At 48.4% G+C, this 143,716-nt stretch overlaps 1 protein-coding gene across 2 annotated transcripts; it reads left to right on the top strand.

Moving 5' to 3' along the window:
• Positions 1–22,085: 22,085 nt before the first annotated feature.
• On the top strand, positions 22,086–107,859 carry Tgfa (transforming growth factor alpha). Of its 2 annotated transcripts, none has more exons than XM_028854033.2 (6): positions 22,086–22,215; positions 57,587–57,640; positions 96,121–96,238; positions 105,389–105,538; positions 106,852–106,961; positions 107,401–107,859. In XM_028854033.2, the coding sequence occupies exons 1-6, from the start codon at positions 22,176–22,178 to the stop codon at positions 107,406–107,408; spliced, it is 480 nt and encodes a 159-aa protein (XP_028709866.1). In that variant the 5' UTR covers positions 22,086–22,175; the 3' UTR covers positions 107,409–107,859. The 2 variants fall into 2 exon arrangements, with proteins under 2 accessions (XP_028709866.1, XP_028709859.1); XM_028854026.2 differs by having other exon boundaries at positions 96,118–96,238.
• Positions 107,860–143,716: the final 35,857 nt, after the last annotated feature.

Genomic DNA, 143,716 nt, shown 5'->3' with positions numbered 1-143,716 from the left:
ACTTTCACAGTTTTCAGCCGCTGTGACCTTCTACTCAGTGCGTCTGCTTATCTAGTTATCGCTTATTCACTGGTGCTGGTGTGGAACCCGGGGCCTCTCATGTGCTAAGCAAGGCCTCTGCCTCTGAAACCCTGCCACCCCACTTTCTGTGTTGGATGCAATGCTTGTTGGACAAAGGTAAAGTGAAACCCGCTGATTGGAAGTTCACATTGTCAAAAGGGCAATCTTAACTGTGACAACGGCTTAGACGTTAGGTAAAATGTCCTTGTTTCTGTTTTTATTTTGTTTTCAGAGAAGAATGTTTTATCGCTGATGTCATTTAGAGTTGTTCATGAAAGCAATAATTAAAAGTCATTGGGACCCGGGTGGTGGTCATGCCTGCCGTTCCAGTCAGGAGGCTGAGAGGAGCAGGAATCCCAGGCCAGCCTGGGCGACACACTGAAACCCTGGTTTGGCTTTGATTTTGTTTGTTTGTTTGCTTGCTGGCTGCCTGGCTGGCTTGTTCATTCATTTGTTTAAATAAAAAGGTATAGTGAGGTGTTTTCACATCTGTGACCCCAAGATTAGGAAGATTATGAGTTCAAAACCAAGCAAGGTTGGACTACATGAAACCCTGTCTCAAAAAGAATTAAAAATATTAAGGAAATACGTTTTTTAAAAAAGATGATTTTTTTTAAAACAACACTGGATTTTTATTCAGTTTATCGGTGTTTTAAAAGTCTGTACGGGAGCATTCACCTTGCTGCCGGTACAAGAAGGTCATTCCCTCACCCCATCCAGCTGACCCTTGTCTAGATAGAAAATTTGATCACACTTTTCCCCTGTTGTTGTTGTTTTGTTTTGTTTTTTAGGCAGGGTCTCACTATGTAGTCCTATCTGGCCTAGAACTCACTATGTGGACTAGACTATCCTTGAACTCACAGACATCCACCTGCCTCTGCCTCCCTAGGCCAGGATTAGAGGTGTGCGCCACCAGGCCCAGCTGATCACACATTTTAAATTGATAATTTTTCCAACACCGGCATCTATTTTTTCTAACTATTACATTAGTTAAAACATTCAGGAAACTGTAAGAAATGAACCATAAAGTCCTGGATTGGATGGTACACCCTCTGTTAAGAATTACATTAACAGTTGGTTCATCATTAAAACAACATTAGCAGGTGGTTTTGTTTCAATATCGTCCCTTATATAAATAAAGAAGCCCTTACTCCCTGTTTACTAGATTAATAAAAAGTATATATCTACTTTGGGTTTTTAAATTATTGATAAAAATGTGTGTGTGTGTGTGTGTGTGTGTGTGTGTGTGTGTGTGTGTGTGTGTGTGTGTATGAGCCTGTACAGGTGCATTCAGGTGTGCCCACAGAGGCCGGAAGACTGCATTTGATGCCCTGGCACAGGAGTTGTAACCTGTAACCGGTGGTTGTGAACCTCCCAGTGTGAAGGCTCAACCTGGGTCCTCTGAACAGCAAAGTCTTCTTAACCTCTGAGCCATCTCTCCAGCCTCACACATGTCGGACTTCTGTGGAATTACTTTCGACATCTGTTAGTATCATTCTTTTTTGTTTTGGCTTAATGTGATTTTAAAATGTCAATAATCAAGTATGAAAACGATTTGAGATCCTGTGTGTTTGTGACGGAATCTCACGCAGCCTGGGCTGGTCTTGAGCTTCATGTAGCAGAAGATAACTTGAGTTTCTGATCCCTGATGCTGGGATCCCAGGACTGTGCTGTCACACTTGTGGCGTTTGGCTGGTTGTGCGTTGTGCTGTCTGCTTTCAAGGTTCTGTCGGCTTTAAGAAGCACAGGAGGAATGCTCCAATTTTTCTCGTTTGGAGGCAGTTTAGTGTACCAGGCTTTTTCTTTTGGGCCCAGCTTCGAGATCATGGCAGAGACTTATTATTCATTATGAATGTTCGGTCTAGCTTAGGCTCGTTTCTGGCTAGCTTTTTAAACTTAAGTTAACCTGTTTCTCTTTATCGGCCTTTCGCCGTGGTGCTTTTCATCTCCCTTCTGTATATCTTACTTTCACTGCGTCTGGTGCCTGCTGGCTGGGTAACCATGGCAGTTGGCAGTGCAGCTGAGCCTCCCGGTTGTCTATGAGCAATTCCCTCTGCCTCATCTTCCCTAAAATGAACAAATCCCCAAACTCCAGTAGCTTGGCACACAGCAACGGTCCAAACAGACAGTCCTGGTTTATAGTGGAACTCAGGGAAGGCTGTGCTGCATGGCCATTCAGAGATCAAGGCAGATGGAACCTGTTGTGGCTTCTAAGTTCACCTTGGATGTCAATATCCAGATTGATGGATAGGGAGGAGGCATCATGACTTTTTAACTATGATAACCTGGAAGCTACATGTGATTTTCAATAATGAGAACTGGGAACAGAGGGATGGGTAGCAGGTAAAGGTGTTTTCTGTCAAGCCTGACCACCTGAGTTTGAACCCTGGTGGAAGGAGAGAACTGACTTCTGCACAGTTACCCTCTGACCTCCACACAAGTGCTGTGGCATGGGCATGGCACACAGACATGTGCACACACACACACACACACACACACACACACACACACACACACAAAGTGACATCAATAATGAGAACTGGTGTCTGTCCGAGAGACAGGAGACACTGGCAGATGTGGTTCCCAGCAGGGAGGCCGGATCCCACGCACGGCTCTGTCCCTCATGAGGCTCAAGAGGAGCTGTAGCGAATACTCAGCTGGCTCTCCCTGAACAGGATTCTACTCATGAGTTTGGAGCGAGAGGCAGATGATTCTCCTGTTACTCTGTGGCATTCAAGCGCTTTCTTCTGATGCATCTTTCTTTGTCTCTAGTCCCTTTCTGTGCTAATCACCTCGCTCACCATGGCAACAACTTGCCTCCTTCCTCTGAACTGAGTCAAATTTCATTTCTATCTCATTTTCTACACAAAAGCCAACTTTATTCAGCACCTATTTTTTTAAAAAAATGAATGCAAGGTAACTTACTTTACAATTTAGTTTCTACTAAAAACATCCTGACAGCTATCTTATCCCTTTTCCTTAAAGTTAGGGAACTGGTGCATCCCACTTTTTCTCCGACAGCCTGGCCATGCTCACTGTCCTTGCGTATTTTTCTCTCTTGTCTGCTGGGGTGCGAGGCATGAACAGTAACGGAAGCGGAAACACTAATCCTCGGTGTGCATCTTACTGACTGTTCATAAGTGTATTTGTCTAGGGAACCAATGTCCACACTGAGAGACAGAGAGCTGCGGCTATCCTTGCTTCACGGGCCCCGGCCCTGAGATGACCACTGCTGTGACTGCCATCCCCTGACATCAGCTGCTCTTGAACTTATGGAAACGGAAACATGGTATGCATTCTCCCTGTCCAGTTCCTTCTGTTCCATACTGCCTGAGATCTCCATCCGTATTTCTGTGTGAGGTCAGTAAGCTGTGCTTCTTATTGCCAACTAGTGTCCCTTTTATAAGACAAAGGGTGTCTGGCTGGCAATGGTTTGACTTTACAGACAGCACAGATGCTGTATATGGTCAGCAGGGACTACTTCACCAGTGTGTGTGTGCGTGTGTGTGTGTGTGTGTGTGTGTGTGTGTGTGTGTGTGTGTGTGAGAGAGAGAGAGAGAGAGAGAGAGAGAGAGAGAGTGTTCAACTTTTGAGTTTCTTCCTGACTCTCTCCATTTCACATTTTTGTTGTTGTTGTTATTGTTTTTTTGGTTTTTCAAGACAGGATTTCTCTGTTGTAGTCCTGGCTATTCTGGAACTCACTATGTAGAGCAAGCTGGCCTCGAACTCAGAGATCTGGCTGCCTCTGCCTCCCAAGTGCTAGGATTAAAGGCATGCACCACCACCGCCTGGCCCATTCCATTTTTTGAGTCTGGGTCTCTCACTCATCCTGGAACTTGCTGCTTGGCTAGGCTTCCCAGCTGGCGAGCTTCAGGATCCTCCTGTGTCCACCTCCCCGGTGGGGAGATTACAGACACACACCTCCACACCTCACTCTTGGCATGGTTTCTGGTACCCACGCTCAGGTCCCTGGGCCTGTGTGGCAGACACTTGCTATACCAGCCGCCGTCTATTACGCCTCACCGCTCCTGTGGACAGGTTTTCTCTGCGCACGTGGCATCTCCCAGGCTATTACAGTGGGATGGATGGTGCTGGACCACTGTGGAACCAGAGCATCAAGGACTGGCCAGGCACCGGGCAGGCTTCCTGGACTCTCTCCTCATGAGCTAATCGGGCCTCCTCACAGCGTCATGCTCCTGCAGAACCGCACTGCTCCTGGGCAGCCAGCTATGCCTGCAACGCTCGGATCCACCCAGATTCAGAGAGGGACATTAGAGCCCGGATGACAGGCCGATGCAGAGGTGCTCTGTAGAAGAGCACGTGTGATTTGGAGTGGGACAGAATGACAGCCTAATATGTTAGGTTTCTGCTTACATTGGACTTTAGGTATTTTTCTTAACATGTCATAGTTTTCAGTGTAGAGATCCTCAACGTACTTTGTTATGTTTATTCTAAGTATTTGATGGTCTTATGCTACTTTTGTAGTGGTTTTACTTCATTTAAAAATATTTATTGATAGTTCGCAGAAATTAATTAACCTCACTAAGGGCTGGAAAGAGAGCTCAGAGTTAAGAGCACTTGCTTCTCTTACAGAGGACCTGGGTTCAGGTCCCAGCATCCACATCAAACAACTCACAGCTGTCTGCCACCCTGGCTTCAAGGGATCTGATGCTTTCTTCTGGCCACTTTAGGCACCTGCATACATGCCCTCGCACGTGTACACACACACACACACACACACACACACACACACACACACACACACACACGTACACACACCAAAAAAAAAAAAAGAAATAAATCTTAAAAAAAAAAAAATAGCCCCACTAATGGCCCTTATTATTCCTAATTGTTTCTGCATCTGATTGGATTTTCTACATCCCATTTTCCAACCCGCTGTCCTAGCAGGCATGCGTGAATGCAGACCGATCACTGACAGCAGGCATGCAGCTAACACAGTAGAACGGGAACTCCACTGAGGTGGCACATCCCCTGCCTGGTTCTCTGTTCCTCTGACCCACGGAGTCACCTGCAAACCTGCCACTGCTGGTGGGTGTTACCATTGGGGACCTTCCTGTCCCCACCCTGGCCTGTGGCGTTTAGTGTGTAAATGTCACCCATCGCGGGGTACAGTATAAAATTGCTGCTTCTCCTCCCTCTGCCCTCCCCACTAGACACACACTTTCTGACCAGTTACTTCCTGGTGATTCTGCCACCAATCAGATCCAGTGTTAGTACCCATGAAAGGCAGGGCCGATGAGGACGCTGCTCCCTCCTGATGCCCCAGTTTGTCTGTGCCTTGGATCCCTGAGTCTGCAGTAACAATGAGGAGCTTTCCACTGACCTCTCTTATATGAGGGATGAACAGGATAGGTCTGTACCAATCTGATGTGTCCCACCTGCACCTGTAAACATGCTTTCGAGACTCCAGTTAGGCCATCCACAGGGTCCAAGTTTCTAGTGTTTGCTCGGTTCTGTTCCCGTGTTTTCTTCTTCGTTTGTTTGACACCGTCTCGTGAATCACACTCACTACCCAGCTGAACACAAGCTTGCAGTCCCAGTCCGCCCGGCTCAGCCTTGAGAGCGCTGAGGTTCCAGGCATGAGCTACCATACTCAGCTTATTCTTGTCTTTGTTGTCATAAATGTCATGAGGAAAGTTGGAGAGACTGTCTGAGAGACTCCTAGGCAAACGACCTTTAAGAACAGAAGCCGTTTATTTGTGATGGCCTAAATTTTTATTTGTTTAGCCATTCGTTTAGTTATGTGAGTTGAATGTGCCTGTCTGTGTGTGTGTGTGTGTGTGTGTGTGTGTGTGTGTGTGTGTGTGTACTTACCTGTGTGTGCTCAGGGACCAGAAGAGGGCTATGGATCCCTTAGAGCTAGAGTTACAGGACTTTTCAGGATGCCCAGCTTGTTCCACGGGTGCACGGATCCAAACTCTGGTCATCGTGACTGTGCAGCAGGCACTCAACCCCTCCCCCCCACTGACAACCCATGTCTAGCTATGGATTTAGATCTGGCCTTAGGAGAGGTTACATGCTGGAAGTCTGAGTCAGGCAAGATGACATAAAGAAATAGTCCAAATAGCTGAGAAGGCCCTTAACCTTGTCACCCACAGGAGGTAGAGCTGAGATGTTGCTTCTCTCCGTACACCAGATGCCCCCATACTGACGCCAGTGTGCAGGGTCCAGTGTGCGGGGTCACCCTCCCATCTCTGCTCTTGAGGTCAAGTTTGGTTTAGATTTCGTTCCGTCAGTAGAACTCCACTTAGGACTTTCTCTCCCTGGTGGAGACTCTAATCTTAGCCACTTCTCTCTCAGGGCTCGTTCCTGGGGGTATTTTTGTAAAGCCATTTGATCAAATAGTTGTATAACTCTAGCAGGACACCAGGGATGGGGCTGAGCTTCCAAGACAGAGAACCACGGTGGCTGGAGTATGGGTTAAAACAAAAGTGCCTTTCTTCCTATTTTACTTTGTGTCTTCATGTGTGTGATGAAGTTCTCTCAGGTGGTCAGTGTCATCCTTGGGTTAATATGATCCATGCTGTTGAGTAGGCCCTTTTTCTCTGGCCGTGTGACTTCCACTTTGGCCCTTACCTACGCCATTATCCCTACTTCCGTGTGTGCTTCAGGAGCCCCTTCCCCCATTCCAGGCTTAGCCACAGCAAACCTTTCTGAAGGACCAGGTTTCCGGGCTTCATGTCTGGACTCCAGTCTGCTGCTGTCCAAAGAAAGGGGCGCTCTGCGGTTGAGACCCCAGGATGAGTAACTTTCTCCATGGTTCCAGACACAGTTATCTTCTACTTAGGAAGCCCACAACCTCCATGGCCTCAACGGATTCTTTTCCTGATTAGCTCAGGATGTTTGAAAGGCTGAGAGAACCTAGCAAGAGATTCTGATGCCCATGGGCACCCCCACCAACACTATGGAGTCAGATAAAACTCTGTCTTGTTGAGACTGAATCCAAGACTAAATCATTCCGCGTGTTCCAGAATGTACCGTATTGAATGTTTTCAAATCAGTCATCAACACTGAACGTGCAGGAACATGCCGAGTGTTGCCATCCCTTGGTGAGCACACAGAGAGCCTTCCAGGATTCTCCCCATTCCTCATTCCTTAGTCACCAGTGCTACCCAGCCCTGCTCCTGCCTCTTCGCCTTGTCATGTTTACGGGAAAGCCATCCTGACCCCTCCCTTGCTCCCTCTTCCTCCCCACCCCCACTTCTCTCCCTCCTCCTCCTCCTCCAAGTTTTCAAAATAAGATGTGGGTGAAACCAGATTTCTTTTCACAATAAAAATACAAAAACAAAACAAACAAAAAACCAGAAAGCTTGGGGCAGGAAAGATGGTTACATTGGTAAAATGGTTTCCTCATGTTCAGGGGACCTGAGTTCGATTCCCAGAACCCACATTAAAGTCAGGTACCATGCTGTTCTCTTGAAATCCTAGCACTGGGTAGGGAGAGTCAGGTGGACTTGCTAGCCAGCCAGCCTAGCCTCCTTGGTGAGCCCCAGGCTGCAGTAAAAGATCCTGACTCAAAACACAAGGTGGAAGGCTCCTGAGGACAAACAGCTAGAGTTGAGCTCTGACCTTCACAAACACAAACAGGTGCACATGTATGTGCACACACATGCACACATGTACATACACACACAACCTACAGGTATATGAGGGGTGGGAGGCAAGAAGGTAGATTGGTTCAACAAGACTTAGCAGAGGGGGTTGGTTCAAACTTCAGGAGTCTGACTCTGAGTAGTTTATTTTGGACATATTTAAGCACAGCATAATTTGGTGAAAACTTTGCTGGAAATAACTAATTCAATCTTGTGTGCACAGTAAAGCAGACATAAATCTCCTTGAAGGAACAAAGTAAGCTAAATACACATCTGAGGTGACTACATGGAAACTCTTCATAAAGGCCATAAATACAGATTCTATACACCATGGAGAAAAACCAGCTTAAGAGTCTTGGGAAGGGTTCAGTGCAGGAAAGGCCTCTGGCCACACAGATAATGCAAAAGTCACCACGCTAGTAAGCATGTCCACTCCCAGCACTCTGGGTGATAACAGGTATCTCATCCCTTCCCTTGAGGGAACAACCTTGTGTGCTTAACATTCCAGGTTCCCATCATGTTTACCTGTGAGCACAAAGGCCTCCATGCCTCCTACACACATGCACACACACAAACAAATAGACACAAGTACAAGTGCATGTGTGTACACACATATAAGCACATGCATACTCACAAGCATGCACACGTGTACATGTACACACATACATACACACCACTTTTTAAAATGGGAAACTTACAGCACATCACAAGCTTGAGCCTCACAAATGATATGCACACTTGACGTGGTCTACCGCTTTCACATCGCTGTCTATTATAACTTGTCCCAAGCTCCATTCCCTCTATGGCCAGATCCATTGCTTTCCCCTGCCTCCCGAATGCCTGGACCAGAGTGGGGAGCCACTATGCCTGGCTAACTTCTTTCCTAACATTTCCATTAAGCTGTGGCATGCCTCCCGCTTGCCTTCCTCTGTAGAAGATGGCTCATCTGCTGCTGAACAGGCTGGGGCTGTGCCAAGCCCAGGAGGCTCTGAGATGAAATACCAAGGCTGTGTCCATTCCTCTTCATCCTGGTGAGGATCCCTCTCCTGAACAGATGCCTTTTGATGAGCTTGAGGCAGATGTTGTCTGAACCCACACTGCAAGAATCCCTGGAGTCCCAGGTTTACAATTCTCACTCTCACACTTTCCAGCTGTGGGACCTTAGACAACTCACCCATTTGCTCCAGGACTCACATCTGTAAAATGGGGATCTCGGTGGCTTACCCCCACTGCACTGATGTGAGATCACATGAGCCCAAGGAAGCTCTTTGTAAGCACAGGAGGGGAATTTGGGTTATCTCACTCAGTGTGATCCAGCAGCCACCCTGAGGGACTTGTCTCATCCGGGGGAATTCCAGCATTCTGTCCTGCCCAACTGGAGAAACAGGTTACTTAACTGATAGAGGTTGGCATGGACACATGGCTGTGACCACCAGTGCCAGATCTCCAGTGACATTTACACAGAGGCTGGGCAGACACATTTTTCTCGGCTCTCAGGTGCAGTTCCAGGTCACTGGTGAATGCTGTGTCATGACAGAAATTGGATTATGCTGAGTAGCTTCCTACTAGATTTTCAAACAGGCCCAACCAAGTCGGTACAAATGTTCACAAGGAAAAGACCCTAAAGACCCCAAAGTCCAGGTATCAGAAGCTTAAACTATCTCCAGAGCAGCCAAGAAATCGAAGGGCTGGGCTGGGAAGACTGCTCAGTGAGTGAAGTCCCGGCTGTTTAATCATGGAGACCACAGTTCAGTCCCCAGAAGCCACGTTATAAAGCTTGGTGTGATGGCATGAGTCTGTAATCCCAGCACTGGGGAGGGGAGACACATGGATCTCTAGAGCATCAGACCCGAGGAAAAGGCCTGTCTCAGAAAACACTGTACATAGCTCCTGAATAACAGCTGAAGTTGATGTCTGGCCTACACACACACACACACACACACACACACACACACCATGCACATAAACATACAAGAAAGAATTCAAGGGACTGGAGAGATGGCTCAGCAGTTAAGAACAGGTACTGTTCTTCATAGGACCTGAGTTTTGTACCCAGTACCCACAATGGGGAGCTCACAACCACTTGTAACTCCAGCTTCATGGAATTTGACACCCTCTTCTGGACTCCTTGGGCACTGCATTCACATGTACATACACACACACACACACACACACACACACACACACACACACACTACATGTATACAATTAAAAATAACCAAAGTCTTTTCACAGAAGAAGAAGAAGAAGAAGAAGAAGAAGAAGAAGAAGAAGAAGAAGAAGAAGAAGAAGAAGAAGAAAAGAGGAGGAGGAAGGTCAAAAGGTCATTGTAGTTTAAATGTACGTATCACCATGGGAGCTGAGAAGTACCAGTCCTGGCGTCTACAGCTGCAGGCCAGGAGAGCCAGTGGTGTCGTCCCAGTGAAACTGAGAGGCCCAAGACACAGTGAAAAAATTCTGAGTTCTGGTCTGCCCCAAAGACCTGGTAACAGAAGGTGGACTCCCTCTTCAGGATGGGAGACCTGAGAACCAGGAGCATCAATGTCCAAGGGAAAGAGGTGAGCGCCCTGGCTCCCAGTGGCCAAGGGAAAGAGATGAGTGCCCCGGCTCCCAATGGCCAAGGGAAAGAGATGAGCGCCCCGGCTCCCAATGGCCAAGGGAAAGAGATGAGCGCCCCGGCTCCCAATGGCCAAGGGAAAGAGATGAGCGCCCCGGCTCCCAATGGCCAAGGGAAAGAGGTGAGCGCCCCGGCTCCCAGTGGCCAAGGGAAAGAGGTGAGCGCCCCGGCTCCCAGTGGCCAAGGGAAAGAGATGAGCGCCCCGGCTCCCACAGAAGCAATCCTTTCGCCTTCTGTTGTTCATTTGCTTGTTTAAAAAATGTGTGTTGTTCTTGCCTGTGTGTCCGTGTACCATGTGCACACAGTGTCCATGGAAGCCAGAAGAGGCACTGGATAGCCCAGAACTAGAGTATTGGTCATGAACTGCCCTGTTCCTGGGAACCAAACCCAGGTCCTCCGCAAGAGCAGCAGGATCTCTTAACCTCTGAGCCGTCTCTCCGGCTCCCGTTTTTGTTGCTTTAAGGATTTAGTTTTTATTTATGTGTGTGTGTGTATGCATGTGCCCATGCCTGTGGGTGCCCTCGGAGGCTAGAAGAAGAGTTACAGGGGCATGGGAGCTGCTCAACATGGTTCTGGAAAATGAACTTGGGTCCTTTGCAAGAGTAGCAAGCACTCTTAACCTCCGAGTCATCTCTTCAGATAGTTGCCCTTGTTTCTGAGACAAGATCTCATGTAGCCCACGCTGGCTTCAAACTCATTAACTAGTCAAGGATAGCCTGAAACTTCTGATCCCCCCACATCTACCTACCCAGTGCTAAAATTACAGGTGTGCACTACCACATCTGGTTTATATGGTGCTGGTGATAAAAGGCAGGCTTCGAGCATGCTAGGCAAGTACTCTATCAACTGAGCTACGTCCCAGCCTCTTCCACTATTTTTATTCTATCCAGACCTTTGGTGAGTTGGATTAATTTCACCCATACTGCTAAGGTGGATTTTTTTTTTTTCTGGAGCTGAGGCCCGAACCCAGGGCCTTGCGCTTGCTAAGCAAGCGCTCTACCTCTGAGCTAAATCCCCAACCCCTGCTAAGGTTGATCTTAGCTCACTTTCCCCCATTCAAAAGCTATACTCTTCGAGACACACCCTCCCAGTACACACATACATGGGTTGTTCCTCAGCTGCTTTACCAACTGTTTAGGTTCTTTGTATGTTGTTCTGATAAAATACTCTGACAAAGACAACCTAAGGAAGGAGGGGTTTGAATCAGTCCACAGTGCAAGGGTACAGTCCATCATGGGAGGAATCAATGCAGCAGGAACCTGAAGCAGCTGGTTTTGTTGCACCTGTACTCAGGAAGCAGAGGGTGGTGAGTGCCTGCTGCTGCCCACCTTCCTCTAGGTGTATGGTCCCGGATCCCTGCCAGGTTCCACCCACAGCAGGTATGTCTTCCCACCTCGTTTAGCACAAGATAATTCCCCACAGGGGTGCCCAGAAGCCCATCTCCCCAAGTAATTACAGATCCATCCAGCATCCCAGCAGCTCTCCGGACACCTCTTCATCCAGCCAAGTGCACACAAGGATTTAGCTTTCACTCTGAGAAATGTGCCCCTCCACATATTGTCTGTGATGAGGTCAGCATCAGCTAGTGCTGCGAAAAATAGCACAATGGATGTAAATTAATGTCTCCACTCTCCCTTTTAATGCCCACTGATAAGTACATCATGTCCCAACCAAGGGCATCCCTCTCTCATCACAGGTAGCCACACCTCACTAGACACTCTAGAAGTGTCAGACGGTGGGCAGCATCAGGCATGGAGGGCTAAACCCCACCCCCAACACTTCTGTTTCTAACCCCAGGGGACACCTCTAGTGTCACAAGAGTAACTCAAGAACAAGCCAGCGCAAGGCAGAAGGCTCTGCCCAGTGAGCTCTCTCCTAGGTCTATGTGTGTACTGAGCTAGCCCATCTTCCCAAATTAAGCACTCCATGGTGAAAACAGACGGTGGCCAGTGAGCCAGCAACCATGCCCTGTTTGCTGTGACAGACTCAGAACCTTTGACCCCACCATCTTGTGTAATCTTCACATTGACTTTGCGCTGGAGGGTACAGTGACCCCATTTTACAGATAAGTGAACTGTCAATAAGAAGGGTTCAGAACCTTGCCCTGGCCATTAGCGCAGACCTGTGGTCTCACTCCAGGCTCCCACCCACACAGTCTGAACCATAATACAGAGATCTTCAAGGACTCATTTCCCTGAGTCTCAGGCAGTCTTTCAATCTAGGACCACCTCGACCTCCATGATTTATGGACTGCTGTGTCTAAAGAAACCTATGGCCCACGGTAGGCCCAGTTTTCTAAGAGGGTGTTTGACAACGTGAATCACAGTGTGTGGGAGACTGGATTGGAGACAGGGAGGGAGTATGAGGGGTAACCATGATAATGTGTTGCTTCAGCCTACAGGGAGTTTATTGCAAAAGGTCAAAGGTCACTTGGCCCAGCTGACCAATGGGCTGGGAATGCCCCATTTCCTGGGAAATGAATGAACAATTCAGGGGCCTCTTCAGTCCCTTCTACTTCTTAACCTTTAAGCCTTAAATCTAAAGCAAGCTGTAAACAAGGGAGGCTCTTTAAGGCTCCCTTGGCCATCGGGTCTGATTGATTTTTATTTGCAGAAGACGCCAAAAACATCCTCGACTCATGACAATTTGTTTTGTAGGAAACCAAAAAGAGGGGAAACTCAAATGTTTTTTCTGTCTTTCGTTTTAACATTTCTAATCCAAAGTAAACAAGAGACCTCTGTCCTTTGTGCCGGACACTGGCAGACACAGAGCTCTTGTTCCAGCTTGGAGCATGATCGGCCATCCCAGCCCTGGCTCACACTGAGGCGCCTGTGTGCAGGAGAGAGGTGGCCTCCGCAGCCTCGGATCCCTGCCCTGCCGGGGCAGCAGTGCCAACAGCTGACACCCAAGCTGAGCTTGTCCCTGAGCTCAGGACCGTCTGTAAGTCTACAAAAGAAGAGACCCTCTCCGCTGCCACTCCCCGAAACCCAAACCCACCCATGACCCTCCCCACCCTTCCTTCTGGAACAAAAATCCTTGCAAAAGCAAGAGATGCTTACTACAGAAAAATTAAATAAGGAAAATCAAAAGGAAGAATTCAGACATTCAATCTGACCACGTTTTTGGTAAATTTATAGCCTTCTATTTATTTATTATTGTTTATTGGTAAGTCTGCGTATACAGTGTGCACGTGCTGCCTACATGTTCTGATGCCCATGGACAAGCAGGGGTCAGCAGAAAGCTCTCTTTCTGGCATGTGTGTCCCAGGGATGAACTCACGTCATCGGACTGAGCAGTGGGCATCTTGACTCAATGGTCCGTGACCACTTCTCTTAAATCTTCTAAAAAGCCTTGAAAGAAATGTGCTTGGATTTCTGGAATAGAAAGGTTTGACTTGTGTATATTAAATTAATAGAATTAGATTACTCAACTTCATGATATCTTTCCTGTTTCCATCCCTTCAAGGGGCCACTGATAGTGAGGGACACAGGGACTTCAGTCTGTCCCTCATTTGTCTCTGTGTAAGCCACACTGAGAATCAGAACTTGGAAACTAACCTTTTGCAGTTTCACACAGCGCTGAGGCTGGCGGGCTCAATCCAACAGCACCATTCCATGGGTAGGTTGGGAACTAAGTTCAGCAGTGAGGGGCTTTGTCTCTGATCCCCACGTCCCCCATGAGCAGTTTATACGTATCTGGTTTTGCCTGTTACGATGCTCACTAGGCATGGTTCTTAAAATCCTCTGAGGAGATTTTGCATGTTAAAAGGAGAGCTGGGGCTTGAGAGAGTCAAAGTGCTTGCTGCAAAGCCTCATGGCATGAGTTCGATCCCCTGAGCCCACATCAAGGTGGAAAGGGAGCGCCAACTCCACAACGTTGTCCTCTGAACTCCGCAGTCGCACATGCACACACGGACACAACAATATTACACTAAATGTAGAAAAGGAGACCCAGGGACTGGGGATGTAGCTCAGTCGGTGGAGTCCTTGCCTAGTACACATGAGACCCTAGATTAACCCCAGCGCCACAGACTCATGAGAGAGTACGTGTCCTGGGAATCCAGGTGTGTGCAGTCACACACGGCTTATTCTTTTGAGAGTTTTCTTCATCATCTCAGACATTAAGGGCATTTAATTACACAATTACACTACACAAAAAATGACGGCAAGCCTGGGCCGGGAGATGGCTCAGTAGGTAAAGTGCTCCTCTTGAAAGCATGAGGACCCAAGTTTGATCCCCGGTACCAACACAGAAAGTCAGGCATGGTGGCATCGGCCTGTCATCCCAGCACTGGGAAGATGGACACAGGGGGATCCCTGGAGCTCGCTGGCCAGCCAGTTAGCCAGAATTGGTAAAGTCCAGGTTTAATGGGAGACCTTGGCTCAAAAAAATAAGGTAAAAAAAGACTGAGGAAGGCCCTCAAGGTGACTTCCACATATATGCGCGCACACACACACACACACACACACACACAGCCAAGAGCAGAAGATGCAGGGATGGTTCAATAACAATTCAATGCCCAACGCTGGCTGGACAGCTCTCAGATTCTCCTGGATGTCAAAATGTAAGGTTAGAATCTAGGCTCCTCTCCCCTCTCACGGGCACCTTCCTGAGGCATGTGCGTGAGCCCTCAGCTAACAGGGGTCATCATCTCTCACGTGGGGAGATATTTTACACCAAAGGGCTACAGAAACCACACTTCTGGCTCACCACTGTTTCCCTGCCTCCAGCCTGGGAATCAGAGGTGGTCCTGGCGTGAAACTTCCCCATCCTCAGGAACATGAAAGACTCCCACTTCTGCTACCGCGTGGGCTCTGATCTCTTTCTTCCGAGACCCTGCCACACTGATATGGCCTGAGCTCTTCTCATAGCCCCTGCCTCTCTGTCTGTTCGTGGTGTTACTAATTCTTCTAATGAACTCCATACCCCCCAGTATACTAGCTGGTTATCCTCCTGAACCCATCCTCCACCCAGAATCTAACACTCTCCTCCCCGTGGTCACAAAATGGATGCTGAAACTACCTGCATCTCATCCACAAAGAGGAAAGGAGAAAAGGCTACCTCTGTATTCTCTTTATCAAAAGGGAACATTTCCTCCCCGGAAGTCACGAGACTCCCTGATATTTCGATGGCCAGGCTTCTTCGTGTGCCCACCCCTAAGCCAATCAGCAGCAACAATCAAGGGATTGTCTTGTTTCACTTTGTGGACCGAGGCTTGCTGCCAGTCTGTGGGAAAGGAACCCTTCCACGCTACTGGCCGCACAGCAGTGGGCACTGGAGACATTAAAAATGTAAGGTCAGCACCGGTTCACGCCTGTCATCATTCATCAGCTTTTTCTCTCGTCTCTTCCACACTATTCAGTCTGTTTTCTTTACTTGGCTGGGATATTTTCTGCGGAATATTTTTCAGTCAGGGTGGTGCACAGGTAGCTGACACTTTTATAGTGTCTTATCTGAACTATCTTGATAAGAAACTGAATTTTGTATAGCAGCCGTTTCCTCTCAAAATTCCATGGAAATGACTTTGTGGTCTTTGGCATTTATCTGACAGACATCGGTATAACAAAGTTCATTTGGAAGTGCCCCGATTCTTCTTCCCCATGCTCCCCTATAGAGCAGAAGGGCTTGTCCAGAGTCAGGTGCCCGGGACACAACAGGCTTGCATCGAAAGCTGCGTTGTGCAGATGAGAGAACACAGTGAAGGGCTGTTGCCTGCACAGACTCCCACCCCAGTAACTCCGAACAATCCTGGGTTCCCTGCAGCACGCCTCTCCTCATGAACTGGAAGGCGGCCAAGCCTTCTCTCCTGCTGCCCTTCACGGTACCGGCTCTGTGTGCCAGCAGGATGCCTCCTCTCCCCCACTTTGACCAGTGCCCCAGGCTCCCCTCCATCATTATTTCCCTCGTACTCCTCATGGGGTTTGGAAGTTGACTGGAGGGCACCTTGCCTGTCACAGAGTGTAGATATGTCCCTGTGTTTGCAGTCTCCTTGAACAAGATCTCTGTCTCCCAGAGAGCTGTGGATGCGCCTCTCCCCTCCTTCCTGATCCCTCTGGTACAGGACAGAGACCAGGTTCTCCTCTGTCAACCTCTGCTGTCTTCCTGAGCATCCTGTGGAAAACATTTTGACTGTCCTTGTCTTTCTCTATTTTCTGTCTTATCTGTCCTGTTTTTCATTTCCCCTTTCCTCTGACCTTGGGGAGAATTTATGGAGTGTGCCAGACAAATGGACCCATCATTGAAAAGTAAATGAGTAAGTCTCATTTGCCTTGATTCCTCTTTCCTTTATCCTTTAGGTGTGTGTGTGTGTGTGTGTGTGTGTGTGTGTGTGTGAGAGAGAGAGAGAGAGAGAGAGAGAGAGAGAGAGAGAGAGAGAGAGAGAGTGTATGGTGTGTGAGGCAACCACAGGACAGCCTTGGTTCCTGAGGTGCTGTCCACCTTGTTTATTGAGACCGCAGTGAGTCTCATTGGCCTGAAACTTGACAACTAGGCCAAGACTGGCTGTTCAGAGAGCCCCAGGGACCCAGCTCTGCCTTCTCCCCAGTGCTGAAGTTACAGGTGCAGGCCACCACACCTGGCTTCACACACACACACACACACACACACACACACACACACACACACAGGAGAAAGAAATCAAGGCAAATGAGACTTACCAAATATATGTGTGTGTACATATGTAAAGTGTGTGCGTGTTCTATGTTCTAGAGGTGGACTTTCAATTTTCAAATTTGCATAGTAAGTGCTTTGCCAACTGAACCATCCCCTCCAGCCTCCCCAGCTCTCTTTATATTTTCCCCATCCTCCTTTCTTCCTTCTGAGCATCAGTTTCTATCAGCATCTGAACCTGCTTAAGGGCTTCTGGACACTGGATTTGGGACTTGCCATAGGAACTGCTAAGGGTTCCAGAGATCATCTTCTCAGTCTCCAGAAAACTGTGACAGTGTATTCAAGACCACTAGGGGACAGCGGCAAAGAAAATGGACCCATAACTGGGTGTCCAGTGAATTATTCTTCTGCCTCTGAGCATGCTTGGAGAGAAGTGGTGTTTTCCACATAATGTGCCGAGTCCAGAGTAGGTTTGCCTCCCTGCATCCAGGTCCCCAGGAAGTTCCCATCCATCATTGTTGGATGACGATGCCTCCGCTGCAGCAGCCATTGGTGTCCCAGGGCCCTACAGCATCCAACCCAGTGCCGTGACCAGCATGCACGCACCATCTAGGGGTGCATAAACACCCAAGCCTCCTACCCATGCTTTGCGGCCATTGTAGCCTAGGATGGAAGGATGTGAGGTAGATCACATGTCCACTGTCCATATCTGAGGTCAGCCTGAACCCTAGGCCAGATGCAGGAAGCAGGGCCACATCAATTCTGAACAGCACTAGCAATGAAAATCACCCAGGTGCCTAAGGGCAGAGGTCTCCCCTACCCAGGCAAGGAAGACTCAAAACGAACCCAGCATGAGTCCCCCTTCTCTGTTCTCCCCTAGAGCTGGGGACACGGACATCTGAGGCCTCTGTGGGGCTGAAACTTAGACAATTCATCACTTAGCATCCATTTCTCTCCCTAAATCCCTTGTTGTGGTAGAATCTCCTCATTCCACAAAAACTCAGTTCTCAGAATCCTCCAAAAGGGTCCCCCGACCAATGGTTTTTGACCTTTGCCCTCTGGTGGGTGCCTCTGCCACCTCCCCTCCCCTTGTCCTGTGTCGCTTCCCAAGGGAAGGTCCTTCATATGCAGCAGGTCACTGGCTCTGAGACTGGCACATGGGAGCCATCTTTCCTCTCATGCTCATGGCTGTATTCCCTCCTCAAGACCTTCTAGAAGTATCTGGGGCCATCTACGCAAGGCCAGGCCAGCTGGCTGAATCCTAGGCAAAACCACTAGGACCTGTGACTGCCCCATAACCAGGAACGAAGGGAGGCTGGGGGAGGGCGGAGAAAGAACCCCCTACACACACCTGGGATCTGGATGGAGTACACCTGGGCTGTGACTTGGTGGCCTCTGTCCCAGCCCTACCAATGTTCTCTTGTTTGCTCAGGGACAGGCATGATTGGCTCTGCCTTGAATCGTCTTGCTCAATCCGGCGTGTATCCCTGTAAAGAGGGCTCTGTGCGCACACAGGAATGGAGCCTTGAGGATGCAGGGCACTGGTGTAGGGTCTGCAGGGGAAGGACACCGAGTCCTTGCAGTCTCAAGGACACCCCTGGTAGTCACCCAGCTCAGAGAACAATGGATTCTGTATAGCTGAAACGTGACTATGTACGTGTGCGCATGCAGGTGTACGTGTGTGTGCATGTATAGGTGTGCGTGCACGTATGTGAACTCATGAACAAGGAAATTGGCATGGAATGATAAAGGAAGGGGGAGGCAAGCCCATGGAGGGGAACTTTAATAACTAGCTTCGTTCATATGAAGCACTGTTAAGCAGACAAACTCTGGCACCTGATTCTCCTACAATCCCAACAAGTTAAGTCTTATCTTCGATGAAATGTGGGCAACTGAGCAGAGAAGCCTCGAAATGGATCTTGTCTTCAGCATCGCTCTTGCTATTTGCTTCCCAAACCTCATTATTTATTCACAAAAATAAACTAGACAGAGTCTGGGGAGACGGCTCAGTGGGTAAAGTATTTGCCACTCAAGCATGGGGCCTGGAGTTCAGAGCCCAGACTCCACATAAACACTGGGTGATGCCATAGCTCACCTGAAGTTCCAACCTCGGCAGAGACGGGGGATTCCCGGAGCAAGCGGGCTAGCAGACTAGTCTACTCAGTGAGCTCTGGATTTGATTAAGAGACCTTACCTCAGTGAACAAATAAGGTAGAAGGACAGTCAGTGATGATTTCACCTCTGGCCTCCACATGCAGGCACAAATGTGCACAGACACCCACACACATGCAACCATGCATACGCACATAAGCATACCGCACACACAAAGAGTGAAAAAATGAACTGGACTATTTAAAGCCTCATCGCACCAGCTCGAGAAAATCGTGCGTGATTTTCAAGTGTTAGAGCGTACTCTAAGCCAGCCATGATGGCGCATTTCTGTTGTCCCAGCCCTGAAGAGGCTGGGGCAGGAGAACTGAAAATGCCTGGCTGTGTAACAAGACCCTGCCCCAGAAAAGAAAGGCAGACGGAGAAGGAAAAGAGAAGAAGGGAGGGAGGGACGGAGGGGAGGGGTAAAAACAGAAAGAATGGACTTGGAGTTGTCTACTTTTGAGTTTTCAAGCTAGCAAATTATCTTTTTTCTCTGTTAAAGAACATTTTTAAAATTAGATTTACTCATTTTATTGTAAGTGTGCTTTACGTGCATTTGTGTCTGTGTACCATGTGCATGCTTAGTGCCTGCAGAGGTCAGAAGAGGGCATTAGAGTCTCTGGAACTGGAGTTATAGATGGTTTTGAACCATCATGTGAGTGCTGGGAATTGAACTTTGGTCCTCTGCAAAAGTAACAAGTGCTCTTAACCTCTGAGCCATCTCTACAGCCTCACGACTGTCTTTTGATTGAAAATATTTTCCAGACCTTCAGGGGACCAGCCACTTGCTTAATTCTGCCAGCCCCAACAGTGTGTAGGCAGTGGGCAGGGGACCAGGAGAGACCAATTCCCAGACAGCCGGCAGCCAACCACAGCCTTCGCTGCTCTGCACGTGTTCCAGGAAGGAGACAGCCGGTCCCTAGCCCCGATGCCTTGCCTCTTGTAGCCAGAAAACCAGGCAAGTCCCAGGGCATGGAGGGAATGATTGACAGGAGATCCTCACCAGTCACAGCATAAAGGGATGGAGGAAGCACAGTATTTTCTAGTCAGTGTAGAGAAAGGATGGTTTCCTATATAAATTCGCACCCCTTTCAAAGTATCCTTTTATAATGGAACAGCCCATATGTTATGGTTTAGATCTTAAATGTCCCCCTCCAAAACAAAACAAAGCAAAACAAAACAAAACACCTCTTATGGTGGGACTGGAGAGATGGCTCAGTGGTTAAGGGCACTTGCTACCCATGCAGAGATTCTGGGTTCAGTTCCCCACACATGGCAGTGCACAGCCATCAGTAACTCCAGCTCCAGGGATCGGATGCCAGCCAGACGTGCATGCAGTACACACATGTATATGCAGTCAAAACACCTATACAAATAATATAAACAAATCTTTTTTTAAAAAAAAAAAGGCACTTGGAGCTGGGTATGACTGTGCGGGCCATATCTCAGTACTTTGGAGGTAGAAGCAGGTGGATCTCTGTGAGTTCAAGGCTGGACAGTGCTACACAATGAGACACTGTCTCCAAAAGACAAAAATCAATCAGTTAATTAATTAAAACCAACAAGATGCTTGGATTTAACACTCTTTTTCATAAAAACTCATTTGTTGCTTGCTTGGGCCCCCAGTGGGCGGCGCTAGTGAGAGACGGTGGATGCTTCAGTAGGTGGGGCCCTGTTGGAGGGAGTTAGATCAATGGGAGTGTACCCTTGAAGGGGATATTGGGACCCCCTTCCTTGCTTTGGGGCTGCCATATGCTCCCCACCATGATGTCCTTCCTCTTCACAGACCCAAAGCTCTAGGGCCAAGTGACAACGAACTAAAACAGAAACCCAAGTCTTACCGTCTAAGTTCCTTATCGCGCATGCTGTAGTCACAGCCACAGAAAGATGATTAGCACGGTGGCCACACGTTGGGTCCGATGGCTTGGGCCTCATTTTGGAATAGAGGTCCCTCTGTCCTTAGAATAAACTGGAGTTTTTAACCCTGAGACTTTGAGCATCCAGCTAAGGAGACAGCTAGAGAATCCCAAGGCCAACACACCCTACCACCGACGCTCCACACCCAAGGAGAGTGGGGTCCTCTCTGGGAGCAGCTAGGCGGCAGGAAGCAGGAGGGGTCAGTCTGACAACTATGACTAGTCTCTTTGGGACTACTGTCCCCCATGAATGGTCCCCCAAACACGCATGAGCCATCCTTTCCCCACCCAGAAAGTCTTCGCTTCTTGTGTTCCGCTCTCATAGTCCAGTGTCAGGGGCCAGCCCAAAGCTACAAATCCCGAAAGGGCCAGTTAGCTAAGCCCCACCATTCACTTCCCCTTTGTCCTTCGCTTAACTGCGTGCTAGCCAGCCCTTGTTCCGGCTCCCGCACCCCCGAAGCAGTGGGACAGTGTGGTTGACCCGTGATTAAGTTCATGGTAGACAGAGTCCCTGAGCTTCACAATGTATCTGGGGACGCATGGTGGCTTTGCCCCTGGTTGGTGCCGGCGTCCCAGAGCCAGCAAGGTTGAGGGGCACAGGTGAGAATTCGAGTTTAATGAATGTTTGGCTAACTATGGAGAGAGCGCTTTTCTTGGATCAGGCGCCGCCGGGTGACGGGCTAAGGTCTCCAGGCTCCTGCTCAGGAGTGTCTTGGAGCAGCCCCTGGCACAGGTGACTAGATCCTGGGCGACTCCGCTCCGCCGCCTACAGCCTGGACGCAGCTACTGCGCAGGGGACTCGGGCGGCGACCCTGGGCACGAGCACCGCGGGGAGGTGTCTGAAGCCAGGCGCTTCCTGCCTGGCCCTTGGCCCAGGGTGGTGACTGGCTGTCGCGATCGGGGCGCAGGTCCCCGCCCCCGGCTCCCAGTCCCCACCCCTGCGCCCTCGGGGGCGCCCCATCGCGGGAGGGGAGGGGGGTCCGCCGCGCCCCGGTCGCCTAGGGGCGGAGAGGTGGCGGGAACCTCCTTCCCGTTTCCGCCGCGGGCAGCGTGCCGGCCAGTGCCACCGGGAGGCGCGGTCGTCCCTCCGCCCGCGCGCCGGGGGCCGGCCCTGCCGCCTGCGCCTTTTTCTCCGCGCTCACCGCGGCGGCGCGCGGCCACTAGCCAACCGCAGGGAGCGCGGTGGCTGCAGCGCCCTGCGCTCGGAAGATGGTCCCCGCAGCCGGACAGCTCGCTCTGCTAGCGCTGGGTATGTAGGCGACACCCGGTGTCCCTGAGGTGCTCCGGGGTCCGCTTGGGAGAGGGGAAGAGAGGCGGGTGTTTGAAGTGGGTGGGAGCGGAGCGTGCGAGCCAGCCACCGGGAGTCACTGAGAACTGTGAAGCGGGGGACAGTCCTGGCAAGGTGGCCGCCCGGCGGTGAGATCCGGCTTGAACTTTACTCTGCGCGGCGTTGGCTCGCCGGTGCCCACGCCCTCCTGCCTACCTGGCTGTCGCGGAGCCGGGCTTCCCCGGAGCCGCCTGAGCGCGGATTGTCTGAGTGCGACCCTCTGGGTGGCCCTGGCTTGAGCCCCTTTCTCTTCCCCGGGGCGGGAGCCCACGTTGCGCACCCGCGCCCTCCGCCTTCGACTTCAAGCTCTCCTAGGCGTTGGGGTGGGTTTGGGGTTTTTGTGCGGATTAATTGTTCTGTTAATGAGCTTCCCTGGAAGTCAAGGTGTCCCTGTCAGAGGAGGCAGAAGTGACACCTGAGCGTGACCAGTTTCCTCGGAGTTGGTTCTTGGACATAAACGGGGGTGGGGGAGGGGACACGCGTCCCCGCGTGTCTGGGTGACGGGAGAGATTTTCCCGCGGCGAAGCTCGCAGGTGTGTGCTCCGGTGACTGGTCTGTCCTTGACATGTGTGTTTCCAAGCACGGTATCCTCTCTCATCCGTGTGGTGCAGGGTCTGTGATGTTTGATAGAGTGGACTGAAGTACCCAGGTGTCCCGGTCACTGCTGCCGCCTTGTGAATCTTTCCTGATACCTTCAGCATTTAAAACCCCAGTAAAGAGGCTGAGGCTGTAGGTCCGTGGGTAGAGTACTTACTTGCCTAGCAGGGCACCAAGCCCAGGGAAGGACCCCCAGCAACATGTAAAGCCGAACTTGGAAACGCAGCGCTTGGAAGGCAGAGGCTAGGATCATAAGTTCAATACCACTCTCAGCTACACAGTGAGTTTGAGACCAGCCTGGGCTCATGAGAATCTGGTTCTAATTATTAATTAAAGCCCCGTAAAGCAAGATGCTTGCTCCAGGGTCAATCGAGCCCAGGGGGAAGTTTGGAACTGCCCTCCCCAAAATGTGCACAGAGCTGCAGCCTGTCATAGCCAAGGTGAGGGAGGGTACATAGGTCCCCCTCACTCCTGCCCTGGAAAGGCTAGTCCAGCTCTGCGGCCCGAGGGGACACACCGAGATGCTCCTAGTTGCACCCTCACCTGAAGTGACAGTTATGGGCAGATTTCCTCACTTTTTGCAAGAACCACCTTTTGGGTATATGTTAACTTTGGTTTTCACTTCAAATACATGTATTTAAAGCTGTGGAGATGTAGGGAAGCCTGTGGGTTGTTTTCCCATCCTCTTTCCCCTCCAAATAGTATTTACTAGCTAGAACCCCGTGAGTGCTTGCCTGGTGTGGCCACGCAGTTCTAATTCGCTCCCTCATTTGGCTCACACACCCACCTGATGAAGAAGGAGCCATCCTTGTTCCCATTTTACAGAGGAAGAAAGGACAGTGCAAAGAGTCTAGGTGGACCGGCCTCATTAAAGCCCAAGGAGTGCGGGTGTGGAAGTCACCTCACCTGTGGTCAGCATACCAGTCCCATCTCTGGGGTTTGGGATGTGGCTTTGAGGAGAGATGGTGTAGAAAACTCTAGAACTCACCATTCGGTTTCTTTGTGGTTGAGCTCTAGGATGGCAAGGTTGTTTATTCAGTGAGAATGGGAGGCAGAAGTGCCTCCCAGCAGCTGTAGACAGCTGTGCGCCCCCAGCCCCTCTATCCACTCAGCATGGAGCAGCACTCACGCTGTAATTTTCTCCTTGCCTGAGTGCTCTCTATTCAGCTTGTTCTCTGCTGCCTTGAGAGGAAAAAATAATTATAAACGTAAGATTGACCAATCTATAAAAGCTGGCTTGTACTCTCCAGAATGAGTAGTTTTAAAAAATTGCATGTGGAGAGGGATTAATTTACACCAGTGAGGATTCCTTTTTATTTAATGCTCTTTAAAAGAAAAAAGAAAAAAAATCACAGCCCTTAGGTCTGTGCCTTTACTCAAACGGCTGCCTCCCACGTGTCTTTAATTTGCGGTATTTCCTCTGAAGCTCTTTTCCTCTCTGATTTTTCTTAGACAGCTCCAGGCAAATCAGCCAGTGTTTCATCGATGAACACGGTCTAGAAAACCCTAGATTGGCCTGAGAGAGACCTGGTTGTTATTGCTTCTGTAGAGGCTTAGGCTTGGATCCTGACACCCGTGTTCTGAGGGGGAGTGTGGGGAATGTGGCCCAAAGGGTAACTTTGGAAATGTAATCCAGGTTCCTGTGGTGACTGCCATCCCAAGCAAGGTTCTCCTCCTGGGCATGGCACCTCCTTTGTGTCCAGGGAACAAGAGGTTAACTTGTAGGCATTAGATAGCCTTTCTGTGCCTTGTTTTTCCTCTCCGTGAAATGGGGATAAGAGGGCTACTGGATAGACTTGATGCCTGCAGACTAATGTCTGGTATGTAGTAAGAGCTTAATTAACCTTAATGCCACCCATACCCTTGTTGTTGGTACTCAGAGCCCTAGAGAATTCTGGATGTCGTGGCAGGTTATGTGGGTTCTATGACCCACAGGTCACCACCTGAGCTTGCCTCAAGCTCCTCACCCTGTCTCTGCCAGAAAACCTACCTGAGTGATTTCTAGTCTGAGTCACCTGACAGACGACAAACTCAAGAAAGTCTAGGCATTCTTCCATTTCATTTTTCATGTCCAGCATTTGTGCCTGCTCTTTAGTACTCGACGGCCAGTTGTTTTCTCTTCTGTAAAGTGGGAATAATAAAACCAGCCCCGCCTTCCAGGTTCTTATGAAATCAGATGAGATGGTCAACAGATTTACAAACCATTAAAATAATTAGGCTGGGGATGCATCTCAGCGGTAAAGCCATTTTCCTGGCATGCCCAAAGCCCCCGTTTCCATCCCTACCACTGCAAAGGAAATAAATAAATGCTACACTGAAAATAAAATTGATTTTGTGACAGAGATGGGCTTTATAGCACAGAGACAAAGCCTCTTCTGACAGCACTTCCCATAGGTGAAGACTGACTATGGACCTCAGAGAAGGCTGTCATGGATGGGGGGAGAGAGAGGGATAGGTGACCTTGTTTTGGATTCATGCTGAGGGTTCATTAGGGGATTTCTCCATCACATGGAAATGTCATCTTTCAGGCCTCCGCTGTCTGCTTTCCCTGAGTCTTTCGGGACTCATGCCTTCCATACTGGGCAGTTAGGGTGTGAGGGAGTTACTGGGATCGCTGGGTGTGAGGCCTGGAGAGGTGTAGGTAGATGTTGGCAAGGTTGCTGACCCTATTTTCTCTGGTTTCCTCAGGACAAGGTGATTATTTTGTAAGTAATGTTTCTTGCAAAGAAGACTTTTCTTATAGGAGTAAATGATGCTTTGCGCTATTGTTACTACGGCAACACAGGACAAACAGATGACTTTTCCATTGGATGGATCTCCAAGGACCTTTGCAATATGTGTGTTTGGAATAAGGCCCTAGTCACCACACTGCCCTCCAAAGCAGGCAGGCATCAGGTCATCCTACACTAGAAACCTTTCTGGCATCTGCTACAGCAATATGCTTATGTCAGAACCCTCTGGAGGCCTGGTGAGCACAGGTGGAGGGTTTGCATGCTCAGCAAGGTCTCAAGTGTGACCTGTGTGGCTGGAAGGGAGCTTTAAGAACCCTTGCTCCTCAGACAGGTGCTGTGGGGACCTTCTGCCTTAACCAACTGCCCTGTGCCTCAAAGCCAGCCTCACAATCGTTAAGTGTGACTGACAACGCAAGAGCTGTCACGAAAACTGCCTTGGCCTGTGCTGCTGGCCAGGGCAGAGCTGGAACCTTGCTGAGAGGTCACAGTTCTGCTTTTTCTATAGTCCGTGTTACTAAACATCAGCTTACAACACTGCCATTTCACGCTTTTCGTTTTTAAATTTTTATTTATTTTTAGCGTATGAGTGTTTCGCCTATGTGTACACCTGAACACCACATGCACACAGTGCCCAAGGAGGCCACAAGGGTGTCAGATGTCTTGAGACTGGAGTTACAGAGGATTGTGTGCCACCACGTGGGTGCTGGGTATTGAACCGGTGTCCTCTGCAAGAACAGTCAGTTCTCTTCATCTCTGAGCCATTTCTCCAGCCCCATGTCACACTTTGTTGTTAATTGCAAGAATGACTTGATATATAGCTTTTTCAGATATTTCTGATCATATAATTTTAAGATATAAACTTAATTCGTATATATATGAAACATATATATATATATATACATATACATATATATATATATATATATATATATATATATATATATATATATATGTTTTGGGAGACTTTTCTACTAGCTTTTGGTTTGAGTTATATTTTTGTTAAGATTTTTAAAAGGGGTGTGTGTGTGTGTGTGTGTGTGTGTGTGTGTGTAGATTTGAGCACATGAGTGAAGTGCCCACAGAGGCCAGACTACACTATCAAATCCCCTGGAACTGGATTCACAGGTGGTTGCAAGCCACCCGTGGTGATTACCGGAAAACTCACGCTCCCGGTTAGAGCAGTGGGCTCTCTTAACTGCTCAGCCATCTCTCCAGCCCCTTGGTTAGCTTTGTAATGTCTCCTAGGGCAAATGGCAAATACGAAAATCTTTCCTAAACCCAGAAAAGCCGGAAATCTAGCTGGCAGAACCACCTCCGAGCAGCAACTCTAATGCAAGGAGTGTGCTTCTCTGACCCCCATGCTCGGGTCTAGGCACCCCTACCTCTCTCCAGGGTGGAACTCGCTATGTAGACGTGGCTGGCCTTGAACTCACAGAGTTCAAAGACATATGCCAGCATCCTGGCTAGGCCAATTCTTTTGAAGCATCATGAATGTGTTGAATTAAATACGATTTAAGAAATAAAAACTGTTACCTGGGATTAGGAAAAGCCAGAAGCTTATTGAAACCTAGCTGTGCACCATCTAATTCTGGTTTGTTTGTCTTAAGCCTGAGGAAGCAATGTTTTATTTTGTTTTTAACATGGAGTCATCTCTTAGTCTACTGAATTCTGTGATCTACTGTACCTAATGTTTTTTGGAGAGGTAGACTGAGACAGGATCTTTCTGTGTAGCCCAGGACTGCACCATCCTCCTGCCGCTGCCTCCTAGAATTACAATTGTGTGCTGCCTAAGAGGACTTCTGTTTCCCTCACTGGAGCCTTTGGCTTCTCAGGTACACGAAGATGGTAGAGACTTCCCCGGGAAGGGCTTGGACGTGGACCTCCTTTAGCTGGGGCTTGACTGCTGATTCAGTCCTCAGCATTCACCTCTCCTGCCTGGAGACAAAGGGCAGAACCTCAGCCTCGGGCTGCCCGGGATGGTGTCGGCCAGTGCCTCGCTCCTCTTCTCAACTGTTTTCAGGCTCCACGTGCCCCATCTCTGCCTCAGGAACCTGTCAGCATGACCTCACAGAGTGTCTCCCCAGGACACTCGAAACGCACCTCAGTTGCCAAACACAGGCTGGTGTTGTCAACCTCCATCCCAGACAGCTCTTTATTTGATAATCAAGGGTGGGGTGGCTGCATGCAAATTCCATGTCGCTAGTGCCCCTCTTCTGTGGGATGTTGTTTTCTTGTTGTTTTCAAAAACGGATTATGGGGCCAGTGAGATGGATCAGTAGGTAAAAGTGATGGCCTCGAAAGCTTGATGAACTGGATTCAATTCCCCAAACCCACACAAAGACGGAAGGAGAGAACTGACTTTTGAAAGTTTGGGTTTGGGTTTACATGCACACACGCATGCATTCAGTAATAATAAATAAAATATTTTTAAAATATAAAAAGTAGATTTGGAACTAGGGGGATGGCTCGGTCAGTAAGTAAAGTGCTTGTCTTATGTAGCATGAGCAGAATAAGCCTGTGACTCCAGTCTTGGTGAGGTTGAACTAGGCGGCTTCTGTGGGTTCAATGTTCAGCCACCCTCGACAAGTTGGTAAGTGCCAGACCAGTGACAGACCCTGTCTGATGGAGATATGTGGTGTCCTGGGGATAACACCTAAGGCTGCCCTCAGGCCTCCACATGCTCATTCACACACACACACACACACACACACACACACACACACACACACTCACGCACTCACACGTGTATAAAGACAAATTCTGACATATCTTCATGATGGCAAAAACCTATTTTATCCCTCTGGAATATCTGGAAAGTTAAGGGAAGTATGAGAAGTGTTTGGGTAACCACCACAACATAACTACAATTAACACTGCTTTAGAGCCCAGTGAGAGAGTGTGGGTCAGTGTTAAGATGTGTATAAATCCCAATGAGCTCATGATATTTTTATTTGTTTGAGTAGCTCAATCATAATAAACAGTTTTATATGACTCCTGGGTAATATACACTAAAGTCTAGTGGCTGAGACTCTCTCTTCTCTCTCTCTCTCTCTCTCTCTCTCTCTCTCTGTCTCTCTCTCTGTCTCTCTCTCTCTGTCTCTCTCTCTCTCTCTCTCACACACACACACACACACAAATGCATGCACGCACATATTTATACTATAACATAGCCAACTTTGAAGGGCTTTGACCTCATGGGTTAACTCCTATCACTCATTGTTAACAAAGAATCCACGTGTTTTGTGTTGGGACTATCAACTGATACAACCCTTTCTGGAAGTCACTGTGGTCATTGTGTCCAATCAAGGGACCATAACTTGAGCATGCACCCGGACCGCTTCTCCGCCTGTGCTGCAGAAATGCTGGTAAAGATGCAGGGCAGGTGAAGGAAGCTGCCTGTTGAATTGTCGTGCTTCTGGAGTTATTTAAGTAAGTGAGTTCTCCTTTTTGTCCTCACCACGGTGATTCACCGGGCAGCTCTTTGATGAGAGTTTTCATAATACACTCAAACTTGAAAGGCGAGTTCCTGAGCTGAATGTATTGTGCAGTGCTTTGGTTTAAAATAGCCTTTTTAATAAGCTTTGCAGTAGTAAGGATTGGACCCAGAGCCTCGTGCATACATCCTCAGGCACTCGTTAACTTTTTTTTATAACAATCATATATTAAATTTATTAAACTTATAATGTCTAAAATCTAGAAAGTCAGAGCTAGAGAGATAACTCAGTGGTTAAGAGCATTTGCTGTTCTTACAGAGGACCTGAGTTCAGTTCCCAGCACCCACATCAAGCAACTCACAGCCACCTATAACTCCAGCTCCTACAGACCCAATTCAAGGGGCTCCGACATCCTTTTCTGGCCTCTGTACACATAACCCACACAGAAATACACACATATGCATAAACCAGTAAGAATCAGAGTCAAGAAACTCACCATCCAACAGACACATTTATACAGAAATGCTGGGTGCGTCTTTGACTATTTGAGATAAATTCCCAGGAATCGGCCTTGTTTCCACTGCATTCCCAGATGCCCACTTTCCTCAGCTTTCTAGAACACTGCAGATTAGATCTAATATTTGACAAGTTTGTTGGGGAAGAAGATCTTGGCCGAGATCTCAGATCTGCCATTTAAGAGGGTAAGTTCATGCCTTCAACACCGGCCGCTTGTTGCCTCAGTATCTCCATCTTCTCATGTTTTAATTGTCTTTGAATTGATCCATCATTCTTTTCACGGGGCTCTAGGAGAAAGGATTTCACCCCACAAGCCTTTACCAGCCACATTTTGCAGCACGCTCCTCCATCATTTATCCCTTACTGTTCTGATTAGGGCATCTTTATGAACCTACAGTCTTAGTTTTCCCTGTGATGCTTGGGTTGAATGTTTAGAAGGAAAAAAAAAAACCTTCCTGAAGTCTAAGATAACACAACTATTTTCTTACTTTTCCCTTTCAGTTCTGTAGTAGAGTCATACATTTGGTTGAAGTATTTGAACAGAACTTATTCTATGTAGGGTGTAGGGTGTGAGCGTGTGACTCATCTTCCATTTGTTTGTTTGTTTATTTGTTTGTTTTTGAGATATAGTCTCATGTAGCCCAGGCTAGCCTCAAACTTGATATGCAGCCAAGGATAACCTTAAACTCCCAATCCTCTCGCCTCCACCTCCCAAGTGCTTGGGGTTACTACTGTCCATCACCACACCTGACTTTATATATAATCTTGGTTTCCCCTTTGTACCAGAATCCACCTTGAAAGATCATGATTTAAATCATTTGCTAAATGCTTTCAAGCACATGCATCAAACTGAAACCTCAGTTTGACTCCGTAACTTTGCATTCTTGCCCTAACTGCAAACTCCTTAGTCTATTTACCAGTATGTCTTCTGACAGGGCCCGAGGTCGGCCCTGAGGAAGACAAGCCCTATCCTCCCATCCCTGTGTTACAGCTGCGAGGCGTTTCCCTGGTGTCTCCTTTGACACACAAGGGCTTTTGTTCCCTTCGTATTTGTGTTTTAACGGACTTTGCCAACTCTAAGATGCCTTCAGTTGATTCCTTTAGAGTTTCAAGTAGATGATACTGTATTCTTGAATAATACCTTTCAGCATTCTTATCTGTTGTTTCGATCTTCTTTTTAATACACGGTGCCAAGTAGAATTTTAAGAACGGCATTTAAAAATTTTAGTTACATTTATTTAATTAGTTTATTTATGCTCACCTGACGGATGTGAATGTGGAGGTCAGTTCTCTCCAACGTGTGGATCCCAGGCATCCAGGTATTCAGGTATTCAGGCTCGGTGGCAAGTATCTTTATCCCCTGAGCCATCTCTCTGACCCTAAAAAGCAGCATCTTTTTTTTTTTTAAAGCAGTAGATATTCTTGGGTATACTTTTCATGGGTTTACTAATAGTATTTATGCATATAACAGTTAAGTATGGGAATTAGTTTTATATACCTTTATGTGTACGTATAAAATACACTTTTTATAACTCACTAAGATTCAGCATTTTTTGTCTTGGTTTCCAAAGCAAGAGGAGATCATTTGAGGTGAAGTTCAAGTGCTGTTAGGACACTTGACTTAATTATGCGAAAGCAATCTTTCAAATATTGAAATAAACATTACTATCAGTATGACATTATTCTCTGTAAATATCGCTAGGTTTGGTCCACTGTGAAGCATCTGTGCATAGCTTCATTTTTTAAAGATTTGTTTGCATTTTTATTTGTATGTGTATGTTTGTGTATGCCATATGTGTATGTTTGTGTATGCCAGAGACCAGAAGAGGGCGTCAGATAACCTGACCCTGGAGTTATAGGTGGTTGTGAGCTGCCATGTGGTTGCTGGCAAGTGAACTCAGGTCCTCTGCAAGAGCAGCCAGTGCTCTTAACTGCTGAGCCGGCTCTCTAGCCTCACCACCTGCTCCTTGTTTCTTTTCTTAGGTTTTGGCATTTTTGAGTGAACTTTATAAAACAACTTTTTGAAGATTCCATGTTTTTATGTTGAAGGTTGAAATAATGTAGAGAGTGACAATGTCCTGAAAGAGTGAAGTAAATGGGAGATGTGGCTCTGGGCCTTTTTTAGTGATTGGTTCCAGGTTCCTATTTATGGGAGTTAGAATAAGAACGGCCACCATAGGCTCATATATTTGAATACTTAGTCACCAGGGAGTTGAACTGTATGAGAAGGACTACAAGGATCAGAGGGTGCAGCCTTGTTGGAGGAAATGCATTAGTGTGTGTGGAGGGGGCTTTGAAGTTTCAAAAGCCCATGCCTGGCCCAGTCCCTCCCCTCCCTCCCCCTCCCCCTCCCTCTCTCTTCCCTTTCCTTCACCCTCACTCCCCCTTCCCCTCCCTCTCCCATCCCATTCCCCTCACCTGTGGGACAGGAAGCAGGCTCTCAGCTACTGACCCAACACCATGAGTGTCACATCTTCCCCCCATGAAGACAAAGGACTCTCTGACACTGTAAGCAAATGTCACCCCAATTAAATGCTTTCTTTTAGAAGAGTGGCCTTGGTCATGATGTCTCTCCACAGCTACAGAACAGTGATGAAGACACTATTTCTTAAGCCCAGTTTTGATAATTATGACTTTTGCTTAGAATCTATTCAACTCAGGTTTTTAAAACTTTAGGACAGATTTACAAATAGTCTTTTATTTTAAACGTTTCCCTTAGAAACTGTCCTTAAACAGAGTGAAATAAGGTGAGCACCAGGGCTCCCAAATAAAACAGATTTTAAAATTTGTTTCTCTTGATGACATTGGGAGAGGAATTTCTTTTAAATCGTTAAATAAAACTCCAGGGGAATTTCATAGTTGATGCTGTCCCCATCAGTCCAGGTGAACAATTTTGTTTGTAGAAAGTACTTGGAGCTGCTGTCAGAACTCTGCCTCTGATTTGGAGGGTGCCTGGCATGACAATTTCCAGCAGAGATTGACACATAGCATCCAGAGGCTTCTTGAAGCCTCTGTGTCAGAGGTGAGAGGTCACCTTTGGTGTCATTTCTTAGGTACCATCTTACCTTCTTTTTAAGTTCTTTTTTTTCAGATTTTATTTTTATTTTTTGTGTATGAGTGTGTACCTAACTGAATGTATGTGCACCACATGTGTGCAATGCCTGCCAAGGCCAGAAGGGGGCATCATGTTCCCCTGGAACTGGATTTATAGATAGTTATGAGCTGTCATTTTGGTGCTGGGAACTGAACCTGGGTCCTCTGGAAGAAAAGGAATGCTCTTAATTACTGAGCCATCTCTCTAGCCCTCACCTTATATTTTGAGACAGGATCTTTCTCACTGTCCTGATGCTCACTGATTACGCTGGACTGGCTAGCCAGTAAGCTCCAGAGATCCTCCTGCCTCTACCTCTCCATCACTGGAATTACGAGTGTGCATTACCATGCCTGGCTGTTTTTCAGTGGGTGTTCTGGGTTGAACTCCATGCTTGCAAGGCAGGCACTTTGCCAACTAAGCCATCTTCTCAGTCCCGCCTTAAGCTCTGAAAATCTTGGTGCCCTCTCTGAATGCTGCTGTGTCTATTAGACGCCATTATTCCACAGCCAGGGCTGGGGGGTGGAGTTATTGGTTGGTTGGTTGGTTGTCTAATATCTTTTACTTTTCTGATCAGTGCTTCCAGACACAAACATTAGGTTCTTGAAGCAAGAGCCTGTCTTCAGTTTGGGTTCTTTGGGGCCTTTAATCCAAGTCTGAATGAGGTCAATCAGCAGTTCTCTGGGCACCAAGAGGGTAGCTGTGTCTTCACCAGCCATTAGTCATCATGCCCAAGCTAAAGCATTTTCCGTTTCATTACTGTGCCTCTGAGAGCTCCCAAGGATTAACCAGCTAAAGGAACTCATAGTGACACAGGACCTGCCATCGCTGATGAATGAGGGGTTGGCAGAGGTACACCGCTCCCTTCCCACTGCTGGGCATTGGCAACCGACGGGGACCATACAGAGCTAGGGGACTTTCATTGGGTTTAGAAAGAGCTTTAATCCCAGTCTCCCCCCACCCCCACAGCAGTGACAGCAGAAATGGCCCACTGACTTGCTACCAGGCTTGGCTGGAAGCTTTGGGTTTGAACCCTTCCTGCTGGCGATGGTTTCTGACCTACTGGCCTTGCACTGGGGAAGGTGTCCTTGGGACTGTGTGTGAGCCCTGCTCACTCCTTTAGCAGATCTAAACAATGACAGATGGTTTTTGGCACATTGCAGACTTGGGTGTTATAATTAAGGTTTAAGGGGATGAGTCATGGGTCCCTACACTGGGGTGAAAGCCGGCCTGGAGCCTGAGCATTTTTCAAGGATGTGAGGTCAACTCATAGATCCTACAGATGGAGACTCCTGGATTTGGACTCTCTCTCAGCCTCGACCTCCACTTCCATGCCCTCTAAAGGAAATGCACATACACCCCTGGTGCTCTCTACGGTGCAGGCCACTTCCGATCTGTGGTACTCATGTCCCGTGACTGTCACCTCCCAGGTGGACTGGCCAGGACCTGTCCTCTGCCGTTCTCATTAAGTCCTGCTGAGTCTTTTTCCAAAAGGAAACAGAAACAGGAATCCACAAACAAGGGAATCTAAAAACACCTCAGCATGACTCTCCAGAGAGAGACGCCCAGCTTACTGTGCTTTACTGCATGCCCGTCTTCTGGACATGAAAGAGATATTTGTAACTTCATTTGTTTTCCATCAAAAATGGCATCTGGGAGATTCTATTTTAAAATCTGTCACTCACAAGGCACACAGGCAATCCTGCTGCAGATGTATAAATACATCTATATGTCCATTTGATGGCTATCAGGTATTCTGTCACACCCATCATTTAATTATCTGCCCCTTATTGATGGACATGGGGTTGTTTTTGTTGTTGTTGTTGTTGTTTTGAAGTTTTTAAACATGCAGACCTGAAAGTTCTTGCAGTTAAGTTGTGAGCCATCCAAGATGGGCACTGGGAGCCCAACACAGGTCCTCCGCAGGAGCAGCAGAAGGTTTTTAACTGCTCAGCCATCTCTCTGACCCCCAGGATTCACACTTTTTCCGCTTAATATGATTTGACAACCTGGCTTCCTGAAAAGCTGAACAAATTTACTTTTCTGTCACCTGTGTGTGAAGGCCTGCTTCTCAGCAAACTTGTCTGTGGTGAGTACCATCATTTTCTAAATGAGTGAAATGTTAGCCAATTGTTTTCATTCATCTGTCACTGGATTTTAGTGTGGTTGAGTTGATTCTCTTGTGTCCACGAGGGTGTCGGTTAGTTATTTTCTTGCTGACCTGTAGACAGTTTTCTAAACCATGTTTTAAGTGTTTTTGCTGTCTTTTTGACTCATGTGCCGTATTTAGTCTAATGGACATGTGGCTTCATTTTGTTTTGTTTTATGGGGGCTTGGAATCTGCTCATAATTTCTGGGTGCTTCTGCTTTGGTGAAGCTTAGGGCTGGGGGTACAAAAGGGTTTTTTATGACTTTCGTGTGTCATTTTCTCTTGGACTTTTATGACGCTCATCTTAATTCTTTTGGAGAATGTGTTTGGATTTGAGGTCAAAGTCTAATTTTTTTTTCCCCATTTTTGTCAACTACTGTCTCAGCTGCTCTTCGGTTGCTGGATAATTTCTTCTGCATTTATTGGTTTCAAATTCCACTTTGCCGATTCACTCGTAGGAGGCTTGGGTCTGTCTGTGGTGTTTGCTCTGTCCCACAAGCCTGAGAATTGGGGCTATAATGCACCACCCTTGTAAGGACTACAGTGTATGATTGCTCCTGGGAACCAGGACAGGACTAAGAACCAGAAGGTCACAGTGTGTCACGGAAGATACCCTTCCTTTCTCACTCTGGTGATGAGTTCTGTCTCCTGATCCCTTAGTGGTGTTGGAGAGCTGCTTCCAGACTTTTCTTCCTGGAGAGAGGAGGATCCCTCCACCCTGTTATTAGCTAGAGTCTGGTGGACATTGGATCTCATCTCTCTGAAAGACTCAAGAAGCCCGGTCACATACCTGATAGTCTTTCTCAACTTTGGCCTTTCTGGGAAGCCATGTGGCAGGCCTGCCATCCTCCAGGGGACATTCTGGAGAACTGAGACTGTCTTCCTTCTCACCACCCCGGGGGCCTTCCCCCCCCCGGCCCCCAGCTGAAAACATGTGGTGTCTTCCCTGGCATACTTGGAAGCCCGGCCCCAACCTGGTACATCTTGCTGGAACATGGATAAATTGGGCATTCAAAGGGAACTTAAGTGGCTTACATCATGACACTGTTTTCTACATTAAAACCATCTTAGGCAGAATGAATAAATAAAATAAGATAAAATTAAAATAAATTTTAAAATGATTAAAAACAAAAAACTCAAATAGTGAATGAAAAGCAAGACTGAAAATACTAGGTTTTCAGAGTTTTCACTTATTTGAGGTTAAAACAAGACTTTAGAATTGTCATCTCCCTGCCTAGCCAGGTTAGTTACAGGACTCAGGGGAACAGACACAGCCCCAACTCTTTGCAATGTGGGGAGTGTTGGTGGAAATTTAGGAGACATCTCATCCTACATGAATGACTAATTTTCAGAAACTTAGAGGGAAACACTAGCCAAAACAAGGTCATAATGTTTCTGTTCATTTGGAATTTCCTCTCTCTCTCTCTCTCTCTCTCTCTCTCTCTCTCTCTCTCTCTCTCTCTCTCTGAGATGAAAGCCTGGAGCGCAGCTTTACATCTTCCCTTGTGGGGTCTTCAATCAGCACTACGATTTTCCCTCTGAGTACTGCATTTGCTGCATCCTACAAACTTCACTGAGCCACATTTTCATTTGCTTCAAAGTATGCTTGGCTCCTCTCAATAATCTTTCTTTGACCCATGCTTTGTTTAGGAATGTGTTGTTCAATCTCCAAGAATTTGGAGATTTCCAGCTATTTAAAATGTTTTTATCATTTTAATTATGTATACATGGGAGGTGCACATGAGTGCTATGCCCACAGAGGCTAGAGGCGTAGGATCCCCTGGGGCTGGAGTTACAGGCGCTGGGAGCTGAACTCAGGCCCTCCCCAAGAGCAGCAAGCACTCTTAACCACTGAGTCATCTCTCCAGCCCCTAACCTCAACAGCTCTGTTTCTGCTGTTGATTTCTAGTTCCACCAGGTTGTGTTCTAAAAGCACACACTTATTTCCATTCCTTTCCATTGGTTGTACTGAATGTCTCAGAATGTGGTCCATCTTAATGGATGTTCCATGTAAGCTTGGAAAGCACTCTGTGTAAACTTGTGTATTTGGTGGTTGTTTTCGGCATCATCTATAGATGCTCATTATATCACTTGATGGATGGTAACTTTTTTTTTTAGACAAAGTCTCATGTAGCCCATGCTAGCACTGAATTTGTTATGTAGCTGAGGATGGGCTTGAACTTCTGATCCTCCTGACTCCATCCCCCCCCCCCCAATGCTGAGATTACAGCAAGCACCTCCATAGCAGGTTTATTCGGAGCTGGGAACAAAACCAAGGATCCATTCGTGTTAGGCAAGGACTCTGTCAACAGAGCTACATCTCCAGCTGACGATCTCCAACTGATGATATTCTCTTTTAGATCAACACCGTCTTTGCCGGTTTCTAGTCTAGAATTTTGGACATGTCCAACCTCCACAGCAGCTTCTACTTCCCCTTCCAGCCTATGAATTTTTACTACGTGGATTCTGACACTGCTGTTAGGGGCACAGCAATATTAGGGGCTGTGTGACTTTATCCTTCAAATGACTGGGGGGCTGTTTTAGGGGCTGTCAGCGCTGAGTCCTGCCCATGATGCACTTCTGCACGGTCACCTGTGGGTGGGAATTCCAGCGAGTTGAATTCCCTCCTCTATTATATTTTTATGTTTATTGTGGAGAAAGAAAAAAAAAGAACAAAAGGCTTTATTCCAACTTCCTGGACTAAGGCTCTATTCAGGTTAAGGTAGTGGGATAACGGACCAGTTCTGCATCGGTGAACCACTTGAAAGCTGAGAGACGCACCCTTAGGAAAACAACATCAACTGGTTATGTAATGTGAGCTTGGCTTCCTGTGAACGGCCTCTTTCCCATAGTGTGTAACGGGGGGAAAATAAACAAAACAGCCCTTTCAACTAAATTAGCTTTTCTGGCCTTGAGATTAAAGGGAGGCCACGGGCTCTCACGGCTCCCACCCCAGGTAGGATTCATCTACGCGATCAAGCAGCCTTTGGGATTTTTGTGGCCCAACTCTATTGTGCCATTGGGTACTTAATTTACCCAACACAGCTATTTCATCCACGATGTGTTATAGAGCCAAAGGGGAGTAAGGAACACACAGCCAGCCAGCAGTGGAGTAAGGGCAGCATCTCTTCAGGCTATCAAGGATTATCACTGCAGTCGGCATGTCACCATGTGTTGGGCTGGGCTTGATGACGTTGCAAAAGGAACCATGACCTAGCCCTGGCCCCCAGCCATGAAACTTCTTGCAGAATGTGACCTAAGTGGACCCGGGGGCTTTTACAAAAGGGCGTAAGGTATAGAGTGGACCTGGGGCTCAGAAGAGTGTTGCAAGAGTACTAAGGAGACCACACCCTGCCCTTAGAAGTCCTCGGAGTGCGTTAGCTGTCGTACAGAACCCTCTGACCCCACCTAACAGTTCTGTGAGACATGGTGAGAATCCCAGCTTCGTAGATGGGGAAACTGAGTCACAAAAATATTAGGTAACTTGCCCAAACTCCTGCAACCAGCAAGTGACCGAACCAGGATTTGGAACAAGGACCCTTGTCTGCTGCCCTGCCCCTCATAGCTGCTGCTGGTTCCCTGCGTCAAGTCACAGAGGGCCATGCAGGCTGAGGGCTGGGTGCTGGGCACTGAAGGCTGTGGGGGCTGGGGGCTGCCATGGAGGGCTGTGGGAATCTAGCCCCAGGTCATATGTGAGGGGCCACTGTTTGGCTGACCTTGGTCTGTGTTGTCCATTCCCTGCTTTTGTACCCAGTCAGGGTAACCTCCCTTGCAGGTCACCATACTTGCTGCAAAGGACAGCTGCCACTGCCCGAGGCCGGAGAATAGTATAAACAAGCAATCAGAAGCTTTCTCCTTCTGTCAGGAGCTCAGGCTCAGATGGCACATGCTCACCTGGGGTACCAGCTGAAGGGTGTCTTGTGCCCAGGAACTTAGACTGGATTTGTTAGTGGGATCCCGTTTGCAGCTCAACCCTGAATTTTTCAAAAGGTGTTTGTTTGAAAGGATGTTCTCTTCCATTGGCATATCCAATCTGTCCCCCATGGATGACAGCAGAATTCACAGGGTGTGACCTGCCAGCCTGGTGCTGCGGGCTCGGCCTCCCCTCTCCTCCCCCATCCCCTACTGTAGTCAGTGCTTCCTCAGATCACAGTGGAAGCCAGGAGCAGCTTTAACACCTTCCCATGAACACGTCTTCACAGCTCCTCACAGGCCAACTAAAGATAGAACCTGTATTAGCGGGTTTGCTAATAGCTGCCTTCCTTCAGACTCCTCACCCCCAACCCCGGCGACGCCATGCACCCCAAAAAAGCACAGGCACTGCTGTTGACTTGAGCAGCAGATGAGAACAAAGGAACATTTGCTGCTCACGCCCACACAGGACCTAGTCCAGCTGGTGGCTTTTTTGTTTTTGGGGGTGTTTTTTGACAGGCGTTGTGTATCAGAATAGACAGACACCGTAGTATCTGATTCAGGTCAGGGTCCCGTGTAGGCATTCTACAAATGTTTGTTAAAAGTGTTTAGGGTTTTTGTTTTTGTCTTTGCCGTTTTCTTTTGAGCACACATTGGCAAATGATTGATTATACACAAACCCACTGGTGGGATGGACCTCTTCACAATAAGCAAGTGTCTGAAAACAACTAAGAGATTTTTAAAAATCTGAATCTTGGGACAGGAGAGATGGCTCAGCAGCTAAGAGCACATACTGATGTTCAGATTTCTAGGCACCCACATCAGGTTGCTTATAATGGCCTTAACCCCAGTTCCAGGGGATCTGACACCCTCTTCTGGCTTCTACAGGCAGTGCACTCATGTGCACATACCCATACACACACACACACACACAGAGAGAGAGAGAGAGAGAGAGAGAGAGAGAGAGAGAGAGAGAGAGATTAGAAATAATAAAAATAAATCATTTTTCTTAAAGTATTGATCTTTGGACCTAGTAATCCATTCATTTCTGGACATTTAACCATAGACAAATATTAGGACTTGTCAGTAATGATGCTCATACATGCACTTGGGGGACACACATACACATTGTCTTAGGGTTTCTATTGCTTCAACCAAACACTGTGACCAAAGAACAAGTTGGAGAGAAAAGGGCTTCTTTGACTTATGCTTCCACATCACTGTTCATCACTGAAGGGAGTCAGGACAGGAACTCAAGCACGGCAGGAACCTGGAGGCTGGAGCTGATGCAGAGACCATGGAGGAGTGCTGCTGACTGGCTTCTTCCTCATGGCTTGCTCAGCCTGCTTTCTCATAGAACCCAGGACCCAGGGGTAGCCTCACCCACAATAGGCTGGGCCCTCCCCATTGATCACTACTTGAGAAAATGCCTTACAGCTGGATCTCATGGAGGCATTTCCTCAACCGAGTCTCCTGCTTCTCTGATGACTCTAGCTTATGTCAGGTTGACACAAAACTGGCCAGTACACACATTAAATAAATACATAAATCCTTAAGATTCTAGTACTGTACATGCTTGTTGCCCTAGCACTGAGGAGGCTGAGAAAGGAGCATTATCAGTTTAAGGGTAACCTGGGCTACATAGTAAGACCTTCCATCTCACAAAGAAAAGGTCTGTATAGTATATAAAGGACCTTATCAACGTCATTTTCCAGAACAATCTCTCTTTAAGTTATACACTTAGTTAAGGTAGGCTGTGTCTACTGCAGAGGAAGGAAGAAGTTGGCTTACTGGTGACTGTGGGCAGAGTCTACCCTACTGGCCCAGCCTGAGCACACAGACAGTAGTTCCTTCTAAAATGTTGCTGTACCAGAGCAGGGGTCTCCCCTGACCTCTCCATCTCTGCGGGTTTGTCCCATGACCCTGCCAACACCCATGGTCTTCATTTGGATCTATGTATTTCTCTGTGACCTACACCCTGTCACTTGTCCCTGGCCCGACTGGTACATCTTCCTGGAGGGAGGTTTGACTTTTGGGAATAGAACAGCTCCCGTTAGTGAAAGACTTTCATTATTTTTTATGGTTACTCTTGAGCCCAAAAAGCACAGGGCTGGTAACTACTAAGAGGGAGAGAAGGCCTGGTGAGACAGGGCTCGCTTTCCACTGTGATGCTTAAAGATCAAGAACACGGCTTCCCTGCTGGCTCCTGTCCTCTGTGGGGAATGCCAGAAGCCAGAGAGCAGCCTGAAGTCAGACACTGTAGACCAAGGATAGAGACGGGATGTTCAAGGACAGACCTTTTATCTGAGCCCTCAGCCTTGAGAACTGGATTGCAGTCATGTGGGGGTTCATTTCTTATCCCTCATATATGATGTGATGCAAGTCTTCCCTTGTGTGTACTTCCTTAGACAAGGAAGGCACAGTTTGTGCTTGTGAGTGGGCCTGGTGTCTAATTGGTGGTTCACCCCATCCTGACCAGTCTGGTCCTCTCCCCTGGGGTTGACAATCACCCCACCCCCACCCCAGGGTCTGGAGCTGGCCTAGCCAAGGATGCTTTCTGGAGCCATGATGACCTCTGCCTCAGCTGAGAATAGACCAGAAGTGGACAAGTGGCCTTCTCATTGGCCTTGAAGATAAGGTCATTTGCATTTGTAGAAAAGCATGCTTAGACCCCAGGAAGAAAATTTCAAAGGGCAGAGCAGTGATGCTGATCACTCACGATAGATCTACTTTCTCTGCTTTCGTTTTGTGCATAAGTGGTTCAGGTGCAGCCTCATTGGGTGATTGTCACCTGAGGAGCTATTTTCAGAGATGTCTAGAGCTTTGTTCCTATAAAAATCTTTGCTTTGGGGAGATGAGGAAATCAGCATGAATCACGATCGATATTCGGCCCCAACAGCTCCCTGTGTTGGGGCGGGGTTAGGAGAATCCTCTTTCAGTTTGCAGTTTTACTGACAGGTATCTGGGTGACACAGTCTGTCTGAGAATGGGAGGGACAGGTGACTTTGCTTCTGTTTCTAGACTCGACTTTCATGGTAGTATTTCACAGTTGGCTAGTATTTACCTCCAGAGGCTCTCTTCATCTTCCTCCCCCTCCATCTCTGACACCCATACCACTAGTAGAGCAACAGATGGGGGGTGTTTTGTTTGTTGTTTGTTTGTTGTCTTAGCACACCTGGGAAATAGTTTCATCTTCTAGGCCAACTATGATCTCTTGGAAGTGACTGTTTAGCTGACTCTGGGAGCTGTAGTTTTCAGTATTAATTCTGTGATTGATTAGTAATGTCTGCTGGGGATCCAGCATAGAGGTGGCTCTATGCATGCAACCTATTTATATTACTGCTCAAGATGATGGTCCATTTTTCTTAGAATGAGAAAAAAATGTGTTTCCTAGGACTGAAGGTATCGTTACTTATGATTCTTATTTTTCATGCTTTCCATGTTTGTTTCTCTGGTGCTATGATTAAATACTAACCAACACTTGGGGAGGAAGGGGTTTGTTTGGCCTACACTTCCTGATCACAGTCCATCACTGAGAGAAGTCAAGGCAGGAACTCAAGACAGAAACAATCAGAGATGACAAAGAAATACTTCTTATTGGCTTGCTCCTCAAAGCTTGCTCAAATACCTTTCTTCTATAGCCCAGGCCCACCTGCCCAGGGATGACATAGTCCACAGTGGGCTGAACCCTCCCACATCAATCAGCAATCAAGAAAATTCTCCCCAGACATTCCTACAGGCCAATCTGATGGAAACAATTCCTCAGTTGATATTACCTCTTCCCAGACATGTGTAGGTTTGTGTCAAGTTGACAAAAACTATGACACCTGCCTTGTTACTATTTTTGATCAGTACTTGGATACGTAAAAAGGTGGTTCATAAATTAATACTTGAGCCATATAGAAGTACTCCTGAGTATACAGCATCCCAACAGGGCACAGAGGGGTGGCCTGGCCTGTCACCTTCATGATACTCTCAGGTATTTGCTGCCCTCAAAGTCAGGAGCAGGAAAGGGCAAGAATGCTGGGTATCAAGACTCGGTTGATAAGATCTCAGATCTTCCTGAGATATTGGCAGGAGTGTTCTGATGGCCTCCTACCAGAAGGAACTCTGGACTCTACAATCTCTAGAGGGAAGGACTCCTTCCTTCCCTTGAGGACACATAGGACCCCATCAGTAGGGACAGCAATCTGTCCATTTCTCTCCACTTGCATAGTTCACGAAGGATAGAAGGAACTAGAGATTGCACTGGTCCCCGTGGTCCTGGAGGACGCTTCAGAGCCAGTGTCTTTAGCACAGGGACACACAGAGCACAGCATCAGTCTCTGAATCTGTGTGTTCTCTGTTGACGGAGCTCTGGCCTCAGGTCAGCCCTGGGCCTGTTTGCTGTATCCTTCCCTCTGAGTCTCAGGCGCCAGCCCATGGTGGTGCTGAGATCTCCACCAAACAGGAAAATATTCTGCGTAGGCCTCCAAAAAGGCTTGGGGTTGACATCTTCTTCCAGAGGGAGCCTGGCCTGGCTGTCCCTGAGGATCTCACAGGGCAGAGAAGGTGGCAGAAGTCTCCATGGCTATGGTTCATAGTATGATGCAGGCTGTGTAGGGCGCCCGCTCAGGAGCCTTTCTCACATATGGCTGGAAGACCAACAGGTCGGAGAAGAGCCACTTTTCTTTGTCACACTATGTTGACAACAAATCCTGCGAAGGAATGTGTCCACCACTGTGTGGTATGAGAGGCCACAGGAGCAAGGTCTGAGGCCCTGGACCAGGATGCTACATTACCTTGGTGTATCCGAGGCTGCTAGGGTATCTGTCTGTGTCCATCAACCTCCACATTGGAAGGCTTCTCTGGAAGCCTCCTTGCACGCACATCTGCCCCATTTCCCCCTACCCTCTCTGACGCCTTTTCTGTGCCCTCTGTCCCCAGGGACTGAGTTTCCCTCTGCTCCCCCTCTTCTGACATGGTCTTTGATTGAGTGTGGGGGACGGGCGGTCCTGACAACGGAGATGAGTCACTAGCTGAAGTGTGCTGTTGCTTGTTGCCAGGATCCCCCACGGCAGCAGCTTGCTGAACACAGCCTCCAGAGTGGCCCAGGACTGACAGCAGGTGGCTGAGCCTTGCTCACTCTTCGAAGCCAGGTAGAACCCAGGCATAGCTGAGGCTGGCCTGGCTCCAGCTTCACAGTCAGGGAGCAATGGTCCAAGATGCTTGTGGATCTTCCCTGAAGCTAGGTAGGGTCTCTGCATGTCTGGAATAGTCCACCCAACTCTTCAGGATGTACTTCTGGGGAGAGGGTCATTTGCCTGAACACAGGACTAGAGCCACTAGACAATTAGAAGGGAGGGGAATCCCTTCATCAGTGTGTCATTACCAATGGATGTTTTTGCTTGGTCTGGTTTATAAATAAATAGGCTATTGTGTAGAAGAGTTTCGGGTTTAAAGAAAAATGGAGCAAGAATCCAGAGCTCCCACATGTTTTCTTGTCTCTCCTTCTCCTTTGGTTGGCTGGTGTGTGTGTTACAGTGGACATGCCAATGCTGTTATTACTAAGTTGATAGTGTCTAGCTAAAACTGCTTTAAATATCTATTTTATTTTTAAGTGTGTGTGTGTGTGTGTGTGTGTGTGTGTATGCATGCATGCACATGTGCACATGGATGCAGTGCCCTCAGAGACCAGAAGAGGACATTGGTTCCCTGGGAGACGGAATTATAGACAGTTGGGAGCTGCCCAATGGGGTGCTGAGAAACAAACCCAGGTCCTCTGTGAGAGCAGCATGTACTAAGCCACCTCTCCACTAACAATTTAACTACAATTAAACCTAAGTTACAAGTTCCTAGTTGACATTAAGGTTCACAAGTGGTGCCGTATGTTACATGGACTTAGAAATCTTTATAATGATGGTTGCAGTCTGCCATTATAGCACCATTCAGTGTGGGTTCAGGGCCTCGAAAGTCCCCTGTCTCCTGCTCCCCTTCCTAACTCCTTAGCCACCATGGATCTTTCAGACCACTACACTTGTCTTTCTCGGTTCACATGGGGATTCCCAGCCATCTCCAGCTCAGCTTCTTTACTTCTGGGGCCTTAGGGTGTTCGGACTCCCAGGTCTCTTGGTAGCATCATGACCTGTTTGTTTTCATTGCTACTGTTTGTCTTTGCCCCACTCTGTGACAGCGCCACCATTGCTCACTTACCTGGGAGGGACATCGCCGTGGTGTCTAGGTTCCAGCAATTGATGGACAGCTTCTCCAGACACTCTGGTGAAGGTTCGTTTTCAACTCGGATGCACAGTAAGGGAAGCTGGACTCAGGTGCCAGGCTGTCTTCTGGAGTGGCCTCGTCGCCCCAGCTTCTCAGAGATGGGTCTGGCTGGTAGGCTGTACTTCAGAGCATTACTGAACGGGGGTGCACCCTTCTCTGGGGCTTCAACATGGGGCCCTGTCTCCTTCCTTCCTTTTCCCACAAGCTCCCTGTTATCGCGAGATTGGAATCTTCCTAGAGGCAAGCATCCTATTTTCCTATTCCTTCTCCTCTCTCTGTTCTTTCCCAACAGAGGCTGAAGGACTAAGTGTAGAGAAGACTGGGGGGGGGGGACTAGGGGGGGATCGCTGGCAAGGAGCTCCTGCCCTACCCTCCATGATGTCTTCCATAAACCTGAAGGATTCCGACTGTAACTCTGCTTTTCTTTTCTGTATTCTAAATTGCCATTAACAGAAGGCACATGATGTCGTCTGTCCCCAGACTGAGTGGTCAGCGTGCCCAGTTCCTTACCACTGTCTCCAGGGTCCACAAATGAGACTTGGAGAACATGAGTCAGAGCATGTAAGGCAAAAAAACGGTGTTGTTACATGCGTCCATGACAACCCAAGTGGCCTGAGGACAATACACCACGGTCCCCAAGCTGGGCTGTGGACTAGGAGAGCAGAATGTAATGTCCCTCAAGAATCTGATAGCACTCTGGAATGGCCTTTGTTTGTGGCTCATCGCCTCAATATGATGCAGGCAGGTTTTGTGCTATTCAACCCAGATGCTTTTGGTTCATGAAAAATGTCGAACAGACAGGTGCAGACAGATGGACATGGGATAGGGTCAGCGCTGGGAGAAGCAGGGGTGCCCCACGCCCTCCATGGCGGGAGCCCCATAGTCCCAGGCTAACTTGTGGGAGACCATTTGCCAGGCTCTGATGAGGGACTTGTCAGCTCATGTGACCATCCCCAGCTCCTTTCCACTGTGTGCTGGCTACTTCTGCTCAGGCACAGTCCGGGGCTGACCGGCCTGGAGTGAAGGGATTCTCCCCTTTGGGGTCTAGTATCTCAGCTAGAAGCACCAATCACATCCTAAGAGGAGCGAAGTCCCACACACTACAGAAATTCAGTCCTCTTGGTCCACCCACTAAGTACCAAGAGTGGCCTTTGTCATTGCCACAGTAATGAAGCCCCTGTGGGGTTCAGAAGACCCTGGTGGGCTGGACTGCCAGTGGGAAGAAGCCCTGGCTGGAAGGGGAGGGTTGCTGGTTAGAGTCTTCCAGTGAAAGGCAGTAAGTCAGCCATACTCCTGACCCCCTTCCTTCCAGCCCTGGGCTTTTCTCTCCTGACCTTTCCCTTCTCCTCTGGGTCACACCTGCTCCTTACTTCTGGGACCCTGCCAGTCTGCAGTGTAAAGTGGAACCACGGGGCTTCAGGGTGCTCTCCACAAGCTGGTGACCTTCTAGGGATTGTTTCTTCCTCTCTGGGACCATGCTTCCTAACCAGCCTCTTATGTCCCTTCCTCCCAGGCTGATACTGCATTGATCTTCCTCCTGCCAAGTTACACTGTGTTGGCCCGAACCACCTTCTGAAGGGTGGGGCCAGGGTGTCCTGAGTCTTGGGGAGTGGTGGGAAGAAACGTGTCTGTTGCTCACTTGGGAAATGGAGCAGAGTTCAGGGACTTTTTGCACATTCTTGAGGACTTCCCAGTCCCTGGCCAGGTAGGATGTCTACACATGAGCTAGCCACCGAAAAGGAAATATGTCCAGCTAGCTGGAAGCTACCAAGAGGCTAATTATGTCAGTTGGTGTCAGGCTCAAAGGATGATTTGAGCCACCACAGGCCAGGGAGGCTGAGATATCCCAGTGGACCACATAGATGAGGAAGGGACCCTTAATATCCCTGTGGACCTCGAAGACTGGCAATAGCTTCCACACATGCTGTTCATAGCATCAGGGACATAGAACAACTCTACTCTGAGCAGCCCGAGAGGGCCCCTTCGTCTTTCAATTCAGGTGAAGCCAGATCCTTGGCTTTGACACAGTGAGGATTTTCAGGGTGAGCTGGGATGAAGCAGAACTGAAGTTTTTAAAGGTATTTTAAAATATAGATTTGTAAGTCCTGTAGTTGAGAGAAGGGTGCTCATAAAAAAGACATATTTGAGGATGGGTGTGCGGGTTTCTCCGAGAGAGGGTCCCTTTCATAGTTTTTACAGTAGTCATATGTAGGATTTGGGTGTTTTTGAAGTCGTTATCTTCAAAGGATGGCTAAGGAACCAGAGTGAGGTCACACGTGGTTGCTGAGGACAAGATCACACTTGATAAAGGAAAAATCTAGATCATAGGGCTGCGGGAAGGTAGGCTATCTCCAGGAAAAGTCTAGATCGCAGGGCTGCCAGGAAAAGTCCAGCTCACAGGGCTGCAGGAAGGTAGACTATCGCCACTGTAAACAGACAGACTAGTTAGAGATTCCCAGAAAATGGAATAGCACGGCCCTGCCCACAGTCATACATGCTCGGGCCATAAGCCTGGCTCACTGCTCTGTTTTCTGAGGTTATAAACCCTCCCAGCAGATGTTCCTTGCCCTGGAATGCTTGCTTCTCGCCTGGCCAGAGGCTTCTGAAGCTGAAGGAAAGGTCTCCTTTCCTTGTCTTTCTATCCTGCCTCATTCTCTGCCTGTTTCAGGCTCCAAGGCCCTGGGCCCCATGGTTGGAACTATAGCCTTGGCCACTGGAGCCCTGCCCCTGTGTCTGCCCGCTCCTCTAGGCTGTTCTTCTTCCTTCTAGGACCCTTTCCAAAGGCACCTTGAGGTCTGAATCAATGGCAGTCAGCTGGCACAGGCTTTCAGAGCGCTCAGCGTGGTACGGTGTCTCTGCCGTTCGGCCCTGGTAGAGCCTGTTGGTGACTCGGTATCTGGGGACTCCAACCAACACTGCTCCCTTGCAGTTCCAGGAACTCCAATGGGGGTGGCTGGAGGGGCCCCTGGGGAAGAGGAAGCTTGACTCAGAACCCATCCCAGATCCAGAGATGGGCTCCCTCCTGGCAAAGAAGAGCATGGCCCAGATCTTGCAGATAGGCCTTGCCAAAGGCCTTCCTTGCCCCAGGACACACACACACACAGCTCTGAATCCTGACGAGTAACTGTTTGAGCCAGAGCTGTGTTGTCAGGCGTGTGTGTGTGTGTGTGTGTGTGTGTGTGTGTGTGTGTGTTCCTCAGGCCAGCACCAGTGAGCAGCATAATGTACTGCTGCTGAGCGGGTGAGGGTAGAACAAGGAGAAGGGGTCTTTGTGGCAGTGCAATATGTCTCGGCTCACCTGTGTGGCCTTAGGAATGGAAGTGTCTCAGTGCGACAGGGGTCTCTTGAAGGCACCTCTCCAACTTTCTCATTAGCTGGTTTTCACTATCTGTTTGCCTTGGGAGCTTTCCAGCGGGCCAGGACGCACCACCTCCTTTTGCAATCGAGCTGACTCTCTGCCATCCTCGTGTCTATGATGTCAGTTTTAGGCATTTATGAATTAGGATCTAAACTCTAAACAGCTCAAAGTACTCTGCAAATGTTCACACTGGACCTTTGACCCAGGGAAAGAAAATCACTAAGTAGCTTATATAAATCTGAGACTATGAGGTCTGGACTGTGAAAGATAGAGAGAGAGAGAGAGAGAAGCTGGGAACCTCAGATGGTCTGTGTGTATGATTCAAGTGGGATCCATCATTGATCCTGGTCATGAGCAGCTGATAGCTCAGGGAAGTCAAAGACCTGCCTGCGGGAGTGATGGGCATCTAGTAGACATCTCGCTGGGCTTAGAAAGCTGGGTGGGATGATATCACAGGGAGCAAGTGAGCTAGCGCACTTAGGCAACTTGGACCCACTGGATGCCATTGGGAAGAAAGAATACGAAGAGTGAGAGCCTCATCGGCCCGGCCGGAACTTCTCTGATGCTTCAACTGCGGCTCCCCTCTATGGGGCCCTTCTTTTGCTTAAAGAGCCTGGTTACACACTGGTCACACTGTCTTCTGTGGGATATGCTCAGGACTCCATAGAATAGTCCAAATGAGGCAAGAAACTTCCCTGGGGAGATGGGGGGCTGGGGGCTTCCCTTGGCAGAGAGGAGAACCTCTGAGTCAGGACTTTCAGTGAGACAATTTAACACCATTGAGTAGCAGATACTTTCATTGGCATTTCTACCCAAAGGTAGGTTTTATCTGTGGCTGGTCAGCCTAGTCATTCAACAGGCAGGCTCTGTGCTCACAGCCCCAAGGCTTTGAGCTATGCAAAGAGTTAGATAGACAGGCACAGATGAATGGACATGGCAGGGTAGGATGAGCTGGAAGGCGCCGCTCCGCTGGGGCGGGCCGATCTCCTCACTCCCCCTTGAGCTCTTCAGAGGCCATTTCTAATGTTCACTGTGATGCTTTTAAAAACTGGAAAGGTGGCTTCTTAGAGAAACTCAGTCCAACCAAAGTGGGCACCAGGCACTAGGCCAAGTATAGGGATAATGGACACAGGAAACACCGGGAGGTGGAACAGAAAAGGAGAGAACTGAGAAAAGCGTGATCGCTTCCCACAGGTGAGCTGGACTTTGAGAGGCAGACGTGATTTCCACGGCAGGGTGAGGTGTGCCGACATAGGAGAGCTTTGAAGACAGTGTTACTGTCTGTGCCCATACACGAGTCACATGTATTTCAGGGCACCATGTGATGTTCTGAAGCATGTGTCGGCTGTGAACCGGGTGATTAGCAATCCTTCGACCTAAGAAACCATGGACCAGAGCAGTCAAGTGTGGTGGGGCAAGCCTGAGATCCCAGCGCTTGGGAGATGGAGGCAGGAGGGTCAGGGATCAGAGTCATCCTCGGCAACATAGTAAGTTGAATCAGGTCAGCCTGGGCTGCGTTAATTAAACCCTGTCTCTAAAATAAAATAAATGGTTAGAAGCTCTCACTCAGTGCCCTGCAGGTTTCTGACAAACCCCTTGATTCTTGTGTGGCAATGACTTTGTCCAGGAGATGGACTCTGTGGCCTTTCACAGGGAAGGGAAAAAGATTTTGACAGTTATCCAGAGGTCGGTGTTGCAAGGACCCCAAGCACTGTGCTGAGTGAGGGCTGTGGGGAGCAGTGGGGGCAGCTGGGGTGGGCAGTGGGAGCCAGAGAGAGGAGGTAGAGGTGTTTGGGCGCAGTACCTCTGGGACCCAGTGGCTGTGGTGTGTGTGTGTGTGTGCGCGCGTGTGTGTCTGGTCCAGAGTGCTGGCTTCTGTGCCCTCTCTCAAGAGCTCCAGCAGCCAGAGCAAGGGAGGAAAGGCCTTGTCAGAAGAACCGGTTTGGCAACCGCTGTGCTGCCTAGAGAGGTGCTGAGGCCGGGACTAGGGAGGCCAGGGATGCAGGGATGGATGAAGTCTGTGTGGGGGCTGGCTGTGTAGGAGGGCTGGGCTGGGCTTGCAAAGTAGAGGGAGGGGCCGCCCTGGTCTTCAGTTTTGCCTAGAACAGGAGGAGGCGGAGGAGGACATGAGTTTATTTTTGACCTTGTGATTCGGGGAGCAGGCTCTGGTGAAGGGCGGGGCTGGAGCGGCTGTTTGGGATGGAGACTTCAGCAGCTCATACCTTCGTCGGCCTCTGCTGCCCAGTGATAGTGGAGACACTGTCCCTGTTCCATGTGTCTCAGATATCTAGAGGGGAGATCAAGGATCTCAGATTTCCTTCCCTCAGTTTTTTCTTCCTTCCTCTTTTTAAAGACTTACATGTTTAATTATGTGTGTGTGTGAACCTGAATGCAAGTACCCAGGTGCCATTGGATCCTCTGGAGCTGGAGTTACAGGAGATTGTGAGCTCCCCGACGTGGGTGACGGGAACCGAACTCAGTGCCTCTGAAAGCAGCACACGCTCTTAACCGCTGTGCCATGTCCAGACTCACGTCCTCTCCTCCTACCTTTTTACTTCTCTCTTCCTCCCAATTCAACCGTCTTCCTCTCCTTGTTATGCAGGTGTTTGCTCAATATTTGCCTCATTAACATAAGTAGACCGTGACCTTTGGAATCTTCAAAAGCAAGGTCGGTGCCCTGGGCACTCTTGGGCTTTAGCCAAGTGACCCTGGATCTCAAGTAGTCCCTTGCTGAAGTCCTTTCTGGGAGTCCTGAGGGAGAGCAGGGGGGTTGCAGCTGTTGGCTCCTCCTCTGAATTCTGGGGAGTTCTGGGGAGTGAGGGAGCCACATCAGGGAAGGCAGCGTCAGCTGCCAGGGTCAGCTGCCAGGGTCAGCCGGCTCCTGCGCTCTAAGGAGCCCACACTTCACTTCACCTTTGCCATAGTCCTGTGAGGAGATCCTCGTCTTGTTTGGCAGAGAGATTTCAAGGCTTAGTGAGCTTAGAGTGTGTCCAAGTCTCCCGGGTACTGACTGACGAGGGCACAAACCCAGGTCTGTGGCAAAGTTAAGGCACAACTGAGTCAGAATTCAGAAGTGGCAGGCGCTATCGTGCCCACCCCCTCTGCGGTTTCTCCACCTCCCTGTCCCCGAGGGTCCCTTCGGCCTAGAAGGACAGAAAATCCCTATGAGCGCTCAGTGACGCAGGCTTTCAGTGACGCAGGAGTATGAACTGCAACACCAGTGCTGTACAGTCACCAGAAGACATTGCCCTAGACTTGCCAATGTGAAATTAGCTGCTTGAGGGACCCCAGAGGTCGGTAGGACAGGCAGCCGAGGGACCCAAGCTCAATGACTCTCCTGGGACTTCCGGGTAGATTAGCAAGCCATCGAGTCTGTACTGAAGACGTAGAAGTGGAAGCACCCTGATTTGATATCTCATGCGAAGCCTGATAATTTGTATAAAAGCACCCCTTCCTGAGACTATGTGCAGGCAGTCATTATGCCTGATCCCCAATTCCAGGCAGAGGACTTACTCAAAAGGGGTCAAAACCTGGTCAGTTGTCCCCAGCGAGCTGGCTGAGAAGGCGGACAGCCCCTCTGTCTTCAAAGCTGCCTGTAAGCTGGAGACCAGGCCAGTCTCAACCAGCTCTGCCACCCAAAGACAGAGTTCAAGATTGAAAAAGATGGAACTGGCCCAGGCATGGTGGTACATTCTTGTAATCCCAACTCTCAGGAGGCTGAGACAGGAGGATTACTGTGAATTCAAGACCTGCCTGAACTACAAGGTAGAAAAGAAAGAAGGAGGAGGGGAAGGGGGAGGAGAGGAAAAGGAGACAGACTTGCTGAAGTAAACATGGTCCTAGACAAACCTAGGTTCTGGGCTCCTGTCTGCCTGCATTCTCCATACTGAGCATGCCTGGCCTTAGCCAAAAGGGAAAGGGAGGAGATTTGGGTTTTTTGGGACGGGGGTTGTTTTTTGCTTTTTCTTTTGAGACACAGCCTCAAGCAGTCCCTCTGTCCTAGAACCCCTTACATAGCTGAGGATGGCCTTGAACCTCTGGTGCTCTCACTTCCACTTCCTGAGTTCGCGGGCTACAGATGTATGTTACCACACCTGGTTTTATGTAGTGCTTGAGATGCAGCCCACAGACTGGTGCTCTGCTGGCATCTTCTCACCTCCAAAATAAGAGCATCACACAGGCTGTGCACCCCTAGACTGAAAACCTGCAGTCCACAATCTGCAATAGGAGCATCACTCAGGCTGTGCACCCCTAGACTGAAAACCTGCAGTCCACAATCTGCAGTGTTTTAAGTGTTCATGTAAGGCTTCAAGCAGAAGATTCCACATCTGGCCTTCTGGAATGGGTCACAGTCATCAGGCAGGTACCCTAAAATTACAAACCCAATGACACTGAGTCTATTTATATGGCATACATATGAAACAAATTAATCTTCTGTTTGGACTTGGCTCCTGTTCCCAAAATATCTCAACATCTACAACAAATACTCCAAAATAAAATTCCAAAATTAAAAAATATATATATTGGTCTGGGGAGATTGCTTGAACATTAAAGTGGTAGCCCTGAAAGTATAAGGACCTGAGTTTGGCCCCCAGAACCCGTGGAAAAAGCCAGGTCCGATGATATGTGCTTGTACTCCTAGCATAGGGTTATGGAGTCAGGCTCCTGGGAAGAGGCCCTGTGTATCCATACAAACTAACAAGGGGCTGGAGAGATGGTTCAGCAGTTAAGAGCATGTCTTAGTTCGGGTTTCTATTGCTGCTTCAAAACACCATGACCAAAAAGCCAATTGAGAAAAAAAAAGGGTTTATTCAACTTCCACTTCCACATTGCTGTTCACTACTGAAGGAAGTCAGAACAGGAACTCACCCAGGACAAGATCCTGGAGGCAGGAGCTGATGCAGAGGCCATGGAGGGGAGCTGCTTACTGCCTTGCTTTCCCTGGCTTGCTCAGCCTGCTTTCTTATAGAACCCAGGACCGCCAGCCCAGGGATGGCACTACCCACCATGGGCTGGACCCTCCCCATTGATCACTCCTTGAGAAAATGCCTTACAGCTGGATCTCATGGAGGCATTTCCTCACCTGAGGCTCCTGCCTCTCTGACGACTCCAGCTTGTGTCAAGTTGACACAAAACCAGCCAGGACAGAGCACTTGTTGCTCTTTCAGAGGATCCGACTTCCAATCCTAGGACCCACATGGCAGCTCACAACCATCGGCAATCCCAGTTCCACTCTGTATCAGGACCCATCTCCTGACGCAGCACTGAGCTTTGCCAGTGAGTTCCCCACCAGATTCTCTCCCTGGCTGTCGAGGTCCAGCCTGTGATTTGGAAGACTGCTCTGGAGGTAGGGTAGCTACGGGAAGAGCCGTGTGTCCCATGGGGCCATCTGTCTAGTGACTCATTCCTGGGTCTCTTGTCTTTCCAAACACCTTGCTTCACTGTCCCCAGAGTTCTCCCTGTCCTGTCTGGCCAGTTCCACCAGGGTTCCTCTGCTGCTTTGCCCGGGTGTCCTCAGGAGTTTGTGCACAGCACCTCTGGGAGCAGGGCCAAGTGTAAACTGACACCTCTTCCCAGGAGAGACAGGGAGCTGCTTCTCCATTGCGGAATTCGTGGGGCAAAACACTTACTGGTCTGTGCCAGGGGGCCTAGGGTCTGGGTTACCCATTCACAGGTATTCTTGTGTCGCTGGGAGCCCTGCAGACCTGCTGCCAAGCTTCCCACAGGAGGCTGCTCACCTCTCCCTTGGCTCCTCCTCTGTTCCCCATGGCTCTCCGCCTCCAAAGAGAGAGGGGAAGAAAGGGAGACTAGCAGGGCCCCCCAAGTGCTCATGTCCTTCGGCCTCTTTCTAGTCCAGCTCCTGCCCACCCCTCCCCTGCTCTGTTGCTGAACCCACCACATCTGCACCCCAAGGCACTTGCTGTGACCATGATCCACCTCCCCATCTTTCCTGGACACCAGAGAGCTTCACCCAACCTTGTCCTTCCCTCTAAAAGCAGGCAGAGAGGTCCAAACACAGATGAGATGCGGGGCTCTTGCTAGGTTCCCACTGAGTCATTCAGTGAAAGAGACAAGAGCCTGGGAGCAAACACAGGCTGCAGCAGCAGCCAGGGCAGGACGCACTCACCTCGGCTGAGGCAGCCAGGAACCTGAAGATGCCCCTCTCAGGCCTGGGCACCACTGCTGAATGTCCCCATAAGAGGTGATTGCCAAGTGACGGGCAATTGAGGACAGAGGACAGACTGAAAGCCCAGCTTGAGTCGCTGTCCAGAACTGTCTATCTCAGTCAGGGCCTGCAGTGTGGACTCCCCTGCTCTGGGACCCAGGCGAACGGGAGTGCCCAGCCTCTCTCAATGGCATTTCCCACTTTGCCACCATGGAGAGGCTTGGGGGTAACCCCACTTCTGCAGACTCCCAAAGCATGGGTTAGCTTGTTTCTATCGGAAGTTTCTGAATGGCAGACAGCTGTATTACAACCATGGTGATTTCACCCTGGCTTGAGGGCAGGCCTGGGTCCCAGTTCTACGCCGGGGACAGGGAGCAGGCTTCCCTAAGGATACACTTCCGTTGTGTGTGGCTTTCCCCTCAACACCACCCACTGCCCTCCTTTTCTTTTTGAAGCCTGCAGTTGGGGTTTCCCACTTTGGAGCTAGTTAGACAGACATGAGGAGGAGACCCTGGCAGGACAGCCTGGAAAGGATGCCTCTCCCTGAGGGAGGAGAGCTGGCTGGGTGGCCCTACAGCCTGTCTTCCCATCCCCAGGACCAGTGCCAGGTGACTTTGACACTCAGCCTAGATTCATGACTCCTGCCTGCTGCTGAGCCTGAGACTGGATCGTCTCTTTCAAGCCCTGGTGGTGACAGCCAGCGCTGCCGTGGCCCCTTGGCTTCTCAGAGCCTCTTCTCTGCCAAGGCCACATGTTCCTAGAAGGCCTTCAGACACCAGGCCACATGCGGGGGCTGCTAGCTCCCCAGTGTACGCAGGTGGAGCAGCTCAGGCCTGGCTTATGGGGAAACGGAGAGCAAGAAGAAAAATCCCAAGAGGTGAGGCTGTAGCCTCTGGAAGACCTCTGGGCCTGCCAAGTCTGTAGGTTAAGCCAGGAGGGTCATACCAGGTGGAACATACATGCTGCTGTGTCGTGACCAGCCAGGGCACATCCCCTCAACAGTGTCTTGCACATTGCAACTGGGCAGACTCAAGTTTCAATTTAGCATAGGCGCTTGGGCAGAGTTCTGAATCTTTAAGCCTCTGTTTCCTGGGCATCCCCCACGGGCAGGGAGACTGGGAGGAACTTGCGTCTAGGGTCATGACAAGAACAAGATGAGAACGTCTGCAGAAACCTGTGCAGGTTGCCTGGAACTGTGGAACCTGAGAAGAGAGGCTGAGTCTCCTTCTGCCTGGCCCAGGCCCATAGCGGCTCGAGTGAAGCCGAGGCATCGTGGGAAGTGAGGGGACAGAAGGGAACTACTATGCTCACCTCTCTAGAATCATAAATAAAAAACAAAGTGTTGTTCATTCCTCAGAGGAACATGCGTTCTTTGCAGCCATTAATTACTTCCTGAAATGCCTTCATGAGTTTGGCAATTGGCAGCTGACAGGTGAGAAGAAAAAGAAAGATGAAGGGGCTTCGTGCCAGGTCGGGGACTGGCCCCAGTGCACACCCGATCCCCCTGTCTCTGCTCCAGAGGCTGGCAGGGGCAGGCTCAGTGCTGGGATTGCGCTATTTGCCCTGACAGGCAGGGTTCAGGCAGGGAAGAGGCATAAGGATCACTCAGTGATTTGGGGACAGTTGCTGACAGGCTGGTCATGCTCCCTGTCCTGAGGTATGCCAGGCATCTCCTTGTCAGCCTTGACTGATTACGGGTCATTGACTGACTTCAGCCCAGAGTAGTTTGTGGCAGTGCCCGCAGAGCGTCAGGACGTGACTGTCCCACAGCTCCGAGGGCACAAACCCCAACGTTTTATGGCTCTGGCAGGAATGGAACCCTGGGTGCGTGCGCGGCAGATGTCCCTTTGAAATGTGTCTGGGGAATCCTATGAACATGTGGACTACAGGAAGGAAACCCTTCTCTGAGAAACAGGAGCCCACTGCTGAGCCTCAGAGGTCACGTGGGTCCTATGCCGTGGAAGAGAGGCAAATTAAGACCCATCTTGATTTCTGTAGTTGGCTTAGGCGATCGGCCTTCTAGAACAGTCTGCCTGAGGCCCAGCCTCCTCTGCAGGGCTGCCTGAAGCATCTCTCTGCCTTTCAGTTCAAGGAAGTGAATTCATGATGATGGCAAAACTCACAAGAGCTTCCTTCTTTATGAGAACTTACTGCTCTGTTTCCAGAAACTTCCACCACTGTAACATGAGGGCACACACAGGTCACCTGTTGGCAGAGGTGGCTTCGTAGATCACAGAGAGGCCCTGCATGTGGGCCTTGCTGTGCTGTCTTGGAGTCTATGTCTCATGAGGGATGTCCATGGGAGCCTTAGTTCCCAGGGTCCTACCTACTGCCATCACTGGGCTTCCATTCGTGGGTCATTGACTCTCCCATGCTCTGCACCTAATGAGACCTGAACATACCTGAACACACCCATGACGTATCAAGGAAGAGTGTGGTGACAGTCCTTCCCAGCTGTCCTCAGCCAGGCTCCTCAGACATCCTGACTGGTGGTGCAATGCTCTTGGGGGTCACCATCCTTCTTGGATGGGGCAGCCAGTGCCAGGGAAGCAGAGATACCTTGCTAGACCCTGGCTATGTCTCAGCACATTGCTTCTAAAGGGAAGCCTATCTGTCCCTGTGTGAGTATCGGGGGGAGGGGGGGGATAAGCAACCTGTGAGTACCCTCACACCCCAAAGAGAGCAACAACATACCCAGCAATCAGAAAACTCCACACAGGTGGAGAGAAACTGCAGCCAGAGGAAAACGCTATTGATAGTCCTCTGTGCATCCCCTCACCACGAGCATATTTCCCCTGGTCTTGGCACAAGGGGCCCTTGCTTTCATTTTGCACTGAGCCCCTCAAAGAAGGTAGCCAGTCAGTGGTTAAGAGCACTGACTGATGTTCCAGAGGAACCGAGTTCAATTCCCAGGTTGTCCCATGTCTGATCACACCAGGATAGGAAAAAAAAAGAGGTAGTCAGACACACTTGTTGGTCCCTTAATAAAATTCTGAAGTCTTTGCCTTTCAAGGGGCCTGACCTCCAAGGAAGTTCTTTTCTGAGGAGACGCTTACCCACCATCTCTGCTTCCTCCACAGGTATCTTGTTAGCTGTGTGCCAGGCTCTGGAGAACAGCACGTCCCCGCTGAATGGTGAGTCCATCCTCCCTGGGTGTGGGTGGGTTATGGTCCTGCCTCACATCTGTAGAGCACCCTCCCTGGGGCGCTTGCCTGTCCTTGAACCCTCTGCATCTTCTCTGGGCAGGTAGAGGAAAGCCTACTAGAAGGCCTTCACCATGGCCCACGGAGGCTGTGCCCACTCCCTCAGGGGCAGCCCATTCACAGAGCCCTTCATCTCTCTAGACAACCACTGTGGCAGGTGAAATGGGGCCTACAGGACCCCAGAGCTTGAAGCTGCCCATACTTTACCAACCATGTGGTGACTGGGTTTCTGAAGCTCCTGTCCATTTCCGCCCCAGGACCTTTGTGTAGTTTTTCTCCGGTCAACCGCCCACCTTTCTCCCACCCTCTCAATACTTCTGAGAGTTGGGAGACAACGCCCTCGCCATCTCAATGTCCCAGGGAAACCCCTCCTGTTTCATGGACTCCTGCTAGTGGCCTCTGTTTGTACATGGTAATGGTTGTCTCAGTGATTTTGATTCCTGCTTTTCTGTGTGTTGGGACAGGGGTGTGCGTGTGTACTTTAGGTACTTGTGTTTGTGTGACAGGCACTTACCCGCTAAGCCATCTGGCAAGTACCAGATGCCATAGCAACACTTAGAGCCTGGGCTTGAGGGAACTTGGACATGAGGCCAGGCAGGAGTCGCCACCTGCTCTGGTACCTGATGGAAGTACCTGCAGGCGCTGTGGGAGGCTTCGATGCTGGCCGTGTGGCCCTGCTCTGCCTGCCATCCTCCTAAACCAAACTGTGTACCGGAAGCATGCAGGCTTCGGGGCTGGGTCAGCCAGGTGGAATGGAGACCTGCTGGCTGCTGGGTCCCTCCTTGAGACAAGTTGGAATGGCAGCAGATGCTAATGTAGCTGTCAGTGGGAAGGATGCTCTTGCCTATGTTACCCCTTCAGGTTTATTCACATAGACAGAGTCTGGGGGTCTCCTGCTTGCTCCCTCGGAGCCCTGGAGTGGCTCCTGCTGAGCCTCCTTGGAGTGCTGTAGGGCCTCTTGGCAGACCTGATCCTTCAGCCAGAAAAACCGCAGACCCTAACCCATCTGAAGCTCAGTTCCCTCTTTCTCTTCTGTTTCCTCCTGAGGGGATGGCCCAACGTCAGCTAACGTTTGGGATTTACCCTTCTCACACAGAGGCCTCCACATCAAGTCCATCCTCTGCTGTGCTGCTGGACTCTAATAACTAAGTACCCATGAAGGCTCAGGATGGCAAGTCAGAACAGAAGCCCCCTGCACTGTACAGAAGGCCCCAAGCCACGTACGTCCCCCTCTGGGGACAAGGGAGGTGGCTGCTCTCAGTTGGGTGAAGGATTCGATGTGGGACTGGTTCTCTTTGGTTTGGCACCCTCTAGAACCCAGGTCCTGGGACTCAGGGGGAGGGGCCAGGAGTCAAGTTAAAACAGTGGTGACTGTCATGGTCAACTCTCCAGAGACCAAGGTTGGGTGACTAAGTAGGGCTCACCTGCCTCACTTTCTCTTCTTTTAGGTAAGCTTACCTATAGGGCTGCTGGTCTATCCCGTCCCTCTCTGTCACCTCCAGGGCTGCAATCCTGGGGTGGGGTGGGGGCTCAGATGTGCCTGTGCATGTTCAGGTACATGTGTGCATAGGTAGGTGCACATTTGTTCACGTGGAGACCAGACGACAGCTTTGGACGTCATCCTTTGAAACATTGTCCATCTTTTTGGAGATAGGGTCTCTCGATGCTTCAGAGCACACCAAGTAGGCTAGACTGGTTGGGCCAGCGAGCCCAGAGAGCCTCCTGCCTCTGCTTCCCAGCACCTGGATTAAAAGCACTCAGCAACATCCTTCTTTTTTAACATGGGTTCTGGGGGTTGAACTCAGGTCCTCACGCTTGGCCCGCAGGCACTTCACTGCCTGAGCCCCCCACCCCCAGCCCTCAGTGCTAATTTGTGATTATTTTGGTGTCTTCTTATGTTGCCCGATACGTATATTACAAAACAGGTGAACACTGCTTTGGAAATTTTATTGCATTTATATACTGAGTGACTTCAACATCTGAGCTTCCCTCCCCTTACGCCCTGGGTATTGGTTGGGCTCATGTACTAAATTCCAGAAGCATCCATTAGGTGTTAGGAGGAGGCATTTCAGGACTGTAGCAAATGGACACAGCTGTCCACTCTGTGGATCAGAACTAGAAGCCAACGGATCTGCATTTGGTTTAATGCATCCCTGAGTGTGACGATGGTGCCACAAGGGCCCCTGGCAGACCTAGGTGAAGGCCCAGCATCACAGATCACTGTGGAGAGAAAATTCGTGAGCCAATCAAGGGTGGGACCCCGGCTCAGAGGTACACGGGGTTTGCCCCCCCTTTCTTTTTTTGCACTGCGGGGGGCGTCCATGCCATTAGAGCAGGCAGCTGCCCTTGGCCTTTCCTGGTAAGATTTTATTCCGTTCCTTTCTCTTAGATCCCCAGACATCAAGGGTGGAGGGTGCCAGAGGTGTGGGAAACTGGGTTGCATCAGTCAAGGCTTCTCAGGCATTTACTTTGGGTGGAACAGTGGAGAACACGGGGCCTCAGGGAGGAGACCAGGATCCTGCGGTGGGGCCCGCTTGGTTTCAGACTTTCCCAGTTCCTGCGCAGGCGAGTCCTCAAGCGGCTGCTTAGATTAGTTTCCTCATCTGTGGGACCGGGCTGAGTGACGGCCTGAGAATCTCCACAAGGCTGTCCTGATGGACAAGGAGGGGCCTGGGAGGCCTCCTGAGGATGCTGTCAGGTTTTTAGGGAGCACTCTAGTCGGTGATCACTGGTGATGCCTGCCCTGAGCTGGGTAGGAGAGTGGTGATGTGACTGCCGTGCAGAATTGGCTCTCCATACCTACAGGTCTGCATCTTAGAAGTCAAAGGATAAATGGATCAAAAATACCTGGGAAAATGGCAAGCATACTGAATATATGTAGACTTGCTTCCCCAAGATGTTTACAAAAACATCAACAATATGACCACTGTTTATACATTGTTTTGCATATTAGAGTAGTGCAGAGGTAATTTACAATGTACAGAAGGGGCTAGGAAGATGGCTTGGTAGAACTGTGAAGATCAGGGTTCAGATCCTCAGATCCCACATATAAAATGGACAGGCATGGTGAGTCCCTGTAATCCCAGCACTTAAGAGGGGAAGACGGCTGATTCCTGGGGCTGATTCCTAGCCTAGCTGAAACAGCCAAAGACCCTGCCTCAATAAATACAGTGAAGAACAATTCAGGAAGACACCTGATGTCAACTTTGGGTCTGCACACACACACACACACACACACACACACACACACACACACACACACAAGTGTGGGAACATGAGTGTAACTGCAGTGTATAACCTATACTATTTCCTGTAAGGACTTGAGCATCTCTGGGTTTAAATATGGACTGGTCCTTGTTGGACAGGGAGGGACAGCTGCATTTGATTCTCTTGGGATGCTGCATCTCAAGGATGCTCTTGTATCTTCAGATCCTAACCCTTTGGTTGCTAAAATCCTACAAAGAACTGGACATCTCCGCCTGGCCCTCCAGGAGCCCACGCGACAGGTGACGACACAGTCTGTGAACCTCTCCCGCGAGTGTCACTGGCTGCTCGGTGTGTCATTTTAGACCATAAACTGACACGGGAGTGGAATCAGAGTTCTGAAGTTTGGAGCATAAACTTACATCCTTGTTGGCTATCTGTTTATAAAACTCAAAGAGAAACATCAGCTGGAGGCAGGTGAGGGCGTCGGCACCCACAGCTTAGAACACAGGCGACGCCTTCCTCAGGAAAAAGCTCCAACCTATATTCAAAAGGCACTCTTCAATGCCCCCTTTAAAAGGGACAGAATGCACCAGTCACCAAGCTGTCGGGCAGCCCTGTGCCTCGCCCTCGGCAAGGCGCACATTCCCAGGCCGCTCATCTGGTTCTTTTCTCATGAGACTCGCTGTGATGACCAAGGAGGTGTGGTGGCGAGGGCCCCTCTGGGCCCCTGGGAGCCAGGTTCTTGCCCGCTTGCACGCTCCTCAGAGTGGCTGTCTACACCTCGGATTCCTTATCTTTCACCTTTGGCCAGTGTCTATGGGTGCCCACCAGGTCTCGGTGTAGTTGAGGGCTGGTTTAATTTAGCATCGGGAAGACTATTCAAAAATGATGAAGACAGAAACTTCACTGCGGGGCTCTTCGTAGGACATGTCACCATTCTCATTTGCTTGGGGAGAGAGAGGCCAGGTCAGGCATCCCTGGGGACTGTCGACTCCAATCTGTTGAGATGACAGTTGGGGCTGGGCTGGACAGAAGGAGGGCAGGTCGGATTAGGGGGGAAAGCCTTTGAAGGCTTCGCTTATTTACACAGCAGGCGGAACGTGGGTCAGCCAGCCAGCCGAGACGCTCCTCATAGCTCACCTCCTCTAACAAAAGCTTTTCAGAACTTCAAACTGCTTCCCCGTTCCATTGTCTACGGTTTTCCCACGTGTGAAGTCATTCTAAAATTAGAAGGCTCACGTGTTTGACCCAGGTACGTGGTTCACCTGTTTCAAATCTGTGTCTCTCGCACAAGAGGCTCGCTGTGCCGCAGTTGGGGAGAAAACCGCACACACCTGTGTGTGGTTGCTCAGCGCTTGCACAGAGGAGCCTCGGGAGGAGAGCCTCCCTGCCTCCCAGGGTGTGTCCTTGTTGTCCTCCACTTCCTCATTTTACCTGCTCCTTGTGTGTCTGTGCGTGGCGTGCATGCCCGTACAGGTGTGTGTGTACTTGTGTACTTGTACACATTGAGACGAGAGGCTGACTGACTTACATTACCTTCCTCAATTGCTCACCACCTTGTTTTGTTTTGTTTTGCTTTTTTAGATTTTTCTCTTAATTTTCGGGTACATGTCTGCCTGTGTATAAGGGTTTGCAGAAGCCAGAAGAAGTGTCAGTGCCCGGAACTGGAGTTCCACCACCACGTGGGTGCTGGGCACCGAACCCTAACTTTAACCCTGGTCCTCTCTCTACAAGGCAGTAAGCCTTCTTAACTGCTGAACCACCCACCTTATCTTTGAGACCAAGTCTCTCACTGAGCCAAGAGCTTGCCGATACAGCCCGGCCCGCTGGCCGGCAAGCACCAGGGATCTTCCGGTCCCTGCCTCCCCAGGGCCGAGATTGCAGGTTTGTGCCTCTGCACCCGGCTTTTTGCACAGTGCTGAGGATGGGAACTCAGGTCACCCCGCTTCCACAGCAAGCACTTTTGAGTCATGTCCCAGCCCCTACCTCTTATGTTTGCAAAGGAAATCGTGCCATGCCTGTTGCTTTTCAGATAGAGGCATCTCTGGGAGAAAACAGAACACAAAAACATGGAAATGGATTGCTCCCCACTCACTGGCTAAGAGACATTTACAGAGCCCTTCACTCGCCCTGGAATAAAGGAATGGGATTAAGTCGGTGGCTTTTCAAAGAATAGCTTTAGTAGGGGCACAGACAACATTTCAAAGGCATTCATGGAATCCCTGGAGGCATTCAGGGCACAGTGCAAGGACTTGGGTGTCAATCCTTGTCTGAGACAGGAGGGTCTCCTTGCTTTTTTTCTGCTGTGTGCCAGGCTAACTGGCCCGTGCGCTTTCAAGGATTCTCGTGACTCTGCCTCCCATTTCCCCCACACAGGAGCATGACAGCAGATCACTTATGACACGTTCATCTTCATCACGCCTCTCCAAAACCCTAAACTCACAGGAACAGTAGCTGTCCTTCCGTGCAGATATTTCATTAATTTACATAATATATAATTAAATTACGCAAATACAATAATGAGTGCAGCTGACATAAACAGGTTCGAGCACAAACACAGTGGCCACTTGGTAAACATATAATCTAACTAGTAAGAACAGAAATAGGCTGTCAACTTTGGAAACCGCCTACCTGAGCTTGTGCTGGCTGAGGGCCTTAATCCGATGGTGCCAGGAGAGGAAGGGCAAAGCTTGGCGCTGGGTGTGCTCGGGGCGTGTTGTAGTAGAGCTGGGAAGGGCAGCCATCGTCTTTGGAGGGAGCAAGGCAAGTGATAAAATTCACAGAATTTTAGAACCTAGGCCTGCAGACGCCTTACTATATTGCTGTCTTTAGTGCTTAACATTATTTCCCACACACTGTTGAGAACATTCTGTGGACCAGACATTGCACGCAGCCCTGAAGAAACTGTGAACCCTGCCAAAGAAATGCATCAGATCAGCCAGGTCGGGATGATGATGGGTCTGGTCTAGTTTTTGGAGACAGGGTCGTGTAGAGCCCAAACTGGCCTTGACCTTTGACTCAATATGTCTTTTAGGGTGGCCTTGAACTCTTGATTCTTCTACCTCCACCTCCTGGGAGTACAGGGCCATGCTACCATGCCTGACTGATGGTGATGATTGTAACATCCCAAACCCAGACAAAGCAGGGATATACCATGATAGGCTTCTCTTAAGAAAGCCACACTTGTAAACTATAAAGACTTGGTGTTCTTAACCTAAGCTCCCAAATGAATAGTTTTTATCTATTGCATTCAGTTGCACTTCAATAAACTGGGTGCTAAGCTGGCTTCCCATCTGATGATTGGCTACTCTCCTGAGCTGTGGCTGTGACACAGCCAAAGAGAGCATCTCTCTCAGGCAGTGGTCTTGCCAAAAACAGAACCCATGTCCTACAAAAACAGAACCTTCCCTCCATCCGCCTGTTCAAAACATGGCTGCTTAGAAAGAGTTGGCCCCAGAGTCCTGTTGGGAGAGTCCTGGGTCACAGCTGGCCCACAGAACATAGGCATAAGGACACATGCAGAGACCCAGAGGTCAACATGGGCTGGGCCATTGCTCCGTGAAGAACATCCTAAGGCCAGCTATCCTATGTCTGCCTTAGTGAAATATGAAGAATAATTTTAGTGCCTGATACCTTGGAGCTTCAAAGCAGGAGAGGAAACCTCCAGGGTGATAAGGAGCCAGAAGGTAGTGAGACCTGTGGAAGAAGGCAGATTTCCTAGTTAGACCTGGAAGAGAGGAGCCTGGCACCCCAAGTCTAAAATGACCTGAGGACCATTCTATATAGCATATGTTTGCTGAGCAATTTGCTGCCTTCAAGGCCCTGCTGTCAACTGGACACAGCCCAGAGTCACCTGAAAATAACTTCAATTGGATAATTGTCTTTATTAGGTTGGTCTGTGGGCATGTCTGTGAGGGCTTGTTTGGATTATTAACTAACATAGGATGGCCCAGACTACTGCAGACAGCACCATTCCTGTGGTCCTGGGGTGTATATGAAAGCTAGTTAAGCACGAGCCACTGAGAAAGCCAGCACACAGTGTTCTTCCGTGGCCTCTGCTTCCCATTCCTGTTTGCATTCCACCCTGAGTTCCCCCAGTGATAGATTGTGATCTGATCTACAAGTATGAGATGAAGTGAGCCCTTTCTTCAAACCATCCGCTCAATTGAAGAAACAGACATCATGGACTTTACTCTGCTGAGTAGAGTTTGTTCTCGATGATCACCTTTGCACAGGACCCAGGGGACAAACCCCAATCCTCAGGCTTGCCTGGCAAGCTCTTAAGCAGCTGAGCCATCTCACTCACCCCAAGATCCTGAGCGCGTTATCATAAAGTGGGCCCTGTGTCAGATGACTTTGCTTGGTAGTAGGCTAAGGCAAGTCCTCGGAGCACATTCCAGCTCGGGTGTTGGGCAGCTGAGTGCATCAAATGCATTTTCAACTCCTGTTTCCCCGCGTACCATCCACCTGGAGGTCACCTTGCTGCAAGAGGAGGAGTTAAACACTGGAGACTTCTCACTTTTAGCAGAAAAGTGGAAGACCTTTCTGTATCCCCAACTCGAGGGACATCTGTCGTCTGTAAAGACAGACTGAGGACAGCTGGGAGAAGTTGAGAGGGGGATGTGACCTCCCTGGACCCCAGCTTCTCCCTTGTGGAGCTCTCCCCTGGGCTGTAAGGATGAGGCTTTTGCTCTGTGCGCACAGTACCCTTGCTACCCACCCACCGCCGTTCCCCATGCTCCGTGCCACTGCTGGAGAAGAGGTCCTATGAAGCAAGACTGTCTTTATGGGGCGATCTTATCCCTTGCCGTTGAGTGCTGAGGCAGTGGATCTGACACTTCAGTGTAGTGACAGTCATCTCACTGAGTGAAAATGTAGACCCAGGTTCCCATCAGCACAGGGCCTGTGAATCTGCATTCTTAGGCCTTAGTCACATTTTGCTAGAGCTTGGTGGGGGGGCAGGGGCTGAGTGGTGCTTGCCCTTAAAAGCTAAGATGTTCTCACCTTTGAGTGACAGTCCCCCATCCCTGGAGCCCTTGCTTCTCTTCAGCTGGATTCTGGAATAAGGCAGGCCTGAGTTTGAAGTGAACTAGGGCCCTCACCTCAAAGCCCCCTCTCCCCACTGGCCTCTCTGGGATGATGGGAAGTACACATTGGCTTTGAGGCAGGGTGGTGGCTTTGTTTCCTGGGGTCTCAGGCTGGAGTCACAGCTTTCAAGCTGTGGAACCTCAGAACCAGCAGTTCATGGATCCATTCTGAATCTAGTGTCTTGTCTTGAAAGTCATGGCCCAATTCCCAGATGTTTCGTGCAGCTGATCCTTTTGTGATCAAGTTCCTTTGCCTAAAGTGTTTCTTGAATTCGTGAGCCTAGGAGAAAGGGGTGAGATTGAACAGAGCAGAGGTCCCATACAGCAACCTTGCAGGCCAGAGCCAGAAGGGACAGCTTTCCCTTCCCCTTGTCACTGGGCAGCTCATAGCAGCCCTTTCTATGGGCCTTCTCTCATCTCTACTCAGGGGCTTGGATGATGGCAAGCACCCCTGCACACCTTGCCCAGTAGATTTAGGAAGGTGTTTTGAGGTCTCAGAAGGGGAAGGTGTCACATGTCACTCTGAAATCCACCACAAACGAATCTTCCCGATACTGTGACAGGCCATGGCATGCCTCTATAAAAGTCTGGTATCTTCTATTAAAGTCAGTTTTCAGCACACTTTGCAAGTGACATCGGTAGCCGGAAATTTCTCTGGTCCCGCCTGGCCCCGCGGTCCCATAGCCGCTTATAAAACAATACTCAGAGGCTTATATTAATTACAAACTGTATGGCCTGTGGCTTCAGCTTCTGGCCAGCTAACTCTTTCATCTTAAATTAACCCATTCCTATTCATCTATATGCTGCCACGTGGCCATGGCGTTACCGGTCTGCTGGCATCTTGCTGCTCCTTCAACAGTGGCTGGCGTCTCCTCTTCCCGCCTGTCTCTTTCCTGTCTCTCTCCTTGGATTCCCGCCTGCCTCTAAGCTGCCTTGCCATAGGCCAAAGCAGCTTATTTATTAACCAATGGGAACAACATATATTCACAACGTACAGAAAGACATCCCACAGCAAACATCCTGTTAAATAAAAGCCAGCACAGAACAGAGAGGGCAGAATCCTGAGTCCTGACCACAGGGACCACTGTGGGCAGCTTCTGACTCACCCCTGAGTCAGTATTTCCCAACCTTTTCAGAATAAGCGTTCTCTCTCTCTCTCTCTCTCTCTCTCTCTCTCTCTCTCTCTCTCTCTCTCTCTCTCTCTCTGCCTCTCTCTCTCTCTCCTCTCTCCTCTCTCTCTCTCTCTCTCTCTCTCTCTCTCTCTCGTTCACTCTCTTGCTCTCTCACTCTCACTGTCTGTCTGTCTCTTGACAGGGTTTCACTCTGTAGCTCAAAGTGAAACATGGCCTGGAACCCATATTTTGCCTAGGCTGACTGAATTTCTAGTAATCCTTCTGCCTCAGCCAAAATCTAACTTTAGTATCAAAAGCATGAGCCCTACAGACAGTGGCTGAGCCTTTATTGATTACATCTTATTGAATCAATACACATGATGGCCAAAGCTGTCGTGAGAGTTCAACATGTCACAACGAACTTGTGTTTATTGGTCATGTTAAAGTCATGTAGTCCCAATGTGAACTAACAGACTGTATCTGCTATATGCTGGGTACTGGTCTGTCTAGCATCATTTCATCTCTGCAACTCTAAGAAGGTAATTTTAGCAGCTGCATCTTACACTTGACAAAGCTGAGGCACGGGGAAGTTATGAGACTTGCCCAAGGTCACTGGAAAGTAGGGAATGTGGACTTCAAGCCCAGATGATAATGAGTACCGACCTCTGCTTGAGCGCACACGTACACACACACACACACACACACACACACACACACACACACAATAAATGCATTTAAAAATATAATAAAAATTAAATATTCATCTTAACCCGAAATGTGTGTGTAATCACATATGCATGTGTGTGTATGGATATCATGTGCATATGGGAATACCATGTAAGCACATGTGTCTAGCAGCAATATTTTGTCTTCTTTCTTAACACAAAGTTATATAATCTTCCTCTGTCTGTCCTGCCATTTAGCTGAGGCTAGCTCAGGTCCTGTGATAGATTCTATTCTTAGATGTCAAGATACTCGTGTGTTTGAAGGGTCTGGTCACAGGTGCTTCCTGATAGAACCTCTTTGCAGATCCTAATGAGACACTGTGTCAGGGGACCTGTGAAATATGGGTGACCCTGTAGATTGAAAAGTTGGTTGTCAGGGATAAAGGCAGTGTTCTCCTGGTTCAGCTTTAACATGTACAGTGTCCCTCTCTGCTGGAGACCTCGGGTGGCCACAGTGCAGGAAGTTTCTAGGTCAGCAGGAGAGAGAATCAAACCATCTCATCATCTCCCACTGACTTGTGGAAAAGTGTCTAAGCAGGAAAAGCATTTCCACTTGACAGTGCTGTGCTTAGAATCTGTGCAGAGCCTGGAGGCCTGCATATTAAATTTCTTTTTAAACACTTAAGTAGCATAGCTTTATGAGTGTCCACCCCCAGAACCTGTATGTCTTCCTCTGTCTGTCTGTCTCTCCTGCCGTTCAGCCTAGACCAGCTTAAGTCCTGTGGTGGTCTCTTCCGTAAGTGTGTTTGCAGGAGTCCGGTCACAGGTGCTTCTAGGAAGACCCTCCTGATGAGACAGTCATGTCAGGATACTTGTGAAACATGGGTGAACCTCGACAATTAGTGCATTTTAAAATATTGTAACTTCTGTGTATGTGGCCATATGGTGCTGGGGATCAAATCTAGGGCCTTGGACATGCCAGGCGAGCGCTCTACTACTGCGGTAGTGAACTACAACCCCCACCCCAAGCCACTCCTTCCTCATCCTTCTTCAAAGACTGCCATTATTGGAATCTGTCTCAGGCTAGGCTTGCGGGCACAGGCCTTTCATCTCAGCACTCAAGAGGCAGAAGCAGGCCTGAGGGTCTGGGGCCAGCCTGGTCTACATAGCAAGCTCTAAGCCAGCCAAAGTCACAGAGTAATACTGTCTCAAAGAGAAAAGAAAAAGAATCTGGCTCAGTCAATGCTTTCTTCTTAAGTAAGAGTGTCTTCTTCCCCTCTCCCCCTCCCCTGCTGTCTGGGCCACGTTTGTGAGCCTTCCTCAAAGGCAGACATCTCTGAAAGGTTCTGGGCAGTGTGTGGAGAAACACACTCCCCCATCTGACAGCCACACACCGCTGAGGGAGAATTGTCAGCAAACAACAGATGACGGATTTTATAGGTTTAGAATATTTAGATGTTTAGAGTGAATATCTTATGAATAAACATGCACATTAGTCATCTTTATTTTGATTACTATGGGTCAGATTCCACTAGTGAGATTCTAATTTGTAGGCCTGGGGTGGATTTCCCAACATGAGTGTAGTGTTCTTAACCCTCCCACGGGGCTCTAGAACGTAGTCAGAACTGTGGGGCAGAATGAGGACCTTGGAGCCCTGACTCAGATGCAGACAGAATCTTAGTTGTGTAACTGTCGGTGACCATGAGGACCCAGTGATTGTGAAGAGACCTGCTCCCTGTGGCACCAAGCAAACACAAGCCATCACACCCTGGCAGGTGTGGACATGGACCCAGACTGTGCCCCTGGAAGCTCCTCTTCATGGAGCAGATTTCCATCCCCACCGCAAAGCCAGAGAAGGACAGAGGACAGCCTCCACACCTGCACAGGCCTCAGTCAGCAGCTGGGGCCTCTTTTGCACTCCCCTCCCCTCCATTTATCTTGGTAATGAGCTGGCAAGAGATCAAGGACCCTCTTTCCTTGCCTCGATCTCTGTAGACTGTCTCCAAACCCTGAGCCCAGAGCTATCCTCTTTCCCAGGTCCTGTCCACCCTGACACAAGTATCCCAAATAGCTGTTTCCCCACAGCCCGTTCGCCAACTGGTACCCCAGCCCTGGAGAGCCAAGGCCAGCTTTCTGGTGATTCCATCAGCATAGGGAATAGAACACTGTAGAGTGTTAGTTTGCTATCTGCTGCTACGATAAACACCATGACCAAAAGCAACTTGGGGCGTGTCTTGGTTACTGTTCCATTGCTGTGAAGAGACACCCTGAGCAAGGCACCTCTTATAAAGAAAAGCATTTGATTAAGGGCTTGCTTACGGTTTTAGAGGGCTAGTGCATGATCCTTGCGGCGGGAAGCAGTCCTTCATGGTGCCGAAGCAGTAGCTGAGAGCTTTACATCCTGATCTATAGTAGCAGGCAGAGAAAGACTGAGATAGACACTCCTCTTCCAACAAGACCAGACCTCCTAATCTACCCCAAACAGTTCATCAGCTAGGGACCAGGCATTCAAATACAGGCTTATGGGAGTTATTTCCATCCAAACCACCCCCAGGAAGATGAAGTTTATTTGGCTTCCAAGTCTCCATCACAATCCATCATTGAAGAGAAGTCAGGGCAGGAACTCAAGCAGAAGCAGAGGCGGGAACCATGGAGGAAGATGCTTAGTAGCTTGTTCTCCGTGGCTAATTCAGCCTACTACTTTTGTACAATCCAGAACCTGCCCAGGGGTGGCGTTACCCACAGTAAGCCAGGCCTTCCCATATCAATCATTAGTTGGGAAAATGTCTCACAGACCTGGCCCTGGACCAATCTGATAGAGGTGATTCCTCCAGAGGTTCTCCCTAAGTGACACTAGTTTGTATCAAGTTTACAAAGTCTAACACGCTGTGTCAGAACTTTGTGCCTAGTGCACTGGCCCTAGCAGTAGGCTCTACCCCGCCATCTTTTCCAGACTAGTGTGTGATAGGGAAGGCCAGTTCCCAGAAGCAGTGACCAACCGTAACCTCATACCCTCTCTGTGACATTCTACTTCTTGTGTAGATCTGACTAGCCCACTCACACAGGCTCCAGGAATGCTACTCTCCTATAAGCTGGAAAATGCCCCTAAAGTCAGTCTTGATTATTTGGAGGAAAAAAAACTTAGCATTGGCAGAGCTAAGCATTGATACAAAAATAAGCTGGTTTTAATTATTTTTCTCCTTGTGCCTAATAATTTCCCTCACTGTGAATAAATGCAACAGCATTTATGAAGGAATTCTGTGCACTTGCTATGAACTGGCCTTGAAAGATGATGGGGATTGTCAATGGCCATCCTGACGACTCAAATAGCAGATGAATCCATGGCCTTCCTGAAAGCTGGTGACTCTGTTACCCTGCCCTCTTACCTGAACCTCCCTTGCTTGGTTGGTCAGGGCTGGGACACACCCAAGGGGATCAGCCTCTCCAAGGCAGGAGACAGTGGGCAGTAGCTCCGGGCGCCCCGCCCCCTGAGTGACAGGTGTCTTAAGGGTTTTCCAGTGCTTTGCAGAAAGTGTTGGGTCAGATCTCTGTGGCTCACTTTATTGCAATGGGATTGATGACCGTGTGCGGTCACCCGTGTTGACTACAAAGCAAATGCTCTGAGAGCACGCTCTCGGCCCAACCTAAGCCCCTTCTGCGTGGAGGTTTGCCCTCAGGCCTCCCAGCCTGCTCAAGTCTGTGATAGGTTCAGGTCTGAGCCTACGGTTTGCCTTTTTCCTTCTTGATAGGCACATGGGTCGGGAGTATTTGGGTGGGCTCTCCTTGAAGAGCAGCTGAAGGGGGCTCCCATAGCACGTGGCTTTTTATCCACAGCCTTTGAGATGGATCCTTTCTCGCTGTTTTCTGCAGAACTCAGAAGCAACAAGGAAGGTTCCAGTAGGAGTGTATTTTGGAGGGAGCTATAGAGGTTTGCTTGAGCAGGAGGGTTGCGGTGATACCTGTTAGAGAAGTAATGCGCTCAGGCCCACCCAGTGGGTCTGCAGTCTACACACAGACAAGGGCAGCTATGAGCACCACCCAATATAAAACTGCAAACTTACTTGAAACACGGTGGTACTTTTTTTGTGATTTTGAGTATTTTGTGATTTCACCGTACAGTTCTCCAGCATGAACTTTGTAGATAACTAATTGTTTTACAGAATCAAAAGGTCAGACACATCGTAAAACTTTTAAGTTTAGTTTTTTCTAAAACACTAAAAATATGCCAGCAGTGATCAGAAGGCACAGAAAGTGCCAGACAGCAGTGATGAGGCTCTTCCCCAGTACCTCGGGGTCCACAGTGTGGTACAGGGAGCTCTGCAGAACTGCCGAGACCGGGGTGACAGCCAGCCTGCTCCGTGCTCACGCAACCCTGGCTGGAAAGGAGCGAAATTACTATTTTCACAAATTAAACAACCACACATCAGGAAAGCATCCATAACCCCAAATGTCTGTTGAAGATATGGAGAGCAGAGGAGAGGGCTCAGAGGCTAAAGTGCCCGCTGTGTAATCATGAGGACCTGAGTTCAAATCTCCAGAGTGCCTGCTAAAAAAACAACTCGTGTGTGTGTGTGTGTGTGTGTGTGTGTGTGTGTGTGTGTGTGTGTGTGTCACAGCATGTGGAGCCCAGAGGACAACCTTGGTCAAGTGACTCTACCTTGTTAGAGACAGGGTCTCTTTTTACTTGATGCTGCATATACCAGGCTAGCTGGCCCACAAGCATCGGGGTTCTCCTGGTTCTGCCTTCCACATTGCTGTAGAAGCTCGGGGGTTATAGATGTGAGCTGTTGCACCTGGCTTCACCTGGATTGTGCTCTGAGAGAGTGTGTCCAAGCCAGTACGCTATAGTTGATAGTGGCAGGGACATGGTAAGCTCTCTCAGTGCTTACCCTCCCATCTCAGAGTCACTGTGTCTGTTCTGGGGCTTTCCATGCTGGCTTACTGATGTAACTTCCCTTGTGCAATGTTAAAACGCTTTAGTTATTTCAGTTTCATTGTGTCTATTATAAAATTTGATGATACAAATCCCTCCACGTTTAAAGGGACATCTGTCTTTAAATACATTGTATCTTACTCTTCAAGGTGACCTCGGTGTCATTTCAAGCTCTCCCTTCCCCTGAGGGTTTTGAAAGAGTAACTGGGTCTTCCCTTGATGGCAAATGTGCTAATGAGAACAGTTTTAAAGCATTGTGCTTCCTCATCAAGGCAGAATGCCTGCTAAATAAATTACCTTAAAAGGAAAGATCCACGGAATTCCACAAATAGATCCTGAGGTTAGAAAGATCTAACCTTTTAAAGAGTCTTTCTTTCCACATGTTCTATAGAATCTATATTTCAAGTCTTTGAAGGCCATCTTTCCCAGGATGTTTTGGGAACTTTTTTACCCTCTTAAATTTTTATGTATATAACACAACATGGTGAATTATCACCTTTAAAAATAATTTTTTTTTATTTTTAAGTGTGTGTGTGTGCGCGCGCGTGCACGCGCATATGTGTGTGTGTGTGTGTGTGTGTGTGTGTGTGTGTGTGTGTAAGTGTGTGTGTTGTATTGTGTATGTGAATGCAGGTATCCACAGAGGCCAGAAAAGGGCATCAGATTCCCTGGAGCTGGAGTCACAGGTGGTTATGAGTCCCCATGTGGGTGCTGAGAACCAAACTTGGGTTCTCTGCAAGAGCAACAAACACTCTCAACTGTTGAGCAATCATTCCAGCTCAGCAGTTTCTGGAATTACAAGCCCAAAGTTGTACAACAGATCATGGCCTCTTTTCATGTTACACAATGGAAGTTCATGCCATGGGTAGAAACTCACCCTCCCCCAGTCCTCCATGTTTTCATCGGTTACCATGGTTTTGAAGCAACAACTGACCTTCATACTGACACTGGGTACTCTTCAAGACCCAGTCACACATAACAAGCTGACACGGGATAAAGAGGTGTTTCACATCTCTAGGTAGAGAGCAGTTAATGCCTCAGTGACTCTGGTACAGGAGGGTAAACAGGTTCAGATTTGGAATCTGAGTGACATTTTAAAATAAATATTAGCAGATTGAAATATTTCAAAGACAGAAGCATAAAACTTCTCTAAGAAAATATGAATGAGAGGCTGGGGGTGTAGTGCAGGTGGCAGAGCGCTGGCCTAGCACGCGCGAAGCCCTGAGTTGGATCCTCAGCACTTGTAAAGCAGGAGTAGCGGTACATACCTGTGATCCCAGCACTTGGGATGTGGAAGCAATAGAATCAGAAGCTCAAGGTCATCCTGTGCCAGATGGTGAGTTTAATACCACCCTGGGTTACATGAGAACCTATTGCAAAAATATTTTTGTCATATTTATTTTATTACATTTATATGTTATGTATTATACACATTATACATTAGGGATTGGAAAGTAGGGCATTTGCCTGACATTTGTGAAGCCCTGACTATAATCCCCAGAACCAGGGGGAGTAAAGAACATTCATATGACCAAAAAAAAAAAAAAAAAAAAAAAAAAAAAAAAAAAAAACATAGAACATTGAAGGACAAACAATATAGGAAAACATATAAAAATTATAGTTTTATAAACACCACCAAAGAAGCTACTACAGGAAAAAACTCCATAGTCAAGATCTGTCAGTACTTGAATCCTAAAAGGAATTCATATCTTATATTTTTGGTTGTGAGCCTAGCCTTTAATGGCTGAGCCATCTCTCCAGCCCAGGAATTCATATCTTTAGTATATGAAATACTCAAAGCAATGGAAAAATCTTGACACCCCACTAAGAGGATGATCAGATTATCTGAATGGATACAATATAAAAGAATAATTCCCCAGGCCAAGAAAGGCCAAGAAACACAAAACAGATGCCCAGGCTTGAAGCCTCCAAAGAGATACAAATCAATGTGAGGTAGTGTTGGTGCACACAGTGCATGGACATGGAGACAGGCTTGATTGACGTGTAAGATCTGACAACTTATGAGAGCAGGTTAACAATGCTCGTCACAAACAAGGCTTGAAGGGAAGCCCTTCTCAGCCACTGGCTCACTTGTAAGAACTTACCCTAAGGAAATCAGCGTTGTGTGGATTTCTGTTGAGATCTAGCTGGGGGTTGACAAGAGGGCTCAGCAGGTGTAAGTGCTTGCTTCCAAGGCTACCAACCTGAGTTCAATCACCAAGGACCGACATGGCAGGAGAGAACAGACTCCCCAAGTTCTCTACCCTCCACACATGTGTACCACCGTAACACATTTGCACCTGCACACACAAAAGCAATAGTAATGGTAACAAGAAATTTAAAAAGGAGCCCAAAGTGCTGAGGCAATAACTGCCTCTGGGGAAGGATTGGTAACACACGGGATGCAAGAGTGGACAGGCATGGGAGCCTGCGGGCTGGAGACCCTGATGGGGACTGAGAGCAGATGTGTGTGACCAGCACTAAGGCCTTTGGGGATTTATGGTTTGGAGACTTTGCCCCGGTCTTGGTGCAAACTTCTCAGGTTCCTACCTTTCGAGTTACTTTGAGTTTGGGGTCAAATTTCTGGTATCTGGTTTTCCCATCGCAGCTTAGGTTTATGTGGTTTCAGCAGAGAGTCACATGTTTGAACTTCTGGATTCTGTCGAGGGTGGACTGTGATCATCCACACACAAGAACTTAAGTCTCTATTCACTTCTTGCTGCTTTGCCTTTTAAAAGGGCTGTCTTGGGGCTGGAGAGAGGGCTCGGCAAAAACGAGCACTGGCCACTCTTGCAGAAGATCAGAGTTCCATTTCCACATAGCAGCTCAACCATCCAGTTTCAGGGGATTCAAGGCCCCCTTCTAACCTCCACAGGCACCAAGCCCATATGTGGTACCCAGAAATACATGCAGGCAAAACACTTATACACATAAAATAAAAATAAGTAAGTTTTTAAAAGAAGAGCCATCATAGTAGAGTATGTCTTGTTACAGAGAGCAGAGGGGGGGTGCTTTTTGTATGATGTGACAGACTGAGCCCCAAAGATGTCTACCCCCTACCCCCATTCCCCAGAAACTGTGACTCTGCTACCTCTGTGGCCAAAGGGACTTAGCAGATAGTCTGCAGGACCTTGGAAGTGGGATTATCCCTGGTGGATGAACCGATTACAGTCTCAAGGACCCTTAACATAGGAAAATGGGGGCAGAAGGCTCAGTGGGAGACGTGGTGTCAGGAACAGTATATCACTTCTCAGACTAAGGAACTCAGGCAACTTCTGAACGCTGTTGGGAGAGCTGGCTGATGTGCTTGGTCGTGCATGCTTGATTCTAGCCTCTTGACATTCGTGTCAACTTGTGGCTTCCAGGATTGTAAAATAGGACATTTATGTGGTTTTTAGGTCACTTAATTTGTAAATGTTGTCATAGTGGCAATAATAATAAGACATTTGGAAATAGAGAGCACAGACTGAATTTGAACTTGAGCCTTCCACGCATTTTGGGTGGTTCTGGTAAGAGGCTCAAGGACCTAGAGCCACCACAGATGAATAGAAACCCCTCTCTGGTCTCTCTCTTCATCTCTTGGGCTCCTTCCTTGTTCTGGAGTTCTTTTTACCCCATTGGGCTCCTGGCTCTTATGACACTGATCATGTGGGTGAGACTAGGGAGGAATTTCAGCTGATTTGTCTTGAAGGCATTTTCCTTTTTGGGGTGTGTGCTCAGATGAGTGGCATATTTCTCCCGTGGAGGATCCTGGAACTCCTCTTCGGTGAGTGCTGTGCAGGCAAAGAGGATGGATATAGAGGTTAAAAGCCATTAGAACCATGACAGATAGAGACCATGGTGCACCTGATCCTGAGCATGGATGCTTCAGGTTACCCATGATGGTCCTAGAATATTTTAGAAATATTTCCTAGAAGGGCCTTCCTACTCAAATTCACAGCCCAGGTCACTGCAGATCATATGAAGGAAGAAGTTTGAGATTCAGGACTGGAGAGACAATTCGGTGGTTAACTGAGACTATTGCTCTTACAAAGGACCTGAGCTCCATTCCCAGCACCCATATGGAGTGGCTCGTAACTACCTGTAACTCCAGCTCCAGGGGATCGGATGTCTCTGGCTCCTTCAACACCAGCACTCACATGCACATACCCACATGGAGACACAGACACACAGACATAATTAAAAATAATAAAAAATAAAACTCTTTTTAAAAGAAGTTTGAAACTCTAGCATCACCATAGGGCCCCACGGCAGACATTCCAGGTCTCTAGAAGCCACTTACCTAGAAGAGAGGGTGGGTCCTGCTCTGTGTCCTCCCTGGCCCACAGGGGACATTGCAGGACAAAAAGAGTTCCCATTCAGTGCTAGGTAACAGTATGGAGATTTTGGAGTTTTACAATAGTATTTTAATTTCAAAAAATAAAAATATATGTGTATATGTATGCCTTTCCTGGATATATAAGCACAGCCATCATAATAATCTATGTTCATTACAATTAGAGCTTAAATTCCTTAAATATATACACACTGTTCTCAAATGTGTGTCTGCAAGGAATCACGACTCTCCTTCACAATAGACTGAATCAACCTCAGAAGCACTGCGAACAAATGACTGAAGGTTTTCAGCACTTGCACAAAAGCTGAGTGTTTTAATGAGCGGATGACGTGAAAGACACCTTTGTCTTTTGAGCATGTTTGTAGCACAAACGGTGATTGAGAAGCGTGCGAGGGGCACGCAGAGATAGCTTGTTAGCCCAGCATGCAGAAAGGCTGTGAAATCAGTTAGGGATGCGAAAACCCCCCACTTTCTGTGAATGTGCCTCATAATCTAAAGGAACAGCAAGATAGATAAATGAAGCCTGGAGCAGCTGTGTAAAAAAACAGGGGAAAGCCAGGCCTTGGGTACACAAGGGCCCTGGGCTCTGACCAGCCCCCATGCCAACTGCAAAGTGACCTTAGACAAGTGGCCCAGCCTCTCCATTTCCTTGTCTGTGAAATGGGAAGATAATACCTGCTTGTCCAGTGACGGTGAGAAGAAGTAGGGCAGAGACTGACGCAGGCAGCCAGCCACCTCATCTCATCCACGCCTGACCTCAGAGGACATGCCGTCCAGCTGCAAAGACGCCAGGGCCATCCTTAACTGACCATGCTCCAACACAGAGCCCATTCACCCCACCCATCCTCTCCCCTCGGCCCCACCTGGGCCAGGTGTGCAGAAGGAACTGCCATGCTCAAGTACCTGTCAATGTGCCCCATGGGGTCACGGAGCAGCTAGGACCAATGTGACCCCAGCTCAACTTGTGTTCCTCCCTTTCCCAGATCCTTGGGCTGGGTCCTCGTGTTGGGTCTCTAGTCTGGTTTCACTCCCTCTCACTCTCCGTCCCTTCGTTTTTCTCTCCCCGGAATCTCCATCCACAGGAGTGCAGATACCCTCCCAGTCTAAGGCTTGCTTCTACACATTTCTCTTCTGCAGCATCGAGCCAGACTTGGGGGCGGGGGATAGTCTTGAAGTCTCCTCTACAAGACCCCATAGATACAGGGTCTCCTTCCTTGGGTCTTATGTGCTCCTTCTTGACACCATGTGGGACAGTGTCCCGAGGCTTCCGAAGGACTGGGGGTAGGCAATGGACAGGGCTGCAGACTTCCACACAGCGGCACGTGGAGAGGGCCCTTCACCCGGCAAAATGAGCCCTTCCAAAATGGAGGCAGAGCCAACAGGGAGGGGGCCTGACTAGTGGACAGGGTGAGAAGGTCTTGTCTCAGCACACAATTGACTCTTTTGAATTTTTAAGAAAATGAACATTTTTTACTTTTTGAAGTTAAAATATAATCACATCATTTTCCCACTGCTTGTGTCCCCCCAACTCTTCCCATAAACCTCCTTTTGTTCTTTCTCAAACCCGGGGCCTTCATTTCTTTAATTGTTGATAAACATACACTCCTAAATATACAAGTACAGCCTGCTCGGTACATATAATGTTACTTGTATGTATATGATTTCAGAACTGGCCGCTTGATACTGGATCACCAATCTGGGGGCCCTTCCCTGGGGAAGACTCTTTCTCCCACTCAGCACTCTTTAGTTGCCTGTAGTTCTGTGTCTAGGGTTGGGGTCCCATGAGATGTCCCCCTTCTGTGTGAGCATGTCTGTTGGTGTTGTCCTTTATAGGTCATGTTTAGAAAGCCACATTGATGAGACTTCGTGGGTGTAGCTTCTCTGACATTTCTAGGAGACAAAAATCTCTCAACAAACTTCCTGTTCTTCCGGCTCTAAATTCTTTCTGCCCCTCTCTTCTGCTAAGAACATTTTTTTAAACTTAATTTTCCAAACTCAGGCATGGTGGCCCTGTAATAGATGCTGTGGAGGCAAAGTCAGGTGGGTCTCTGAGGCTCACTGTCCAGCCGGCCTGACCTACTTAGAGTGTTCCAGACCACTGACAGGTCCTTTCTCTCTTCCTCCACAGAAAAGTGAATGGCACCTGAAGAACCACACTGGGGTTGTCTTTTGGCCTCCATACATTCTTGCACACTTGAACACACACACACACACACACACACACACACACACACACACACACACACGAGAAAGAGTTTCCCACAAGCAACCCAAAGGGACCTGGTGGACGCTGGTGCTGCCATCTTGAACAGAGTGACTGCTTCTGTACATGTACAGTTGGGGTGACTTCGGAGTTGTGCCATTCTGGGAAGTGTGGTTGGGTTGTGGGAGCCATCTGCTTGCTATCCGGGCTTTCACTACTTTCCTCATCCCATTTCTCACCAACTTACTCAGTTCTGGTGGGCTCTGGAGCTCCCAGGGCTTTCTTTGTGGGTAAGAGGTCTGTAGGGTATGATCTCCTGCAGCCTCCAGATGTGGGCCATGGGATACTAACAATTATATAAAACCCAATACCACTGGGGGTCCTTGTGCTTCCCCCGACTTTATGAATGGCTTGAATTCAAAGGCAAAGTGCTAACTTGCCTGCATACATGTACTCTTTGTTGGAAAACCCCAGAAGCAGATAAAGCCAAGGCTTGGGAAGCCCAGGAAGCGAGTCACAGCTGGGGGGGGGGGGGGTGACAGCCTGCCTGGGTGTCCTTCCACAGCTGGGGGGTGGGGGGGTGACAGCCTGCCTGGTCTCCTTCCACAGCTGGGGGGGAGGGTGGGGGGTGACAGCCTGCCTGGGTGTCCTTCCACAGCTGGGGGGGGGGTAGGGGGAGGGGGTGACAGCCTGCCTGGTGTCCTTCCACAGCTCGCTGATGAGTTGAAGGTAGAGAGGGCGATTGATTCACAGACCCTTGATTATTTGCTCTACACGATGCTGAAAGGCATTTGTGTTTTTTGGAAGTTCTGCCCCTTGGCACAGAAATAAAACCTCCTTTCTAAGCCCGAGAGATTGATGTCCAACTACAGTAAAGGAGGCTGTGCGTCAAAGGAAAGTCTGTGTGCTGAAAGCAAACGCTAGACCGTCCACTCTGCCCCGGGAACCCTAGAGCACCACGTGTTATCAGACTAAAATCCACTATGTGAAAAAAAAAATCAAGCTAAGAACACACCAAAATAGTCCAGTTCACCATGTCTGAAGACTATTGTGTGAAAAAGTTGTTGCTTTTCAAAATGTCTTCACAAGGAAAGGGTGGGGGTGGGGGTGGGGCGATGTTCTCTTTGAACTACATTGAAGAACACGTTTCAGTGATTTTATTTTTCTCTTCATAAGTTTACTGACACCATATGGTAAAGTCGTATCAGATGGGCTGTTTCTTTATGTTCAGTTGGTTCTTGGTGAGGTTCGCTGTAATGGTTCACACATCTTTCTGTGATTCTATTTAGAGTCTGGGAAGGAAGATCTCCTTTTAGTTTTTCTTCTTGTTGTTGTTGTTTGTTTTAATCTATTTTTATGTATCCTAAACCATTGCCTCTCAAACTTTTCTACATAATAGACACCCCAAGGAACAAACTATTGTCCTAGCTGTACCTCAAAACAATTAGGTCATTATCCTGGGATGGGGGTGGACCCAGGCCGGGTACTTTTCCAAGGTGATTTCTCCAACCTGCACAGAGCCGAGGCTGAGTGTGCCTGGGCATCGTATCCCTGGCTGCGGCACCCATGGCGCTGTTTCTGGGGTGGTGTGGACACAGCCCTGGGCTGAGGGGAAAGACTGACACTTTCTGACAAGTGTCTACACTTTAGAGACCCCACACTGTACAGGAGAGAGTGTGCAGTTAGAGACAAGGCTTGGGTAGCCATAGCCAGATGCCTTGTGGGTTCCTGCTTGTCCCTTGGCTGCTGTCCCCAGCTCTGATAAATAGCAAAGCTGCCAGGACCTGCGTCTTCCTTTTCTTTTCCTATGAGGTGTTTGGCAGCCTCAGAAGGAAAGCCAGATTTCCTCTGACATTACCTGGTGGTTTTCTTGTCCCTGACAAAGTCTGTGCCCTCCAAGGTGGAAGCTGGAGCCTTCTGGCCCGTGCTGGGTGGTATGGGATGGCCACACAGTGGTTCTGTGCTTGGTGGCTGCCAGGTTGTGGGAACTTTCCCAGGAGGCCCAGGGAACCGAAGTCCCGTGCTTCTCGTGGTGAAGGAAGGATTTTAGTAAACACTGCGTGGGAAGAGGAATGAAATAGATGGAGAATGAGGTTAAGGAATGGGTGTGTGAAATGCCAGGCTGAGTGAGGCCAGGGTGGCTAGGAGCAGCATTCCAACGCCCACCTCTCCCTAGCAGCTGGTGGGTGCAGACACTCACCTGCCAGGGCAGCTCTGTCCTAGGCTGGGAAGCCAGGCCCCGTCTCCTGAGGTCAGGCAGGCAGTACTGGGCACTGGAGTAGACCTGCCTCCTGACACAGCTCTCTGTAGGGCCCTTCCAGGCTTCCCTCTGGGTCTCGAGGAAGAAGCAGCTACCACCTGTGACCATCACACTCGGCTCCTTACAGAGGGTCCGTGCCCTGGTCTGTCCCTGGAATGGGGAAGTCTGTCCTTCTCTGTGCTTCTCTGGCCCTCTCAGCTCCTAGAGAGAGAAATCAAGACCAAGGTCCCTGAGTTAATGAGGCAAGGAAACTCAGGACCGGCCTGGGCTTTCTGTATTAGGCCCTCAACTGCTTTGAGTGGGTGGAAGCTGTTGAAGTGTGGCCAAAGATGTTACTAAAAGGAACGGACTAGGAACCGGTGTAGAAGAACACACCTGTAACCCCAGCACTCCGTGGGGCTGAGGCAGAAAGGATTGCACAAGTGTGAGGCCACCCTGGGGTCACAAAATGAAGTCAAACTGGGGCTGCATAGTGAGTTCAAAGCCAGCCTGTGATGCGGAAGGAGATACTGACTGAACAAAGAAGGAAAGAAAGAGGGGAGGGAGGGAGGGAAGGAAGGAGGGAGGGAGGGAGGGAGGGAGGACGGAGGGAGGGAGGGAGGGAGGGAGGATGAAGACTTTTGCCAACTCAGCCTTCCCACACTGCACTCTGGTCAGGAGTCACTGGAGCTTGTGATGTTCAGTCACAAGGGCTCTCACTTTCCTCCGCCAACCCACTTCTTAGCCCTGCACTCTCCATCTGCTGAGATGAGAGACTCAGTCCACGTTTGCTGTGCCTCAAGAGCCACATTCACACTCCCCACCTGCCTCTGAAGCACCCACCATTGTCAGACCACGTAGACACTCATTAATGCACAGGTGCCCATGGGGCTTTGCCTTCCCTCGAGGGGCTGTCCTGCCCACCGTCTTTGCTTTGGTTCGGTTTTGAGACGAGGCCTACGCTGGTTCGCCGCTGTTGTCTGTCAACTTGACACAAACTAGAGTCACCTGGGAAGACGGAACCTCAGTTAAGGAAATGCCTCCATCAGACGGGCCTGTGGGCATGTCTGTAGGGCATTTGCTCCATTAATGATTGATGTGGGAAGGCCCCGCCCATTGTGGTGATAGCACCCCTGAATTGTACAGGAAATCGGGCCAACCAATCCACGGTGAGCAAACCAGTAGGCAGCATTCCTCCATGGTCTCTGCTTTAGTTCCTGCCTGGAGTTCTTGCCTTGGCTTCCTCCAGTGAGTTGAGACATGGGATATAGAAACCAAATAAGCCTTTTCTTTCTCAAGTTGCTTTTGATCCTAGTGCTTACCACAGCAACAGAGAAGGAAGTTTGAACATGGTCCTGTGTAGTTGTAGCCTAAGTTGGCCCCAAACTCACCATGTAGCTGAGGCTGACTTTGAACTTCTGATTCTCTTGCCTCAATCGCCCAAGTGCTGGGGTTACCAGCGTAAACCACCACAGTAGGTTTACGCCACGCAGTGTTGGGGAGGGAACCAGGGCTTCGTGCAGGGTGAGAACTCTACCAGCAGAGTCTCATCAACAGTCCATCTCTCTTCTGATAGACTTCTAATCTGTAAGAACCTTTTCTGTATAGACCTCCTACCTTATTTTACAAAGATACAAACAGACCCAGGGAAGGCAGTGACTTGACCAAAATCATCAGGGTGAGTGTGGCCAAGCCATCACCAGGCCAGGCCTTTGGTTGTTATTCCAGCAGCTCTGGTCCACCCTGCCAGCCCCTGGTTTTCAACACTGTAGTGGCCATGACGACTGGAGGCCTCTGCAGAGTCTATCCAAATGGTTAACAAGACTCCAAGGCCATGACCTGGAAGTAATAACTCCAGCCATGTGATGGAGCTTCACTAGAGATGCACAGCTGAGCCGTGGCCAGGTGGAAAAGTCCCTTGTGTCTCTAAGTAGAAAAGTCCAAGTTTATAAATGGGCCAGTTGTCCCTAATGTGTGGTCTTGGTTCCCCAAAAAAGATTTGGAAATCAGGGAGAATCATAAAGTTGATGTAGAAAAAAATAAATAGGTGAAAATATTAAAACTGTTTAAAAAAAATAAAGAGAATGTGGCTAAGAGATGACTCAGCAGTTAGGAGCACTGGCTGCTCTTTCAAAGGACCTGGGTTTGGTTCCCAGCACCCACGTGGCAACTCACAGCCATCTGTAACTCCAGTCCCAGGGGATCTGAATTCCTCTGCTGGCTCTGTGAACACTGCATGCACATGGTACACAGACATGCATGCAGGCAAAACACCCACACACAGTAAAATAAATAACTCTTTTCAAAAATATAAGGAGTGAGGTCGGGGGACAATGACAGGTCGTATTACCAGGTTGGAACCAGTAAGTGGTTTGGTATCAGAGCAGACAGGATCTCAGTGGAACTGCGCAGAAGAACCAGAAATTGCGCCCTGACGGCGGCAGAGGTAGCAGTTTAAATCAGTAAGGAAACGATGAGCTGTTCAATTAGTGGCTGAGGGTAATTGGTGGGCCACTTGGAAAATAATAAAGCATACTTTGAACACTAAAATAAATTACAGATGGTTTGCATTTGTATAAACAACCCAGTGGTAGAAACACAGGTAAATATTTATATAATCTCAGGGAAGGGAAGGTCTCTAATTACAAGGTCAAGGTGTCTTCTGCATCAACAAAATGAAGACTCAAACCACAAATTATTTGTAGTATACATAACAGGATGCAGAATTGTTATTCTTAGTAGTTTAAAGAGAGCTTATTAAATAAACAAGAATGGGTGTGTCCATAGAAAAATAGGCAAAAGATAGAGCTGGCTAATTAAAGTCAAAAATGGAGAAGTTGAAAATCATATGAGAAAAAAAATCTTCATCCCAAGTCACAGAGATGGTGCTGCAAAGATTCCCACACAGACTCAGCCAAGGGGCCGGAGAGATGGCTCACTGGTTAAGAGCATGCATTGAGGATCTGAGTTCAGTTCCCAGGCGGGTCACAACTGCCTGTAACTCCAGCTCCATGCATCTGACATCCCCTTCTGGCCTCCAAGGGCACCCACATACATGTGCACAGACCCACACACAGATACACATATTTCGCTTTTTGTTTTGTTTTGTTTTGCTTTGCTTTGCTTTGCTTTGCTTTGTTTTGTTTTGTTTTGTTTTAAGAAATTGGCCAAAGGGTTCTGAAAGGTGACAGGCAACACTGACAGGAAGCTGGAGAAAGAACTTCATCCTTTGAGGTGGTCACTTACTACAGTGGATTCATTGTCACAGTGATTCTACTCCCAGAAAGATAACCATAGTGCACACAAACAAAAATGTATAGCAAATGCTGGGTGTTTGCCTTTAATCCTGGCACTTGGAGACAAAGGCAGATCATTAGGAGTTCCAGGCTGGTTGGTCTACACATGGCATTCCATGCCAGCAGGAACTACACAGTAAGACCCTCTCTAAAATGTGAGCGTGTGTGTGTGTGTGTGTGTGTGTGTGTGTGTGTGTGTGTGTGTGTGTACTTTGCAGGGTCCACAAGACCCAAGAAACAGGTATGCCAAGAGAGACATCAGCCACCGAAGCTCCTTTCTAACACTTGAGTTGGATGGAGCTTATCATGATTTCAATCTAAAACAGCCCTCACAGGCTCCTGCTTGGAGTGCCTGTTCCCTAGTTGGTGGCAGTAATTTGGGAAGCTGTGGAATCTTTGAGAGTTGCCTAGCTGGAGGAAGCAGGTCACTAAGGTAGCAAGCCTTGGCTGGTTTTGGAACAGCCCCTTCCTGGTTCTGGAGCTCTGTCTGCCTCCTGATCCACCACGATGTGAACAGACTGTGCCGCATGCTCCCACCGCCATGGTGGCTGAGACCGTGAGCCCCAATAAACCTTCCTCCTTTAAAGCGGGTTCGGGCAGGGTGTCAGCACAGTGACAAGGGACGTGAGTCGGCAATGCTGGCATTTCTATTAACTCACTGCCGGAGCCTCAACAGGCACAGAATCCAGTCAACCGTTATCTTCCTCGGTGTTAACTGTGAACCAGGGGCTTTCAAGTTACCTCAGCTTCTTCTCTGCACTTTTTCTCTTGAGTTTTCCGCTTTGAACTAAAATGTTGCCTTTGCACTTTCAAGTTGTTAACATGAAAAATAAGGGCGGGAGGTGCAGTTATAAGAACAGAAAGGAGACTTCCTCGGACACTCTCAGAAGACTCGGGTGGCTGTGGGCAGGGTCTGATGCCACTGAGTGACATGTAGACAAGGGTCATAGGAAGCAGGCCACTCTGTCCTCTGTTTCCTGTGCCTCTCCTCCCTGAAGGCCACCGCAGAACAAGCCAGGATGTTCACTGTGTCACCAACCAGGCTACAGAGGGTACCTATGCAGGACTGGCTGGGCACAGACTCTAGCCCTTCTCCTAATGCAGGAAGTATCTCATGAACAGAACCCTGAAGGACGGATCCACTCACGGGCAGGAGAAAACAATGACTTCCTGATTCAGAAGTCTGGGGAAAAGAAATTTAGGACATGTTAAGGTATTTCCTCTGATATTTGTCAGATATTGCCACCTTGACACCCGAGAACGAAGATGATCCTGGCTTCAAGGTCAGAAGCTGGCAGTATGGTTGTGGCATGTGACTTCCTGTCAGAAAGGATGGTGCTACTGGTAGTACATGATTATCTGGTCCATCTGTCCATCTGAGATGTGAACATGAAAAGCCACAGAAAGGAGTTGTTGAGGAACAAAGAGATTCAACTTGAAATCTTAGCCCAGCTTCTGCATTGTGGGCAAGGTATGGAGATGTCTTTCGATGAACAGGTCATGCCCCAGCCTTGTGGGCTGTGGAGATTTGGTGAGAAGAAATTGAAGGCCGTACATCCTTATGAGGGTTATTTTTGGTTACAGCAATCACAGCCTGCTGCCTTGAACCAAAGCAGGCTCATTGGAAGGCTTCAGGGAGCCACAGAATCAGCCAGAGAGCCGAGGAGCTATGCTTGGAAACACAAGCTGTGCTGTGATAATCCAGGTGGTTCCTGGAGCCAAGGTCAGGAACTGCAGATTCCATTCTAGAACAGCCCGTGCTTGACATGCCAACCTGCCAAGCACAGCGTCATCCACTGCGTGTCTTTCTTCTCAAGATCTGTAGTCCAGGGAGAGGGGGGCATCTGGCTACATGTAACCCGTGTAAACCTGTAGAGCAGGAAGTGATTCACTAGAGGAAAATCCAGGCTGAAGAGATAGTTCCTGGGATAAAAGGCTTGCTGCACATCCCTGAGATCCCCTGTACCCACATTAAAAAAAAATAGTAATAATAAAATAGCAGTGTGTAGCATCTTAGGTCTGTAATCCCAATGTTGGGGGGACAGGGAAGAGACAGGAAGATCCCTGGAGTCCATTGTCCAGCTAGCCAAGCTGGACCAGTGCTTCAGTGAGAGAGAGAGACCCTGTCTCAAAAAATAAGGTGGAGAGCAATAGCAGGAGACACCAACATCCGTCTATGGACTCCACATGCATGCACACATGTACACACACACACACACACACACACACACACACACACACACACACACACACGAGGATGAATTCACTGTTTGGAGCAGGCAAGATAAGGTTAGCACAAGGCCAGGAAAAGGCTAGTGCCCCTGAGTGTAATTTTGCTTTCACATTTTCTGTCAAGACAAAGGGTAAAGACATAGGAGTCTGTGCACGGGTCACAGTGAGAGACCACCCAAAGCCAGAAGAGAATTTGCTCATCAGGGGTCCAGACGAGCTCTGCCACAGTGCCCTAGGGAAACTCGCAAGAACTGCTCCATCTTCGCGGGTGATTTCCAAGAAGTGGCCACTATAAATGATTGCTCAGAGAGCTGGGAAAGACAAATCTGTTTCTGAGTTTAAATCCATAAAAATGCCTGAAGATTTTTTAACGTATAGATAAGAAAACTTGATATTCCCAAGAGACCCCAATACGTCCCAGCTTCAGTTTCTTGACTTTGGGTGGAAAGTTTTTCCACTGAAATAGGCAGTCTTTGTCTGAGACTCAGCCTGGCTTGGAAATGATTAGGAAGTTTCATGTCCCTGCTGTGGCTGGGACCTCTCAACGTTCTTCCTGTAAGAGCAAAGTTCTGGAGCGGGAGAGAGATGGCTCCGTGGGTAAGGGCCTGGTGGGCAATCAGGAGGCCCTGAGTCCAGAGCTGCTGCAGCCGCGTCAGAGCCAGGCTGAGCGATGCATGCCGTAACCAGTTCTGCAGGAAGGGCGGTGACAGGAAGGTCCTGGAGCTGAGTGACCCGCAGTTCGTCTGAAATGGTGAGCTCTTGAGGAACAGCACTCCTGGTTGTCCTCTGGCCTTCACACAGAAATGGACACATGTGCACATGAACCCCCACACACATGCACACTGTGGGTGTATACACTCACCCAAGCATACATACAAGACACAAGTGTGGCTAGAGATGGAATCACATAGGTGCCATGTTCTTCACAGCCTGTATTTTTTTTAAGATTTATATATTTATTTGTGTGTGTGTGTGTGTGTGTGTGTGTGTGTTTGCCACATGAGTGCAGGTGCCCTGGAGGCCAGAAGAGGGCATCAGATCCCCGACAGCTGGAGTCACATGTAGTTATGAGCTGTCGAACGTGGCTGCTGCAAGAACAGCAAGTGCCCTTAACAGCAGAGCCATGTCTCCAGCCCCTTGCCAAACATCTCTCACCCAAACATGTTCTGTCTTCTCTCAAAAATTACAGACCGTCCACATCCATGGATTTTTGCACCACAGATTCAGCCAACCTCCACTCAAAGATACCTGAGGGGAAAAAAATCCTGTGTGTCACTCCTTCCTAACGGATGTGACCGCAGCAATCCACCTGTGCCTCATTTCCGCTGCACTGGGCACTGTGAGTGGTCTGGGAGCAACCCAAGCATGCAAGAGGATGTCTGGGGGCTACAGTCCACTGCTGCAGAGTTCCTAAGGAACATGAGCATCACATGCATGCGTCTTACTGTTTCTAAGGCTCCTGAAACTGAAGGGGGAACAGCACCGATCTTCGAGCTTTCTCTTTCAGTGGTAAAAACCTGAGGGAGTTACATGGTTTTTCTTGTTCAGATTCAAATCCAGACTCACACAGCCCAGTCTTCTCTAACCCTACAGCCTGTGGCTAAAACGGTAAAAATAAAGCCAGGCTTTGTGCCCCAGTCCCGTGAAGCTTGAAGTTTCCATGCTTTTTCAAACTCTTAAAGTGATCGTCTTGTAAAATATAAAAAACTACCAAAAAATTACCCATAATCCCTTCCCAACATCTCGACACGCCCCTTGGAACGCCCAGAAGGGCGTTTGTCTCAGGCAGCTCCCCGACACCAGTGGTACAGCACACTCAAAAGGACAAAGCTCTCCCGCTACAGTAGTTGTTTCGTCTTGGTGAGACAGAGACAGGGACTTACTATGTATCCCAGGCTAGCCTCAAATTCTCGGCCTATCCTGCCTCAGCCTCCTGAGTGCTGGGGTCAGTTACACTTGCATCACCATGCCTGATCTTCCTCCTGTAGATTTTATTATCATAATTATTATTACATTTTATTTATTTTGTGTCTGTGTGTGTGTATATATATGTGCTGTGGGACGTGTGTGACGATCAGAGCTCATCTTGTCTCCTCCCACCATGCGGATCCTGGGGGTCGAACTCAGGTCACCAGTCTTGGTAACAAGTACCCTTACCCACTAAGCCATCTCGGCGGCTCCTACTCCTGTGTTTTTTAAGGCTTCCAAGCTTTGCCTCAAGTCCACCTCTTAGTACCTGGGTCTCCTCATAATCAGGCACATCATCCACCCTCGGAGACTTTGTGTTCAAATTGCATAAATAAGAAAGACATCTGTTGGAGGTTCTAAGGACAGAAGGTGTGGCTCCGTGGTAGAGCGTTTGCCTCAGATGCACAAGGCCTTGGGTACCATCCCCAAAAGTTCTGAGAACACAAAATGTTCTAGAAAGACAACCATCTCTGTAGTGTTTGTAACCCTTGATGCAGAGGGTTTGAAGGGATTAGGGTTCAAAGACTTAGCAGGAGGGAGCACTTTTTCCTCGGGGCTGAGCGAGGGTTTCCTGCCAGCCGCTCTACCTAACAATTTTGGTATTTATAAAGAGAATAGAGACTCGCAGAGCTGGCAAAGGCAGGTAGCCCTGGGCTCTAACGGGACTCTTCCTTCAACAAAGCTGGGCAGAATTCCCCGCCTGGCAGGGCTCATCTGTGGTTCCCAGAGCCCCTCCTATTCTGACTCTGAGAGCTCAGTACAGGTATACCCTTGTTGACTACATGAATGGAAATCGGAGGTGAAGTCTTTTCAGAACGCTGACTGACACCCAAAAACATGAAATAGGAATAAGGGGTTTTCTGCTTTAAAAATAGGAAAGAAAAGGTCCTTCAGTTTGAAATCAAATGATTAAAATGCTGAGGTGGGGGACATTTGGCATCTGTCTTCAAAGCAAAACCATGACCTACTTTTTTTTCCCCTTTAAAATTACCAAGACTTTGGTATAGACAAAAAGAAAAACCTGTAGGCTGATCCCAGGGTCTCATGGAGCAATAACATCTGTCCTCTGTCTTCCCTTTAGTCCATGATCTAGAATGCAGTTAGAAAGGGACTGACCTTCCCTTCTCCAAGGGACATAGCGTCCCCAGCAACACTCAGGGTGCAGTAGGCAGTCAGCTGAAATCTGCGTATTGTGACGTCTAGTGGGATACCCAGAGGCAGGTTCCATCCCACACTCCATGATAGCTCACTGACATTTTATTTCAGGTTCCTAAATTTTCATTGTTAATTAAAGCCATTTGCCTTGGGAATCTCAGCCCCTTTAATCCTAAAATGCTCCTGGAATGTCTTGGCAATCCTGGATCCCTTTATTCTCCGAACGAGTCGTCTGTGTGTGATGGTGTCCATTAAGGATTTCTCGGCCTGAAGTGACAGGTGTCAGAGGAAGAGCCAGAGTGGCCACTCCTAAGTTCAGGTCTTGGCTCTGCCGTTTATTGAGTGAGCAGCATTGATCCAATGTCACCACCCTGTTTAGCTCCCTCATGCGGCAGAAGGGGTGGTCATGGCCTCTCCCATCATGCCGAGTGTGATGTCTGTAGTTAGACAACCCACTAATGACTACTGTTACTAATATTAGCTATCTCCATCATAGTCCGGCCTCAGAAAATCCAACTGGGTTAAAACTGTAAGCTCAGGTATCTCAGCTACAACATGGTCCTGGCAAGGCATGTCTGTGCTCCAGCTGTCTTTTTGAGATAGAAAGAGGCTTCCAACTTGATGCCAACTCTGCCTCTGACTTTAAAGTAAGCACCGCAGGGAGCCCCTCCCAGGTGTGGTGTCGCCAGGGACGGTGACTCCTTGACTATGGGTCTGATTTCCTACGGCTGATGGTGCGCCCAAGAAGCCAGCATCTTTGTAGGACAGAAGAGGGCACTCACCTTTGAACTTGGTTCAGCCATATATCTCGGGGTCTGCCTGGAACTAGCAATGAGCAGGGGAAATCTAATTGGCCCAGCTGTTCCCTGCGGTGCCCCCAGGGTCTTACTTTAAGCTGCAGGAAGCATTCTGGTTCCACCCAAGCCCTGCCCTGAACCAGAAGCTCCAGGTCTCTTGGGCATGAGTGCCATGCTGCACAGATGTTGAGTGGTGGGCAGATCCCATGCCATGGATGTGGCCCCCAGCACACCCCAGGTACTCCTCAGTGAACTATTACTCATGCATCTAGAAATCTCTTTTGCACCTGTGTATGGTCGTGGCTGCTGCTCCCTTGGAGAATGAGAAATCACCATCTCACTTTCCTCCTCTTCTGAGCAGCAAAATTCCCTCTCCTTTCTCCTAAAAGTATCCCTTCTGCTAGGAGCTGCTTCTGTTAGCATGCCCTTCCCGGATGCTCACGGGGAATTGTTGATTTTGATCATACACCTCTCAGCGTTTGCCATCCCAGACTTGGGCAGCATCCTGACTTCCTACAGCTTTTCATTTGCTCCAAGTCAGAGAAAAACAAGCTAAGTGTTTAATGCTAGCATCTTCTGTCTGGAAGCTTATCTGAATGCTGGTTTCTGCATCTGGAAGACTCTAACCACAGGCTATAAAGTGGTACAAGTTCTGGCAAAATAATGAAGAGCCCCTTTCTCTTAAATGAGAGTCTAGGACCTGGCAGGTGCCCTAAAGTCAGTTTACAGACAGGGAACTGATGGATCCAAGCAGGGTTGAAATCACCAGCGCAGGAAAAGAATGCTGAAAGATCTAGAACATCTGTGTCCTGGGATTCAGTTATAGGAAGCACAGTTACCTTCACATTTACTTATTTATTTATCATATGGGTTTGTATGGGGGAGTGTGTACCACAGCACATGTGTGCAGGTCAGAGGACTCCCCTCTCATCATGTGGGTCCTGGGGATCCAACTCAGGTCTTTGGGTTTGGCAGCAAACACCTTTACAACTGAGCCACCTCACTGGTCCATTTTATCATTCAAGTCAAGGAGGTCTGTCAGTGCACGGAGAACCCGGGGCCCCCCTTTGTCAGTTGGCAGAGTCTGAGAAGAAGACACATTACCACCCTCAGCAACAGACGTGACACGATCGCTGCTTTTCCATCCTCTGATGACTGTTTTGGCTCCCTTGAGGCCTGCCTGCCATCTTGCAGGAGTGGCCCTCGCTGGCTGTCTTCCTGGAAAAGATGCTCCTCTGTCTGGTAAAGGTCGGTGGTATGGCCACACAGTGCCAATGGCACCCTTCCTCTTCAGGATCATTCGTGGAGTCCCACTGAGCTGGGCATGGTGACTCGTGGCCTATAATCCCAGCACTCAAAGGACTGAGGCAGGAGGATTGTCATGAGGTTGAAGTCAGCCTGGCTAGAGTGGGATCCTGTCTCCAAAGCAAAGGCTTGGTCTCACCCACCCCCAAGTGCTCATCAATGGGGACATGTAGTCAGGTCCAGGTGACCTGGGCCATTCACCCCTAACCCCAGTATGGCACTTCTTCCCTCTGGGGAAGACTTCTGCTGTTCCTTTACTTGTGGCCACATCATGTCCTGAACAAGGAGTTCCAGCCCTGTAGCCATGTCCGCTGTCCTGAACCCAGCCTCCCTGACCACAGGGCCTCCGGCCTGGCCTCAGGGTGAAATACTTGGTTAGCCCTGCAGGGGGCGCCCTTCTGGTGTCTGCTTTCCCCTGGCTGTGCAGGGAGCTGCTGGGGACTCTCATATTCATTCATCTTTCCTCCAGACATTCAAGAAGCAGTAGTCGGCTCTGCTATTGTTGCCTCTGACCGCTAGCCTTGGCCAGACGATCCTGCTGGATGTCAGGTTGAAACTGTCGGAAAGTTACTTTGGGCTACTAGAGGAAGTGATGAAAGAGCTATAAATGATGTCAGCTTCACAACTGGCAAACGCTACATCTGGGGGAAAATGAAGAGTCACAGTCGCATAAGCCCCCACCAGCCAGACACACAGGCCAATTAGGGCTGCTCCTCAAGACGACTCAGGGGTGTGGCTGCTGCAGCCCTGGAGGCTCCCCCTTCCCAACTCCCAAAGACACCGTGCAGATGGTGTCTGCCCAGACTTCTGAACCCCCTGTGGATTGAAGCAGGGATTTCCTCCTCCCCTGATTACTATTCCAGACTCTTTCTGTGAGCTGGGCCGGGCTCGAGGCCCTATTAGTGGGTCTGTGGTCTCTTTCCCAGCTTCCCCAGAGAACAGTGATATCTGCAAGATGAGCAGCCCGTCTCCAGGATGTAGGGGCTCTCATCAACTTCACGACAACAGGAACTGAGCAGCTTTGAAACTCCAGCTGCCCCAAGTGCCTGGTGCTGATCTGCTCCCCAATCAGAACATTTGCTTTTCCTATCAGCCCCAGAGCTAATCAGACATGTGCCTGCACGAGATGGCCCAGGGCAGGGGACTAGGCAAGGGACTGGGCCAGCCCTGCCCTGCCCTCCGTGTGCACTAGAGGGACAGCCCTCCTTTGGATGCTGGCCAGGGTAGCAGGAATCTTAAAGAGTCTTATTAATAAAATCAAACCTGAGCCAGGTATTGGGGTAAATGCTGGAAGATCAGAGAAGCAGAACAAGCCACAGCTAACCTCTCCTGGCCAACTTCTCAGCTGGTCTTGTTTCCTCAGACTGGAAGCTTCTATGTCCTCATCCCAATGGCTCTCAGCTGAACTGCTGATCAAAAGCCTGAAAGCTTAACCAGCCAAATGCTTAACCAGCCAAATGCTTCTAGTTTCTGGTCTTCATGCCTTATATACCTTTCTGCTTTCTACCACCACTCCCTGGGATTAAAGACTTGCTTTCTGGGATTAAAGGTGTGATGAGTCACCATGCCTGTCTGTATCCTTGAACACATGGATTTCTGCCTCTGGAATGCTAGGATTAAAGGTGTGTGCTACCACTGCCTATCCTTTATGTTTAATATTGTGGCTGTTCTGTCTCTGACCCCAGATAAGTTTATTAGCATGCACAATATTTGGGGGAATACAATACCACAGGCCAGTAGCCTTCACGCCACCTCTTCTACCTGAGTGTTCTTAAACTTTCCTTCTGTCTCTTGATATTTTATTGAGTTTTTGGAAAGAGAAGAGTAGGGAGGGGGTAAGGGGAAGAGGGGGGACAGGTATGATGGTACACACCTAGAATCCTAGCCCTCAACTAAAGTAGGAAGATTAATATGAAATTGGGTCCAGCCCGGGCTATATAACCCCTTCTTAAAAAGACAGAGAAAGAGCTGGAGGTGAGACTCAGTGGTTCAGATGCAGTACTGCTCTTCCAGAGAACTCAGGTTCTGTTGCTGGCACTTACAGTCATGTGCATAGCACACATATCTTTTCATTTAAAAGAGTAAAAAGAGAAAAAGAAGCTAAGAGACCCGTTCTTGGGGGAAGATAGTGGGAATTTGGGGTCTCCTCATAAACTTACTTTGATAAAACTAGAGGCAATGTCACCGCCCACCCAAAGGAGATGTACCCTGGCAGGCCCATCTTCGGTCAGTTGCCTGCCCTTAGCATCAATGAGTTAAGTACTTGGCATAGAGCGGAGTCCTCCCCAGCTTTCACCTTGAACATCAGTAGGAAGATGCTTGTCTGTGATCTGAGTGCACTCTGAGTGCTTGTCTGTGATCTGAGTGCACTCTCAGGTGTCCCTGGTGGCCACAAACACTTTTACAGGTCCCACACAAGGACAGTTTCCTAGTTGCAGTGTGCTTTGCACTTGAATTTTAGAACAGGAATGTAAGTTCACAAGTATGTCGGTGTGTGGTGTGTGTTTTTATGATTCTCAATGGGTTGAGAATTAAAGATGGGCGTTATTCTCTGAGGTGTTTTTTATTGTATATTGGTGGTTTCAGTGGACTATTTTTGTAACCCAGAAGTCTGCTAAGCTTCTGATAAAGTTTCAAGAGAGAGAAAATGTATCACTGTAATTTAAAAAAAGGATTGTTGTTGTTGTTTTAATAAACTACTGTTTAGTTGCTGTAACATGGACTTCATCCCTTCTGAGACCTTTGGCCTGAAGAGGACAGAGGGCATCAGAAAGGACTGGAAGCATGCGTTCTAAGCAGCAGGCAGGCAGATAGGTGGCCGTATGAAGGAAGGACCAGAAGTGGTCTGGGGCTGAAGCCAAATTGTAGTGATTGCTTGTTAATAAACGGTAAAGAAATCTTTTGGACTTCCTTGTTCACCCAGCACTTGGGAAGTGGAGGCAGGAAGATCAAGAGTTCAAGGCCAGCCCACTTACACAGTGAATTCAAGGCCAGCCTGGGCTACATGAGGCTCAAAAAAACAAAGAACCAAAAGTGTACACACGAAGCAGCAGGCTTCTCATTCTCACCCCATGCTCAGAGGGCAGAGATGGGTGTCGCCTGCCCTCACTGAGGCCGTTACATGGAGTTTCTTCGTGGTGCGGACTCCACGTGATGGCACAGGACAGGGGACACTGGCAGGCGCTTCTGCGGGATCTTTGGGACATTGTTGAGGATGCAGCTCACCATGTCTCCTTCAGAAACTCTCTGAACACGGAAGCAGGAGGCCTGAGCCCAGCCTGCGTGTGTGGCAGTATATCTCCACCCAATGAGCATCCTTGTTTATTCTGCCACAAGGCATACAGCGCTGCCCCAGCACCAGTACTGGGATCACAGTCCTTACTGAAAGGTCTTTTTGTGGAGTGCTGGGGCTCAGACTGGGGTCCTCGCGTTTGCACAGCAAACACTATCCTCTATCCCCAAAAGGTTTTTAGACAGCGGAATCCAACTGACCTCAAACTCAATATACTGATTAGGTTGGCCTTGAACTCCTGATGCTTCTGCCTCTGCCTTCTGAGTGTTGGGATTACTGGTGTGTGCTACCACCCCCAGCTGCAAACAAAATTTTATTAGGCTGTTTTTGTTTGTTTTTTTTTTTAAATTGATCTTCTTTGAAGAAAAAAAAATGGCTCTAACTAGCTGTCTCTGAATTCTACCAAAGCCTTTGGAGAAATTCTGTTATAATCTTAGAAAAATACCAAGACTTCTTGATGGGGATTCTGGGCCCTGGCTGGGCACTAGGAAGGGAGAGTTTTGCAGGGGGTGTTGGGCGGGGACAGAAGTCCCTCCTGGGTGCGAGCTGTGCTGGGTCTGACCCACGTCTCTTCTTCCCAGCAGACTCTCCCGTGGCCGCTGCTGTGGTGTCTCATTTCAACGACTGCCCGGATTCGCACACTCAGTTCTGCTTCCATGGAACCTGCAGGTTTTTGGTGCAGGAGGAGAAGCCAGCCTGTGTGTAAGTATCCCCTACTCTCCGGGGAGTGGTCAGGCACGCAGTTAAAAGTACATTTACCTCTATGAGGCTGGCTAGGGATCTGAGACCCAGAGGACTGGGCAAGCTGATGGATGAGAACCGCCGACCAAGTGCCCAGGGTGGAAGAGGAATCCCAGGATGCCGGCGCTGGGATCTGTTTTCAACAGCTAACTCTGTTGTTAGAATTTAGTTCTCTGCTTAGAGTTCCTGGGGGACAGGTGTTGACCTGGGTGCCTGAACCTCTATAAGGAAGTTTCCATACACCAGCTACTTAGTACCCAGCCTGTGAAATGGCTGAACGGGCATGCAAAGGGTCTGCACACATGTCACACCTTGGTGGCTCCCATGTCCCTGGAGCCTCACAAAGTACTGCCAAGTACCTACCACGACGGTGCTGAACCTCCTCAACACATTAGATATAAGCCAACAGCAAGGACTGGGGGTGATTCAGAGGGTAAGGCACTTACCACTTAAGCCTGATGACCTGAGTTCAGATCCCCAGAACCCACATAAAAAAACAGAGGCAGTAGGGTGTGTGTCTGACAGGGACCAACACTCAAGGTCATCCCCAGATCTCCACATGTGTGTCATGGTACACACACACACACACACACACACACACACACACACACACACGGAGCCATAGTAATTGCCACGGACAGTGGGGTTAGAGGAAAAAGACCCTGGAGGAAAGGCACTCGGCGGATGTGGAGCTGACCAGTGGACAAGCAGAAACGTGTCCAGACCCAGGGTTCCACGGGCTACTGCAGGTCAGAGCCCACAGCAGGAAGGCAAAAGATGCAGTCAGAGGCCAGGGCCCGTTAGGAGTGAGCCCTTACCCTCTGGGCGGCGGGAGCCATGTAAGCTCAGAAAGACATATTTGCAGGTGTTTATCTGTCTGGGTGACTGACAGGATGCTCATAGATGGGTCTGTCACAAAATTCACCTCAAGTCATCGAACTCTCCTATTTCTAAGAAAGGTCCAGGCATTTTCCTCTGGCATGTGAACCATCCTCCAGAGAAAGGTCAGGGTTGGTCCTATGGACTCTTTACAAGCCTTCTTCAGGGTCAAGGGCTGAGAATAGGACATTGAGAACCTGGCAAGCCAAGGCCATGGAAAACAGTGACCACCCCTTCTCAGCTTCCCTACTGGATCTTGGTGGCCCAGGGGCAGGATTCAGCCTGCAGACACGTTACTATGACAGGTGACACTGTGTGTTCTTCTCTGGTGGCTCTAAGTCCTTGTGTGCATCTTAGAAGTTGGACTTCACACTTCCCAGCAGGTGGTCAGCTTCTCTTGACTCAGCAGAAGACGCAATGCTGGCCTGACCTCCCGTGGGTCGACCCACACATCACCCAGCCATGGCTGTCCTCTGCGGCTCTCTGGTTCCCACCTTTCCTGAGTGTCCCTGACACCAAAGCAGAATGTTGGTGTCTGTCACCTGCCACCATCTCTGTTAGCTTATGGTCAACCCACTGGATCTCTCCAGCCATTCAATGGCCCCTGAGTATTGTGAGTGACTGACCTTTAATCCTCAGAATGTCCCTTTGGCAACAGAGACTGTGGGGGACATGAGGGCCGTTCCCTGCCCTCTGCACAACACTCTGGGGACACAGAGCTAGTGTGTCTGAACAAGGCAAGTTGTCAGGCCTGGAGACCTGGTGAGGTTTGCTTTCCTACCCCTTCTGGTGCATCAGCTCTAGGAGACAGGACCTCACCTTGCACCATTTTTACATTTATAGTAACTCGAAGAATGTTCTAGCTACCTAATTCCCACCAGACCAGAAACTCTGAGTCTCTACAGAGAACGCCAGAACATTCTGTCCCTGCTCTGAAGAACCTCCCAGCTTTGAGGAGCTGACACACTCAACATTCTGGTCAATAAAAAATGACATACCTTGAGGTAGTGCCCCATCTGTCAGGACCTCGTAAAGAAACCCCAGCAAGCTGAGGATGTAGTACAGAGGTGGTACTGCTTCTTAGCAGGCTCTCCCAGAAGAACAAAGCCATTAGGTTTTCAGAAAATCTAAAGTGACATTTCATACTCGAAAACTAGAGAATGAAAAAAAAAAATACCACGAGTCAGACATTGTGAAAATTATTCTCCAACGTGTTTGCTTCGGATGAACGGCCGGAAGATATGCAGAAACAGAAAACTGTGGAGATGTAAGGCCAGGGGCCACCTGCCCTTTTGCCAAGGTGGCGTGGGCAGGTGGTGGGTCTGCTGCCTTAAGGTGGCAGAATCCACACAGGTGACAGTGTGAGGAACCACAGGAGACTGAAGTTTCCCACCTGCCCTGAATGTTCCTGGTGACTGACAAAGACCCCAGAGAAACACAGCTCCGTCAGTCAAAGAAAACATACCCCATCTCTCTGCCCTCCCTGGCCACTCTGGCCACAGTGCACAGCAGTGAGTCTGAATTGTCAAACACCTAGAGAGAGTGGCCCCCAGGTGGCATTCCAGCACAGGCAGACAACCCTGCAGCCACAAGAGATCAGATCCAGGCGGGGGACTTGCTCTTGGCATGGGAGCCCCCTCAGGCAGCTCCATTGTTAGCCTCTGAACACCAGGGAGGGGTGGGTAGCATGACATCACCCCCACAACCGGACTGGAGAAAACTATGCCTTGGGTTTAGTCTCTCCCCACCTCCACCCAAAGCAGACAGTAAGGGTCGCTCTGGATCTGGGGGTCAGATAGACCTGAGTTCAAACCCAGATGAGTGTCCCATACAAGTGGCCTGGCCTCATTTAACCTCAGACTCCCCTCAAGGATCAATACTTCAAAAATGCATAGGACTCGGGCAATTCCTGCTGTGCCCCTGGACACATGCAGCTGTTCACCTTTATTGATTTAATTAAATAGGGTTTAGTTTTCTGGTCTATGGCCGCCTTTGGAGCTCTGAACACCTGGAGGTGGGCAGGAGGTGAATTCTGTAGTCACCACTGAAAAACTCTAGGAGACTGCCCGGGCGCTGCTCCCAGCACAGCATGAGCAGACAAGGTTTGCCAGAGAGATTTGCGCAGGCATCACCTTCCCCCTGGCTCGGGGACAGCGAAGGCGTCCCAAGAGACCCTTGACTCTGAGCTGAAGAGGAAGAAGCCCTGACCTCCCAGCCCCATGGAAGAAAGAGCAGGACCAGGTGAACCCAGGCCTTTTTGTTGTTGGGGATGGAACCCAGGGCCCCACACACGCTAAGCAAGAACTCTGCCACTGAACCACACCCAGCCCTGAATCCATTTCTCCAGAGAGCAAGAAAAGGTGAACTCAGTCCTCCTTCCACCAGTCCTAGGGAATCCACTCCCAGCTCAGCCCTGTGGGTGGTGCAGAGTAAGTACACGCTGATACAAAGTGTGTTCAGAGACAGTTTCACCCTGGTTCTCAACCCTCAGGCTCCAATGCCTGCCTTGAGACCGGTGCTGAAGGACTCAGAGAGTCACCAGGGTAGCGGCTGCCCGCCAAAGAGCACATCACAGCATATAGAGACCATGTGGCTAAAGAGACCTAAAAATGTCCCCTTTGTGTGTGTGTGCGTGCGTGCGTGCGTGCATGCGTGCGTGCGTGCGTGCGTGCGTGTGTGTGTGTGTGTGTGTGTGTGTGTGTGTGTGTGTGTGTGTGGCACGCACATGTATAGGCAAGGCAGGTTCAAGTTCATGTGCGCATGTGTGTATGGAAGTCAAAGGTCAACCTCAGCATTGTTCTCCAGATTCTGCCCACCTTGGTGGGTTGGGATTTTTGTTGTTATTAAAGATTATTCTTATGTATGAGTGTGTGTGTGTGTGTGTGTGTGTGTGTGTGTGTGTGTGTGTGTGTGCCTTGTGTGCTTTGTGTGCCTTGTGTGTTATGGATGCTCTCAAAGGTGTTGAATCCCCTGGAGCTGGAGTTACAGGCCGTTGTGAGGAGCTGTGTAGGTGCTGGGAAACGAACTCGGGTCCTCTGGAAGAGCGGCAAGTGCCCTTAACAACTGAACCATCTCTCTATCCCTACCATGTTTGCTGAGACAAGGTCACTCACTGGCCTTGTAATTGGACAAGTTGTTTAGACAAGTCCAGGGAGGCGCCTGTCTATGCCTTCCCAACACTGGGATCACAAGCATACTCAAGGCCCAGCTTCATGTGAGTTCTGGGGGCCCAAACACGGATCCTCCTGACTGCATAGCAAGAACTTTACCGCCTAAGCCACCTCTCCAACCCCCACTTTATTTTTTGAGACAGAGTCTCTCCCTGGCCTGGAGCTCACTCAAGTAGGTTAAGGCAGCTGGACACTGAGCCCAGGAATCTGCCCGTGTGCTGGGATTACAAGCCCTCCCCTTGATTGGGGGGATCGAACTCAGGTCCTCAAACTGCAAGGCAAGCCCCTTCCAACCGAGACAACTCCACACCCCATTCCCTGCTATTTGATTCCATCTTTAACAGAGATAGCCTGCCTTTGGGTCTGGCGCCGCTTACCGCGATGCACAAGGCTCCTTTAGTGCTCTAACTGGGAGGCGGGTCTCACCTGCGCTTCATTTTCAAGATGCGGAGTGTGTGGTAAAGAGCAGTTATTGGCTCCAGGTCACACAGACAGGAAGTGAAGAAGGGCTTTGAATCCAGGCCAAGCTGGCTACAGAGCCTGTGCCAAATCGAGCTCCTGTCCTGAGGATGTAATCTGAAATACAAACAAAGTATCTTTGAGTACAGAGATAACGTCCAGCCTTGGTTACATATCACACCAGGCACCGTCTGGGTGGAAAGAATTTGGCAAAACTAAGGTGCAAGTATTTCTGTGCTCCATTTGAAGTGGCTTTGCGAAGGATTTTTGTTTTGTTTTGTTTTGTTTTCTTTCCTGTGCTGCTGGGAATCGAACCCAGGTCTTTGTGCACGCTAGGCAAGCACTCTTGCTCTGAGCGACATCCTCAGCCTGGTAGAACTCGAGATTCATGTTTGTGGTTTCTTTTCTTATCAAGTTTGTTATTATTGTCATTTGTTTGTTTTTCTTTCTCTCTCTTCCCCCCTCTCTTTTACTATTTTACAGTTTCACACATTTATGTAATGAATTTTAGTCATTTACACACACACACACACACACACACACACACACACACACACACACACACTACTGGTGCCATGGCAGTAGTATGAACTTTTCTATGTTTATTATATTTTCTATACTTCCCAATGAGCTTAAAGCATTCCTTTTCTAGTTGGGGAAACTTTTCCTTAAAGAAAACCTTAACATTTGACGGCTGTGGTTTTCATATTTCATAACATTTTCCAAGAGCGCTACGAGCCAGGCATGGTAGGAACTTAGGGTGGCCCAAAAGCTATCCTTGAAGGAGAAAGAGAGATGTCATCGACGGTTAAAACAGAGGGGCCTGCAGCCACGGCACTGCTTTTAGGGAAGGCTCCACGGCAGCTGCCAGCCTTACCCACCAGCAGGCACAGCCCAGCTCCCCGACCCCGGAGGCACAGGAGAGTGTGGGCAGCCAACGCTTATCTGCAGCCCTGGAGTCCTGCAGCCCAACCAGCCACCAGCTCTCCTCTTCCTTTCTTTGTTCTTATTGTGGGGAAGCAACCTGAAAAGGGTCTGAATTACAGAAGCCAGAGAGCAGTGCAGACGTGTGTGTCTGACAAGCAACCAGCTCGGGCCCGGCAGACCTGCCCTGCGTGTGTAAATGGTCCCATGAGGAAGGCGCCAGTCTCACAACTCTTTCCCCCTTTGTAAAAAGCTTATGTCTTCCAGATTCTTTTCATAAAGGGAGGTGCGGCCCCTCTCTGTCCCTGCTGTCCAGTGCCTGGCACAGGGGTGTACTTTCCGCTATCACTCTGGGACAGTGCTGAAGGAAGGTGGGGAGGAGGAAGGTAGGTAGAGGAAGGACCAAGGCATTTTTAACTTGGTTCTAGATTCCAGGCCCGTCCTACCTCTGTGCTTCTCGGGCCTGTATGCATGCTGCAGTCACCCAGGTGGCCAGACTGAGGGTATGGCCTCAGACCAAGCAGTTTCTAGAACGCCCAGGTGATTCTGCTGGGCCTGCCAGAGGTAGAGGCAGCAGCAGAGTGAGGGTGTGACTCATCTGTGGCCAGGTGAGGTGACACTCTTCCCTCCTTGTGTGACTTGTGCTTAAAATAATCGGCATAATTAAGTCTAATATTAGAAGACTAGGAATTAAAGAGGAGACAAGATGTCAGTGTGGGTCTTTTTTCCCCACTCATAAAGAACTACTGAGACGCAGGGCATTTTGTAGGTCAAAGCCTGCCCTGCAGGAGCGAGAGGCTGGGGAAAGAGGGTGGGCACACGTGGGTTCAGGTATTCAAAGATGGACAGGGTCTGGGAAGCCCTGAGTGAGGCACAGGGCAATGGGCAGGCTGGTGAGGGGGTGAATGAGTGAGTGTAGAAAGCACGTGGCTTTTGGAGAATGTGGTCTGTGGAATGCAGAGTGGGGTGAGTAAGGGACTGGATTACCTGAGGTGTCCAGGCACCCATGTGTGGCCACCTGTGCCTACATCTACCCCTGGGCTAGCAGGGACCGTGTGGGCCACCTGACCTGGCAGGATGTTGTAGGGAGGGGTAGATTAAGACCCTGCATGGAAGAGATGTCAACATCACAGAAAGGGTACCTCTAACTCAGGTGGACTCTGGAAAGTAGGGACATCAGCAGAGTTAGAACTTGAGAATGGGCTGAGAGAACCTGTTCAATGTTGTCTAGACATGGATAACTCAGACTGTGTGTGGCCCAAGCCAACAGCTGATCACCAACCAGCTGGGGGGTGGAGGGAATCTGTTCTGTTCACTATTGTTTTCCCCCATCTGCCACCAGGGGAAAGGCCAGGGGCTACCAGGCAAGCTGTGTCTCCTCTCTGCCTCCCCCCCAGGTTTTCTTTTTTTTTTTTTTTTTTTTCTTTTTGAATTAGACAAAATCCTATCTCCATCCCACTGCACTGAGCCATGAGGGTCAGTGTACACAGCCTGTCTATCTAGGTCCTTAGGGCGTCCTTTTATTTCCCTGTTTGCCCTGCCTAGCTTTTTTATTTATCAAGGATACAAGCCCTTTACACCACACACAACTTAAACTCCAGTCTTTTCCACTTTTCAACATAAGATGCTAAACCTGGCTCCTTCTCCTGGAAAAGGAGAAGGAGCCAGACCCCAGTCTTGGACTTGGTGCAAATGCCCTTCAAGTCCCCAGAACAGGTGCAGGGAAAGGGTGGCTTGACTTTTTCACGACAAGATTAAATGAGGAAACACACCACACATAAAAAAAAAAGCCCCAACCAAAGAACAAGTAGACAAGCCTGGCGGTACACCTCTGTCTTCCAGGCATTCCGAAGCTGAGGCAGGAGGATCACCAGTTTGAGCTAGCCAAGGCCACATAGCCAGACCTTGTCTCAAAACAATAAACTCAAGTATGTGAGCTTCAACTAATAGCCACCTCTGGGTGAGTCAGCAAAGGGTGCGGACCCTGTATCCCAGGCTAGAGCTGCTACAGAAATGTTCAGCATCTCCTGGCTGCCATTAGCCTTAAATCCTTACAACACCTGTCCCTTCACCATCCAAATGCTGATGTTTAGCCCTCGAAAAAAAGCCTTGATCTGAGAAAACATGCTTTTCTGAGAGCTGGGCCTGACAACTGAGGAGACAGGACTCAGGGGTCCCACCCGGAATGACTCTGGAGCCAGCCTGGCACAGTGGCCGGTGCCCCAGGGAGGCCATGGAGCCCAGGATCCTTTCTATGTTCTTTGTTCTTTAAAGCCCTTTTAAAGCCAGAGAGGGTTGGAACTCAATATTTACATTGAGGATTTTTAAAAGGGACCAGGGTGTCACCTCATTCACTTTCTGTTAACAAGAGTCACATGCTTGGAGGAATGCCAGGAAAGCAAGTGGCCCATGTCTCCTTATGGTCGGCCCATCCTGCAGCCCTGTTCAGTGAGCAACCTGTGCACACAGGAGGCTGCTGTGACAGGATGGAGCCAGAGAAGCTGGGGATGCAGCAAGAGCAGTGATGAATGTGCTGGCACGCACCAGCACGCACCAGCACGCACGTCCGCACTTGACCTCCTTACACCTTTCCTCACGGTGCAGAGGTCAGGCGCGTTTCATTGGATGCCGACACACAGGATTTCACAGGAGTCTGGAGGCTTCTCCAGCCCTGATGCAACCAGGTGACAGTGGCAGGCCCTCATCCCTTCCTGGAGGGACCAGGCCATGCACTGAGCCACCCAGGAATTAATCCTTGGGGCTAATTAAACTTGATGAAGAAGACAGGAAAGCCAAGCTCAGACTATGCATCTAGTGTGTTTTCTTTCATTCAAAATTCTAAATAAGCAAATTTGGTTTTAAAATAACCTGGATTTGGGCTAGGCATGATGACACACGCCTTTAATCCCAGCACCCGGGAGGCAGAGGCAGGTGGAGCTCTGTGAGTTTGAAGCCAACCTGGTCTACGGAGTGAGTTCTGGGACAGCCAAGACTACATAGAGAGACCCTGTCTCAAGCAAACACACAAAAAACACCTACATTTGGAACTGAGGAAACAACTCAGTTGGTAAAATGCTTGCCACAAGGCTATGAAGACCTGACTGCAGATTGCCAGCACCCATGGGGGGGTGGGGAACAAAACTGGTGCAGCAACCTATATAACCCCATAGCTGAGGAGACAGAGATGAGGGATCCTTGGAACTTGGCAGCCGGCCAGCCTTGCCATATAGGTGAAGTCCAGATACAGTAAGAGACACAGTCTCCAAAATAAGGCAGAGGGTGATAGAGAAAGACACCCAACATTGACTTCTGGCCTCCACAGACATGCACACACCCATGCACCTGCACCAGCATGCACACAAGCACGAACAGGCACGCACAGAGTTTCATCACCTATCAAAATGAAGCTCTTGCCCTCAACGCTGCCATTAGCACTCAAGAGTTGGCGTAAGGACAGTGATCACAAGTGCACCCTCGGTGAAGAGGGCATCCGTTTCTCCTCCCCTCAGCAAGCAGCACCGAGGAAAAGGGGGACTCACTGCCTCGCACCTGTGTCTCCAGTCACAGAGGATGCAGCGGCCCTTGGGGGCTTGTCCAACAGGCCCCAGATCCTTCCAGCTCAGCTTGGGTGAACGAGCCCCTTCTGTCAGAAGCAGGCTAACATTCTGTTCTCCCACAGCTGCCACTCTGGGTACGTGGGTGCCCGCTGCGAGCATGCAGACCTCCTGGCCGTGGTGGCTGCCAGCCAGAAGAAGCAGGCCATCACTGCCTTGGTGGTGGTCTCCATTGTGGCCCTGGCTGTCCTGATTATCACCTGTGTGCTGATCCAGTGAGTATTTGCCAGCCCTGAACTCAGATCCCCCACCCGTCTGCCTTGCCAGGAGCATCTGGAGTATGGCCACATGAAAGGGCCACCAGCTCATTGTTGTGACAGGAGAGTGACATCCGCTGATCTAAGAGGGTGGTTAATGTCTCTCCACATGGTGTCGGGCAATGTGTGCAAACACCTGGAGCATGGGTGATTGCCAGCAGTGGTGCTGGGCTCTTCTAGAAGTCATGTCAAATCTAAGACATGCTCCACTACTGCCTTTGAACCCAGAAAACTTATGAGCTGGGCAGAGGCTCCAGAAAGAGCTGGAAACAGCCCCCAATGCCCTTGGTCCACAGCAAAAGTGCTTCCTCCCCGCAGAAAGCATTTGACAAATTCTAAAGTTACATCAGAGGCTCCCGATGCGGTTAGTGTACACTGGTGTCGTCACCCTCAATGGCCTCCCTCTTTCTCCACCACCACCCTCTCATCCTCTAAACTGCATCCTCCAGGAAGCTGTGCTGAGCCCCAGGTCAAGGGAGACTACAGGAGTGTCTTATCCTATTAGCTTGCCCATAGCTGCCCACTGGCCTGGCCAGTACAGCCAGAGCCCTAGATACACAGTGCTGTATTCCCAGCAGTGGACATCAAGCCAGACTTATATCCCTGGAATGGTTTAGTGCATGGCAAAGAGCTCAGAGGATTCCTACATAGTTTGAATTGGCACAGGGCGTTTTTCAGTGGAAGGCAGCCTGTCAGCACAGTTCAGGTTGACCCAAGGCTGGGGTTGCAGAGGGCACAATGGCTATTTTGATGAGGCTGGGTATGAAAGCCGTGCCAGGCTTCGGTCCTCCAAGGCTGGCCAGGTGGCGCACAGACCAATAAGAGACACTGTCGTGGAGTGTTGCTGCTGTTAGGACATCGGAGGCACAAGTCCAGTGACACTCGGGGACTTGGGCACCTCCGAGAGCATCATGGCCTCCAGCCCCAGGGTCTGCTGGTCCTAGTCCTCACGTCTGTTCTAAGGCCATTGCTACACTGGCAGAACGTCTCAGTTGGCCCTTTATGGAGACAGCAAGCAGCCAGGTGGCTGGCCTGTCCCCTCGGCCAGCTGGGGAGTCTGGAGCCAGGTGACCCAGGGAGTCTGAAGCTACAGCAACAGTGCTGACACTCTGCAGCAGCCAACAGGTTCTCTGAGGCTGCTCGGTGACCGTCCAGGTCCTCGGGGTCCTGAGGTGGCGGGTGGTCTGAAAGGCTGAGTGGGCACCCCGGGCTGCCCAAGCGGGGCTCTCCTGCCAGGCAGGGGCAGCTCAGCCTGTCCCTTCTGTCACCAGCTGCTGCCACGTCCGCAAACACTGTGAGTGGTGCCGTGCCCTCGTCTGCAGACACGAGAAGCCCAGCGCCCTCCTGAAGGGAAGGACTGCTTGCTGCCACTCTGAGACAGGTACAGGGCGGCTTCCCGGGGAGATACTGGCGGGTGGAGGAAACGGCCACCCTTTTCCAAGTTGGCACAGAGGTGCTGAGACAAAACAGGAGGGAAGCGCGGGCCTGTTTTCCCACACCACTCCTGACAGGGGAACTGGCCACGGGTCTGGCTGAACCGCAACCCTCCTGACAGACGTATCTCCCCCGACCTCCTCGCCGCGCTAACTCACCGTTCTCTGTCACAAAACCCCACCCCCCTCTACTGTAATTCATGTGTTGTCTGTCACTGAAAGCCTAGTCCCAGAAGTTGATGCCCCTGAAGCTGGCCTAGAACTGGGCCTGGCTGCTGAGAGAAGCCAGTGGCGTTGGATAATGTTGCCTCAAAGCCTCTGTTCCAAGCTTGTCTCGCCAGCATGGCTCGGGCCCACGTTGTTCACCCTATTTTTCTTTTCTGCCAGTGGTCTGAAGATCCCAGGGGAGGAATTCGGCCAGGTGGCCTATGGCAGCCCACCGATGGAAAAGCTTCTTGGGACACCACCACCAGCCGTGCCCAGGCACCTGGGACGTGCTGGCAGACCTTCCCCTCAGCGCACAATCGCCTGTGCGGCCTTCTGGCCTCTGCGGGCCTTCAAAACTGTGTGATAACTCTGCCTGCTGGGTTTCCTCAGCGCACCCTAGAGAAGAGGCCAGTAGACCATGTTTTCAGACAAGTTGAACAAGAACCTCAAAGAGCTGGCCTCCTTGCTAACCCACACCAGGCATGTGCTTGGGTTGGACTCCAGGCTGTTTCTTCTCAATGGGCCATCTGGTCCCAGCAGAGACTCCATGGTTGGTGTACACAATGGACAAGGGAAAAACGTTTCTTGTTGTATGAAGACAGTGTGGCCTCCTATGTATGAGCCTTGACATCTTCTCAAGCTGTTGCCAGGATGTGTGTCTTATTTATTAGATGGATAACGACGGTCTTATTGGTAATCTCGTAAGTCAATGTCAGGCATCCACATTAATGATCCATAAGTGGCTGGCTGTGAAGTTACACCAGGTACAGATGTCCAGCCACTTTGATAAAGCAGGACCGCAGGGAGAGCGGGCTCCTGGGGGCTGTAGAGACAGCCTTCAAAAGTGCATTCTGATGGGAGCAAATCTGCTATTTGGAGGTTATGCCCTCTAAGATGCAAAGCAAGAACATCCCCCAGATACTCACTGTAGCAAAGTTAGCAAGGCCAGTGACAGAGAGAGTCACCCCGATGGGGACAAGAACACAAGAGAGCCTATGTGGACACCTAGGGACGGACGCACATACCAACACTTGATTAAGTGGATTAAGTTCCTCGTGAGCTCCAGCATTAGCAGTGAGCTGCGGGCCAAATCCACGAAGGGGGCCAGCCCTTTGTTTTTCATGCTGTTGCCTTGGTTTTTGCTTCATTTTTAGGAGAAATTTAACTTCCCTATTTATTTTCAAGCATTAGGATAACTATCCCACGGTTGTTCTTTGTTTTGTTTTGTTCCCTTTCAGAATAATGTTGGCATTATTAACAAAATTGCTACCAAGCCTCTCCACTGCCCTCTGGAGAAGGAGATGTGTTCCCTGAGCAGCCGAGGGTGCTCTGACCCATGGCGCCCACCCTCATCCCTGGGCTGCTCGGTACTGTCTGGAGACAGGACAGTAACTACATAAAGCTGCTTATTGAGGAGGCCATGCTCTAACGCCGAAGTGCACAGCCTGCCCCTGTCAACCCTCCAGAGTCCCTAACAACGCCCTGGAAGAGGGGCACTGGACATACCAAGTCTGCTTATTTTCTATCAGCAAGTTTTGCCTGTTCCTCGTTCTTCTTCTTCTTCTTCTCCATTCCACCTTTTTCTATGGATTTTTTTTTTCTCTTCTCATATGATCTAGGCATTGATCTGCCCCAGGTCTTAACCTGACACTCTTTGTTCACGTTGCCTGGAGCCCCAAAGAAGAAACTGGGTCTGTTCAGTGCTGTCCTCTAACTCCACAGCTGACACGGCTCCATTTTTTGTTATTTTATTATTATTATTTTGGTTTGGTATTATGTTTCTTTGTGTGAGACAAGGTCTTGCTGTGTAGCCCAGGGTAGCCTTGAACTCGAGGTCTTCCTGCTCCGGCCTCCTGAGTTCTGGGCTTATAGGTGTGTACCACCATGCCCCACAGAGTTTTTCGATTTTTAAAGAAAATATGTTAAGTTTGCATTCCTTGGGTCATTCATGTGGGTCAAGGCCGAGTGTAGCCTGCTGCTCAGAGACCAATCAACTGCACTGGGCTCTAGACCTCTATTGGCCCCCAGCATTCTCAGCAGACCCTGCCTGAAGTCCTGGCACATGGGGACCAGCACAAATGGAGGGCTTGTTTTAATTCAGTTCACACTGTTATCTTCAGACGACAGCCCTTTTCTGGTCTGTTGGAGGCTCCTGGATGTCTGACTTCTTTTAAAGAGTTTGAACTGGTATCAAAGTATTAATGGGAATCTCTTCACTAATGTCCCATCCTAAAGATGTTACCAGGAATTGTCGTCCAAGACTCTGCAGAGGTGGGGAAAAATGAGGACGAACCCTTGATGGTGGAAGCAGAGGATCCTGGGGAGTACCTCAGGGTGGGATCTGAACATTGCCGTTCTCGAGTCCAGCCCGTCAGAGCAGTCAGTAGCCCTCGCCCCCCCCCCCCAGAAGTGCCTTCCCAGTCAGGCCTCTTGCAAAGCAGTGGGTCTGCAGAGTCAGAAGCTGAGGCTGGGTTGAGACAAGTCTGTTTGCACATCATCCCTGCCCCAGCATATGACAGGCCTGCTTTTTGGTGACTTTGGTTTTGGAAGTCAGACAAATGCTGTGTTCCTTCCTGGGCCATCTCACAGCAGAGATAGCCCTCCTGTCAGTTCACACTGCTATCCCACAGCATCCTCCTGCCAGTTCACACTGCTCTCCCACAGCATCCTCCTATCAGTTCACACTGCTCTCCCTACAGCATCCTCCTGTCAGTTCACACTGCTCTCCCTACAGTGCCCTCCTGCCTGCCAGTTCACACTGCTCTCCCGACAGCATCCTCTTGTCAGTTCACACTGCTCTCCCTACAGCATCCTCCTGTCAGTTCACACTGCTCTCCCACAGCATCCTCCTGTCAGTTCACACTGCTCTCCCACAGCATCCTCCTGTCAGTTCACACTGCTCTCCCTACAGCATCCTCCTGTCAGTTCACACTGATCTCCCACAGCATCCTCCTGTCAGTTCACACTGATCTCCCACAGCATCCTCCTGTCAGTTCACACTGCTCTCCCACAGCATCCTCCTATCAGTTCACACTGCTCTCCCTACAGCATCCTCCTGTCAGTTCACACTGCTCTCTCCTACAGCATCCTCCTGTCAGTTCACACTGATCTCCCACAGCATCCTCCTGTCAGTTCACACTGCTCTCCCTACAGCATCCTCCTGCCAGTTCACACTGCTCTCCCTACAGTGCCCTCCTGTCAGTTGACACTGCTCTCCTACAGCATCCTCCTGTCAGTTCACACTGATCTCCCACAGCATCCTCCTGTCAGTTCACACTGCTCTCCCTACAGCATCCTCCTGCCAGTTCACACTGCTCTCCCTACAGTGCCCTCCTGTCAGTTCACACTGCTCTCCTACAGCATCCTCCTGTCAGTTCACACTGATCTCCCACAGCATCCTCCTGTCAGTTCACACTGCTTTCCCTACAGCATCCTCCTGTCAGTTCACACTGCTCTCCCTACAATGCCCTCCTGCCAGTTCACACTGTACTTCCTGGCCTCTCTTGATGTACAATACAAGTATAAATAAGGAGAACTCCTCAGCAGCCACACAGGACAGTGGACAACACAGCTGTTCCAGTGACTCAGGGGACAATGAACATCCCCATTGAATGAATTAAAATTAATTCTAGGGACATCGAGATGTCTCCATGGGTAAAAGCACTTACCAACAACCCTGGGGGCCTGAGTTCAATCCTTGGGACCCACGTGGTGGAAGGAGAGAACTGGTCTTGCCTCTCTCCCTCTCTCTCTCTCTCTCTCTCTCTCTCTCTCTCTCTCTCTCATTTTTAAAAATAAAAATGAATTTTAGAAAGGCCTCCACACCTCTAGTTGTAACTTTAAACACACCATGGGACACATTTTCTTTTTTTTTTTCTTTTTTTTTTTTTTTTTGGTTTTTCGAGACAGGGTTTCTCTGTGTAGCTTTGCGCCTTTCCTGGAGCTCACTTGGTAGCCCAGGCTGGCCTCGAACTCACAGAGATCCGCCTGGCTCTGCCTCCCGAGTGCTGGGATTAAAGGCGTGCGCCACCACGCCCGGCCGGGACACATTTTCTCCATGGAAAAATACAATGAAGACTCCAACCCAAAAGACAGATTCCGAGTGGACAGACACAGAACCAAGTCATGAGTCAGTTTGTCATGGGTCCCGGAAAAAAAAGATGGGAACAATAGTCCCGAATTCCCTTTTCTCCCCCCAAAAGGGGAAAGAGGCAGGGCTGGTCCTAAACGCTCACACTGGTGAGAGAGGAGACTGTGGCCGAGGCTTAGATGGCAGCCTGTTCCCTTCAAGTACAGAAAGCCACCTGGGGTCCTAGTGCCTGTGAGACACTGGATGAACCAGCAACATTCTAACATTGCCTGCAGGTCCAGTCCTGTGGTGAATTCTAAGCTTGTCTCTCCCAGGACCAAGGAGAGGCCATATTAAACAACACATACATTTTTGACACAGGGTTTTTACTCTATAGCCCAGGCTAGCCTTGAACCCATGATTCCTCTGCCTCAGCCTCCTGGGTTATAGGTGTGTGCCACCACACCTGGATTATGTTTGTTTTTAATGTTCTAGTGTAAGATTTATTCCCTGAAGCCATTGATCTGTCTCAAAGACATAGTGTTGTACACACACACGCAGTACTGAGAAGCAACTCTTCTCCATAGTGTAATAACTTTATTATAAGGAACCTGATGCAGTTTTTAGAACTCATCATTCTGACTTCTGTATATGATGCACTGAAGGTTAATATGTAATGTTTTAATTTATTTTATGTGGTAAGTTAATTTTGGTTTCTGTAATGTATTAATATAATTAGAACCTTTTATTCTTAATATCTGAATTATACTTAAAGAGTAGTAAGGAGTATAAGATACTGTTGTGTTTCTCAGAAATGTGTATTGTTACTCAGTTGTATTGTACCTTGTTTGGAAGGATGAAGGAATGAACTCTTTTTTTTTTTTCCTAAATATCAAGACTGGAGTTTTCCTTTAATGTGGCCGAAACAAATTTTTCTCTGCAAATGTGAATAAGAAAAAAAAGTGGATGGTCTTTTTTTAAAGATTTTCTTTTATTCTTAATTATGTGTATTTATTCCCATGTGTCTATACAGGGGTATGTGCGCATGAGTGCAGTTCCTCTCAATGGCCAGGAGAGGGCGTTGTATTCCCCTGGATCTAGTGTTACAGGAGGCTGTGAGCTGCCTAATGTGTTCCTGCCTGACATGCCAACACAGGTCTTTTGAAAGAGCAGTAAACTCTCTTAAGCATGAAGCCATTTCTTGAGTTCTAGATGATCTTTGTAGGACTCCTTAACCTGACTGTACTTAATCCCTGTTCTTCCTAATACCTGGAGGGAAACAGAGACGCTTCATCTGCACTAAAGGAACCGAGGCAGGGTGGCACGCAGAAAATGCCTCTGGGTTATTTCCTGACAACATTCATAGAAACCGTGAGATTTTGAGGTAAAGAGTGTGTAGATGGAGGTGTGGTCTATATTAATATTCCTGAGAACTGTTAGGAATGTAGAGCTGGGGGTGCAACATACTAAACTCTGGGGGTGCACCCCTGCTCCTCTGCTTCTGAGTCACTCTGATAACACGATCCAGACTAAGAACCTGTGCTGTTGGACTCGGACAGCTTTTGTGTGAGGCTGTTTTAGGGGACACGTCGCAGAGTCCGGCAGGACAATGAAACTCGGTTACCCTGTGGGGTTTGTCCTAGTGCCCTTTCTGTTGTGATAAAAAAAAAAACACCCTGCTACAAAGCAGCTTAGGGGAGGAAAAGCTTGCGGAATTCCAGGTCACAGTCATGAGGAACGGCAAAGCCGAATGTGGAGCAGCTCACCACGTCACATCCACAGTCAAGAGCAGAGAGCAGGGGCGGGAGTGGGGGGGGGGGGCTTCAATCCCAGCACCCAGGAGGCAGAGGCAGGAAGAACTCAATGAGTTCAAGGCCAGCCTGGTCTACATAGCAAGCTCCAGGACAGCCAGGGCTACAAAGAGAAACCCTGTCTCAACCCCTCCGCCCCGAAAAAAAAAAGAACAGAGAGGAAAGCACGGATGCCACTTGCCTGGGGACACTTCTGCCCCACTGACTTTCTTCGCACTTACAGTTCAGGGCCCAGCTCTGGTGACGCCCGCGTTCAGGGTGAATGCATCTTCTCGTCTTAAGGAACAAACAAGACAACCCTCTACAGCCCTGCCGCAGGCCCGTCTGATCTGGACAGCTCCTCACTGGGACTCTCTCCCAAGTGGCTCTAGGCTGTGTCGGGCTAACAGAGCTAACCAGCCGAGAGCTGCAGCGCACAACAATCTTTGGATCTTCTCTGCACAGCCTGGTGGAAAGTGCACACAGCCCTGTCTGCCTCTCTCTGCCCCACCCCTGAGAACCCACGGTTGGTCTCCAATGGCAGGGAATACTTCTATGTCCACCCCGTTCCTGTAAGTCTTTGTCAAACCCTCGCCGTGTCTTTCCAGTGCACAGCTCAGCAGCCCACAGCCAGGGAGCAAGAGTCAAAAAGCTGCTGCGTGGCTCGGGGCTTGGTTCAAGCACTTGTCGGTGAGGGACAGAGCTATAAAGATCCATGTGTGTGACCCAGAGGCCCACCCTGATCAACCTACCTTGAAGAAAGATGGAAGCTCCCACAAGGAAGGCCACTGGTTTGTGCTCAAGTGGACCACAGCTTTACAGGAACTTTATTCTTGGGCATAAAAACAAATTGAGTTTTTGTACTGAAAGGGAAATGTGGGGGGGGGGGGGGGGGGCAGACTCTTTGCAGGAACACTGGGTCGGGTGAACATTTCACACACACGCACGTATGCAGATGCCCCAGAACTTCCAAGAGATCTTGCTACTCCATAAGTCCTCTGTCTCAAGTCCTGCAGGAGCCCCCCGGAAGAGAGGAGCAGGAACACTGCCCAAGAGCCTGCACTGTCTGCACACAGCACAGGGCAGGACGGGATTACAGGAATGTCATCCCAGGAGGACACTGCAGCATTGAAATGTCCCACCAGAACAAACAGTGTGAAAGCCCCCAGCCAGGGTGCGGGACTTCTGGGCGCCTGTCAGGAGGGGACCCAGAGGCCAAGTCCTGGCCGTGCATCCAGACCTGCTCCTCCCCACCTTGCTGCTCTGGGGCTTTGCTGGCCATTCTGCCCCACCCCACCCACCCATCCACCCCCTCCCCCACCCCCACCCCCACCCCACCCATCCACCCCACCCCCACCCCCACCCCCACGCTGACTGTTCCGTTCCCAGCCGCTCAGCTTAGGAAGCTGAGCTGGGACAGTCACCCATGTGCACAGTCTGGTTCTTGGAATAAAAACCTAAAAGTGATCCTAAATGCCGCAAGTATGTGATCCAACTCAAGCTCCCAGCCTCCAGTGACCTTTAGGGTGAAAGAAGGTGTTGGGGAGGGGTGTCAGAGAAGTCCATGGAGAGGCCCGTGGGGCCACAGAAGCAGATGACAGTGTCAGCGTGTCACAGTGGTTAAGGGACTGAGGAGACGGGCTCCGTGGGTGAAGCACTAGGCACGCCAATGTGAAGGCGTAAGTTCAAACCCTCAGAACCCATACAAAGCTGGTTAAGCATCTGTAATCTCACCACTCCTAAATGAGGTGGGAGGTAGAACCAGCAGAAACTCTGGAAGCTCACAGGCGAGGTAGCCTGAAGTATGGAGTGGCATGACCACACTCACCTCACACACGCACACGCATGGACACACACACACACACACACACACACACACACACACACGTATACACACAGGCAGCTCAGGGACCTGGTATGTGAAGCTCACAGGCAGTATGAGTCTTCATTTCCGTCTCCCTCCTCTGTTCTAATGAAGTGCTGTCTTCAACTACATTAGAAGCACACCGCAGACATCCTGTGACAGTCTCCCACCCACTTGAGGGTCTGAAGCTTTAAAGACCGCCCAAGCGAATATGTCAGGGCTTCATTACAGCGGCACCAAGCCTTACTTGCATGTAGACTCGGCTGCATCCTGGGAGATTTCCGTCCTGGGAAGGAAAGGGTGAAAGACCGGATTCTGGCCGAGGCTCTTAGGCTCCCATTTCAATGTTGTAGCTTTGTGTTGGCTTCTGAGAAGACACAAACCGCCTCAAAAGCATTTGGTCCATAACTGGAAGATTCCTTGAATGTCTACTTCAAATTCTGATGTTGGCGAAAAGGCAGTTCTCAAAATCTGGCACAATGCTTTTCACAAAACCACTGTTTTTTGGTTTTTTGGGGTTTTGTTGTTGTTGTTGTTCTTGTTGTTTTTGAGACAAGGTCTCCCTGGGTTGTGATTGGCCTGGAACTTACTATGAAAACCAGGCAGCCTTTGGCTTATAGAGATCTGCTTACCTCTGTCTTCTCTTCTGAGTGCTGGGGTTAAAGTCGTGTGCCATGATGTCCAGCCCATTTACTTTGAAACAAGCTTTAAAGATAATATCCCTCCCTGGCATAATTTAATTCTCTAAAACAGATAAACTGAAATTAGTTATACAAATTTAACTGACTACAACAATACCACTAATAACTTAATGTCTTTATAGTTATAATGCAGTGGTATCAAATACAAGGTGACTATTTCAGCTATTAAATATTTTCAGGGGTCCTACAGGATGGCAGAGTGGCTTAAGTCTCTTGCAGCAAACCTGACAACCTGGGCTTGAACCCTTGGATCCTCTTGATGGAAGGAGGAAATTGACTCCTACGGGTTGTCTTCTGATGTCTGTTCATTTGTCATGGCATGCAACACACACACACACACACACACACACACAAAATATTTTCAGAAGAATTATAGATTGGCCCCATAATGGAAAAGATAGGATCTCTATTGTTTCTAGTAATTATTTAGTATTCCAGCTACATCTAGAATGTAAGACACCTGCTATCATTTCTCCAGGCTGTGCCTACTCTGCCCTGAGATGGTGGGACTTAACTCTAACCACGTGGGCCTCTCACTCTTTTCCGTTCCTCATCAGCTCTGGAATTGGTTTATATCTGTTGTATCATCATCCATTCAGTGTGTGATTGCTTCCCCCAGTAGGAACAAAGACTTTGGAGCCTTAACTCACTACTATATCCCTGGAGATAAAACTGATATCTACCGTGTAAACTACCTGATAAATATTTGTGGAGTGAGAAAAGAAAAAATGAATAGGAGCTGGAGAGATGGTTCAATGGGTAAGAGCACTGGCTGCTCCTCCAGAGGACCACAGTTCAGTTCCCAGCACCTACATGGTGGCTCACAACTGTGTGTAATTCCAGATCAAGGGGAGCTGATGCCCTGTTCTGGGCATTTGCACATGTGTGCACATTATGTTTATGCAAATACACATACACATGAGTAAAAATAAATCTTAAGAAAAGATGAATAATTTTGGTCAAGCAAAAGATCAGTGTCAGCTATCCATTCCTAGTCAGCATTTTAATGAAAAGTCTAGTCAAATAAATTAGGCAAGAAAAATATATAATAACTATCTTAGTTAGGATTTCTATTGCTGCAACAAAAATACCATAATCATAAAGCAAATTGGGGAGGAAAGAGTTTATTTAGCTTATACTTCAACATTGCTGTTCACCACTGAAGGAAGTCAGGACAGGAACTCAAACATGGCAGGAACCTGGAGGCAGGAGCTGATGCAGAGGTCATGAAGGGGTGCTGCTTACTGGCTTGCTTCCCCTGGCTTGCTCAGTCTACCTTATAGAACCCAGGACCAGCAACCCAGGGGTAGCACCACCCTCCATGGGCTGGGCCCTCCCCCAGTGATCACTACTTGAGAAAATGCCTTACAGCTGGATCTCATGGAGGCATTTCCTCAGCTGAGGCTCCTTCCTCTCTGACGACTCTAGCTTACATCAGGTTGACACACAACCAGCCAGTACAATCACTAACCATCTACAGTCAGAGGTACAATCAAAATTTGAACACTGGTTGAAGCTCACAAGTAAAATCTTCTCTGTTAATTAAATCAACTAAAGAAAAAGCACAATAAATGTTCAACTCAATAATTTATGAAAAGAACCAACAAACTGCCTAAAGAAAGAAGAAAATAATAAAGACAAAACAAAAGTAAGAAAGAATGGAAAAGCGTTTGAACTGATAACTCAAGAACTCTTTCTTTGAGGAAAAACAAAAACCACTTCAATTCCAGAGTCAACCAGAAGGCTCAGTTTGTGAAGACTCTTCCTGAGAACCTGTGTTTGACCCCAGGATCCCACACAATGGAAGAAGAGATTGGACTCTGCAAGGTGTCCTTTGACCATGTTTGTGGACAGACACACACACAAAATCATATAAATAAATGAAAAACTTCCAATAAAAACCCATCCAATCCAAACAGGAAAAGAATAAAACAAAAGATCCCCAAACTCAGAACCAGAAATGATAGCACAAGTTTGGGATCACCCGGGAGACACAGCTCTGCTCATGACTTCTAGATCTCCACAAAAAGATCAATTCCCCACTAAAAATAAAAGTCACCAAAAGAATTCTACAACAAGCAGAAACCTTAAACAAGTGGGAGACTATGTGTCTAAGGAAATTCTGAGACGTGTGTCTCTCAATCCCATCTGATGGACATCAGGCCCGCTTTAGGTCACTGGTTACTCTTCTTTCTTGTCCTCACCTTCCTCCTGGCTCGTCATGTACACCAGGCAAAGGTTTAATGACCAGAATTTATAAGGAACTCAAAATACCCAGCAATAAAAAACTAAATAATTCAACTTTAAGATGGCTAAACAATTTGAATAAAGATTCCTCAAAAGGAGACACATGAAAAGCCAAGAAGTACACGTGAAAATGCTCACCATCACTGTTCAGGAACTGCAAGTCAAAACCAAGTGAGGTACATAACATCCCACCCAGTCAGAATGGCTAATACGGAAAAGAACACACACACACACACACACACACACACACACACACACACACACACACACACTGGCAAGTGTGCAGAGCAAGGGGCCACACACACAGCTGTCAGGGTGTAGACAGAGTCATGTGGCTAACCTGGGGGCTAAAACCTGGCTGTCAGGTGTAAATGGATACAACCATTGTAGATAACACCACGAAGAGTCTTCAAAGAAACAGCATTAGAAAAACCACGGTGTTGGCCTTCATTGTCAGCTTGACTGCATTTAGAACCATCTGGAGACACTCTGGGTGTGTCAGTAAGGATGTCTCCAAAGAGGTTTAACTCAAGAGTGAAAATTCACCCTGAACATGGCGGGCAACATCCTTTGGGCTGAAGTCCTGACCAAATAAAAAGGAGAAAGGGACCTGAGCACCACTTTTCACTGCCCTCTGCTTCCTGACTGGGTCTTACACACACAGGCACACACACATAGGCACACACACATAGGTGCGCACACACACACACACACACACACACACACACACACACACACACACAGAAGTAAACACTGTCATGTTTTTAAAATGTATTAATTCCAAACCTGAAACCAAAGACTGAGTATTCAGATGGCAGAGGAAGAAGGAGACTACAGCTCACACTCACTGTAAATGCTGGTTTTGAAGACCTAGGTAAAGGTTTAGATTTCTACGCTGATATAAGTAAAAGCACAGGGGTCAAGTGGACTTATCCTCAAACCACAGTGACCCAGACACCAAAAACACGCTATACCTAATCCATCTTGGCCATGTATATGGGCATCTGAGTAAATCCTGCCTCTACACTGAGCATCCAGGGTAGGTGAATTCACTTCTCTGGCCTCAATTTCCTCGTAGTAAAGTGAACATATTGGCCCTATCAGCTTAAATGAATTATCACGCAAAACCTTGAAGACAGGTGCGAGACAAAGGCTCAGTCAACAGTGCTCGCCCTGAGTATGCTCAGTGCCATAGTCTGCCTTGTTGGTTTCAGCTGTATTGATCCCTGGGAGCTGTGTTCTGCACACACAAAGAACTCACTCACTCATCACAGGTGAACTGTGAGTGAGCTCACAGGCTAGTTCCCACCAGACCACACGTGTGTGTCTGCGGAGGGAATACAGTGGGGACAAGGGATGGCGAGGAGAGCCGTGCCAGCCAGGTGTCATCACGCCACCTGCCTGGGACGTGCATTCAGCTCTGTGCCAAGCCACTCGGTACTCATTGCACAAGGGGTAGGAACGCCCTAAGAGAGACTCGGGTACACACAAAGCAGGCATAGTGCATGTGCCAGAGGGCAGTGAGGTGTGACAGACACAGTGATGAGCTCAGAGGCTGGGTGACGACCTTTTTCCCAAGATGTTCCTGCAGTGCTCCTCATGACACCCCTCCCAGCTGGTCCTGGTGCCTGCCCTGAAGCCACAACCAGAGTTAGCGGGGCTGGCTGCTGACAGCGGGAATCACCGCGCTGCGAGCATCCTGATGGTCCTCAAAGGGCTCGGCACCAGCCCACCTGCACAACCCTTGCATCCCTTGTCAGGTCACCTGGGAGGACGAATCAGGAAGCAAGGGTAGAGGCTCTCTTCTCGTTCTTAGGAGCCAGGGACGTTCAAGGCTTGCATCTGGGAAGGATGGATATTGAATGAGCTACACTGGTCCAAAAGGACTCACTCTTGGGGCACAGCTGGGTTGAGGGTCCACTTCCAGATCTGCAATGCCTGGCTTAGCCTCACTCCCTCCAGATCTCTCTCCAGACTCATCTCATCCCTTGCGACACCTCTAGACAGAGGGACATGGGTGAGGACAGCTCAGCATAAGACACAGGGAACAGAGTCACCAGCCGAGATCTCTGAGGAGCTTTTATTTTGACAAAATAAGGATGTTCTGGGCTGCAGGAGACATGGCCTCATGGTGGGCATATGGCCTGTCATTCACATAAGCTTTCAGGGAGCTTGTAATGAGTTGGGGAGCAGAGGGTGAAATAAAGAGGAAAGAGAAAGTCTGTCGGGGAAACAATTAAGAGCGAGCGCTTTTCCTACCTATAAGTAGGATGGCGCAAGTTTCATTTTCCTCTGTGTGTTTTCCACACTGTGTGCTTCATCGTTTTATATGCATGTGTGAACGTACGTGTGTGTGTGTGTGTGTGTGTGTGTGTGTGTGTGTGTGTGAACCACATGTGTCCCGTGCCACTGGAAGCCAGAAGAGGGTGTCAGAGCCCGGGGAGCTGGAGTTACAGACAATTGTGACCCTCCATGTGGGTGCTGGGGAACAAACCCCAGTCCTCTGCAAGAACAGCACATGCTTTTGCCCTTGCTCATCCATCTCTCCAGTCCTGGTTTAGGCTTTGTTGTTGTTTTGTTTTGTTTTTATTTGGGGGGTCTTTTGAGGGGTTGTTTGTTTTGAGATGGTGTCTTTAGTAGCCCAGGTTTGGCCTCAAACTCACTGCACAGTCAAGAATGACCTTGAACTTAAGACCCTCCTGCCTCTCCTTCCCAAGTGCTAAGATAACAGCCGTGTGCCATCCCACCTGTAAAATAGTCGTTTTTAACCAGATTGCAGGCTTCTGTGGTAAGATGGCCGAACCTGTCACACCCATGGTACTCCAAGAGTTCTGTACACAGAGCAATCAATCAATCTGTAGCCATTTCCTTTTGACTGGGTACAGGGCCAGGTCACTGCCCTCACCTACAACATCACCTGTTATCTTCCTAATCTAGAGGCTGAGAATTGAGGGTATATTTTGTTCAGTTGAGAATGATTTTCCTTTTCATGTGAAAAAGAAAATTCAAATCAAGATATCCGTATGCATTGAGAGTCTGAAGGCCAGCGTTGTCCAGAGGTACTTTATTCACAGGCTTGACCAGCCACACCTCAAAAGACCCAAATGTCCTCCAGCTTTCTGCTCTGCCCACCCAGAGCTTTGATATCTCCCCTCAACTCTGCATCTCAGAGCTCACTGACTTGCAAGCAACATCTATGAGAAAGGCTCTCTTTCCCATGTGTCCCCCACAGGAAAAGACAACCTTTCCAGAACCTCCCTTCAGTGTCCAGGACCCTTCCCTTCAGGTCCCAGCAGCCTAAGCCAATCACTCACTACCAGGGAACGGCCTTGATTTAAATCAGGAGGGTCTGCCCCGTGCACCTAGAGCAGGAGGCCATGGCCACTCACCTGCAAACATATGAACAAATAGCACCAAAGCAGCAAGAAAGAAGTGTGGGCGTTTCAGGATGGGTGAGAGCGCTCACACCTGAGCATGCGCCTCTGCTTCCTATGTGTGTCTGGACCCCCATTTTCTCCCAGAACCAAGAGGTCTGATTGTCTTGTGCTATTTTTCTGTGTGTTTGCCACAAAGGGAAAGTAAATGCTCCCCAAAAAGATGAGTGAATGAATGAGTGAATGAAATGAATGAATGAACAAAGACAGTTAGCTGATGGCTCCCCAGGGAGGGAGGGCTGTTTTTCTTTGGGGACATGACCAGTGGCGGGGTTGTCCACGCCCCAGTGGCTGGTCTCACACTCATGCACTTAATAGGAGGCGCCAACTGGACTCACTGGCTCTTTGTTTTTGTTTTCTAAAAGAAGGCCATGAAGTTGGGAGGTTAATATTTTGGGAGATCCTAGATGGAGTTGGATGGAGGGAGAAGTGAAGGTTATATATGATCAAAATATGTTGTATATGTATTACATTTTCCAGAAATAAATATAGATAATGTTTTATAAAGAGACTTTTGTTTCTATTTTCCTTTTTATGTGTATGAATGTTTTGCCTACAGGTATATTGGTACACCACATGTGTGTCTGATGCCCACAGAGGCCAGAGGATCCCTTGAAACCAGAGATGGTCCCGAGATGCCATGTGGGTGCTGGGATTTGAATGTATGTCCTCTGGAAGATTAGTCATTGTTCTTAACCGCAGAGCCATCTCTCCAATCATAAATATATGTAAATTAAAAGCTGTGTGTGGTGTGACAGCGCTGGGAAATGGAGATCCATAGAACTCATTGGCCAGCCAGTTCCAGACGTGTGTGTGTGTGTGTGTGTGTGTGTGTGTGTGTGTGTGTGTATGTATACAGGCACATGTGCGCGCGCGCGCGCGCACACACACACACACACACTTGAGCATACATTAAAACTGAGCTCGCTCAGGACCATAATTCTTTTGATGCTGAGTTTCACTCTGAACCATCCTCTCCCACCCTTAGATCTAAGCACTGCACCTCACCAACCTGCCTTACAATTTCATTTGCAAGAGAGAGCTAGGTAAATAAGTAAATCCGCTTGTATATTTCATTTAATTTTTTAACTTTGCTTAGTCTTTAAATGTTTTTGTAAATCACATCCTTTGAGCAATGTGTCTGAGACACATGTGTGCTGCACCCCTGTGAGAAGCCTGCATCCAGATGCCCACTCCAGGATGTACTATCCTTTTTCTAAACCACCCTGGTATGTGGGTTCTCTCTCTCTCCTCTTTCTCTCTCTCTCTCTCTCTCTCTCTCTCTCTCTCTCTCTCTCTCTCTCTCTCTCTCTCTCCCACTCCCTTTCCCCTTTTCTCCTCCTCTTCTGCCTCAGGAGGCAGAATGCAGCCACCATCTTGGAAGCACAGGCCAGCCCCTCCCCGACACCGAACCTGCCAGTACTTAGATCCAGGAACTCCCCAGCCTCCACAACTCTAAGCCTTACACTTCTGCAGTTGTGAATTGCCCAGCCTGGGCATCTGCTGTAAATTCAGAAACAAACAGACTCTTGGTGTTCAGAATCTTGGGCTTCCCTACCTCCCCCGGTTCTGTCTCCTAACCAATCTTGATTCCTTTTGTTTTCCTAAAGCCAGCAGTTTTCCTTCCTTTATACGGCTTCTCCAGATTGCTTCAGTGGGTACCCAGAACCCAAGCCATGCCCAACAATGTAGAAATTGCCAGGTATTTATTTTTTTCTGCCGCTCAGGCCTTCTGTTCTCCAGCAAGCACAGGATAAACACACACACACACACACACACACACACACACACACACACACACACACACCTCAGAAAGGAGAGGTATAATGAGTCCACGGTAAAGCTTCACGATGATGCCATGCAAATACAAACCGGAAAGTATCCTTACCTGATAGGTTCAGAGAGGAAAGAGTCTCAGTGGTCAGTGTTAGTACGGATTCCCAAACTCCATCGGTAGAACAAACCTGGGAATGAACCTCATGGGAAGAGGCTTAGCATGACAGTTCTGTGTGATTTTAAGATGCTCATATATGCTTCTCAGCCTTTTAGTTGAGATCAAGATGCTCGCCTACTATGACCCATCTATTCCACTGCTCAGTTTGCCCCTTAGAAGTACTGGGAGACTGGAGAGATGGTTCAATGGTTAGGAGCACTTACGGCTCTTACAGAGGAGCCAGGTTCAGTTCCCAGCACCCACATGGTAGTTCACAACCATCTATAACTTCAATTCCAGAGGATCCGATGCCCTCTTTTGTCCTCTGAGGGCACCAGGCATGCACTTGGTACACAGTCATACATGCAGTCACACACTCATACACATAGAAGAAAAATTAAAGAAAAGTATTTTAAAAGCAGAAGTAATAGCGTAAGTACAGGAAGGATGCACAAGATTGCCGTGAAGAAAGTAGAAACGATCTCTGTTCCACATCAGAGAGGGTTAAATGATGTGGGCTTTTGCTATTGTTCCAGCCTTGTTTTGTTTTTATCTTATTTGCTTTGCTGTTTGCTTGTTTTTGAGAAATAATCTTGTAACATAGCCCAGGCTAGCCTAGAACTTGATATGTAGCCCAAGGTGGCCTCAAAGTCATGATCCTCCTGCCTCTCGTGAAGACTGGAATTGTAGATACGTAGTACCATACCTGGTTCTAACAGTTACTGGAATTCTATGCAGCCATCAAAAAAGAATAATGGCTGCCTCTCATGGAGGATCTAATGTAGGACATGAGCATAAAACTAATATCTAGAGGCCAACAAGATGGCTCAGTGTGTAAAAGTGCTTGCCGTGAAAACCTGACCTGAGTTCAGTCCCTGAGACATACATAAAGGTAGACGGAGAAAACTGACCCCCATAAAGTTATGCTTTGGCTCCAAATGCACACTGTGGCTTGTATGTGCACATACACGTGCCATACAACAATAATAAACAAATATTTTAAATAAATGTATATAGAGAGAGGCTGAGCACACAGGGATCTCTACATGCTGTGGTTCTCACAGTGAGAGTCCCTACTACAGCTGCAGCTTTGCCTTTTTAGATGTTTAGAGACTGATTAGAATGTTGTCTGTCTCTGTCCCAGGCCTGGGGAGTCAGGACCCCACTCTGCCACTTTAAGTGATGTTCACAGTCCTCAAAATTAGTCTGTCAAAAGTGAGAGCATTGACTGGGACTGGAGAGATGGCTCAGTTGATAAAAGGCACCTACACTCAAACATTTACAACATACACACAGTAACAATAAATAAATATCTAATTAATTATACATACAGAGACATAGATACACATGTGGAGTACACAGAGAATTCTATACTCCTGTGCTTCACCTGAAGGAAAGTCTACATGCAACTGGGCATGGGAACACATGCCTGCAATGCCAGGACTCTAGAAACTGAGGCAGGAGGATTGGTGTGAGTTCAAGACCACTCTGGTCTACACAGCAAGTGCCCGCCTAGCCTGGGCTATGTAGCAAGACTGAGTTTGAAAGTAAAGAAGGAGGGGAGGAGAGAAGAAAGAAAGGGGGAGGGAGAGGAAGGGAAGAGAGGAAAGGGGAGGAGGGGGAAGGGAGGAGAAAGGAGAGGAAAGGAGGGAGAGGGGAGGAGGGGGCAGGAGAGAAAAATCCAACTTATAAGACTTTTTCAGGCTCATGATTGCCTCCACAGGCAGGAACTTCCACACCAGATGATTTCTGACGTCATGGGGAAGAGCCAGGAACATGTACTCCAGAAGGCTGGGGAAAGAACTCCCTCTCTGAGCCTCGCTCACCTGCCTACACCAGGATGGCAGCAGCTGCCATACCCACTTGTGGGTCATGAGAAGAGCAGGTGGCTTGCAAGAGGGCACACTGCTCACTGTCTTAATGCCCACCTGAGGGCCTCACTTCCACTTCTCAGACACATCGCTCCCCAAAACTGGCCCCCTAGAAATGGCCCTGGCACATGCCTGCCAAAATGGCTTTGTGTGCAGTTCTCAAGGATTAATGAAAATATTGCTTAAAAAATTACATTGGCCAGGTGTCATTATTCTCAGTACTCAGGAGGCAGAGGCAAGAGGACCTCTGTGAGTTTCAGGCCAACCTGGTCTACATAGTGAGTTTAAGGCTACACAATGAGACCTGTCATATATATATATATATATAATCTGTCTGTCTGCCTGTCTGTTCATATGCATGTATAGGCCAGAGGTTCATAAACCATCTACATTCTCTCATTAGCCTGGAGGGCTCTGAGCACACCAAACTGGCTGCCCACCAGGACCAGGGTCAGAAGCCACAGCCAGCTTTGTAACATGAACTCTGGGGACTGCCTCGTACTTGTAGTGTGGAAAGAAAGCACTTTGCTAACTGAACCATGCCGCCACCCCCAAGATGGCTTTCACACAGAAACATGCAGAACCTTGACCGAGCTGGCAGAGAAGCGCCAAGGATGGTTTTCAGGCGCTTCCCGGTCCTCTGCCTCCAGCCTGCTGTGTATGGAGCGTCTCTTTTATGGTCTGTGAAAGGCTTTCTCCTAGCAGCCTCACCTCCCCGGCCTCAGACAACAAAGCCAGCTTTGCTGTTAGCACAAAGTGCTTGTTGCTTTCTTGATCCCTGAGAAAACCAGGATCCAGAGAACAATAATGCAGGCCTTTTTCCTGTTCCAATAAAAGAGAGATGACACAGAGGCCCCGGGGGCGGCAGCTCCCCGGAGTGTGTTTTGACAAAGAAGTCATCACTGTAAGCACACGGTAAACAAGCTCAGGGCCCATCACAGTGGCTCTGCCTGCCTGGAGTAGCTGGCAGGCGCTTAGCCTTGCATTCAGAAGGCCTCAGAGCAACCTGTAGTACACTGCCTGGTCCCAGGCCTGGCCCACAAGCCCTCAAGAGTCTCCACTCCAGCCCTGGAAGCTCCTGGGAAAGACACAAGTAGACGCTGGGATTCCTGTTGCCAAACGTTCCGCAGGCCTGAAGAGGGGCCTGGGACTGGTTCTGCGGTTTTGCCTTTCTGGGTGATTTTAATGAGTAGCCAGGTTTAGGAACGTGTTTTAGAGACATCTAAAGTATTTCTCCTTCTTTGAAATCTTAAACCTCCCAGACAGAGCCAATATCACCTCCCCCCCCCCCCCCCCCCCCCCCCGGGCCTTACCTCTGCTTCTCCTAGATACCTTCTGAAGGAGCCCAGGCCAACCCGAAACCATGCCAGTAGGAGGCTTGGTGTCCAAAACCTGGGGTAGTGCCAAAGGGCACATACGTGTGTGTGTGTGTGTGTGTGTGTGTGTGTGTGTGTGTGTGTGTGTGTGTGTTGTATATATGCCTTATGTATAATTTTTTTTTTACAAATGCACTCCATGACAAAGTTTAATTTATAAATTTGACATAAGGGATGAACGAATAGTACTTTAGAGAGATGGCTCAGCGGTTAAGAGCAGAGGACCGGAGTTCAGCTCCCAGCACCCACGCTGAGTGGCTCAAAAGCCCTGTGTCTCCCTCTGTGGGCACGATACTCGTATGTACCTGCCCCTCCCACACATACACACATCATTAAAAATAATAAAAATAAGCCTTTTGGAAAAAGAATTAACAAACGATAATAGAATAAATTATGAGATAATATAATATGAGTTACATGAATGTGGCCTCTCTCTAAATATGTTCTGTATTCGCCCTTTTGGGGAGCATGTGAGGACAAGATGCCTGCTTGATGAGGTGGTGTGGCAGGTGTTTTAGGCACCATGGCTGGCTATGACCTGGTCAAGTACAGTGGCAGCTGGAAGAGGTACCTGTGCCTCCCTCCCCACGGCTTCTCACCCCTCAGAATGGGAGGAGAGGTGAGACCAACAAGGTCCCCGGATAAGCTTTGCCATGCACCAGCTCACAGGTCCCTGGGCAACCGGCAGACAGTTGAGCCTTGGCCTCAGCGGCTGCAAAAGGGTGATGATCATCTCTGCCTCAGCCAACGGGGAGGACAGTGAGGGGTAGGAAGGCTGGAGGCATGTGCAGAGCCCCAGCACAGCTATGCTGGTTATTCCCCGGCCTCCGCAGAGTGCCCTCCCAGGTGCTCCTCTGACTGGCTACTGGCCTTTGGCCACACAGTGACTGACAGCCTCAGCTCCAATCCAGCCACTCCTCTGGGTGTAAAGGGCGTGTCCTAGTCTCATTTCTGTGCCGGAATCAAATATCCGGACAGAGAGCAGCTTAGAGGGAAAGCGAGGGCTATGTGTCACACAATTCCAGGTTGCAGCCCGTTACTAAGAGGAAGCCAAGATGAGAGCTTAAAGCATCACACCCACGGTCAAGAGCAGAGAGAGACGAATGTGCTCAAGCCTGCTTGCTCTCAGCCAGTCCCCTCCATTCTTATATAACCCAGGAACCCCCACCCCGGGGATTAGTGACACCCACAGTGGACTGAGCCAAGTGACAATTAAGGCAATCCCCAGAGATACACCCTGTTGCACGAATCCTAAATGTTCTTAATAAAAACCTGGAGCCAGATATCAGGGTGAAAGCTGAAAGGTCAGAGAAGCAGAGCAAGCCACAACCATCTCTTACCTGACCAACTCCTCAGCCTGATAAAGAATTCCTGTCTCCTTCCGCCTTATGATCCTTTCTCTGCCCAGCCATATCACTTCCTGTCTCAACCTTCCTAGTGCTGGGACTAAAGGTGTGTGATCCCAAGTGCTGAAATTAAAGGTGTGTGTTACCACTACCTGGCTCTGTTTCTCTTTTAGACTGAATTAATCTCCTGTAGGCCAGTGTGGCCTTGAACTCACAGAAATCCAGATGGATCTCTGCCTCTGCCTCCTGAGTGCTAGGATTAAAGGTGTGTGCCACTACTGTCTGACCTCTATGGCTAACTCTGTGGCTGACTCTGTCCTCTGATCTTTAGGCACCACATTTCCCCTTTTTTGTCTAAAATAGTAAAAGAAGGTTATAACTAATATATGAAAAACTATATACAATAAGTACAATAACCATATATAATATAGACAGTCAAGAATTACATTAATAATGTCCAGTCCATAAACATTTGACAAAATCAGAGAAAATACTCCATTATTTATGCTATTTTGTTGAGTCCAAAATGATGTACCTAATTCACTTTCTGTCCTAACTTGTATTACCAACCCAAAACTATCTTTTGATGTCTTTCAAACTTATACAGTTTACACCTCTTTAGTGAGTTTCTTTTCTGAAATTTTTAGCAAGGAAAACTATAACTATAACTATCTAGTCTTCAATTCCATCAGAGACCCAAAAAGGAAACAGTATTATCTGAGTAAACAGGAAACACAAACAATTGACTTCCAAAAAATGTGAGAAATGACAGAAACAGCTGGCTGCCTGGACAGTCACCCAAGGTTCCTCTGCAATGTTGGGGCATCCATCATCAGCCTACAGGACTAGCATATCCGACAGACTCATCTGTGAAGCAGGATTTTCTGAAGGGCTGTCCTACTTTGTGTTGGCAAGATTCAGCAGCCCTTTCTTTTGTGTCCTGCTTGTCCATTTGGACAGCATATTACCAGCAATCCAGGCAAGGGCACTTTCTTGCCCAGTGGCTAACTTTTGCCACAAAGAAAGTAAACTCCATAAGAAGTTTCTTTGATGCCCATCATCTTCTCTGAAGTAGATTGGTGCTGCCAGGAGCAGACATGTCATTTTAAAAAAATCTAAATTTTTAAAATATCTTAAATGCCATATTCTGCAGATCTCTGAAATGTTTGAAGACCATCTGTCTATCTAAAATATATATCTGTTTGACCTTGAAAACATACCTAACCTGACTACAAGTTCAATTGTAATAACTAACTGCTAACCTGCATTTTTTATTATCCTAAGTAGTTGGTAATAATAACTTTCAAAGACTAGAAAATTGCACTACATTGTTAAATGAGCTGTATAGGTATAATACCTTGAACAAGAGTAGAAATATATGTACTGTATGTTCCAACAAAAATAATCTCAAATTTGTATCAATATACATAATATGTATATAATATACAAAAATCTAATCTAATGTAAAATATTTAAAACTAGTAGTTGCTTTTTAAAAGTAGATTCAATAATCTACATTTTTATCTTATGTCTATATTCCCATTTTTTCTTTTCAGAGTAGATTAAGTAATCAACCCTTTTATTCTATCATTTCTATGTTTTCTTTTTTATTTTTCAAACAAGAACCCTGAATCTAATCTCCTTTGTTCAGTTTTTTTTCCCTGACCATTACCAATACAACTTGTAACCAACCAATTATCCATAACCCTTTAAACAACTAAAAACTACCCACCCCACCTCTTGGGAATGTGGGTGTCATGTTCTTAAATTTATTTCCTGCTGACTGGGGGTAAAGGCACCTTTAAAGGATCCTGAAAAGAAAATTTGGGGTTAATTGTGAATTCCTGGGAGAGGTAGTTGTATCATTTGTTGTCCAGTCTCTGCATAATGGGAAATTGCAGGGCTTGTTTCAAGTCCTGACTAGAGTAGTCTGTGAGACTGTATCATCTCACCTAGCCATCTTGAAATTGTCCTGAGCAGTTTGTAGTCCAAAGCCAATCTTTAGGTGTTGTTTGTCAGCTTGGTGGCATTATCATCATCCTGAAGGAATCATTGTTGTGGGGCCCCATCTGCTGTGGATATTGCTCTATATAAATAAAACACTGATGGCCAGTGACCAGGCAGGAAGTAGGTTGCCAGGCAGGAAGTAGGTGGGACAAGGAGAGAGGAGAATTCTGGGAAGCGGAAGGCTGAGGGGGGAGACACTGCAGCCACCGCCAAGACAAGCAATATGTAAAGACTCTGGTAAGCCACCAGCCACGTGGCAAGGTATAGATTTATAAAAATGGGTTAATTTAAGATAAAAGAACAGTTAGCAAGAAGTCTGCCACGGCCATACAGTTTATAAGTGATATAAGCTTCTGAGTGATTATTTTATACATGGATTGTGGGACTACGGGGCTTGGGGAACCTGAAGAGAAGCCCTCCAGCAACACCCATTATCCTTTTGGAGACTTCAAAGGTCACTGTTAGGCGTGGACATGGTTCACTGTAGAAAACTGATAGATACTCAAACCTGAAATCATGTACAGGAAACTAGATGAAGCTTGTTTTCTAGAATTAGTTAATACTCTATATGACCATTAATATCATGACAAAAGTTTAAAATATATACATTAATCTTATTAATTTTGTTATAAAATTCATACCTTAAGAAAAGTTTTAAAGAGTCAAAATAAAACCAAAGAATAATGAGATTAGTGGAACTAGAATAGTCCCTCAATTTTGGTTTTGTTCTGTCCCATATCAGGTGGCTCTTCTGACATGATACAGAGATTTTGCATTTTCTTTTAACAAGCATGCTTGAGTTTAGAAAAGGACAAAGCCACACTCCAATCCAAAGCTAGCTTTAATTTTTAATTGAACTAGGACTACATAAAGACAATTTGTATTATGTGTCTACAGAGAACAGCAGAAACAAATATTTAGGAAGATTTATGAAATTTTATATGTGATATACATACCAAGGCAATTGACTCTTTTGGGGGGAACATTTTTCTGAATGATTTGTCCTTTTTCTTCAGATGTCTCATTTGTCCAGTGGTCTTCAGATTCCTTAGCCTTCATTCTCCTGAAAGACAAAAACAAAACCCTTCCCCAACCCTAACTTTGGGGAGGTTCCCTTTTGGCAAGTTATATCTGATAAAACAAAAAGCATTTACTAGTCCTATAAGTTAGTTTAAATTGATGAACTATCACCTCTTCTAATTAAGAGGTCTCTCTTGTTCAAATCGAACCTTTATCAGTTTTGATGGTATCCATATCTTTTCTTCTCCTGTGGAAACAAAAGCAAAACCTCATCCCCAACGTAACACATATCCTGGTTTCCATTCTGAGGTCAACACATCTTTAAAGTATACAGGCTGATTTAATTCTGTAGTTTTTTTTCTATTGTCCAACGTCTCTCCACAGCTGTTGTTCCTTTCTCATTAGCATTTAGAAAATTCAAAGTTAATAGAGCATTATGAAATCTATCTCTGGGGGCCTTTATTACCCATTTCTGTTTATTTAGCATATCCTTTAGAGTTTGATCTTTCTATGACTGCTTGTCCTATAAGATTGTGTGGTATGCCTGTAATATGCTTTTTTTAATAAGCAAAAAATTGTTTCATTTTACCAGAGACATATGCTGGAGCATTGTCAGTCTTAATTTGTACAGGTATACCCATGATGGCCATAATATCTAGCAAATGTGTGTTTACAGAATCAGCCTTTTCAGAACTCAGAGCAGTTACCCATTGAAATCGTGAATAGGTATCAATGGTGTGGTGTACATATTTTAATTTCCCAAATTCTACAAAATGAAACACATCTATATGCCAGATTTCACTCTTCTGAGTACCCTTTGGGTTACATTCTGCAGGTAGTGGAGTTTGATTGTATAAAGAACAATTAGGACAATTCCTTATAATTTCCTTGGCTTGTTGCCAGGTAATGGAAAAATCCTTTTTCAAACCTTTACTGTTGACATTTTTTATGAAATTCTGAGTCCTCCAGCACATTTACTATCAATAATCGATCAGTCTCATCATTACCTAATGCTAGAGGGCCTGGCAGACCTGTAGGGGATTGGATGTGAGTTATATATAAGGGATAATCCCTATTCCTGATTATTTCTTGTAACTGAATAAATAGCTAAGTTAATTCTGACTCATCAGGGATAAACTCCGCAGTCTCAATGTGTAAAACAATTCTTTCTGCATACTGAGAGTCAGTAACTATATTGAGAGGTTCCATAAAATCCATTAATACCATCAGAATGGCATATAATTCTGACTTTTGGACAGAATTTAAAGGACTTTGATTCCTCTTTACTTAAATTTTCTGATTTGTAACCTGCCTTTCCTTGTTTGTTTACATCTTTATAAAATGTACGGCTCCAGATATGGGTGTTTTCCATACAATGCGAGGCAGAATCCAATCAGCTCTCTTTATGAATTGAGTTCTATTGCTTTTGGGATATTTGTTGTTAATCTCTCCCAAAAAAATTACTGCAAGCTCTTTGCCAAGGTTCACTTTCTGCCCACAATTTGTCAATTTCATCATTAGTTAAAGGTACTATAATTTCTGCTGGGTCTCTTCCTGCTAATTGACAAAGTTTCAATTTCCCTTTTAAAATCAGATCAAAAATTTTTTCCACATTTGTCTTTAATTTCTTACTCTGTTTATTTGATAGAAATATCCATTGCAATATAATATCTTCCCTCTGCATTAAATTCCTGTAGGCGAATGTTTAGAGAGAAAAAATACCAAAATGCAATCAAGCTTCAAATCTGAACGATTCACATGTCCTTCCTGTAATTTCTTTTCCACAAAGGCCAATTCTCTCTCAGCTCCATCTGATACTTCTCTTGGACTATTTAAGTCCTTGTCACCCTCTAAGGAGTAAGAAATAACAAAAAGCAGCTTAGAGGGAAAGTGAGGATTATGTGTCACACAATTCCAGGTTGCAGCCCGTTACTAAGAGGAAGCCAAGATGAGAGCTTAAAGCATCACACCCATGGTCAAGAGCAGAGAGAGACGAATGCACTCAAGCTGCCTGCTTGCTCTTAGCCAGTCCCCTCCACTCTTATATAACCCAGGACCCCCTCCCCGGGAATTAGTGACACCCACAGTGGACTGGGCCAAGTGACAATTAACACCCAAAGACCGGTCTGATTTCCTCTGTAGCCTCCTTCCATCCTTAGTACCACTGTCACTCGTACTCCAACACACGTAACAAGCATGTTTCCTTCCACTCCTGACTCTTACATCCACTCCAACTTCTTCCCTAAGACTGGGGCGTGGGAGACCCACCTTTCCCACACCCCACAAAGCACATGGACTTTGCCTTTTGAGAGAGAAGAACTGGGGAAGCAGGTAAACCACGTGCTGTGCACTGTACTCTCTGGGGTCTCTGCCCTCATCACCTCAAGAACAGAGCAATGGCTGTAGTGTGTCCACCTTTGAGCTGGACTTCCCAGGAATTCCAAGTTCTCCTCTCAGGTTCACCCTCGGCCCTCAAGAACCCATCAGAACTTCAACTGCTGGTTCTACTGCTTGGGGTTGGTTGTTCTAACTTTAGAGGTGTGATTTTTCATGTATGCATAGATTTTGGGTGGGGCCTACTCTCCTCCTTTTGCCCACATAAGCTTGAAATTGTGTCCATGTCCTGTCTGTCCTCAGAAGGACTGTTTGTCCTCTGGAATTTAGTTAACTCAACTGAGAGCAACCTTCCAATGGACTCAAAGATACCGAGTGCCTTTTTCAGCCTTCAGCTATCTTCTCATTATAAAGACTGTGAGTGATGGGCTGGTGAGACTTCTGTGTTCTAGGAAGGAGACTTTCCATGGCCCTTCCTTGTTTAGAATAGAATAGAATTTAGGCAGTGTGGTAGTGTATGTCAGTAATCTAGGACTCAGGAGCCTGAGGCAGGAGGACCACTGTAAATTAGAGACCAGCCTGGGCTTCAGAGTGACAACTGTATCTCAAAAAAGGAAATAGAATTCAGATATTTTCCATAATCTGAAATATATTAAACACATCTTTCCACGCAATTTTATTAACTGCACAAAACACCCTGATCATGCCGTGCTGATGATGTGATCCGTTTTCTAATCTTTAGACTTTACTTTTTAATTATGTGTATGCATGCATGTGTGTGTGTGTGTGTGTGTGTGTGTGTGTGTGTGTGTGTGTGTGTGTGCAAACATGAGTGAATGCAATTATCTGTGGAGTCCAGAAGAAGGCGCCAAATCCCTTGGCACTGGGGTTAAAAGCTATGGAAGACTGCCTGTCATGGATGCTGGAAGCCCAACCAGATCTTTTGCAAGGACCCCAAGCACTCTTAAGTGCTAAGCTGTCTCTCCAGCCCCAGCTTTGAATCTTAAAAGATGCTTTCTAAACACCACTGGACAATTTCCAATGCTCCTCTTCTGACAGATACATCCTGTTTTCCATGGTTTTCTGCACATCAGCCAGCGAGTCCAGAAGCACTGCTCAGTGTCAGGAAGAACAGCAACTGATAGTTTCTTTGCCTTTATTATTTATTACATAAGAAACTTCAAAAGAGACTCTAAACATTTACTACAACTTTTCTATTTTATTACATTTATTTGTGTTTTTGTACACACGTGCCTGCCACAGTATGCATGTGAAGGTCAGAAGGCAACTTGCAGGAGTCAATTTTCTCCTTCTACCATCGGGAGTCCCAGGGGTCCAACTCAGGTCACCAGTCTGAGCCAACTCACTGGTCCCATTTTGTGATAGCTAATAAAAACTTACTGGCCCGTCATGTGGTGCACACCTGTTATCCCAGCACTCGGGAGGCTGAGTCAGGAATAGCATATCTTCACTGCAGTGATGGACTGTGTCCCTCGAAGTGTACACAAGAATGAACACCTCCTTCCTGAAATTGCTTCTTGTCTAGTAATTTATCACAGCAATGAGAAAATATTTATGTAAAAGTATTTATGTAAAACTCATGGAGCTGGTCCTGCAAGGAAAACATGTTTGAATAAGAAAGCCCCTGGGTGCTGTCCAGTCCTCAGCCACCTAAGGAAGGAACCAAAAAGGTTTATCTCCACAAGCTAGAGATTCATGGAAGAAAAAGAAAGAGGATTGATCTCAGGGACACCTGAGAACCTCTGCTGCTGAGCAAGGCTATGTTAGAGACCAGAGCTGAGGGCCAAGGGGGGGTGTCACAGAGTCATGGCACTAGGTTTCATGGAAGGCTATAAGCTGGTGACAATCTAATAGGAGTTCCCACAGATCCCCAGAATATTCCTGAAGACACGTTGTCCAAGAAAGATGTGCTGAGGACCTAGGACCCAGTTCATCTAGGTATGCTACCAAGCAGCCGCTACCAGGGAAGGGCCATCCCAAGACCCCCAGCAGCACAGCAGCCCTCATTCAGGAATGCAGCTCTCCGGTGTGTGCTGTCTGAAAAATACAGAGGAAGCCAGGCACAACAGCACACATTAGTAAGCCCAGCTGTCAGAAGGGTGAGGCAGGAGAGTGGCAACTTAAAGGCCAGATCAGACTGCAAGGTAAACCCCTGTCTCAAAACATAAAGGGCACACTGGAGCCAAAGCCACGCTCCTGGCTTCTGCGCCTTCCTAGTATTGCCTGCCATGAGTCATCCTCCTCCATCCTCCTCCTACAGAGGTATGGACACCAGCCCCATGGTTTCTCCAAAGGGCAGCCTGTCAGAGAGTTCTGTGCCCACACAGGAAAGCTCTGGGTGTCCTGCTGCCTGCCACAGACTCCTCCGATAAAGCCACACTGGGAAAATCTCTTCCAGGTAACCGTGTAGCTGGGGGGAGTGTGGGTTGGCCTGGAGCAGTCCCCGGATGGGAAGTCTCAGCCTCCTCCTCCAGCCCACTTGACAAGCACAACTGAAATAACTGCTTTCATGTCGTACTCTGATGCAAGCCAAGTCTGGGAAGCTCCAAGGTCTGGTTGCCTGCTATTTTCAATGGGTTAGTGTTCAATGGGTTTGACTGACCCAAAACCAAGCTATCCATCAACAAAAATGTATCGAGCACTTAACTGTTTCATTTCTTGGCAATGGATTCTTTTTTAACATATTCACTTCTACCCAGATGCCAGCAAAGCCTCCAATAAAAAGAGACAAGCTGGGAAACAGAGACCTGTGACTCCAACGCTGGTGAGTGAGTCTGCAGTTTAACTTGTTTCAAGGGTATACACCTGAAGCCCAAAAGGTTAGCTTTGGGTAGACCCAGTGATCTTCAAAACATTAGAATTTGATATTGAGGCTGTAACAATAACTCAGTAAAGGGCTTGCCTTGCAAGAATAAAAATCTGAGTTCAGGCTGCAGAACCTCCTTTAAAAAAAAAAGTCAGGTGTTGGGTTGGAGCAAGTGCTGCCTTCCAGAGGACCCCAGTTTGATTCCCAGCCTCCACACCGAACAGCTCACAACTGCATGTCACTCCAGCTCAATGGAATCTAAACTCTGACCTCCACAGACACCTGCACTCAGGTGTCACACACACACACACACACATGCAACACGCAAATAATTTTACAATTTTTTCATTTTTTAAATTGTATGCATATGAGTGCTTTGCCTGCATGTCACCACATTCATGCCTGGGGAAGCCAGGAGAGAACATAAGATCCTGTACTGGCAAGGTTTTTGTCAACTTCACAGAAGCTAGAGTCACTGGAGAGGAAGAAGCCTCAACTAAGGAAAACCTCCTTGAGATCAGGCTATAGGCAGACATTTTCTTAATTAATGATTGATGGCGGAGGGTCCAGTCCATTGTGGGTGGAGCCACCCCTGGGCAGGTGGTCCTGGGTTCTATAAGGAAGCAGGCTGAGCAAGCCATAAGGAACAAGTCAGTAAGCATCACCCCTCCATGGCCTCTGCACCAGCTCCTGCCTTCCAGTTCCTGCCCTGTTTTAGTTCCTGTCTTGACTTCCTTAAATGATGAACAATAATATGGAAGTGTAAGCCAATTAAACCCTTTTCTCCCCAACTTGATTTTGGTCATGGTGCTTCATCACAGCAATGATAAGCCTAACTAAGAAGATCTCCTGGGACTGGAGTTACAGATGGTTATGAGCCACCATGTGGGTGCTGAGAATCGAACAGGAATCCTCTGAAAGAATAGCCAGTCCTCTTAACCACTGAGCCATCTCTCCAGCCCCTAAAATAAACCTTTTTTAAATGTTTTAATTTATTATTTATGTATTTGGGTGTTCTGCCCACATGCTTGTTCACCATGTGCTGGTACTGTGGCTCAAACCTGGGTCCTTTAGAAGAACAGTCTGTGCTCTTGACTGAGCCCCCTAAAATAAATTGAAGGAGAAGAAAACGAGGAGGAGGCTGAATGTGGTGGCACATTCCTTTAATCCCAGTACTTGGCATACAGATCTCTGTGAGTTCCAGGCCAGCAGGGCTACAAAATGAGACCCTGTGGAAATAAAATAACAGGTGGGAATTGAACCTATCCTAACCCTGGGGAAGTAGAGGAAGGATGGTCCCTGGGGCTGGCTGGCAAGCCAGTGTAGCCAAATCTGTGAGCTCCAGGTTCAGTGACAGGCTCTGTCTCAAAAGAAAAGGGAGAGAGTGATTGAAGAAGATACCAATGTCCACTTCTGGCCTCTACATGAACAATATGCATGCACACCCACACCCATACATAAACAAGCACACATATACACACTGGCGGAGAGAGAGAGCACATGCGCTGAATACCAGCATCTCTCTCTCTCTCTCTCTCTCTCTCTCTCTCTCTCTCTCTCTCTCTCTCCCCCCCCTTCCTTATTGCAGATGCAATGCCTTCTCTGTCATGATAAACTGTATCTCTAACTGTGAGCCAAAATAAGACCTTCTTCCCTTAAATTACTTTTGTTAGATATTTTGTAGAATCAGGAAAAGTAACTAACACAAAGACATGAAGTCTCTGGGCCTGGATGCCAGGGGCCACCTCTGGGGAACTAGAACAAGGTCTCCAGGATATAACAGTCTGCTCTCAGATGCAGAGGAGCCTTCTCCTTAAGAGAGCAAACCTGTCGGGTCAATCTGCCATCACGTGACTGGAGGGTCCTGCTTGTCATTCACACAGCTACAAAGGCTGTGATGAATGGACATCTGCCTCCATCTGCGGTGCCTGGGGTCCATGCAGCATTTGCACTCTGCATGCTATGCAAACTACTCTCATCAGTCATGAGCACCACAAGGGGTTGAAAGCAAGGCCATCTGCCTTACAAAAGACTCTTTGGGCAAACTTTGGGGGACCCTCCATCCATTCTGCTAAGAGTTTCTCACAGCTGTACCAGCACCCAAGCTGTTCCTACATAGTCCGTTTCTTCCACTCTCCCTCTGAAAACTCAAGTTTTTCTCAAGGACCTATACTTCCTCTCCTTCCTTCTGTCCTAAGCTGACATCAGCTCCCATCCTATCTCACAGGGCCCAGCAGAGAAAACAGACTGAGCCTGAAACAACCCAATTCTGGCAGGAAGGGCCAGGAAGGGCCTTTGCCCAGGGCCCACATTCTAGGGAAGAGGCCTGAGGAAAGAATTCTCAAATGTCCCTAGAGTTAGAGCAGGGCTTTTTTTTTTTTTTCTGCTTGTAAGTATATGCACCACATGCTTGCCTGGTACTTGTGGAGGTCAAAAGAAGATATTGGATGCCCTGGAATTGGAGATCCAGGTATTTGTGAGCCACTGGGGCTGGAGGTATAGTACATTGTGAGCCACCATGTAAGTGCTGGGAACCAAAGTCAGGTCCTCTGCAAGAACAGCAAGTGCTCTTAGCCCCTGAGCCACCTCTCCAGCACCATCAGACAGCGATTCAAACATTTTAACATAAAACCTGAAGATAGGCAAATTTTATACTTACATGCTGAAGAATTATGGTAGGGAAATATTAAAAATGTATTTTCCAGAGCTAGTGAGATGGTTCAGTGTGTAAAGGTGCTTGCCACCAAGGTTAAGGACACAAATGAATCATTCCTGGACCCAAAAAGGTGGAAGAGAACTGACTCCCACAAGTTGTCTTTTGAACTCTATACATGCCCTGTAGCATGTGAGAGTATACATATATATATATATATATATATATATATAGAGAGAGAGAGAGAGAGAAATAGATATAGATATATATAGATATATCCCCATCTCTTACACACACACACACACATACACACACACACACATACACACACATACACACACACACACACACATATACACACATGATGATAATAAGAATTTATATTTTTATGGGGGATGGACCTGGGAGAAAATGGAGGAGGGGTAAATATAATCAAAATACAATGTGTGAAATTCTCAAAGAATTAATCTTTTTTTTTAATTATAGGCAGTAAACAGTTGCTGGAGAGAGAGCTTCTTCCATGGAACTGCCTTCTAGTCCTGCAGAGAACTCCAGCATGCAATTTTTCTGAGTACTCATGCTGGGGTGTTTTTGATGAAGCAACAGCTTAAACCACCTCAAAGTGACCCCAATGAAGTCATCAGCTCACCGAGCTGTACTTGGACAGATCATTTCTTTGGGCCATCATCAGCGCCTACCTGTGACAAATAGACATTTGTTCATGACTCCCCAGGAAAAGTCCCACCACTGCCTCCAAACAGCACCATGGACTGGGAGCCAAAACTTTAATGCCTGATCCTTTGGCAGACAATAAAAATCCAAACTATGGCGGCCCCAGACACTGGTGGGCCTGTACCCAGGGCTCCCCAAGGAGCCAGCCCACAGCCCAGTGGACCAGAATAGAAATACATCTCTTAGGAACAGTGTTCCTTAAACCTGACGGTGCATCTGAATCAGCTGGGAAGCTTTTACACACACTATGCTTCATCTCCACCCAGACCAAACGAAAGTCCCAGGGTGGTCCAGGCATCCCAGGCCTTCAGACCAGATCGGTGAATGTGCCAATGTCAAGCCTGGCTTCTGGAGCGTTAAGGAAGCGAATACTGTATCACCCAACCTCGGGCCAGTGTTTTGAGAACAGCCCACCAGCAGTGAGCAAGATGTGGAGGAGCAAGCCGTGGTTAACCGCACCTTCCATTTTTACAGGTGCTCAGCCAAATGACTTCACCTGTATGCCGACACATTCTCGAAGCTTCCCAGCTGGGCATCCCTGCCAGCACAATGCTCCTTGTATCTCAGGCCAACTCTGGGCAGAGAGAAACTTGAGTCTCACCCTAAGTGGCCTGGCCCTCACTAGCTTAATGCCCTTCACCAGGGATGATTTCAATGCAGATCTTTCTCTGTGGTACCAGACACTCCTTCCTGCCGAGACTGAAGATGAGCCACAGTGGATTCTTCCCTTCCTCCTCTCCCTCAGCAGTTACCAAGCTCTTTCCAATGCTCTGGATTTTAACAATATGGAAAAAGGGGGCTGGGGCATATATGCAGAAGGATGAGGACCTGAGTTTGATCCCCATAACTCATGTAAAAAAGCCTGGTGTGGCTGGGCAGTGGTGGCACACACCTTGATTCCCAGCGCTTGGGAGGCAGAGCCAGGCAGATCTCTGTGAGTTCAAGGCCAGCCTGGTCTACAGAACGAGGTCCAGGACAGGCACAGAGAAACCTGTCTTTAAAAAAAAAAATCCTGGTGGGCTGGAGAGATGGCTCAGAGGTTAAGAGCACTGGCTGCTCTTCTAGAAGTCCTGAGTTCAATTCCCAGCAACCACATGGTGGCTCACAACCATCTATCTGGTGCCCTCTTCTGTATACATAATAAATAAATTTAAAAAAAATCCTGGTATATTGGGGCTGGAAAGATGGTTCAAGGGTTAAGAGTACTTACTGCCATCCTAACTCCAATTCCAGGGCATCTGACACTGTTTTGACTTTCTCCGGCTCCTGAAAACATGTGGCCACATGTATATACTCAGCTACACACACATAACATTTTAAAGATAATAAAAAGAAAAGAAAAAGTGGGGCATAGTAGTAAGTGCTTATGATTGAACACTGAGGAGGCATAGAGAAGAGGGCCCTGGGACTTAACAATGGGCTAGTCTCACCTACTTGTGAGCTCTGGGTCAATGGCACACCCTGTCTCAAAATTCAAGGTGGGGCCAGGGAGATGACTCAGTTTGCTGAGTCATAGGCATGAGGATCTGAGTTCCGATTCCTAGAACCTGTGTACAAAGCCAGATGTTGATACAGGTCTAAGTGCTGCAGCTCTGAGGGGAAAGGGATCCAGTCGGGAGCCGAGGAATACCACAATAGCATATCACACAACAAACCTCACACAAGAATTTTATTGGGAAAGACACAAGAGGGTGGGCTGCCTCTGTCCAGGTGAGAAGCAGCAGGAAACTGAGCAGGAAACAGGTTTATAGAGTTTCTTGAGGGCAGAGTTTTCCAGGATGAAGATTCCCAGGTAGGGAATTGGTGGGATTCCAAGTCCTAAATTTGGGACAAACCCAGGGATTGATGGGATTTTGAGCTCAAGGATTGGTGGGTTTTTGAGATGAGGGATTGGTGTGTTTTCCAACCTGGAAGAGGGTCAGACCTTTTACCCTGCAATAGGCACTGGTAACACAGTACTATGAGGGAGACAGGAGGATCTCTGACATGTGCTGGCTGCCAGTCTAGCTTCGGGCTCAGTGAGTGTAATGACTATTCTTGGTTGTCAACTTGACTGCATCCAGAATTAACTAAAATGCAAGTGGCTGGGTACACCTGTGAGGAATTTTTTTGTTAATTAAATCATTTGAAGAGGGAAGACCCACATGTAATCCAGATCTTTTGAGGTGGAAAGATACATCTTTAATCTGGGCCACACCTTCTGCCAGCAGCCTGTATAAAGGAGATAGAAGAAAGAAGCTTGCTCTCTTTACCTGCTTGCTCTTGCTCTTTCGGGCAAGTATATTACTTCTTTGGGATTCCAGTGCATATGGAAGACCAGTTGAAACATCCAGCCTTGTGGACTGTACAACCACTGGATTCTTGGGCCTTCCGTTGGTGGATAGCCATTGTTGGAATAGCTGGACCACAGCCTGTAAGCCATTCTAATAAATTCCCTTTATATATATATTTGTTCTGTCAATTCTGTTGCTAGAGAACTGACTAATACAGTAAAAGACCTTTCTCAAGGGAATAAGGATGAGAGTGATAGAGCAAAGCACCTCAATGCCTTCCTCTAGCCTCTTCAAACACACCCCAGCATGCACACACACACACACACACACACACACACACACACACACACACACATGCTTGCTCTTGCTCTTTCGGGCAAATACCACAAACCCCACCCCCACACAAACTACACCCAAAACCAATCATGCTGAAGTGCCTGATGCTGGGCTCACACTCATGCTGTAAATGACTAGATAGACCAAAACAAAACATAAGATGGACAGCTCCTGAGGAACAACAGCCAAGGTGGGCCTCTGGACTCCACACATATGCACATGTGTACCCACACACAAAAAACGTGCCTGCACACACACAGAGATGGAGAGAGACAGACAGACAGACAGAAACAGACAGAGATACAGAGAGAGAAGGTTGCAAAAAGATCCCAATAATACTCACAGCTAAGGAAAATAGCAGGTGGATTTCCCACAGAAGGGCTGCCCTCAACGACACAGACAAGAGACCTCTGGAACTCTGGCTGTTTCTACCAGGGAATAGCCTTGGGCTGGGCTTGCAGAGTCATTGCTGAATGGAGGAGGGGCCTTCAAACTGAGGATGGGCATTATTAAAATACAAGACTGTGAAGCTGTGTCATAGATAGTGTGTAGCCAGGACAGACAGTTGCCAAGGGTGGACTGGAGTTGAGACAAGAGGCGAGTTGGAGGGGGTGGAGCAGCCAGGACCAGAGGAAACCAGGACAGCTCTCCAGGAAAGGGGTGAACTGGAACGGCACCGAAGGCATCAGTGGGAACAGAGTGAGCCCACTGCTCTAGGTGAGATGTGCTCGGTCGGCATCTGGCCTCCCAAGTGAGGGTGAGGACAGAAAGGAACAAATTCAAGGACAAGTTCAGAAGAATTCTTGCCTGGCATGTGCAAATCCCTGAGTTCAATCCCCAGCACTTCATAACCAGGACTGGTGGCACAGACCTACAATAATAGCACTCAGGAGGTGGAGGCAGGAAGATCAGAAGTACAAGGCCATCCCCAGCCACTTACTGAGTTGAAGGATAGCCTGGGATTCATGACACCCTATGGAAAGAAAGGAAGGAAGAAAAGAAAGAAAGAAGGGAAGGAAGGAAGGAAAGAAGAAAGAAAGAAAGAAAGAAAGAAAGAAAGAAAGAAAGAAAGAAAGAAAGAAAGAAAGAAAGAGAGAGAGAGAGAGAGAGAGGGAGGAAGGAAGGAAGGAAGGGAGGGAGAGAGAGAGAGAAAGAGAGAGGAGAGAAAGAGAGAAGGGAAAGAGGAGGAGGAAGTAAAGGAAGGAGGAAAGAAACAGGAGAGAAAGAGAGGCAAGGTGGAAGAGAGGAGAGGAGAAGTAAATAAGAAAGAGACTCCAATAAAATCTAGATCAACTTAATCAACCGTGAGATGGTGTGGAAGTTCCTGCCACAGCCACCCAACTACACTCAGGAGCTTCCTCAGATCCCACTTCTCCCCACCTCTCTCTGCTCCCTCTCCTGTCGCCTGCCAGGCCCCAGGGGGACAAAACACCAGGAAGAGAAAAGAGGCTATTCCAGGTTTTATGTCTTTAATACCTGTTATCATCAAGATTAAGCATCTAAAAGGTCATCCTGGCTGAGCTCTAGAATAGACTTGTCCCATATCAACCCTGAAGGAATCCACAGCCTCTCAATTCCTATGGAAATAAAAGCAAAACCTCTTCTCCAAAGCAATGCAGTTTTTGAGTTCCATTTTAAAGCTAAGTCATTCTTAAAATATCTAGGTTGGTATATTTCGTAAGT

Source organism: Peromyscus leucopus, chromosome 3, assembly GCF_004664715.2.
Source record: "Peromyscus leucopus breed LL Stock chromosome 3, UCI_PerLeu_2.1, whole genome shotgun sequence".
Taxonomy (NCBI): domain Eukaryota; kingdom Metazoa; phylum Chordata; class Mammalia; order Rodentia; family Cricetidae; genus Peromyscus; species Peromyscus leucopus.
The sequence above is the reverse complement of the archived record's forward strand: the minus strand, read 5'-3'. Positions and strand labels throughout refer to the sequence as shown.

Bases quoted from the DNA above. Each gene is read 5' to 3' on its own strand.
- Tgfa (XM_028854026.2), top strand. From the start codon at position 22,176: ATGGTCCCCGCAGCCGGACAGCTCGCTCTGCTAGCGCTGG. The intron at 96,239-105,388 runs GTAAGTATCCCC...GTTCTCCCACAG, and splicing joins GAGGAGAAGCCAGCCTGTGT to CTGCCACTCTGGGTACGTGG. The intron at 105,539-106,851 runs GTGAGTATTTGC...TTCTGTCACCAG, and splicing joins ATCACCTGTGTGCTGATCCA to CTGCTGCCACGTCCGCAAAC.